A 144179-nucleotide genomic window follows, 5' to 3' on the forward strand; every position below is an offset into this window, starting at 1 on the left:
CAAAGCGGCACCAGAATCTACAAACGCCATGACAGAAAATGACGACAATGAGCAGATCAATGTCACAAATAACAGAAATTTAGGTTGTACGGTACCGATGGTAACTGAACTAGCGATTCTCTGAGTACGCTTAGGGCAGACCGAAATGACATGAGAAGCATCGCCACAGTAAAAACACAACCCATTCTGACGTCTGAATACCCGTCGTTCCGTTCCAGACAGAATCCTATTGCACTGCATAGGCTCAGGTATCTGCTCTGAGGACAACGCCACAGCGCGCACAGTTCTGCACTCACGCAGGCGCCGATCAATCTGAATGGCCAGATTCATAGAATCGCTCAGACCAATAGGTGTGGGAAACCCCACCATAACATCTTTAACAGATTCAGAAAGACCCTTTCTGAAAATTGCCGCCAAAGCATCCTCATTCCATTTAGTCAGCACAGACCATTTTCTAAATTTCTGACAATACAATTCTGCCACTTCTTGACCCTGAAACAGGGTAAATAAGGTCTTCTCAGCATGATCCACAGAATTTGGTTCATCATATAATAACCCTAGAGCCTGAAAAAAGGCTTCTACATTAAGCAAGGCAGGATTCCCAGATTCCAGGGAAAATGCCCAATCCTGAGGATCGCCACGCAGCAGGGAGATGACAATTTTATCCTGCTGAATGGGATCACCAGAAGAACGAGGTTTCAGAGCAAAAAACAGTTTACAGTTATTTTTGAAACTCAAAAATTTAGACCTGTCCCCAAAAAATAAATCAGGAGTAGGAATCCTAGGCTCTAAGACAGGAGTCTGAACAATATACTGTAATCGGAAATATACTGTACCCTAGCAGCAAGTTGGTCTACACGAGAAGCTAATCCCTGAACATCCATGCTAGCACACAGCTCTTCAGTCACCCAGGGGAAAAGAGGGAAGGAAAGACAAAACAGACTACAGAAAAAAAAATGGCTCAGCACTTTTCTTCCCTTCTTATGAGATGCATTTAACTCGTTGTTGGCCAGTTGTACTGTTATGATCCGGTGACCCTGGAGCCACATGAGACTATCTCTGGAGTAGGTGGTACCTGTACTGACCGCAATCCTAATACTAACACCGCAACTAGAAGTAGCGGTGGGATGTTCCTAACATGGCCTAGACACCTCGACACAGCCGGAGGACTAAATACCCCTAAAGATGGAAATGGGAAATACTATCTTGCCTCAGAGCAGATCCCCAAAGGATAGGCAGCCCCCCACAAATATTGACTGTGAGATTAAGAGGGAATATGTACACAGGCAGAAAGACAGAATTAAGCAAAAGAGGCACTTCTAGCTAGATAGAAAAGGATAGGACAGAGTTCTAAGCGGTCAGTATTAAACTCTAGAAAAATCCACAGCAGAGTATACTATATTCTACATCTAATTAAAGACATAGAATGTATATCAGCATCGCCAGAGAATCCAGCAAGACAGAAAAAAACAAACAAAGTCTAAGCTGGACAAAAACACAATAGATTGCACTGCACATAAAAGCACACTGCATGCGTGCTACAGAGAACAAAAAACCAGACACTTATCTTAGCTGAAATGACAGCAGGGCAAGAGGAGCCAGACAGAGAAGCAATCCCTCCAAGATACAATGGACAACTGGCAGGGATTGAAGGATCCTACACACCTAAATACCTAATAGAGCTGCAATAAGCAGAAACACCTGCTCTGGCTTACAATCCAGAAACCACTGCACTACCACTAACAACCACCGGAGTAAGCCCAAGAGCAGAATTCACAACAGTTAGGGGTGTGGTTAGGGTTACTGTTGGGATTAGGGTTAGGGATGTGTTTGGATTAGGGTTTCAGTTATAATTGGGGGTTTCCACTGTTTAGGCACATCAGGGACCCTCCAAACACGACATGGCGTCCGATCTCAATTCCAGCCAATTCTGCGTTTAAAAAGTAAAACAGTGCTCCTTCCCTTCCGAGCTCTCCCGTGCGCCCAAACAGGGGTTTACCACAACATATGGGGTATCAGCGTACTCATGACACATTGAACAACAACTTTTGGGTCCAATTTCTCCTGTTACCCTTGGGAAAATACAAAACTGGGGGCTAAAAATAATTTATGTGGAAAAAAAAAAATTATTTTCACGGCTCTGCGTTATAAACTGTAGTGAAACACTTGGGGGTTCAAAGTTCTCACAACACATCTAGATAAGTTCCTTGGGGGGTCTAGTTTCCAATATGGGGTCACTTGTGGGGGGTTTCTACTGTTTAGGTACATTAGGGGCTCTGCAAATGCAATGTGATGCCTGCAGACCAATCCATCTAAGTCTGCATTCCAAATGACGCTCCTTCTCTTCCGAGCTCTGCCATGCGCTCAAACGGTGGTTCCACCCCACATATGGGGTATCAGCGTACTCAGGACAAATTGGACAACAACTTTTGACATCTAATTTCAACTGTTACCCTTGGAAAAATACAAAACTGGGGGCTAAAATATAATTTTTGCTGAAAATTTTTTTTTTCATTTTCACGGCTCTGCGTTATAAACTGTAGTGAAACACTTGGGGGTTCAAAGTTCTCAAAACACATCAAGATAAGTTCCTTGGGGGGTCTAGTTTCCAATATGGGGTCACTTGTGGGGGGTTTCTACTGTTTAGGTACATTAGGGGCTCTGCAAACGCAATGTGATGCCTGCAGACCAATCCATCTAAGCCTGCATTCTGTTGTGAATTCTGCTTTTGGGCTCCCTCCGGTGGTTGTAGGTGGTAATGCAGTTGTCTCTGGGTTGCAGCCTTGGTCAGGTGTATCCGCTGATTGCAGTTTTGACTGGGGTATTTAGGCGTGCAGGATTCATTAGTCCTTGCCAGTTGTCCATTGTTTTTGGAGGTTTTGTCCTTGCCTGGTTCCTTCTTGCCTTGCTGCCAAATCTGCAAAGATAAGTGTCTGGTTTTTGTGGCACACATGCTGTGTGCTTAACAATTTAGTGCTATTCAGTGTTTTTTTATCCAGCTTAGATTGTATCAGTAGTTTCTTAGTCTTGCTGGATTCTCAGGAGTTGCAGATATACATTCCATGTCTTTAGTTAGATTGTGGAACTTTTTGTATTTTCTGCTGTGGATATTTTTAGAGTTTTATTACTGACCGCTTAGTATTCTGTCCTATCTTTCCCTGTTTAGCTAGAGTGGCCTACGCCCGAAGGCCATTTTGAGTACCTTGTGATGCCGTTCGGGCTCACTAATGCTCCATCTGTGTTTCAATCTTTCATGCATGATATCTTCCGGACTTATATTGATAAATTCATGATTGTATATCTGGACGATATTTTGATTTTTTCTGATGATTGGAAGTCTCATGTGGAACAGGTCAGGATGGTATTTCAGATCCTTCGTGACAATGCTTTGTTTGTGAAGGGGTCTAAGTGTCTCTTTGGGGTGCAGAAGGTTTCTTTCTTGGGTTTTGTTTTTTCTCCTTCATCTATAGAGATGGACCCGGTTAAGGTTCAGGCCATTCATGATTAGATTCAACCCACGTCCGTAAAGAGCCTTCAGAAATATTTGGGTTTTGCAAATTTTTATCGCCGTTTCATTGCTAACTTTTCCAGCGTGGTTAAACCCTTGACCGATTTGACTAAGAAAGGCGCTGATGTGGCTAATTGGTCCTCTGCGGCTGTTTCTGCCTTTCAGGAGCTTAAACGTCGATTTACTTCTGCTCCGTTGTTGCGTCAACCTGATGTTTCTCTTCCGTTTCAGGTTGAGGTTGACGCTTCTGAGATTTGTGCAGGGGCCGTTTTGTCTCAGAGGGATCCTGCTGGTTCCTTGATGAAACCGTGTGCCTTCTTTTCCTGTAAATTTTTGCCTGCTGAACGCAATTATGATGTCGGCAATCGGGAGTTGTTGGCTATGAAGTGGGCGTTTGAGGAGTGGCGACATTGGCTTGAGGGAGCTAAGCACCGTATTGTGGTTTTGACCGATCATAAGAATCTGATTTACCTCGAGTCTGCCAAACGATTGAATCCTAGACAGGCTCGATGGTCTTTGTTTTTTTCACATTTTGATTTTGTGGTCTCATACCTTCCGGGTTCTAAGAATATTAAGGCTGATGCCCTTTCTAGGAGTTTTTTGCCTGATTCTCCTGAGGTCCTGGAACCGGTCGGCATTCTGAAAGAAGGGGTGGTTCTTTCTGCCATTTCCCCTGATTTACGACGGGTTCTTCAGGAATTTCAGGCTGACAGACCTGACCGCTGTCCAGTGGGGAAATTGTTTGTTCCTGACAGATGGTCTAGTAGAGTGATTTCTCAGGTTCATTGTTCGGTGTTGGCTGGTCATCCTGGTATTTTTGGTACTAGAGACTTGGTTGGTAGGTCCTTTTGGTGGCCTTCTTTATCACGTGATGTGCATTCTTTTGTGCAGTCCTGTGGGACTTGTGCGCGGGACAAGCCTTGTTGTTCCCGTGCTAGTGGGTTGCTTTTGCCGTTGCCGGTCCCTGAGAGGCCTTGGACGCATATTTCTATGGATTTTATTTCTGATCTTCCGGTTTCCCAGAAGATGTCGGTTATCTGGGTTGTTTGTGACCGGTTCTCTAAAATGGTTTATTTGGTGCCTTTGCCTAAATTGCCTTCCTCCTCAGATTTGGTTTCGTTGTTTTTCCAGCATGTGGTTCGTTTGCATGGTATTCCGGAGAATATTGTGTCTGACAGAGGTTCCCAGTTTGTTTCTAGGTTTTGGCGAGCATTTTGTGCTAGGCTGGGCATTGATTTATCTTTTTCCTCTCCATTTCTTCCTCAGACAAATGGCCAAACCAAGCGAACTAATCAGACCTTGGAGACTTATTTGAGATGCTTTGTGTCTGCTGATCAGGATGATTGGGTGGCCTTTTTGCCATTGGCCGAGTTTGCCCTTAATAATCGGGCTGGTTCGGCTACTTTGGTTTCGCCTTTTTTTTGTAATTTTGGTTTTCATCCTCGCTTTTCTTCTGGGCAGGTTGAGCCTTCTGACTGTCCTGGTGTGGATTCTGTGGTGGACAGGTTGCAGCAGATTTGGACTCATGTGGTAGACAATTTGGTGTTGTCTCAGGAGAAGGCTCAACGTTTTGCTAACCGTCGTCGGGGTGTTGGTTCCCGGCTTCATGTTGGGGATCTGGTCTGGTTGTCTTCCCGTCATGTTCATATGAAGGTTTCTTCTCCTAAGTTTAAGCCTCGGTTTATTGGTCCTTATAGGATTTCTGAGATTATTAATCCGGTGTCTTTTCGATTGGTGCTTCCGGCATCTTTTGCTATCCATAATGTCTTCCATAGATCTTTATTGCGGAAATATGTGGTACCCGTTGTTCCCTCTGTTCTCTGTTCATCCTCCGGCCCCTGTGTTGGTTGATGGGGAGTTGGAGTATGTGGTTGAGAAGATTTTGGATTCTCGTTTTTCGAGCCGGAGGCTTCAGTATCTTGTTAAATGGAAGGGTTATGGCCAGGAGGATAATTCTTGGGTTTTTGCCTCCGATGTCCATGCTGCTGATTTGGTTCATGCCTTTCATCTGGCTCGTCCTGATCGGCCTGGGGGCTCTGTTGAGGGTTCGGTGACCCCTCCTCAAGGGGGGGGTACTGTTGTGAATTCTGCTTTTGGGCTCCCTCCGGTGGTTGTAGGTGGTAATGCAGTTGTCTCTGGGTTGCAGCCTTGGTCAGGTGTATCCGCTGATTGCGGTTCTGACTGGGGTATTTAGGCGTGCAGGATTCATTAGTCCTTGCCAGTTGTCCATTGTTTTTGGAGGTTTTGTCCTTGCCTGGTTCCTTCTTGCCTTGCTGCCAAATCTGCAAAGATAAGTGTCTGGTTTTTGTGGCACACATGCTGTGTGCTTAACAATTTAGTGCTATTCAGTGTTTTTTTGTCCAGCTTAGATTGTATCAGTAGTTTCTTAAGGCCCCGTCTCACATAGCGAGATCGCTAGCGAGATCACTGCTGAGTCACAAGTTTTGTGACGCAACAGCGACCTCAGTAGCGATCTCGCTATGTGTGACACGTACCAGCGACCAGGCCCCTGCTGTGAGATCGCTGGTCGTGTCGGAATGGCCTGGACCGTTTTTTGGTCATTGAGGTCCCGCTGACATCGCTGAATCGGTGTGTGTGACACCGATCCAGCGATGTCTTCACTGGTAACCAGGGTAAACATCGGGTTACTAAGCGCAGGGCCGCGCTTAGTAACCCGATGTTTACCCTGGTTACCAGCGTAAATGTAAAAAAAACCAAACAGTACATACTCACCATCTGATGTCCGTCAGGTCCCTTGCCGTCTGCTTCCCACACTGACTGAGCGCCGCAAAGTGAAAGTGAAAGTACAGCACAGCGGTGACGTCACCGCTGCGCTCTGCTCTCACTGTACGGCGGCACTCAGTCAGAGCAGGAAGCGGACGGCAAGGGACCTGACGGACATCAGATGGTGAGTATGTACTGTTTGTTTTTTTTGGTAACCAGGGTAAACATCGGGTTACTAAGCGCGGCCCTGCGCTTAGTAACCCGATGTTTACCCTGGTTACCCGGGTGCTGCAGGGGGACTTCGGCATCGTTGAAGACAGTTTCAACGATGCCGAAGTCGTTCCCCTGATCGTTGGTCGCTGGAGAGAGCTGTCTGTGTGACAGCTCCCCAGCGACCACACAGCAACTTACCAACGATCACGGCCAGGTCGTATTGCTGGTCGTGATCGTTGGTAAATCGCTATGTGTGACGGGGCCTTAAGTCTTGCTGGATTCTCAGGAGTTGCAGATATACATTCCATGTCTTTAGTTAGATTGTGGAACTTTTTGTATTTTCTGCTGTGGATATTTTTAGAGTTTTTTTACTGACCGCTTAGTATTCTGTCCTATCTTTCCCTGTTTAGCTAGAGTGGCCTCTTTTGTTGAAATCTGTTTTCTGCCTGTGTGTGTGTCTTTCCTCTCCTATTCACAGTCAATATTTGTGGGGGGCTGCCTATTCTTTGGGGTTCTGCTCTGAGGCAAGATAGTATTCCTATTTCTATCTATAGGGGTATTTAGTCCTCCGGCTGTGTCGAGGTGTCTAGGGTTTTGTTAGGCACACCCCAAGGCTACTTCTAGTTGCGGTGTTAGTTCAGGGTCTGCGGTCAGTATAGATTCCACTTCTCCTGAGAAATTCTTATGCGGCTCCAAAGCCACCAGATCATAACAGCATTCCAAATGACGCTCCTTCCCTTCCGAGCTCTGCCATGCGCTAAAACAGTGGTTCCCCCCCACATATAGGGTATCAGCGTACTCAGGATAAATTGGACAACAACTTTTGGGGTCTAATTTCAACTGTTATCCTTGGAAAAATACAAAACTGGGGGCTAAAAAATAATTTTTGTGGAAATTTTTTTTTATTTTCACGGCTCTGCGTTATAAACTGTAGTGAAACACTTGGGGGTTCAAAGCTCTCACAACACATCTAGATGAGTTCCTTAGGTGGTCTACTTTCCAAAATGGTGTCACTTGGGGGCGTTTCAATGTGTAGGCACATCAGTGGCTCTCCAAACGCAACATGGCTTCCCATCTCAATTCCTGTCAATTTTGCAGCTCTGCCATGCGCCCAAACAGTGGTTTACCCCCACATACGGGGTATCGGCGTACTCAGGACTAATCGTACAACAACTTTTGGCGTCCATTTTCTCCTGTTACCCTTGGTAAAATAAAACAAATTGGAGCTGAAGTAAATTTTTTGTGAAAAAAGTTAAATGTTCATTTTTATTTAAATATTCCAAAAATTCCTGTGAAACATCTGAAGGGTTAATAAACTTCTTGAATGTGGTTTTGAGCACCTTGTGGGGTGCAGTTTTTAGAATGGTGTCACACTTGGTTATTTTCTATCATATAGACCCCTCAAAATGACTTCAAATGAGATGTGGTCCCTAAAAAAAATGGTGTTGTAAAAATGAGAAATTGCTGGTCAACTTTTAACCCTTATAACTCCCTAACAAAAAAATGTTGGTTCCAAAATTGTGCTGATGTAAAGTAGACATGTGGGAAATGTTACTTATTAAGTATTTTGTGTGACATATCTCTGTGATTTAATTGCATAAAAATTCAAAGTTGGAAAATTTTGAAATTTTCTAAATTTTCGCCAAATTTCTGTTTTTTTTTTTCACAAATAAACGCAGATAATATCAAAGAAATTTTACCACTATCATGAAGTACAATATGTCACGAGAAAACAAAGTCAGAATCACCGGGATCCGTTGAAGCGTTCCAGAGTTATAACCTCATAAAGGGACAGTGGTCAGAATTGTAAAAATTGGCCCGGTCATTAATGTGCAAACCACCCTTGGGGGTAAAGGGGTTAAAAAGAAGGTGAAGTGCTTCTTTTCATAGCAGGAGTAGGAGCAATCAGACGCTGCAGTCCTCTGGCTCTTCTCTGTTGCACCACACTAGTAACTACTCCATGTTAAATAATCTCTGGAGGCAGAGTTATCCTCTGGGCAACATTCTCCCCAGAGCCTAGAAGAGGTAATTTACATAAAGTGATAAAAGATTATTTATCAACAACAAGGTACCTGATTAGAGACACTTTTACAGCAGTCTATAACCTGTATGCTCATATTAAGGGCTCCTTTTCACTTGGGAGAAATACGTCCGAGTCTCGCAGGTTAATACCTTGTTCTGGCGCCGGCACTTGGGAGCGGCGCGTGCAGCTCCATGTGTTGCTATGCGGCTGCACGCTCCGCTCTGGAGTGCCGGCGCCAGAGGAGGGTTTTAACCTGCGTGACTCGGACATATTTCTCGCAAGTGAAAAGGAGCCCTAATAGTTTAGATAAGTCAAATGTGGTGACAGATTCCCTTTAAATGGCACTATTAGAGATTGACAGCGGCATGTAAGTGGTTAAACAGCAGTGATTGATGTTAGGTCTGATCACTACTGTTACAGATAAGTACTGAATGTATAACAAAACCTGCAACTTCCGTGTATAGAGGTGACGCTGCTCCTAATTCCGTGCCACATGTATGTATCTCACATGTACGGCTAATGTTGGGAAGGGATTATTTTGAAAAAGTCCACAGCTGCTTTCTGTAGTTCACAAAAGAGGAGACAACAGCTGTCAAAATTATTTTAAATCTGCACAAGCATTTCTTCCATTGTATATTATGTGTGTATACATACAACATCCACACTTTAAAAAAAAAAATGTTGATAGGTGGATACGTGTTAATTTGAAACGCTGGTACAGTAAGGTTGGTCATTGTATCTACAAGAACCAGACAATAGGTAGAGATGGAAGAAACAGATAGGCAATAAACCCAATACTGATTTTTTATTTTTATTTCTATTCTTATCACCTCCTCATGTATCAAGAATTTAATTTTCATGATAACATCTTAACTACACCCTTCTCTCTACAAGGAACACCTCTCTGTGACAAGTGCTGTCTGATTATAATCACAATTTATTAGACCCATGGAGTTTAATGGATTAATTCACACATCCAAGAAAATTTCGGATCCGAGTGGGAGATTCTTCAGACTCAAAGCATGTCCTTTTCTGCAAAAAGTTCAGCTTACCTCATGTAATTTTTTAAAAAGGCTGATAATTCAGATCCAACATGGATGTTAAACAAGGACAAAATGGATGACACAGTGGTAGATTTGATTTACCTTAAAGGTGACCTGTCATCATTAAATTAAACTCCTAACTACTAAAGGCATATCTTGAATGCTTCTAAAATGCATACATTTTTTTTTGCACTGTGTAATTTGCATATTCTAAAGTAATTAATCTATAATTTGAATCCCAAGTGCAGTGGGTGGACACTTCATGTCTGCTTCCTTATTTCGCCTCCTGCTTTCAGTCTTTGACTGACAGGTCACCCTTGTCTCTTCCCCCTGCCCAAGATTCTGCACAGCGCTAAACCATTGCCCACGCAGAAGCTTGGGCAGGGAAGAGAGCGGTGTTATACCGATCCAATCAGCAAGTTCTTTTTTGAATTCAAGACGAATCAGCTGACCTCTACTAAAGAATGTCTGCCTGATAAAATTGTATTTATTCTATTTTTAAGATAAAGTGTCATGGACTCTTGTTTACCTGCTTTGGGCTTTTGATAAGAGGAGTGCACTATGAATCTAATATTTTAAGTTCTAAACTTTATTAAATGGGAACAACCCACAAGTCCAGCCATATTGACAGTATTTGACCCAGTAATCTAGATATCATGATTTGGCCTTTGTTAAAGTCACACAGATTCTTGCACATACTCATTAAGGTATCCAACATATAAACATTAAGAATTTCACTAACTATTGAAAATGCTTTTATTCAAGCAGCTTACTTTAGGTACAGCATAGTTGATGAATACTGTTCCTTAAAGGGGTACAATAAGCTTGGTAGTTGTAGCTCACACATGGTTGGTTAATACTTCTAAACAGCAATACGAACTTTAACTTTAGATTTGTTGGTCTGTCTACTGAGGAAGGACATGAAACTATCCTTATGTATTAAGCAACTTTGTTCCCCTGTAACAACTACTGCCTTCCATTCTTCACACCGCAGAGAGAAGTACTTTATTGGGTCCATCTTCTGTACAGGGCTGTGTGCAGACTCGAGCTTCTATTTAGTTACTGGCAATGACTTCACTGCTGACGTCATCTCAGTATTGTGAACAAGTCCAATAAGTGTGGCAATGTAAGAATTGTGTATAGTTTGTAAATTTACATAACTTGTCTGCAGCCTATAACCCGCCAAGACTTGAGAAACTACATAGCAAGGCATGAAAGCTCAAGACAGTTAGGCATGCTTACACGTTTGGTTTCACAACAGGTGAAAAGCAACTGAGCACTGAAAGCACATATTAAATAATATAAAATTAAATATTGATACATCAGTAAATTACCCAGCACCAAGGCATTGTAGTCCAGTGATATTCTTAATTGTCTACTTGCAGGTGGTTTAAGATGTTAAGAATTTACTTAAGAATAAGTAAAAATTGAAGCAATGTTTTTCCAGCAATAGCTGTATACATTTTATTAACACATGGTCAATAGCAAGACTGTGATTCAGTAGTATTGCTGCAGGGAGAGTACATAATATAATTAAATGCTATAAAGTGCTAGTGCTGGAATAATCAAGTGTTGGTGACTGCTGAATGTAACTAACCTGATTGAGAAAATGGCAGTAAATAAGTAGTAGTCATTAATACATAAGAATACAAGCAAAGCGTAGCAGTACTATATATATAAGGCTGCAAGTGCTTAGTTAATAATGCATTCAGCCAAAATAGACACCCTTTTGAAACGCGAGTCGGGGCTGCTGGCGTGATACTCCACATGGGGAAATATGGGTAAGAGTTAACTAGGGATGTCTCCTTTGGCTGAATGCAATATTAGCTAAGCACTTGCAATATTATATATAGTACTACTACATATTGCTTGTATTCTTATGTATTAATGACTGCTACTCATATACTGGCATTTTCTCAATCAGGTTAGTTACATTGAGCAGTCACCATGACTTGATTATTCCAGCACTAGCACTTTATAACATTCTATTATATTATGTACTCTAACACCTGAGTCTTGCTATTGACTATGTCTATACCTATGCTTATATATATGTATGCCTTTTGTTATGTGTATGTAATAAAATTTTGTTTAATTTTATTGGATTATTTATTCCATGTCTTCAATATTTAAACTCTATGTTGGCAGTGTCCATAGTGTTTACTTCTTTAGGCCCTCCTATTATTTGGCGTAGGGTCTTATTTACATTTTTTACTTTACTTAGTTCTGTTGACACTGTTTCAATTTTATTAACACATGCCTAGAGCTGTTTTTTCCCCTACATCACCGATCTCAAGCCATTATGTCTTTCTTTATTAATCAAGATGCTGAAACCTGTATTTATCAATTGCAAAAATAAAAACATTGACCAGCACCTCCGAACATCATAAAGTAAGTGTGAAAAGGTGCAAACTGCCATGACTGCATTTGTATTTACTGATGGGTTATAAAGTCCACCTTTTTCTTCTCTAAGGATGCTTTCACTTTGTCCCTTGTTCAGTGTTACCATCGGGGCTTGCTTCAACCCCACTGCAAAACAGGATTTGAGAGTATGCGCCAAAGGGGCCATTGGCTATCATGGTGCTGACAGAGTCAACGCGTGCTCTTTTGTGACACCCAGACACTGTCTACTTCAGGTGATTGTCCACCTCCACACATTCACTCAGTCAGCACTATTAAAGTCAATGGCCCTGTTGTGGCACATGCACGAATCCCATTTTGCTGGGGGATTAGGGATGTAAGCCCAGACAGGGGACCACTGAACATAGGGAATAACACTGTGAAAGGGCCATAAGCTTTGATAAGAATTACAGTTATAAGATTGTGTGCTTGGAGAAAACATGCGAGTGATTATGGAGCATAAACTAGAACTGAGTGATTACCACTGTCCAACACCGCAACAGAGCCATCTTCTAACACAGCTAATGCCACTGGGTAAGACAGGCCACTGGCAACAACATGCTTTATGGTATTAAAGCCTTGCGTTCTCTGAAGGCAAATGACACATCTATTATTAATGTCTGCTAATAAAATATTACCTGACTGATCAAATGTCACTCCAGAGGTATGTACAGCTAAAGGTAAAAGCAAACTCAAGCTGAAACTATCAATTTGTTTTAACAGTTTCATCTCATTACTAAACAGTTTCATGCAGGTACTGGAGTCCTTGTGGTTCTTTGTTAGGTGTTCCACCACAATAACTTCTCCACTTGTCTGGCACACAGCAATTTCTCTGGGATGGCTCAAATGTGAACAAATTTCTAAACACTTTTGGATGTTTCCATTGGCAAAGTCAATACCTAAAAGAACAAGATTTCCATTGTCGGGATCAGAGACTATAACTTCATTTTTAGAGGTTATGCCCAAGCCCCAGGGCAAGCTGAATGGCTGTTTAACTACCAACTTACACATCCCGGACTGACTGAATACCTTAAGTGATTGATCTCCTGCATCTGTCACAATTATGAGGCCATCAAATGTTACTGCTACATCAGCTGGGTAAATAACAGCATTTTCGGAACCCGCTTTTGTCCCAGTTTGTTGCAAGCACTTTCCATTCATTGTAAATCTGGCAATTCTTTTCTTTCCATCATGTGACACAACCAAGCACTTGGATGTGGTGCAGAAAGCAATGCCATTTGGATTAAAAAGTACACCCCAACCACCAAACGACATGGTAAGGTTAAAACGTGCAGATTTAAGTTTTGATACTGAACTTCTGGCACAGTCTGCAGATGAAGCTTCAGGCTGATCTGGAACCACACGCCCCAAGATGTCCAATAGATGTAGAATAGGAAGGCATACACTTGTCTCTTGTTTTCTGCAAGTTTTACGACAAAATGGGCACTCTAGCCTCTGATTTCCAGGGAGACAGAGAGATGACACACAGCCTTGACATATAATATGGCCACATGGAAGGTTTTTGGGCCTATATCGTTGCTGTTGTCTGTACTTTTCAAAACAGACCTTGCATTCAAGTAAGTTCATTTCTGTTTCCTCCAAGAAATCCTTCATAGTTCGGATTCCTCTGTGCACCGGAGATGACATTGCATGCAGCAGTAATCCTTACCAGTATTGTAAAGCTGGTCACGCTGGAAGATATCACATGACCAAGCCATCTGAAAGTGTCATCAGTCCTATTTAAAGCCCTGTGAGCAAGCGCTTGCAGTATCTTGCTAAATTCTGCCATCTATTGGACGAAAGGAAGAAATGCGTAGAACAAAAATGGAGTGATTACCTGCTTTGTCTATTCAGAAATATATTTGCAAGTTTTTGGATCACATTGGCCCCATCATAAGACTAGCTTACAAATAAGTGACTGATATAACAATTGGTCATAAATCCAGGTGTTGGCCTCTGTGCCTACTTTTTTTTTTAACACACAAAAGTATTTAGACGCATTGTTCAACTTTTTTCTTGGATCCTGGGACAGCATGTTATAAAAAAAAAAATTGCATATTTGTCTTCCGATCCCTCTGCTGTCCCTCTCCAGCACATTTACTGGTGAGGTGACAGCTGCACCATTTCAGAAAACACACTTAAGATTCCGATCGGAGACCAAGCCACATAGGTTCTAGTTAAAAATGATAGTCCCTGGCTGCTTCTCCCTGCCCGCTCTCCTTGAGTGATGCTGTTGTGTATAAGGAGAGAATTGTCAGTCATTGGCAGCAGTAAAGGAGAAGTCACCAAGGAGTGACCTATTCGACTAGTCTACCTTATGTCTCTGTCCCTAACAGCATTTAAAGTATGTTTTTCTCTGAAACGCTCCAAAACAAAACAAGCATACACAACGGGTTTGATTAAAGAGGTCTACATTTTAGGCTCTGTGCATACATCCCTGTGTTCTGATCCAAACTTGAAAGCCTCATACAGTATCTGGTGCATACAAAATGTGACACATACATGTGCAAATGCAGTGTTAGGCCATGCAAACTTAGACTTGCCAGTCTTATAAGGTTATAACCAATAAAACAAGTTATCCCATAGGGCAGGCGATAACTTGCCAATCGCTGGATTCTGATTGCTTCGACCACTGCAGTCCTGTGCGCATCGAGGTCAAGTATCCGAACCTTCACTCCATGCAAGACGGGGCTGCAAATCTCTATTCTTGGGGTTCCAGACTTCTTAGAAGTTCCAGTGATCAGACCCCCTACAATCAACAAGTTACCCCTATCCAAGGGATAACTTGTTATTTTGGAAGTAACGTTTTGAAATGCACCACAGTAGTTCATGCTGCAGGATAAATCTGGCACTTCTTCAGACTGTCTAGTAAAACTTCTTATCAACTATTAATTTACTTTGATGAATTTTCTTTCACACTGACCAGACCTTCTTTTCTTCAATGCCGATGGAGGAGTTTGTGACCAGCTGACGGACTGGTCTGGTCACATGTTCCTTCACAAGCAGCCATTATATGGACAGAAGTGTTTGTGAAGAAAGCTTCACTAAGGAGAGAAAGTGGACACCCCCATTAGGTCGCACATTATATAGCAAGAGGTGACGTGCATTGTAATCTGTAGTGCCAGTATTGTTAAGTTAATGTTTCTAACCTCTATCGTTGGGTAAAATACATGTGGTCCAGCAAGAAGCCAGTAACTGGTTAACACTTTATGTTGGACGGTGTTCACTGCTGTTCAACTGTTTTGGCTTTGCGTTATGCACATTAGGTCTTACTGATGAGCCAATGGCAGGCAGGTCAGCAGGCCAATTTCTGAACACAGCACCCCATATAATCTTCTCCTGACACTCTGTCCTTGGGAGTTTAGTTTATATTTACCAAAGTTGTTTCTTATGTTGATCCTTACTGCTGAGCCTGGACTGGAATAGGCCTCTGTTTGCCTCACAATTCTGTCCTTCTGGTCCTGAAATCAGCAATCCACCTCCTACATCCCTTCTTACTGATTTCATCTTTGGCTCCATCCCGTTATTATTGACCTGGCTTATTGATTGCTTTATTCAAACTTGTTCCACCATCCGGTGTTTACTTTGTGTTTTAAATCCAGATCTTTGCATAGGGTAAAAGGGTGAAGGCCAGGGTGGTTCTTGGTGCAAGTTGCTCCTCTTAACAGGTCCAAGTCTGTCTGTGTAAGCACTGTTACTCACCTGTCTCGGCTCCAGGGCTGGGCCCTTGTCCATTCACCTATTTCTACCAGCCTTTGCTGTTATTCACACTGGCTTTCTCAAGTAGCCCAACAAACTCCTGTGACATCACCCTAAGCCTTTGAAGCCCGACTCTGGCAGCCATGTGTGTCCGAGTATTTAGCAAGCTTTACATTCAATTAGCTTGTGCTTTGGAGTTTGCTTCACCATTGAGTTCTCTCAGCTAGCAATCTTTCCTTCAGTAAACTCCCATTTGTTTCTCTTCTATCTGCATTTATTTCCTGCGGCAGACCTGTTTCTTTAACCCTTTGTCTGCTCTGCTGTAAGCATAAACTCTTCTCTTGTGATGTTCACACTACACATTCTACATATCTTCTCTATGCGCATGTACTCCATTTGCCTTTTCATTGCTGCAGCCACCCTACCAAAGACCAACTTCTTCTGCTAACATACAACTCTGTCTTTAACCATTTATTTTCTGCAAGTTCTGGTAATTCCTGGTAAACGTGCCATCCTTCAAAGTCTTGTTTGCTGTGCTATTGCCTTTGTCTGCCTGACCTACTGCATAGAGATTCCACCTCACCGGGTGAGCCCATAACAAGCCCTTTTTAGAGTTGATAGATTTCCACGTAGAGTTTCCCATAACATTGATATTCTCGCAGAATGTAAAAGAAATTGATAACACATCTCATGCACTACACTGTCACTGTAAACCACTGTGGATTTTCCATCAGGAAAATTGGGACAGGATCTCTGCTGCATTTATACTTTACATAAAAAAGCAAGACTGTCTGCAAACGCATGCAATGGAGTACATGCAACCATATCTCAAAAATTATTATAGGTGTTGTTCATCTTGTGAAATGGGTGAAATTGCAAAGTTCTTATAAAAACAAGAAACATTGTTCTTGAAAATAGAGAGGAATTTTAACGAGGTAAACTGCAGAGAGACTTTATAAAACTTTAGTGTACTGGTCATTGCCAAAGGTATTGGCCACCTTGTAGGTGTATATGTTGCTCTGGAGGTGGCCAGATCAAACCAGCTTCAGAGCCCGCAAGTTCTTTCAATGCTACAAAAGCAAGAATGCCTCTGCTTGCAGCATCGGAGAGCCTGCAGTTAGGGCCAGGGGCTCGGCCATGCACTGACCCAATATATGCTTCTCTCTTCATACCACCTCTGAATAAATGAACTTTAGACGACCTCTTTAAGGGAAAATACTACCAGAGGAATAGAATATATACTCAACATCTTGTCACACAGTTTTCAGTAAATCTCGCAGGCTGCATAAAATGCAAAATAAATATAGTAATGAAAAACAGGCAAAGTTGACGAACTGTAATTTATTGATATTTAAAATATGAGAGTGGTCTGCTCATTCAAATTCCCAAAGAAGTAATGACAACACTATGTAAAATATGTAAAAAAAATACGTACTTATGCTGGCTAACAGATGTAAATCATTCAGCTGCGGCAAGAAAAACTAAAACTCTGAGCACTAAAAAATACTCGGGAGGACCCCTGAGCATGCTCGAGAAATCTCGAGTAATGAGTATATTCGCTCATCACTAGAACAGACGTATTTAAGCGCCAAAATTGGCACATCTAATGGATGAGTCATTACTAGGGGTGGCTGACGGCTGGTCTTACTGGTTTGGGAAGGGGCCAATATCGATGGCCCCTACCCAGCCTTTTAATAACTCACAGCTGTCTGTGTAGCCTTTACTGGTTGTTAAAAAGGAGGACCCTAAAAAAAATAAAATTAAGTTTGTTCCCCACCTTTTTAATCAGTAAAGGCTAGGCAGACAGCTGTGAGCTGTTATTAATAGGCTGGGAAGCTCCATGGATATTTGCCACTTCCCAGAATAATAAAACTAGCCCCCAGCTGTCGGCTTTCCCTCAGCTGGTTATTAAAAATAAGGGGGACCCTATGTCATTTTTTTCATTGCTGTATTTATTTTTGTGCTAAATACAAGTACAGAAAACTACACAGACACTGCACTGTTAAATGTCTCACTGACATCTATGTATCTATCATCTCTCTCTATCTTTGCACATCTAGCGCCTAAATATCTGTCATTTATATTCTTCATTCTATTACAGTACTTGTCACACTGATGGTGCACATGGACGACATTTATGATACACATTGACACGTACAGACGCATGCCACATGTACGGTGTCATTGTAGAAAAAATGGCGTGCACTCTGGGAATTGTTCAGGGGGTCCGGTAAAACACGGAAGGGGAACACGATCCCAAAGGCAGCTGAGGGTCCGGAGCGTGGAGCTGACTGTGGCGATGTGCCATATCTTGAGTGCGGCTGTTTTTTTCAAGCACATGGATGGTGTCATACGGACACGGACCTCACCGGTACTGTTTTTTCAAGTATTGGAATCACCAGGACGCATGGAGGGGGCTTTAGTCTAGGATGGTAGGCAGAGGGTAAATACACCTGGATGATAGAGTTCTGTCACTCTCTAGCTAGATTAATAAATGTTCATTTTAATAATAAAATAGGGATTTTTGTGTGTACTCACCGTAAAATCCTTTTCTCCGAGCCACTCATTGGGGGACACAGGACCATGGGTGTAATGCTGCTGTCACTAGGAGGCTGACACTAAGCTGAGACAAAAAAAGGTTAGCTCCTCCCCTGCAGTATACACCCTCATGCTGGCTTCCAGAGACCCAGTTCAGTGCAAAAGCAGTAGGAGAATAACAACAAAGTACCATGTAACAGTAGAGTACAACATGTCCAAGAAAGTCATAAAACTGAAAACAGTAAAGAGCCGAACAGGGTGGGTGCTGTGTCCCCCAATGAGTAGCTCGGAGAAAAGGATTTTACGGTGAGTACACACAAAAATCCCTATTTCTCCATTGCCACATTGGGGGACACAGGACCATGGGACGTCCCAAAGCAGTCCCTGGGCGGGAAACAATACAACCAAACAACTCCGTGTACCATCTGACTTACAAGTGCGCGACGGCTGCTTGCAGAACACGTCTGCCAAGAGCCGCGTCCGCAGAGGAATGGATGTGGACATTGTAGTGCCTTGTGAAGGTATGCAGGCTGGACCACGTTGCGGCCTTGCAAACCTGCTCCGCCGTTGCCTGGTGCCGGATGGCCCAGGAAGCACCCATCGACCGAGTGGAGTGAGCCCTAATCCCTGCCGGGATAGGTCTGCCCCTGACTCGATAGGATTCTTGGATAGCAGAACGAATCCATCTGGCTATCGTGGCTTTAGACACAGCCAAACCCTTTCTGTGACCCTCCGGGAGAACGAAAAGGGAGTCTGATTTTCTGAAAGGAGCCATTCTGGAAATGTACCTCCGAAGGGCCCGTACGATGTCCAGAGTATGAAGGGCTTTTTCAACCCTGTGTTTTGGCTGCGGACAAAAAGAGGGAAGAATGATGTCCTCGTTATGGTGAAAAGAGGACACCATCTTAGGGAGAAAATCCGGAGATGGGCGAAGGACTACCTTGTCCTGGTGGAAAGCAAGAAAAGGAGCTCGGCAGGATAAAGCGGCCAATTCTGAGATCCGTCTGATAGACGTTACGGCCACAAGGAAGGCAACCTTCCAGGATAGGACCGAAAGCGGGATGTCCTGAAGAGGCTCAAAAGGAGGTTCCTGAAGAACCCCCAGAACCAAGTTGAGATCCCAGGTCTCCAACGGCATTCTGTAGGGGGGTACGACATGTGAGACCCCCTGAATGAAAGTTTTAACTTGAAGGCTGGCAGCGATCCTACGTTGGAATAAAACAGATAACGCTGAAATCTGACCTTTGAGGGAACTCAGAGCCAAGCCGGAGTCCAAACCGGACTGAAGAAAATCCAAGATGCCAGGAATAGAGAATATGAGCGGAGGGCGACCTCGGAGCCTGCACCACGAGAAGAAAGTTTTCCAGGTGCGATGATAGATAGAAGCGGAAGACGACTTGCGAGCGCTTAACAAGGTGGGAATGACCTGCTGAGAGAAACCGGCTCGAGTTAAAATCCAGGTTTCAACAGCCACGCCGTTAAACGTAGGGCCCCTGAGTTCTGGTGGCAGATCGGCCCCTGAAGAAGATGATCTGGGCGGTCTGGTAAGCGCCAGGGAACGTCGGCTACGAGCTGAATGAGCTCCGCGTACCAAGCGCGACGAGGCCAATCCGGCGCGACCAGGATGACCGGAACTCCCTCCGTCTTGATCTTCCGTATTACCTTCGGCAGTAAGGGAAGAGGAGGAAACACATAGGGCAGTCGGAACTGATGCCACGGGGATATCAGCGCGTCCACTCAGATGGCAAGGGGGTCCCGGGAACGAGCAATGAAATTGAGAACCTTGGCGTTCAACCTGGACGCCATCAGATCCACGTCCGGGGTCCCCCAGCGAAGGCAGATCTGCCGAAACACCTCCGGATGGAGTTCCCACTCCCCCGAGGCAAGGCCCTGACGGCTTAGAAAGTCCGCCGCCCAGTTTTCGACGCCTGGAATGTGCACCGCGGAAATGGTGGAATGGTTGGCTTCGGCCCACCGAAGGATGTGTGAGACTTCCTGCATCGCCGCCCTGCTGCGGGTACCCCCCTGGTGGTTTATGTATGCCACTGCTGTGACATTGTCCGATTGGATTCGGATCGGGCGACCCGCGAGCAGGGGGTGAAAACGAATCAGGGCGAGCCTAATCGCCCGAATCTCCAGAATGTTTATAGGGAGCCTCGACTCCCGAAGGGTCCAGCGACCCTGGGCAGAGTGGTGAAGAAACACCGCACCCCAGCCGAGAAGACTGGCGTCGGTGGTTACCACAAACCATCGGATCGGGAGAAAGGATTTCCCCTGGAGGAGAGAGGCACCCAGGGTCCACCATAACAGGGCTTGTCTGGTCCGCGGAGATAAAGGACATGGACGGTCGAGTGATAAGGGACTCCTGTCCCAGTTGTCCAATAAAGCCTGTTGCAAGGGGCGAAGATGGAGTTGGGCAAAGGGGACCGCTTCCATTGCGGCTACCATTTTGCCCAGGATCCTCATGGCGAAGCGAATGGTTCGGGGATGAGGATGGCAGAGTGTCCGAACTCCAAGCAGAAGCTCTCGGGCCTTGGACCGAGGGAGTAAGACCAGACCCCTTGAGGTGTCCAGGATCATTCCCAAAAAGGAGATCCGACGGGCAGGAATGGGGGAGGACTTGTCCCAGTTGATCAACCAACCCAGGCGCGAAAGCGAATCCAAGGTAATCTGGACGCTTGCCTCGCAGGCCTGAAAAGATTGGACCCTTTATAAGGAGGTCGTCTAAGTACGGCAACACGACCACTCCGCGAGAGTGAAGAATTGCCATGACGGCCGCCATGACCTTCGTGAAGACCCTGGGTGCCGTGGCAAGACCGAAGGGTAAGGCTGTGAATTGGAAATGGTCGTCCAGGATGGCAAAACGGAGGAACCTTTGATGAGGCGGGAATATTGGAATATGGAGATAGGCATCCTTGATATCTATTGATGCCAGGAATTCCCCCCTCTCCATTGAGGCGATGACCGACCGGAGAGATTCCATCCTGAAGTGCCGTACCTTTACGCACTTGTTCAGGAGCTTCAGGTCTAAAATGGGACGCACTGTCCCGTCCTTTTTTGGCACGACGAAGAGATTTGAGTAAAAACCTCTGAACCTCTCGTGTTCCGGAAGCGGAACAATGACCCCGCACTGGCGGAGGGAATGAATGGCGCAAAGAAGTGCGCGAGACTGGGCGCCCGAACTGGGGAGGCGAGAGGGAAAAAACCGAGCTGGGGGGGAGGCAGAGAACTCTATTTTGTAGCCAGACGACACCAGATCCCTGACCCATTCGTCGTGTATGACGGAGAGCCAGACTTGCTGAAAAAGAAGTAGGCGTCCGCCTACTTTGGAGGTGTCGTCTGGACAAGTTCGCGAGTCATTGCGAAGGGAATCTGGCAGGCCTGGACCCTCTGGTTCTGGGCTGCCTAGGCTTTCCTCGCCAGGGTGGATTTGGCCTAAAAGAGGGACGAACGTCCCTGTCTGAGCGAGCGGATCGGTCCAATCTGGAAGGGGCGGCAGGATTGGACCAGGCTGGACTGCTACGAAAGGGCCGAAAGCAAAAATATGGTTGACGCTGGAAAGCAGTCTTGGGCCTCTGTTGGGGAAGGAACTTGCTCTTTCCCCCTGTAGCGTCGGAGATAAGCTGGTCTAGTTTTTCTCCAAAAAGACGCCCACTCTGAAAAGGGAGAGAAATCAGCGACTTTTTTGAGGAGGAATCTGCGCGCCACTCTCTGAGCCAAATGGCCCTTCTGATGGTGATGGCATTAGAAGCTGCCGATGCTGCACAGTTTGCTGCATCGAGAGAAGCGTACATTACGTAGTCACCGGCCATGGCAATTTGTCTGGCGAGGTCCGCCATCTCAGAGGGAAGGTCCTGTTCGTGAACAGATTTTGCTAGGGCATCTGCCCAGGAAACCATTGCCTTGGCCACCCAAGCCGCGGCAAAGGAAGGAGAAAATGAAGATCCTGAGGCTTCGTACACTGAGCGAGCTAGGGAATCTAGCTGGCGCTCTGTGGGATTTTTGATTGAGGCGCCATTAGGAACGGACAAGAGGGTTTTGGACGCTAGGCGAGAAACCGGAGGATCTAGCAAAGGGGATTCCGTCCAGTCTTTAACAAGATCTGTGGGAAAGGGATATTTCGATTCCAGGGTCTTTTTGCCTGTGAAACGCTTATCCGGGCGCTCCCTGTGTCGCTTGACAATATCCAGAAAATCTGGGTGAGAAGCGAATGTCTTATGGGAACGCTTGTTTCTAGTAAAGGAAACTGAATGTTCCGGACCAGGATTAGGGTTATCGTCCACTTTAAGGGCGTGATTGACAGCCTCAATGAGGGAGTCAACTGTAGATCTGAACTCAGGAGCATCCGGGTCTAAGGATACATCAGACTCATATTCAGAGTCGTGAACGCTACGGCCCCCTAACGAGGGTGAGCGAGAGGCAGAGCCGCCAGAAGCTGAGTGGCGTGGTGAGTGCTCAGGAGAGGCAGAGCGGATCCGTTTTCTGGATGACCGTGCCTCTTTCTGGAGAGAGCGGCCCCTGCTGGCCGATGATTCCCCTGCTACGGAGGGATCTCTTAATCCGAGAAAAGGATTGCCCCGCTCCCCAGGAGGGTGCTGAATGGATTTGATAGCATTGGCTAAAAAAATCCACAGACTGAGACAGAGAGGCAACCCACGCGGGGGGGACTAGATACGCCTGAGTCGGTGGCGGTGGAGGGCTCCTGGGCACCTGGGGCATCGCAGGTTGAGCAGAGGGGGGAAATCTGAGGCCGAGGAAGTGGGGCCTGGCAGGTGGTACACGCAGAAAAAAAGGTAGTATGCACCTTTGAGGTTTTAGACCTTGTCTGGGACATGGTGTACCCTAGGTAACAGATTGCAGGGTCTAAGATAATGAAGTGAGGGAGGCGCTGCTGGGGAGGACCTGACGTGGTCTCCTTACCCGAGGTCCTGTGTCCCACCGAGGAGAGAGGAAGAGCGGTGGAGTCGGAGACAGTCGGTGTTCGCAGCGCTGCACGTGGAGAAGCTGCGGCCGGAAGATCTGGAGCTGCAGTGTGCAGGAGAAGATCCAAGATGGCCACCGAGAGTAAAATAGGAAGTCTCGCAGAGAGCGAGTAGCGCCAGGACCGGGGGGGCGGCGCCGCCGATGATGCAAAAAAAGGGGCGGAGCCTATCGGAAGAACGGCCGAGCTAGGCCGAAGCCGGGGACTAAATTTGCGCGACGCCGCTGCGCACCGGAGGCTATGGGACCCGGAGAAGAACGTACCACTGCTAAAAAGGGAGCCCTCCGACCGCCGCTGGCGACCCCCCCTTTGCCCCCCCGAGGCACTTACCCCAATAAAGAAGTGCTGGGAGTGCTGCCCACAGATCCTGGTGAGCTGTGCCCGGGGTTATAAGGACGGTGCAGGGATTGGGGAGCCTCTGGCCACCATCCCCTGAAAAGGGGGGTGGAGAGGGAACCGTCCGCCACCATCCATCAGCCGCATAATCAGTGGTGATGCAGTGGGGGCTGCACGGACGCCACAAGATGAGGTGCCTCTGAACAGCCGAGGGTGAGACCTGGTGGGCAGGGCATATGTCCGGCAATGGAGCCTGGCTGCAGAAGAGGGTACTGGAGGTGATACTTCAGTGCTCGTCTGTAAAGTTGGGGGGAGATCGGACCCTTGAAGGGGCCCGTCGCCCCTAGAATCAGCTCAGGCAGTGGCATCCCACGTCGCAGGAGAGGGTACGGAGAGGTGAAACTCCCTTGCTCGCCTGTTGTTGGTTCGGGGGAGAACGGAACATGAAAGAATCCGTCGCCCCCTTCGTCCGGAAATAGAAAGGTTTTAAAGAAAAAATTCCAGTGTGCCTCCTACGGACACTAAGCTTGAACTGGGTCTCTGGAAGCCAGCATGAGGGTGTATACTGCAGGGGAGGAGCTAACCTTTTTTTGTCTCAGCTTAGTGTCAGCCTCCTAGTGACAGCAGCATTACACCCATGGTCCTGTGTCCCCCAATGTGGTGATGGAGAAATAGATACAATCTGATTTAGATTTTCCTTAGAAGTACACCAGCCTTGCATTTAAGTAGTGAGGTACAGTATGTGCCCACATAAAACGGAATTAAGACTCCAGTTTTGGTGTGATTAGGTAAAGGTTTTCAAAATATAAATCTAGTCCCCATTGTTTCTGCTTGTCAGTAAGTGCATCAATCTTCTTCAGCAGTTTGAAAGTACAAGAAGGACCTGAAAGAGACAAAATACAAAATACTGTAGGTTTAAGAATTAAAAAGTAATCTGTTAGATTTAACCTGAATCTTTTATTGTTTGATAAGCGCATCAGTTTTAGACCGGGTTCACATTTGCGTTCGGGGGCTTTGCGGAGGGCTGCGTACATCCTTCGTTAAGCCCCGCCCACTTCCACATACTTCTGCATGTGTCCTGCGTACGTATCTTTAACATTAGGTACGCAGGACATGAGGATGCATCATTTTGACGCGCTCGTCGACCGCACCGGAACGCAACAAGTTGTGTTTTGTGCGGATGGCGGGTGCGTCAAAATGACGCATCTGAATAATCCGCATGTCCTGCGTACTGAATGTTAAAGATAGGTACGCAGGACGCATGCAGAAGTATGCGGGGCTTAACAGAGGACGTACGCAGCCCTCCGCAAAGCCCTCGAACACAAATGTGAACTTAGCCTTACATCTTATATTCATCTTTGCTAAGCGAGTTTCTATGCACAGACAGTCCTGGATTAAGAAAAGGGGCTTTGGTCATTGCTTGGAAGGTCAAGATCAAATGTGTACGAAACATTTTTCATCTATATTTTGTTTCTTGTGTCGGTTATGACCGTTTTTGACATCCTTATGATATCCATTTTTCACAACCACGATTAAAAACAAACCAAATTGGTTTCCTGTGTCATTTTTGAAAATTGTGGCTAAAACAATTGTTTTTAGCAATGTATATTGTTCATACATGTACATGTTTTATCCAGTGCTCCCCCATTTATTTAAAGTTATTTCCTGAAATAGTAGGTTATTCCATATCTATTGTGCAGGGAATAACTCTATGGTCACTGAATGTCCGACTAAGCTTTGGAACCGGAGGGCTGCTGGAAATAGAGGAGCACTGTGCTCGGCTATCTCTCCCAGTCCCAGAGACAATGAATGGCGGGGAGGTCGAGCATGCACCCCTTTGTTCCAATCAGAATGTAGTTCTGCACAGCCTGCCTCTATGGTGTCAGAGCTCTGTTCTCGGGATCGCTGGGGGTTCTAGTGGTTAGACCCTCACTATTCCGTAAGCTATACTCTATCCTACAAACAGAGAATAATTTACAATTTTGGGATTAGCTCTTTGAGTAATTTTGGCATTTTGCCATTTTTAAGTGTAGAACATTTAACAGTGGTAAATTTAATTTGACACGTCTCTGCCCTAGCCTCAAACTTTTCTAGATCCACTTTTAATATAATCGTGCCAATCTTTGTGTTAATTACTTTAAACAGTTTAATTTCATATTATGATGTACAAAATCAAACTATCAGAAAAAAAATAAAAAAATATGACATGCAATGACTCGTACTCGTAATCCATTCTAGAACCAAACTTGTCAGAAAAAAATTGGATTAGACAGCCATGATCAATCTCTCAAGAATCCTTACAATTGCTGCATTATACATTTCTTTTCATTGACATAATGCAGAAAAACAGATGTAATACAACCTTCTAATCATTTTAACCACAAGAAATGCTGATCTTATAAGATTATAGTTTTGGGTTACGATGGGTACACTTGAACCATAGAAACAAACCAAGAATAGACCATAAACGGGGATCACCCAAGGCAATGGACTAAATATGAAAAAAATACAATCTTTATTGAAATGTCATTTATGGACATACAAAAACCCACATGGAGCACACACATTAAAAACATTTAAAAATGGTCAATGGGACCTATATACATAAACACTCGGCTCACAATAGAACCCTCCCCCTCGTACGGCACCTCCCACGCCCTTTCTGTAATAAAAAAGGCTAAGGTTGCATGGAGTGTGGGACGTCTGCATGAACAGCACCAAACATATATGATGGAATATTTGTATCTTAGGGCAACAGTTGCCCAAAAGAGGAGATGCACCAGTAAACAAATGCCTCACTTCAACAGGCTGTCTTATGACATGAACGAACAGATACGTGTGGAACAAACAACCCCACTAGCGATGTGAATATAATATAAACAACAAACCATATTGCATCAGTATATATACACATCAATAATAAATTGGGTTCTGAACCACAATGATGACAAACAGCATTGCTTGCTATGGAACATAACAATATGTAATCAAATAGATTATATAATGGTTCCACTAAAAGATGAAGTCATATAGTGAAACCTTACGCATACAATGCCACAGCCCCTGTGGTAAGGCACACAGACAACCTGCTGGTGGATGAAAAGAACATAAAAGAAACTGGCATGCAAACCCAAACGCTGTTCAGGCCCCATACACAATGGGGGGTGCCGACAGGAGGAGCAGAGACCCGACGCGTGTCGCCACAGCAGTGGCTTCGTCAGGGGTAGCTCCTGTGGAAATCCGGCGTCCTTATCTAGTCCGGTGATTGCTTTTTACGCAGCTGCAGCTGTGTTGCCTGGCAGAGGCAAACACGTTCAGAGATTCCAGGGGCGGTGCTGCACGAAAACACAGCCAATGAACATACAGGACTCCACCACTCCTCCTACCTTTATCTTAATGCACGTGCTACGGTCGCCATGGTGCCCTAAGGACGCGACAGTCTCTCATTTACCCACCGCGTGTAACACAGAGGCTTTACCGTCACACTTCCAGTCTGATGCCCATAGCTGGCGGCTGTGTGCGATCACAGCCAAAAAGCTGGCAGGGCTTCATCACTCTTATCCCTATCTTAATCTATATACTGCGGTTGTCATAAAGCCCTGAGGACACGGCAAACTCCTGATCATCCACCTCAAACATGCAGGAGACTCCTCCTACCCATTGCCGTCACACTTCCGGTCTGGTCCCATGGTTACCGGCTGTGTGCGGCAGCTGAGTGGCATAACGGCGCGTGCACACACAGTAACTCATGCTCAACGGCAACAGCGTGCCTATGATCCGGAATGTCCCCAGTAACCATCCCGCAGCGATTTGCCATTATTATGGAGCTCTCTGAACGCAACACATTCTAGCTCGGCCGCATCAGCAGATGAGCCCTAAAGCTCGAGCCCTTCTCCTGCCTATATTTTGCCATTCCCCCATTAGTCATTACGCCCTGTGGGCATGACAGTTCAGGGCCAAAACCTAAGGCACATGAGGGAGGATCATGTGTGTTCGTGAAGCTCGTGTGCACTTCAATGCTTCAATACACATCAAGTTTCCAACCAATATGCATTTGGGGAGAGAGAACACGCCCTTCTGACCCCGTGGATACATTATGATAGCCCTGCCACACATCATGAATCAGATGACATAAAAGGCTGCTCACAACTGTAAATAGGCACAGTTCCTACACCAACTATTTCAACGAGCAAGAGAGCATCCAGTGAAAATTCACTTAGCTACAGAATACAAATCTCCCAAAATGCATCTGAAGTCCTCGGACACGAGCCATACCAGATCCTTCAATTACCAAAGGACGGATAACAACACATATTTCTATGGGAGACTCAAATTTAATGACACATATAACCACCGATTAGGAGGAAGGACATACACCACCCCAGAATTCCCCCCCACAGAAAATCAACATACATTCTACTGGAGGACGAAAGCCAATCCTAGCATGATTCCTATAAAGACCACCAATCCGGTGGACTCTATGATGTTCACGCAGTCATCCGAGTGGAGGAGATGTAGACCTCCACTAGGAAAATGTGACTGTTCATGCAGAGGTCAGGGGTCAAGAGGACGCTAAAATGGACTCAAAGGATTTGGCAAAAGCTGCACAGCTGCAGCTGCGTAAAAAGCAATCACCGGACTAGATAAGGACGCCGGATTTCCACAGGAGCTACCCCTGACGAAGCCACTGCTGTGGCGACACGCGTCGGGTCTCTGCTCCTCCTGTCGGCACCCCCCATTGTGTATGGGGCCTGAACAGCGTTTGGGTTTGCATGCCAGTTTCTTTTATGTTCTTTTCATCCACCAGCAGGTTGTCTGTGTGCCTTACCACAGGGGCTGTGGCATTGTATGCGTAAGGTTTCACTATATGACTTCATCTTTTAGTGGAACCATTATATAATCTATTTGATTACATATTGTTATGTTCCATAGCAAGCAATGCTGTTTGTCATCATTGTGGTTCAGAACCCAATTTATTATTGATGTGTATATATACTGATGCAATATGGTTTGTTGTTTATATTATATTCACATCGCTAGTGGGGTTGTTTGTTCCACACGTATCTGTTCGTTCATGTCATAAGACAGCCTGTTGAAGTGAGGCATTTGTTTACTGGTGCATCTCCTCTTTTGGGCAACTGTTGCCCTAAGATACAAATATTCCATCATATATGTTTGGTGCTGTTCATGCAGACGTCCCACACTCCATGCAACCTTAGCCTTTTTTATTACAGAAAGGGCGTGGGAGGTGCCGTACGAGGGGGAGGGTTCTATTGTGAGCCGAGTGTTTATGTATATAGGTCCCATTGACCATTTTTAAATGTTTTTAATGTGTGTGCTCCATGTGGGTTTTTGTATGTCCATAAATGACATTTCAATAAAGATTGTATTTTTTTCATATTTAGTCCATTGCCTTGGGTGATCCCCGTTTATGGTCTATTCTTGGTTTGTTTCTATGGTTCAGTAATACATAGGCCTGGTTGGATCCCCGGTTCTTATGTGGTGCCCCCGCTCTAGGTACTACGATGGGTACACTTGTCACCTATGGGATGTCTTTTATGCTTTTTTTAAAATCAAAATAGAGTTACCGTATATACTCGAGTATAAGCCGACCCGAGTATAAGCCGACCCCCCTAATTTTGCCACAAAAAAACTGGGAAAACTTATTGACTCGAGTATAAGCCTAGGGTGGAAAATGCAGCAGGTACCTGTGAATTTCAAAATTAAAAATAGATACTCCATACCGTTCATTATGGCCCCATAGATGCTCCACATAAAGCTGTGCCATATATAATGCTCTGCACAGTTCATTATGGCCCCATAGATGCTCCATAGGAAGCTGTGCCATATATAATGCTCTGCACCGTTCATTATGGCCCCATAGATGCTCCACATAAAGCTGTGCCACATATAATGCTCTGCACCATTCATTATGGCCCCATAGATGCTCCACATAAAGCTGTGCCATATATACAATGCTCTGCACCGTTGCCCCATAGATAGCTGTGCCATATATATAATGCTCTGCACCGTTGCCCCATAGATAGCTGTGCCATATATATAATGCTCTGCACCGTTGCCCCATAGCTGTGCCATATAGTGCTCTGCACCGTTGCCCCATAGCTGTGCCATATATATAATGCTCTGCACCGTTGCCCCATAGCTGTGCCATACAGTGCTCTGCACCATTGCCCCATAGCTGTGCCATATATATAATGCTCTGCACCGTTGCCCCATAGCTGTGCCATACAGTGCTCTGCACCATTGCCCCATAGCTGTGCCATATATATAATGCTCTGCACCGTTGCCCCATAGCTGTGCCATATATATAATGCTCTGCACCGTTGCCCCATAGCTGTGCCATATATATAATGCTCTGCACCGTTGCCCCATAGCTATGCCATATATATAATGCTCTGCACCGTTGCCCCATAGCTGTGCCATATATATAGTGCTCTGCACCGTTGCCCCATAGCTGTGCCATATATATAGTGCTCTGCACCGTTGCCCCATAGCTGTGCCATATAGTGCTCTGCACCGTTGCCCCATAGCTGTGCCATATATATAATGCTCTGCACCGTTGCCCCATAGCTGTGCCATACAGTGCTCTGCACCATTGCCCCATAGCTGTGCCATATATATAATGCTCTGCACCGTTGCCCCATAGCTGTGCCATACAGTGCTCTGCACCATTGCCCCATAGCTGTGCCATATATATAATGCTCTGCACCGTTGCCCCATAGCTGTGCCATACAGTGCTCTGCACCATTGCCCCATAGCTGTGCCATATATATAATGCTCTGCACCGTTGCCCCATAGCTGTGCCATATATATAATGCTCTGCACCGTTGCCCCATAGCTGTGCCATATATATAATGCTCTGCACCGCTGTGCCATATATATAATGCTCTGCACCGTTGCCCCATAGCTGTGCCATATATATAGTGCTCTGCACCGTTGCCCCATAGCTGTGCCATATATATAGTGCTCTGCACCGTTGCCCCATAGCTGTGCCATATAGTGCTCTGCACCGTTGCCCCATAGCTGTGCCATATATATAGTGCTCTGCACCGTTGCCCCATAGCTGTGCCATATATATAGTGCTCTGCGCCGTTGCCCCATAGCTGTGCCATATAGTGCTCTGCACCGTTTCCCCATAGATACTCCACATAAATCTGTGCCATTGCTGCTGCTGCAATAAAAAGAAAAAAAACACATACTCACCTCTCTTGCTTGCAGCTCCTCAGCATCCCGTCCCGGCGTCTCTCCGCACTGACTGATCAGGCAGAGGGCGGCGCGCACAATATATGCGTCATCGCGCCCTCTGACCTGCACAGTCAGAGCGGAGAGACGCCGGGAAGATGGCGCGGCGCCCGGCGTGTGGATCGTGGACAGGTAAATATGCGATACTTACCTGCTCCCGGCGACCCGCTCCTTCCCCCGGACAGCTGGTCTTCGGTGCCGCAGCCTCTTCCTCTATCAGCGGTCACCGGCACCGTCATTAGAGAAATGAATAGGCGGCTCCACCCCTATGGGAGGTGGAGCAGCCTATTAATTTCTCTAATGAGCGGTCCCACGTGACCGCTCAGGGGAAGAGCTGTGGCACCCGGAGACCGTGGGACGGGCAGGGGGAGCGCCAGGAACGCCGGAACTAGGTGAGTATATGACAGTCCTCACCCGCCGACCCCACCACCGATCATGACTCGAGTATAAGCCGAGAGGGGCACTTTCAGCCCAAAAATTTGGGCTGAAAATCTCGGCTTATACTCGAGTATATATGGTAACTAAGTCCCCTATATTATTTACATGTACTATTACAATTTACCGTATATACTCGAGTATAAGCCGAGATTTTCAGCCCAAATTTTTGGGCTGAAAGTGCCCCTCTCGGCTTATACTCGAGTCACGGTCGGCGGTGGGGTCGATGGGTGAGGGGGAGAGAGCGTGTCGCATACTCACCTAGTCCCGGCGCTCCCCCTGCCGGCCCACGGTCTCCGGGTGCCGCAGCTCGTCCCCTGTTCAGCGGTCACATGGTACCGCTCATTAGAGAAATGAATATGGACTCCACTCCCATAGGGGCGGAGCCGCATATTCATTTCTCTAATCAGCGGTAACGGTGACCGCTGACAAGAGGAAGAGGCTGCGGCACCCAGAGACCAGCTGTCCGGGAGAAGGAGCCAGGGACGCCGGGAGCAGGTAAGTATCTCATAGTTACCTGTCCACGTTCCACCAGCTGGGCGCCGCTCTGTCTTCGCGTCCTCTTGTTCTGACTGTTCAGGTCAGAGGGCGCGATGACGCATATAGTGTGTGCGCCGCCCTCTGCCTGATCAGTCAGTGCGGAGAGACGCCGGGACGGGACGCTGAAGAGCTGCAAGCAAGAGAGGTGAGTATGTGGGTTTTTTCTTTTTTATTGCAGCAGCAGCATTGTATATTGCACAGATTTATGTGGAGCATCTATGGGGCAATGGTGCAGAGCATTATATATATGGCACAGCTTTATGTGGAGCATCTATGGGGCCATAATCAAAGGTGCAGAGCATTGTATATGGCACAACTATCTATGGGTCCATAATCAAAGGTGCAGAGCATTGTATATGGCACAGCTATCTATGGGGCCATAATCAAAGGTGCAGAGCACTGTATATGGCACAGCTATCTATGGGGCCATAATCAAAGGTGCAGAGCATTGTATATGGCACAGCTATCTATGGGGCCATAATCAAAGGTGCAGAGCATTGTATATGGCACAGCTATCTATGGGGCCATAATCAAAGGTGCAGAGCATTGTATATGGCACAGCTATCTATGGGGCCATAATCAAAGGTGCAGAGCATTGTATATGGCACAGCTATCTATGGGGCCATAATCAAAGGTGCAGAGCATTGTATATGGCACAGCTTTCTATGGAGCATCTATGGGGCCATAATGAACTGTGCAGAGCATTATATATGGGGCAGCTTTATGTGGAGCGTCTATGGGGCTATACTGAACGGTGCAGAGCATTATATATGGCACAGCTTTATGTGGAGCATCTATGGGGCCATAATGAACGGTGCAGAGCATTATATATGGCACAGCTTTATGTGGAGCATCTATGGGGCCATAATGACCGGTGCAGAGCATTATATATGGCACAGCTTTATGTGGAGCATCTATGGGGCCATAATGAACGGTGCAGAGCATTATATGTGGCACAGCTTTATGTGGAGCATCTATGGGGCCATAATGAACGGTATGGAGCATCTATTTTTAATTTTGAAATTCACCGGTAACTGCTGCATTTTCCATCCTAGGCTTATACTCGAGTCAATAAGTTTTCCCAGTTTTTTGTGGCAAAATTAGGGGGGTCGGCTTATACTCGGGTCGGCTTATACTCGAGTATATACGGGTACTTGCTGTAGGGTATATGCTCATTTTTGGGGGCGAGAGAGGGGTTGGGGGGTGGTTTGTCTGTGACATGGTCACAGTGTGAGTGGTGCTCTTATACTTTGCAAGTATGCCAGTTTATAGTCCAGCTCATTTTTTGGATTATTAAATCACTTAGATGCCACAGTCAATCTTTAGCATTTAGTGGGAATCTGACACCAGGTTTTTGCTACCCCATCTGAGAGCAGGATTAACATGATCTGGCTCTTGGAAGGAGGGACAAAAAATGATGAAAGCAGAAAAATCTAAAATTGGCTCCAACGGAAAGGTGTTAGAAGGGCTCAGCAGTATAAAACATGACTACTTTCTTCTAGAAACAAGGCTACACCTGTCCATTGTGTCTGGCATTGAACAAAGCTGAGATGACATAACTAGCAGACAGATGAGGCACTGTTTCTAGAAGAAAGGATCCATATTTTTGTAATTCTGGAAACTCCATTTACAGTGCCACAAGTTGTTATAACTATTAATTTTACCAAATATCCATGTGCAATTACTTACCAAGAAAATTTTCTAGATCAGATTCAGGCACGTAAAAGGGAGGGCCTATTAAAAAGGAAGAAAAAAAACAAAAACAAACAGTTACATTTCCATTGTAGTTTTCTACAGTAAAACATAGGTTGAGACTGACCATATGTGATATACACCACAAAAAAAAACACAAAAAAGTTCTTGATACAACTTTTTGGAGGAGGGTTGTTAATTTTCCTTGTATGGTGTAAAATATATCCAGTTGAATACAAACAAGCAAATTAACATGTTCTCACCTCTATGCAGTTTTGGATCATATTCCAGTGTTACAAGTAGGTACCGACAATCCTTAGCCATTAGAGACAAGATAACATTGGCATAACTGTGGGGAAAAAAAGAACACAGACAGTATGTCAATAAATCAAGCAGGAATTTACTCTTACTAAAAACAATGCAGCTAAACAGGATGATGAAAAAGTAATATTACATATCTGTTCATAAATAAAAGGTTTACTTTTAAGCTTAGATAAGATTCCATGATGCTACAATCCCAAGCCTTACGCTATGCAGATGCCACTATGTAAGCCAGACATGGTTGAATTAGGAAATGTAAATGTCTGTAGGACAACACTGTACCAGATACATTGTCAGCTTTACAATACAGGCTTTTGTGTAGTACCTAGAGGGTTCATATATCAGCATAGAAGATGCTGACTGCTTAAAACCGTGCTGTCAGGTAGAGGTCAGGTTCTTGCGCTTTTTTATTTTCCTCCCCTTCTTTCAAGAGCTATAACATTTTTATTTCACTGTTGATATAAACTTATAAAAGCTTGGTTTTTGCAGGAAGAATTATAGATTTATGTGACATCATTTTATCATGGGATGTATTAGAAAGTGGGGAAAAAAGTCAAACAGTGGTGTGACAATGGAAAAAAAAATCCAATTCCGCAAAATATGGGGGTTGGGTGAGGGGGCGGTTTTGTCGGTGTTCATTACATGATAAAAATGACCTGCAATATAATTCTACTCGTTACAACGATTATGGTAAATAACACAGGAGTCATCTGCCTGCAAAGCTGCGTGCCTAGTTTCCGAGCCCACATCAAAGAACGGGACACGACATACAGGTCCTTCTCAAAAAATTAGCATATAGTGTTAAATTTCATTATTTACCATAATGTAATGATTACAATTAAACTTTCATATACTATAGATTCATTATCCACCAACTGAAATTTGTCAGGTCTTTTATTGTTTTAATACTGATGATTTTGGCATACAACTCCTGATAACCCAAAAAACCTGTCTCAATAAATTAGCATATTTCACCCGACCAATCAAATAAAAGTGTTTTTTAATACCAAACAAAAAAAACATCAAATAATAATGTTCAGTTATGCACTCAATACTTGGTCGGGAATCCTTTGGCAGAAATTACTGCTTCAATGCGGCGTGGCATGGAGGCAATCAGCCTGTGACACTGCTGAGATGTTATGGAGGCCCAGGATGCTTCAATAGCGGCCTTAAGCTCATCCAGAGTGTTGGGTCTTGCGTCTCTCAACTTTCTCTTCACAATATCCCACAGATTCTCTATGGGGTTCAGGTCAGGAGAGTTGGCAGGCCAATTCAGCACAGTAATACCATGGTCAGTAAACCATTTACCAGTGGTTTTGGCACTGTGAGCAGGTGCCAGGTCGTGCTGAAAAATGAAAACTTCATCTCCATAAAGCATTTCAGCCGATGGAAGCATGAAGTGCTCCAAAATCTCCTGATAGCTAGCTGCATTGACCCTGCCCTTGATGAAACACAGTGGACCAACACCAGCAGCTGACATGGCACCCCACACCATCACTGACTGTGGGTACTTGACACTGGACTTCAGGCATTTTGGCATTTCCTTCTCCCCAGTCTTCCTCCAGACTCTGGCACCTTGATTTCCGAATGACATGCAAAATTTGCTTTCATCAGAAAAAAGTACTTGGGACCACTTAGCAACAGTCCAGTGCTGCTTCTCTGTAGCCCAGGTCAGGCGCTTCTGCCGCTGTTTATGGTTCAAAAGTGGCTTTACCTGGGGAATGCGGCACCTGTAGCCCATTTCCTGCACACGCCTGTGCACGGTGGCTCTGGATGTTTCCACACCAGACTCAGTCCACTGCTTCCTCAGGTTCCGGTCACCTCTTCTCGTTGTACAGCGTTTTCTGCCACATTGTTTCCTTCCAACAGACTTACCATTGAGGTGCCTTGATACAGCACTCTGGGAACAGCCTATTTGTTGAGAAATTTCTTTCTGGGTCTTACCCTCTTGCTTGAGGGTGTCAATGATGGCCTTCTTGACATCTGTCAGGTCGCTAGTCTTACCCATGATGGGGGTTTTGAGTAATGAACCAGGCAGGGAGTTTTTAAAAGCCTCAGGTATCTTTTGCATGTGTTTAGAGTTAATTAGTTGATTCAGAAGATTAGGGTAATAGGTCATTTAGAGAACCTTTTCTTGATATGCTAATTTATTGAGACAGGTTTTTTGGGTTATCAGGAGTTGTATGCCAAAATCATCAGTATTAAAACAATAAAAGACCTGACAAATTTCAGTTGGTGGATAATGAATCTATAGTATATGAAAGTTTAATTGTAATCATTACATTATGGTAAATAATGAAATTTAACACTATATGCTAATTTTTTGAGAAGGACCTGTATAACATAACAGTTTATCATATGACGGGAAGGGGTTAAGGGCTGGTTGTTGTTTTTTTTAAAGGAAATTGGTCATGTGAAAAAAAATGCTACTAATTTGCAAACATGTGGTTACCCAGCAGGTTGAGACGCCACACTGAGAGCCCAGCAGCTGGGGGGAAATTTACTTTATTCCCTCCGGCTGTCAGTCATAGATGCATGGCTTCAGTCATTGTTCAGTACATAGTGAGCAGCGTCTGTAACCACGCCCTGCTCTGTGACTGACAGCCAGCTCAGCAATGCATCAGTACAGAGCCGGCTGTCAATCAGTGCCGGGCTATGGTTTCAATCAATGCTCACTATGTAATGAATGGTGACTGAAGACCTGCCTCTATGGCTAAAATCCAGAGGCTGCCAGGAGGAATAAAGTTCATTTTCTGCCAGTAACAAGGCTGTCCGTATCTGCAAGTTAAGGGCAGAGCTATAACTTTTTTATTTTTCTGTCGACATAGGATGGCTTGTTTTTGAGGGACGAGTTGTAATTTTTATTGACACCGTTCATTTTACCAAATGTGCTGAGAAACAAGAAAAAATTATACGTGAAAAGGAATGATAAATAAAACTGAATTCCAGCATCATTGTCTTAATTTTAATTTTTACAGAGTTAATTGTGCAATTGAAATAATTTTGCCAACATAATTCTTCAGGTTGGCATGATTATACCGATGCCAAACAGGCATCATTTTTTTTATTCCTAATTCAATCTCATTTTGAGGTACATAGTATTAGCCGCTCCAGAAAAGGCGCATCCATAAAATGCACCAATTCTGGTTCTTAGCCTCGCTCTTCCCACTTGTCCTGGTGGGTTGGCAAGTGGGGTGATAGGGTTGGGGGTTGATGTCACCTTTGTATTGTCAGGTTACATCAAGCCCAGGGTTTAGTAATGGAGAGGCGTCTATAATACACCCCCATTACTAACCCCATAGTCATATTGTAAATAAAAAACACCCTGAATATTAGAAAATAGCTTAGATTATGGCCTCAAATAGATAGGCGATTAAGACAAAAATGACTTTGCGTTCAGATCACCACTTTAAGCATCGAAAGCTTTTTTACGCTGACAGTTTTGACAGTATAAAAATGTATTCATCTTTTTAGGGAGCTTTCAGAATAACAAAGAATAGCACCATTTCTGCCCATTATATGACTTTTATCCTATATTTTTCATCAGTTTTACCCTATCTATAATTTCATTTGTTTGTGAGCTATGCGAGACATGAAAGACATTATATAGCAGCTCTAAGCTGTGTGGCTGTGAATCCAGCACTGAAGTGAAATAAATTTGCTAGAAGCTGCAGCTCAACTTTCCGGTATCAGCCTAAATTCTCACTGTGCCGACTGCTCCTCACTCCTCCTCCCCGTCCTTAGAGAGTTTTATATGCTGTGTAACCTGACCTCTTACTGTTTAAATTTACATCAAAGGGCACCGGTCACATGAAAAACACCACTAACCTGCAGATATGGGGTTAAAGTGCAGGCTAAAACAGTTCTGAACCTGCCCGCATTTACAGCCCTGCTCCCGGGAGGAAATGAACTTTATTCCTCCCTCCAGCTTTAGGTATTTTGTCATAGGGGTGATGCCGGGCACAGCTTCGGTCACCGCTCTGTGTATATAGAGCAGCAGCTGTAACCGCACCCCCTGCACTAACTGGCAGCTGGCCCTAATGCTGAGAGAGCCGTCAGTAAGTGCAGGGGACACGGTTACAGCAGTCGCTCTCTATACACAGCAGTGAATGAAACTGTTCTATGACTGATACCGAAAGTTGGCGGGAAGAATAAATTTCATTTCTTTCCAGCAGCAGGGCTCTAAAAGTGGGCAACAGGCAGGTTAAGAATGCTATTAACCTGCAGATTAACCCCATATCTGCAAGTAAATAGCTTTTTTTTCAAGTGACAAGTTCCCTTTAATTAGGACAAGACCCTTTAAGTTTGTGAAAACAACAGTGACCATTTATGCATTTTATGCCTTCAAGATGAATTAATTGAAGAACAATTCAGATCTTTTTCTTTACCATTACGCATACATAAAATACATAGCTATATACGGAAAATAGGTTATATGATTACACACATTAACTAACCGTTCTCGGTCTTTTGGGTTCACAGCTACAAATGCTCCTCGGTCCCACATTCCATCAAACCTTCCAATGACCGAGCTGCAGATGACACAAAATCATTACAAACATAGTCCATTTTACATCCATGTATTGCTATACATCACCAAAGTCAGATACTCAAGACACGGTACTTTTTTATGTTATGAAAGCAATATCGCTAAAAGTTTGGTTCTTGTATCAGGTAAATAATCTTATGGAGTGAATACTTACTGAGAAACGTCATAAATACTGCAGCTGTACAATGCAATGTTCCCAGATACACTCTGAAATCAAATAATATGGATAGAAAATATATATGTAAAAGAGGTTTTCCCACACATTTAACTGCTACCTGACTACTGTATTAAAGTCACCCCGCCAAGAATTGCCATTCCAGGTCTGATATTGATATTTCCTATCTTCAGTGGCAATTTGCCTTAAATCACTTATTTTAGGGGGATCTTTTGACAATCTAACATCTACGAACAATATCAGGTAGCCTTAAAGGGAATCTGTCACCTCATATTTCACATATAAACTGCGGCCACCGCCATCAGGGGCTTATCTACAGCATTCTGTAGAGCTGTAGATAAGCCCCCGATGTAACCTGAAAGATAAGAAAAACAAGATAGATTATACTCACCCAGGGGCGGTCCTAGTTCGGACCGATGGGCGTCGCAGTCCAGCGCCTCCCATCTACATACGATGACGTCCTCTTCTTTGCTTCCTGCCACGGCTCCTGCGCAGGCGTACTTTGTCTGCCTTGTTGAAGGCAGAGCAAAGTACTGCAGTGCGTAGGTGCTGGGAAAGGTCAGAGAGGCCCAAGGCCCAACGCCCATCGGACCGGAACGAACCGGGGCCGCGCCTGGGTGAGTATAATCTAACTTGTTTTTCTCATCTTTCAGGTTACATCGGGCACTTATCTACAGCATTACAGAATGCTGTAGATAAGCCCCTGATGGCGGTGGCTGCAGTTTATATACGAAATATGAGGTGACAGATTCCCTTTAAGTGAGTTGTTCAGGTTTGGCATGAAAATCTGCAGTCACTCTATGCGAGTGCAAACGCTCGAATTCTCAGGGTCTGCACACTGTAGTCAGGATTCTCTGATGCCAGCATGGAGACTAGGCGGTCACATGATCATGAGTATGCAATTTGCATATATTCGGTCACATGCTGAATAGACGTGCTCGGCCTCATCCAATTCACTTGTTTTGAGCAAGGCTGCACACATCTTGTTGGAATGTGGAAAAAAGCCTGCAAATTGCATACTTGAGGTCATGTGACCACCAGCTCTTGCCGCCAACACGGGAAAATCCGGACAGCGTAAAAATGAGCTGTTAGGATTTAGAAATCTGCAGTGATACAAAGTGACTGCAGACTTTTACCCCAAACCTGGACGACTCATTTAAGGTCCATTTACACTGCATGATCATCATTAACGCTTGCTTCACAATAATCTTGCAGTGTGAACAAGTTGACGATCACCTGGTGAACGAGCAAAACACTTGTTCGTTGGGTGAAATGATTTTTTGGTTTGCACAAAAGATAGTCATTCTTGGCAGCGCTTTACCCTCTGTAATCAGGACCTGCACTGCAGAGAACAATGGCAGCCTATATGCACTAAACAATCTCTTACAGATTGTTCAATGTTCATCCGAATTTCAACCTGTGTAAACAAGCTATTAAACAACCAATTGGCAAGCACATTACCAGTTACCCTGTGCATTGCGCAGTGCAAATGGAGCCAGAGGTTAGAATAGCATAACTCCAATAACAATATACCGTAATAAGGATATGATCACATTGCTCCGGAAACATATACTGAAAAATAAACCACAGATCTCTTTAAATTGGAACTAGATAAAAAAAATTAATAGACTTTAAAAACAGCTATGCACGCAGTCATGTACCTGTCAGTTTTATTAAAAATGAAGTCAATTACAAGGTCAAAGACAGTAAAGAAAAGCATTTAAAATCTGATATACTGCACTATTAATACTGACAAATCTTTGTGTCCTGTATCCATACTTCCCCAAAAATCAAGAACATGGGATCCTCCCTTGTGCAGGGCAGTGCAAGCTACAAAATTAAACAATACTGAGATATATAAAAATTCTGATAAAAAAAATACTATATAAAAGATACATTAGTTTATAATCGATTAAAATCTGATTCTAGTAATTAGCATAAAGGGGTTGTCTGGTCAAAACCCATAAGTTTGCAGTCACTCTGTGTGACTGCAGAGTTATGAATCCCCCAAGCGCACGCACTGTGCAATGCAAGGGTTTGTGTTATGATTTTCCCAATGGCAGGGAAATCAAAATAACAACGGACTAGCTCTCGGGTGATGGGAACTAAAGTGACCGTGACCTGAACCTGACACGACACTGGAAGTAGCCGGGGAGTGTTTCCTACGATGCCCTAGACACCACGCGCCAGCCGGAGATCTAACTACCCCTATCAGAGGAATATACAGGCCTGCCTTACCTCCAGAGATGAACCCCAAAAGGAGATAGCAGCCCCCCACAGATATTGACGGTGAGTCAAGAGGAAAAGACATACGTAGGATGAACAGCAGATTTAGCACAGTGAGGTCCGCTTACTAGATAGCAGAAGTACAGGAAAGAGTCACTTCACGGTCAACTTCAAAACACTACTCAAAAACACCATCCTGAAATTACTTTAAAACTCCAGTGACAACTCATGCCACTGGAGTGGCAATTCCAGTCCACGAGAGCTTCCAGCTACAGAGAGTCACATTGCAAATAGCTGGACAAAAATAGAATAAACTAGAAACAAAATTCAACTTAGCTGAACAGGATCTTGAGGCAGGAGAATGCAACAGAATGCTACTGATACATTGTTGGCCGGCATCAGACCAGCAGCCAAGCAGCCTTAAATAGGAAACTCCCCTAATGGGTGTCAACAGGTGATCAAGGATAGAAGAAGGCAAATAAGTGGCACTACCATAAAACACCACCGGGGGAGCCCACAAACAGAATTCACAACAGTACCCCCCCCTTAAGGAGGGGGCACCGAACCCTCACCAGAACCACCAGGGCGATCTGGATGAGCACTATGAAATGCACGAACCAAATCAGGAGCATGAACATCAGATGCTGTCACCCAAGAATTATCCTCCTGACCATAGCCTTTCCACTTAACCAGATACTGAAGTTTCCGTCTGGAAACACGGGAGTCCAAGATCTTTTCCACCACATACTCCAACTCACCCTCAACCAGCACAGGAGCAGGAGGATCAGCAGACGGAACAACCGGCACCTCATACCTCCGCAACAATGACCGATGAAAAACATTATGAATAGTAAAAGATGCTGGGAGGTCCAAACAAAAGGACACAGGATTGAGAACCTCCAGAATCCTATAAGGGCCGATAAACCGAGGCTTAAACTTAGGAGACGAGACCTTCATAGGAACAAATCGAGAAGACAACCAAACCAGGTCCCCAACACAAAGACGAGGACCGACACGCCGATGACGATTAGTGAACTGTTGAGTCTTCTCCTGGGACAACTTCAGATTGTCCACAACCTGTCCCCAAATCTGATGCATTCTATCAACCACAGCATCTACTCCAGGACAATCCGAAGACTCCAATTGACCGGACGAAAAGCGAGGGTGAAACCCTGAATTACAAAAAAATGGAGAAACCAAAGTGGCAGAACTGGCCCGATTGTTAAGGGCAAACTCTGCCAATGGCAAAAAATCAAGCCAATCGTCCTGATCAGCGGACACAAAACACCTCAAGTAAGTCTCCAAGGTCTGATTAGTACGCTCAGTCTGGCCATTAGTCTGAGGATGGAATGCAGACGAAAAAGACAAGTCGATGCCCATCCTGGCACAGAACGCCCGCCAAAATCTAGACACAAACTGAGTACCCCTGTCAGACACTATATTCTCAGGAATACCATGCAAACGCACAACATTCTGAAAAAATAGAGGGACCAGCTCAGAGGAGGAGGGCAATTTGGGCAAAGGTACCAAGTGAACCATCTTGGAAAAACGGTCACACACCACCCAGATGACGGACATCCTACGAGAAACAGGAAGGTCAGAAATAAAGTCCATAGAGATGTGCGTCCAAGGCCTCTTAGGAATAGGCAAGGGCAACAACAACCCGCTGGCCCGGGAACAGCAGGGCTTAGCCCGAGCACAAACATCACAAGACTGCACAAAAATACGTACATCTCGAGACAAGGAAGGCCACCAGAAGGACCTAGACACCAGATCCCTGGTGCCAAAAATTCCAGGATGACCTGCCAACGCGGAAGAGTGAACCTCCGAAATAACTCTACTGGTCCAGTCATCAGGGACAAACAATCTACCAGGCGGACAGCGATCAGGCCTATCCACCTGAAACTCCTGCAAAGAGCGCCGCAGGTCTGGGGAGACAGCTGACAATATCACCCCATCCTTCAGGATGCCAGTAGGTTCGGAATCACCAGGCGAGTCAGGCTCAAAACTCCTAGAGAGGGCATCCGCCCTCACATTCTTAGACCCAGGCAGATATGAAACCACAAAGTTAAATCGAGAGAAAAACAACGACCAGCGCGCCTGTCTAGGATTCAGACGCCTGGCTGACTCAAGATAAATTAGATTTTTGTGGTCAGTCAAGACCACCACCTGGTGTCTAGCACCCTCAAGCCAATGACGCCACTCCTCAAATGCCCACTTCATGGCCAAGAGCTCCCGATTTCCAACATCATAATTTCGCTCAGCGGGCGAAAACTTTCGAGAGAAAAACGCACATGGTCTCATCACTGAGCAGTCAGGACCTTTCTGCGACAAAACTGCACCTGCTCCGATCTCGGAAGCATCTACTTCAACCTGGAACGGGAGCGAAACATCAGGCTGGCGCAACACAGGAGCAGAAGAAAAGCGGCGCTTAAGCTCCCGAAAGGCCTCCACAGCCGCAGAGGACCAATTAGCAACATCAGCACCCTTCTTGGTCAAATCAGTCAAAGGTTTAGCAATGGCAGAAAAACCCGCTATGAATCGGCGATAGAAATTAGCAAATCCCAAGAATTTCTGAAGACTCTTTAGAGAAGTAGGTTGTACCCAATCACAAATAGCCTGAACCTTAACAGGGTCCATCTCCATAGATGAAGGGGAAAAAATATATCCCAAAAAGGAAATTCTCTGAACCCCAAAAATACACTTTGAGCCCTTCACAAATAGAGAATTAGCTCGTAAAACCTGAAAAACTCTCCTGACCTGTTGAACATGAGATTCCCAGTCCTCCGAAAAAATCAAAATATCATCCAAATACACAATCATAAATTTATCCAGATATTCACGGAAAATATCGTGCATAAAGGACTGAAAAACGGAAGGGGCATTCGCGAGACCGAAAGGCATTACCAAATACTCAAAATGGCCTTCAGGCGTATTAAATGCGGTCTTCCACTCATCCCCCTGCTTAATCCGCACCAAATTATACGCACCACGTAGATCGATCTTAGTGAACCACTTCGCCCCCTTTATGCGAGCAAAAAGATCAGTCAGTAAAGGTAACGGATACTGGTATTTAACTGTAATCTTATTCAGAAGTCGATAGTCGATACAAGGTCTCAATGAACCATCCTTTTTACCCACAAAGAAAAACCCTGCCCCCAGTGGAGACAAAGAGGGGCGAATATGACCCTTTTCCAAAGATTCTCTGATATACTCCCGCATAGCAGTATGTTCAGGTACAGACAAATTAAACAAGCGACCCTTAGGAAATTTACTACCGGGAATCAACTCAATAGCGCAGTCACACTCTCTGTGAGGAGGGAGAGAATCAGTTTTAGGCTCCTGAAAGACATCATAAAAATCTGACAGAAATGCTGGGATCTCAGAGGGAGTAGATGAAGAAATGGGAACCAAAGGTGCATCCCCATGAATCCCCTGACATCCCCAGCTCAGCACAGACATTGATCTCCAGTCCAAGACTGGATTATGAATTTGTAACCATGGTAATCCAAGTACTAATACGTCATGTAGATTATATAACACAAGGAAACGAATAATCTCCTGATGGTCTGGGGACAGATGCATAGTCACTTGTGTCCAATATTGTGGTTTATTGCTAGCCAAAGGTGTAGAATCAATACCCTTTAAGGGAATAGAAACCTCCAGAGGCTCTAAATCAAACCCACAACGCTTGGCAACGGACCAATCCATGAGACTCAGAGCGGCGCCAGAATCCACATAAGCATCCACAGTAACAGATGATAAAGTACAAATCAATGTCACGGACAAAAGAAATTTAGACTGCAAGGTACCCATAGAAAAAGATTTATCAACCTTTTTATCAACCTTCTTTATGCGTTTAGAGCATGCTGATTTAACATGAGCTGGATCTCCACAATAGAAGCACAACCCATTTTTGCGCCTGTAATTCTGTCGTTCGCCTCTAGACAATACACTATCGCATTGCATATGCTCTGGTGCCTTTTCAGAGGTCACCGCCAAATGATGCACAGATTTTTGCTCAGAAGATACCGCCATATGGTGCACAGGTTTTTGCTCAGAAGATACCGCCATATGGTGCACAGGTTTTTGCTCAAAAGATACCGCCATATGGTGCACAGATTTTTGCTCAGAAGATACCGCCATATGGTGCACAGATTTGCGCTCCCGTAAACGCCGATCAATCTGGATAGCCAATTTCATGGCATCATTCAGACCTGTAGGCACAGGGAACCCCACCATGACATCCTTCACGGCATCAGAGAGACCTTCTCTGAAATTAGCTGCTAGAGCGCACTCATTCCATTTAGTAAGCACCGACCATTTACGAAATTTTTGGCAGTATATCTCAGCTTCATCTTGCCCTTGAGAAAGAGCTATCAAGGCTTTCTCAGCCAAAATCTCTAAATTAGGTTCTTCATAAAGCAACCCCAAAGCCAGAAAAAACGCATCTACATTTAATAACGCAGGATCCCCTGGCGACAATGCAAATGCCCAACTTTGTGGGTCACCCCGCAATAGAGAAATAATAATTTTAACCTGTTGCGCAGGATCACCAGCAGAGTGAGATTTCAGAGACAAAAACAATTTACAATTCTCTCTGAAATTCAAAAAACGGGATCTGTCTCCGGTAAAAAATTCAGGCATAGGGATCTTAGGTTCAGACATTGGAGCACGTATAACAAAATCTTGTAAGTTCTGGACCTTTGTAGCCAGGTTATTCAGACCTGCAACCAAACTCTGTGGATCCATGATTCAAACAGGTGTAACCAAAGCCATTCAGAGATTAAGAGGAGAGGAAAAAAAAAAAGGCTGAAGACTGCAGTTTAAGCAAGGAGTACAAATAAGCACTAAGGTGCACTTTCCAAACACAGAAGGAAAAAAAACCTTTTCATATCCTTTCCTGCTTTAGTGCATAGTTTTAACACATGGGGGCCGGCCAAACTGTTATGATTTTCCCAATGGCAGGGAAATCAAAATAACAACGGACTAGCTCTCGGGTGATGGGAACTAAAGTGACCGTGACCTGAACCTGACACGACACTGGAAGTAGCCGGGGAGTGTTTCCTACGATGCCCTAGACACCACGCGCCAGCCGGAGATCTAACTACCCCTATCAGAGGAATATACAGGCCTGCCTTACCTCCAGAGATGAACCCCAAAAGGAGATAGCAGCCCCCCACAGATATTGACGGTGAGTCAAGAGGAAAAGACATACGTAGGATGAACAGCAGATTTAGCACAGTGAGGTCCGCTTACTAGATAGCAGAAGTACAGGAAAGAGTCACTTCACGGTCAACTTCAAAACACTACTCAAAAACACCATCCTGAAATTACTTTAAAACTCCAGTGACAACTCATGCCACTGGAGTGGCAATTCCAGTCCACGAGAGCTTCCAGCTACAGAGAGTCACATTGCAAATAGCTGGACAAAAATAGAATAAACTAGAAACAAAATTCAACTTAGCTGAACAGGATCTTGAGGCAGGAGAATGCGACAGAATGCTACTGATACATTGTTGGCCGGCATCAGACCAGCAGCCAAGCAGCCTTAAATAGGAAACTCCCCTAATGGGTGTCAACAGGTGATCAAGGATAGAAGAAGGCAAATAAGTGGCACTACCATAAAACACCACCGGGGGAGCCCACAAACAGAATTCACAACAGGTTTGCCAGTTTCAGATACTGGACAGGAGGGTTTGTATGAATTATACATACTCCCAGCAAGTGGGTATGGCCTGGATCTCCATACTTGTATGGATTGAGGCCGCACCCTCTAGACGGACAAGCCCACTGGCCGGCTGCTTCTCTAGACAGGGAGCAGCCTCGGCTCAATACAAGTGTATGGAGTGAGGCAGAGTGACTGCAGACTTAGGCCTCTTTCACACTTCCGTCTTTTTCTTCCCTTCGAAATCCGTCGAGTTTTGAAAAAACAGGATCCTGCAAAATTTTCTGCAGGATCCTGTTTTTTCCCATAGACTTGTATTAGCGACGGATTGTGACGGATGGCCATCCGTTTCATCCGTCGTGCACTGGATCCATCGGAAAATAGCGGTCCGTTGGGCGGAGAAAACGTTCAGAGGAACGTTTTTACTGCATGACGGAAAATCGCTCAGCGACGGGTCCTGTGCTGCCCGTCGTCGGCTATAATGGAAGCCTATGGACGCAGGATCCGTCGCTGACCGTTAAACACAGGAATCCAGCGACGGGTTCCGTATTTTCATTCTGAGCATAGCCGAAATGATTTTCAAGTCAGGGAAAAATATCTCTCTCTCTCTCTCTCAGAGAGCCTGAAGACAAGAAGAGGACGTCATCATAAGAAGATGGGAGGCCCCAGACCAGACCGCGACGCCTATCGGACCAGAACAGAACCGGGACCGCCCCTGGGTGAGTATAATCTAACCTCTTTTTCTCATCTCTCAGGATACAGAATGCTGTAGATAAGACCCTGATGACGGTGGGCTTAGCTCACCTTTGATTTTGGGGGTAACAGGTTCCCTTTACTGACCAAGCCAATTTTTACAATTCTGACCACTGTCACTTTATGAGGTTATAACTCTGGAATGCTTCAATGGGTTCCACTGATTCTGAGATTATTTCTTCGCAACATGTTGTACTTCATGATACTGGTAAACCGTCTTCGATATGACTTGCATTTATTTATGAAAAAAAAAAGGAAATTTGGCAAATATTTAGAAAATTTTCCAATTTTCAAACTTCATTTTTGTGCCCTTAAACCAGAGAGATATGTCACACAAAATAGTTCATAAATAACATCTCCCATATCTACTTTACATCAGTACAATTTTTGAAACATACAGTAATTTTTTTGTTAGGAAGTTATAAGGGTTAAAAGCTGACCAGAGATTTCTGACTTTTCCAACAAAATTTACAAAACCATCTTTTTTAGAGACCACATCACATTTGAAGTGACTTTCAGGGGTCAATATGACAGAAAGTACCCAAAGGTGACACCATTGTAAAAACTGCACACCTCAAAGTGTTCAACACCACATCCAAGAAGTTTATTAAAGGGAATCTGTCACCCCCAAAATCGCAGGTGAGGTAAGCCCACTGGCATCAGGAGCTTATCTACATTCTGGAATGCTGTAAATAAGCCCCCGATGTATCCTAAAAGATGAGAAAAAGACGTTAGATTATACTCACCCAGGGGCGGTCCCCGCTGCTGGTCCGGGTCCGGAGCCTCCCATCTTCATCAGATGACGTCCTCTTCTGGTCTTCATGCTGCGGCTCCTGCGCAGGAATACTTTGTCTGCCCTTGAGGGCAGAGCAAAGTACTGCAGTGCACAGGTGCTGGGCCTCTCTGACCTTTCCCGGTGCCTGCGCACTACAGTACTTTGCTCTGCCCTCAACAGGGCAGACAAAGTACGCCTGCGCAGGATCCGCAGCGTGAAGACCAGAAGAGGACGTCATGTGATGAAGATGGGAGGCGCCGGACCCGGACCAGCGCGGGAACGCCCGTGGATAAGTATAATCTAACGTCTTTTTCTCATCTTTTAGGATACATCGGGGGCTTATCTACAGCATTACAGAATACTGTAGATAAGCCCCTGAAGCCGGTGGGCTTACCTCACCCGCGATTTTGGGGGTGACAGGTTCCCTTTAACCCTTCAGGTGCTTCATGAGAACTGAAGCAATGTTGAAGGAATAATTAACATTTAACTTTTTTTCACAAAAAATTTACTTTAGACCCAAACTTTTTTATTTTCACAAGGGAAACAAGAGAAAATGGACCACAAAATTTACAATTTCTCCTCAGTACACCGATACCCTATATGTGGGGTTTGGGCGCATGGCAGGGCTCGGAAGAGAAGGAGCACCTTTTGACTTTTTGAATGCAAAATTGGCTGGAATCGATGGCGAGGCACATGTCGCGTTTGAACACCCCACTGATATGCCTAAACATTTTTTCTTTTTTTAAACCCTAAACCCAACAAAACCCTAACCCAAACCCAAACCCTAACACAACCCAAACCCCAACCCTAATACAACCCAAACCCCAACCCTAATACAACCCAAACCCTAACACAACCCAAACCCAACCCTAACACAGCCCTATCACAACCCTAAATGTAACACAACCCTAACCCTATCACAATCCCACAACCCTAACCATAACACAACCCTATCACAACCATAACCCTAACACAACCCTAACTCTTACAACCCCAACCCTAACCTAACCCTAACTTAACCCCAAAGAATGGAAAAAAATAAATTTTTTTAAATTATTTTTATCTAACTAAGGTGATTACAAAGGAAGGTTTGATTTACTGTTTTTTTTTATAACTGTAATAGGGGCTATCACAGTGATCAGAAGGAACCAATAGAAAAAAAATTCCTATTGTTGCTGGATAAACGGCTGGCACTGTGCATATGCCTGCCATATTCTTCCAGGAAGAGGATGCGGAGGGCCAGGGAACACTGCAGGAAGGCCTGGCGATGGCGCAAGTACAGGGGTGGACACGGGGGACCCCAATTCTCTGATATGCTAGATCATATTAGAGGAGAGACAAACGAATTGTAAATCTGACTTTGTGATCGACGTTATTCATTGAATAATGGCTATCACGTGAGAGAGGACAGTAAAAACGGCCCTGATAATGTTCTTCAGGGTCTCGGCTACGCTCAGGGGGCGCTATACCTTTATTTCTCAGCGCCATTAAAAAGCGGTGCTGAGGAATAAGTACCCTTAACTGCCACTGTTAAAAAGTGTATCGGTGGTCATTAAGGGGTTAATAATTTTGTATTGCGTTTAGATTTCAGCATATTACTTACTGTGAAGTAGCTTGCTCATACTGCATCGAAGGAAGTAGTTTCAAGTCACGCTGCATTCAAGACCTGTAAAAGTGTTGTTACACACAAAATGGTCGTTGTCCACAGTGCATCCCGATTCCTCCCGAGCATGTTTTTAATGAGGTTATATCAACCTCTTTATCCCCCAAGGCTGTTTTCACCTTCACGACCAGGCCAAATTTTACAATTCTGACCAGTGTCCCTTTATGTGGTAATAACTCTAGAAAACTTCAACGGATCCCGGTGATTCTGAGACTGTTTTTTTTTTCGTGTCATATCATGCTTCATGATAGTGGCAATATTTTTCGATATGACTTGCATTTATTTGTGAAAAAAATCAGAAATTTGCAGAAAATGTTTAAACCTAATTTTCATGCCCTTAAATCAGAGATATGTCACACAAAATAGTTAATAAATAACATTTACCACATTTCTACTTTACATCAGAACGATTTTGAAACAATTGTTTTGTTAGGAAGTTATAAGGGTTAAAATTTGGCCAGCAATTTCTCATTTTTCTGACAAAATTTACAAAACTAATTGTTTTTTTTTTTAGGAACCACACCACATTTGAAGTGACTTTGGGGGCCTATATGACAGAAAATACCCAAAAGTGACACCATTCTAAAAACTGCATCCCTCAAGGTGCTCAAAACCACATTAGAGAAGTTTATTAAACTTGTAGGTGCTTTTCAGGAATTAATGGAACGTGGAAAGAAAAAATGAACATTTAATTTTTTTTTCATGAAAATTTTAATTTAGACTCAATCTTTGTATTTTCACAAGGGTAGCAGGAGAAAATGGACCCCAAAAATAGTTGTGTAATTTCTCCTGAGGCTGCCGATATCCCATATGTGGGGGAAAACAACTGGTTGGGTGCACGGCAGAGCTCGGAAGGGAAGGAGAGCAAAATTTGTTGGTTGAAATCAAGAGCGGACACCATGTCATGCTTGGAGAGCCCCTGATATGCCTAAACAGTGAAGCCGCCTGAGAAGTGACCCCATTTTGGAAACTAGACCCCTCAAAGAACTTCTCTAGATGTGTGGTGAGCAACTTAAACCCCCAGGTGCTTCACAAATTTTTATAGTGCAATATAATGCAGTATAATGCAGTGATGTGCAAAAAAAAATAAAAATAATCAAATCTTTTCCACAAAAATGATCTTTTAGTCGAAAATGTTTTAGTTTCACAAGGGTAACAGGAGAAAATGGACCTCAAAAATTGTTGTGCATTCCCCTCCACCCCCCGTGTACACTAATACCCCATATGTGGGAGAAAACCATTCTTTGGGTGCACAGCTGGGCTCGGAAGGGAAGGAGCACAGTTTGACTTTTTGAATGCAAAATTGGCTGGAATCAAGAGCGAACACTATGTTGAGTTTGGAGAGCACCTGATGTGCCTAAACGGCGGAAACCCTCCACAAGTGACCCCCAGCTGCTTCACAGGAAATTGTTTAGTTGTGAAAACAAGAAAATTACATTTTTTCACCAAAAAGTTTTTAGCCCCATTTTTTATTTTCACAAGGGTAACAGAAGAAAATGGACCCCAAAATCTGTTGTGCAATTTTTCAGATACCCCAAATGTGAAGGAAAAATACTATTTGGGAGCACGGCAGTGCTCGGAAGTAAAGGAGTGACGTTTTGGAATGCAGACTGTGATGGAATGGTCTGTGGGTGTCATGTGTTTGGAGATCCCCTGATGTGCCTAAACAGAGGAAATTCCCCACAACTGATCCCATTTTAGAAATTAAGACTCCCCAAGGAATTTTTTGAGATGTCTGGCGAGCACCTTGCACCCCCAGGTGAAAATTATAACGCAGAGTTCTGAAAATAAGAACATTTTATTTTTTTTCAACAAAAATGCCATTTTAGCCCCATTTTATTTATTTTCACAAGGGTAAAAGAAGAAAATTCACACCAAAATCTGTTGTGCAATTTTTCCTGAGTACTCGGATACCACATATGTGGAGGAAAACTACTGTTTTGGGGCACGGCGCTGCTTAGAAGGGAAGTAGTAGCGTTTTGGAATGCAGACTTTGATGGAGTAGTCTGCGGGCGTCATGTTGCGTTTGGAGAGCCCCTGATGTGCCGAAAAAGTAGAACCCCCCAAAAGTGACCCTGTATCGGAACAATCTATTGTGTTCTGGTATGTGAAGTTTATAATGCGGTGGCATATGTAAACTGTGTAGTGTGTAGTGTGCATCATATGGTTGGCATATGTTATTTGTGTAGTGTACAAATAGACAAAACACTGACCATCACTTCCAAACAGAAATCATGTGTGAACAGGTGCTTACTAATTAGCCATCTCCATATATAACCAATAATTAAAGTAGCACTCTGTAGTGCTATAGCATGCAAACATGAAATATGAAATTTAAATTGCATTACTGCACTAGAAAATATGAAAAATTGAGAATACTTAGAGCATAAATGTGTACCCGGCAGCCACGATAAGGCGATTCTCATTGCTGGAGACCTATCTAAAGTTTACATTTCTATGGGAAGGTAGGATCCTGCTGTAATTAAACTTTAATTTTACAATTTATGCACTAAGGATTCTCAGTTTTTCATATTTATATTTTCTAGGGACTTGACTACTACCTCCTGGAACTGAACGTACGTAGCGGTCTGACCTGTCCATTGTGGAAAAAGTTGTACATTGCCATCTGTACTATGTGCACGGCCAGTATCTTGTACCACACCTTGGTTTTTCTCATGACACTGTACGTCTGGAGGACTTTACCAGAGAGATCAACTCCCCCCCATGTTCTTGTTGTACCAAAGTATAGAGTCTAGTTTGGTGACATGTGTAGAGGTACCTTGTACAGCAGTTGGGGTGCTGCCATCACCATGTATAGTGGTCAAGAAAAGGACATCCCTCTTGTCCTTAACCACCAGCATGTTGTCGCTACATTGGGCTTTGCTCTCACCCTTTCTGAGCAGCTACCCAATTAGAGTCTTAGGGAGGCTTCTGATTTTTGTGGACAGTACTGCAAGCTGCGGTAGCTCACACAGAGAGGGACGTTAAGAGTGGGATGCTGGTACAAAAGTTATCTCCATAGAAGTGATAACCTTTATTCAGCAGTGGGTACACCAAATCTCACACAATTTTCCCATTCACTCCCAGGACTGGGGGCATTCAGGGGGTTCAATCTGGGTGTCCTTCCCCTTCCCTTCATAAACCCTAAACCTGTGGATGTACCCTGAGGTACTTTCACATAGTTTGTAGAGCTTAATTCCATACCTGGCACTCTTACAGGGCAGGTATTGCTGGAATTTGCGCCTCCCCTTGAAATGGATTAGGGACTCGTCAGTGCAAATGTCTCTTTGGGGCACGTACACCTCAGCAAACTTGTTGCTGAAGTGATGCAATAACTGGACGAACTTTGAAAAGTCGTTCAAAGCTGGGGTCATCTCGGGGAAGACATTGTGGATGGTCATTGTAATGCAAAGATTTGTGGATTGCCCCAAATTGTTTACGGATCATAGCCATGCGGAACACTGGAGCATTCTAAAAAAAATTCAACATTCTAATAGTGCCGAAGCAATGGCTTCTACACTAACCCCATGTGATGGACCTGGCCCCAAAAAGTCATTTCTACTGTGTCTACAGGACTCAAGTTAAAAAATGGTGAAGGGTGGTTTTGTGCCACCATAAGGTTTACAAAATCCTCAGTGAAAAGGTCTTTGAAAAAGTCTATTTCTGTGAGGCTGGTGGTGTCGAACTGGATTCCTGATGGTGTCATAACATCATAACAGGAATCAGTGGCTAAATCTTCAAGGGGTGAGGTCCATATAGGGTCAGTAACGGTTGGAGCTGGTTCATTTTCTGTCCTGGGGCGTCTGCGTGGTGGTTTGGCATCACTTAAGGAAGAGGAGGAGAAGGATGAAAAATAAAGCAAGGATGCATTCTCTCCCGTCCAGATTGCTGGACACACTGGGGGCAGTGCTGGACATACTGGGGCAGATTGCTGGACACACTGGGGGTAATATGCTGGACACACTGGGGCAGATTGCTGGACACATTGTCTGGGGGCAATGCTGGACACTCTGGGGTAATATGCTGGACACACTGGGGCAGATTTCTGGACACACTGGGGGAAATGCGGGACACACTGGGGCAATATGCTTGACATACTGGGGAAGATTGCTGGACACACTGGGGGCAGGACTGGAGGCATGGGCAGAATGTAGACACGGGGCATGATTGGAGACACGGGGCAGAATGAAAGACATGGGGCAGGATTGGATCATGGGGCAGGATGGATACGATGGAGACAGAATGGGGCAGGATGGGGAGATCATAGGGGGTAGAATGGATACTCATGAGGGCAGGATGCGAGAACATATGGCTGGAGCCAGGAATGAGATAAACGGGGCCAGGGTGGGGAATATTATTACCATAGGGGCTAATTAAGGGATATTATTACTGCAGTGATGTATTTATTTAATTTTTCTCTGTCGCCCATGACGGCACCACGGAGAGAGGGGATCCGCCCACCAAGGACAGGAAACCTACAGATAAAAAGGGCGGTACCACTCTCCCGCATCAGTTGGTTTCCTGTCCTTGATGGGAGACCTACAGACTTACTAGAAGGAAGATCGTCGTGGGATTCCGGGGCCAATCAGTCCGACTCAGGCAGCTGGGGTCCCTCTGCCTCGGCTGGTGTGGTCACCCGAAGCGCCACCGCTGGGGCTAGTGGGCCTCTAGGGTTTGCGGGGGAGGTGACATGGAGTTCGCGGTCACCTCCCTAGGTAAGATGCAGCAGCGGCAACATCCAGGGGGGTCCCTCTGTGGTTGCGGGAGGAGCGGCGCGGCTCTCCCTTTGGAAGCGTCAGCCTGCACACTGCATAGCCGACCGGCGTGCAGGGACCGCGCGTTAGGGCAGGCTGCAAAAAGACTGGGAGCTTCGGTGGGCAGCGGGTCATGTGCGGCACCATCTTGAAACTGCACGTTGGAAAGAGCGATAATGGCACACTCCGCAGGCGCCAGAAGAGGCGCTTCTGCGCAGGCGCATAATTGAATCAAGCGGTGGGAATCGCCGCTGCATAAAAAAAAAAAAAAAAAAAAAAAAGGCTGCTTCAGTAATCCGTCGGTAAAGGAACCGCAGCACGAGCCGCGGCACAGGCCGCAGCGCAAACCGCAGCACTAGCCACAAAAACAAAAAAAAAAAAAAAAAAAATGCCACAGCAGCGATAAACATACAGGGGGGTCCCTCTGTGGTTACGGGGAGAGTGGCGCTCTCCCCCCTGAAGCATAAGCCTGCAATCTGCAAAAGCCGGGGCCCCCGGTGTGCAAGGGGAAAAAAAAAAAAAAAGCCGCATGCTGCCTCTCCCAGAATCTTCTCTAGGGAAACACCTGAGCTCGGCCTACTTCAGTTGCCAGGCCTGGACCTCATGGGGGAGAGAAAATCATTGACAGCAATGCAGCATTCCTGATGGGACGCCGCTTCCCCTTATGATGGGCTCTCGGCGTCACCAGCTCCCCCTGTTTTTTAGCAGGTATGGAGCCAGCACAGGTAAGTGCATGGTGGAATGTTCTGTTGATAGCTCATGCCTTTGTGCAAAGCTGTGCTAGAGCTTCATATGTGAGGTATGTTTTCACATATACACAGCCAGACCTTGGACCTCTAGGCTATAATAAGGCCATATGTCCAGGCTACATCTCATGATTTGCCTTAAGTTAGTTGCATGTCTTGTCTGCGCAGAGCCTTATGATTAGACTTCAAAAGTGACCTTTGGAAGCATGGTTTTCACTTTTTTTTTGTGAGGGGGGTCTGATAAACAGGTGTCTCACTTTTCTTTGCAACTTAACTACTCTATGCCTTGGGAGGACAATTTGGGAGCACTTTGCCTCCATGAAGACTGCCCTCCAGCTGCGACTCATTAGTTAGCTCCTTCGGGTGGGGTCAGTCTGACAAATGAGATGTACTATTCAGAGTGGAGGCTTATCCGTATCTCTGAGAGATTGCTCTTTTGCTTGTAACTATGTGCCAATTTTCAAGCATGACTGTAGCTCTATGCTTTATATTGCGTGTGGCTGAACATCATATAATAATAATAATAATGGTCTTTGTTTTTGTATAGCGCTAACATATTACGCAGCGCTTTGCGGACCTTGCCATCGCTGTCCCCGGTGGGGCTCACAGTCTGAATTTCCTATCGGTGTGTCTTTGGGGTGTGGGAGGAGGCCGGAGTGCCCGGAGGAGACCCACGCAAACACGGAGAGAGCATGCGGGCTCTTTGCGGATGTTGTCCTGGGTGGGATTTGGGCCCGGGACTCCAGCGCTGCAGGGCTGGCCACTAAGCCACCGTGCTGCCCCATATCATACGGCATCATGATACTTTTATGCATTATATTGAGTGCAACACATTGCATCATGTTTCCTCTATGCATCGTATTGAGTGCCTCTGTGTGTCATATTGCATCTTAGAGCCTCTATGCATCTTACCGAGTGCCCTTGCATGTCATGGTGCCTCTTTGAATTATATTGCGTGTCTGTGTATCATATTGCTTCTATGCATTATGTCGTGTGTCCCTGTATCATGTCGCATCATAGTGCTTCTATGCATTATATTACAAGCCTCTACGTATCATATTACATCATGGTACCTCTATGCCTTATATTGCGTGCCTCTGTGCATCATATTGCGGCATGGTGCCTCTATGCATCTTACTGAGTGCCTCTGTGCGTCATATGGCATCATGGTGCCTCTATACATCATACTAAGTGCCCCTGTGCATCATATTGCATCATGGTGCCTCTATGCATTATATGGCATGTCTCTGTGTATCATATTGCATCATAGTGCTTTTATGCATTATATTGCATGCATCTATGTATCATTTTGCATCATAGTACCTCTAGGCATCGTATTGAGTGCCTCTGCGTGTTGTATTGCATCATAGTGCCTCTATGCATCGTACTGAGTGCCTCTGGGTGTCATATTGTATCATAGTGCATCAATGCATCATACTGAGTGCCTCTGTGCTTCATATTGCATTATTGTGCCTCTACGTATCATATTGAGAGCCTCTGTGCATCATGTTGCATCATAGTGCCTTTATGCATCATATTGAGTGCATCTGTGCTTCATATTGCATCAGTGCCTCTATGCATCATATTGAGTGCCGCTGTGCAGCATGTTGCATTGTAGTGCCTTTATGCATCATATTGAGTACCTCTGCTTCATATTGCATCATTGTGCTTTTATGCATCATATTGAGTGCCTCTGCATCATGTTGCATCTTAGTGCCTCTATGCATCATATCGAGTGCCTCTGTGTATCATATTGCATCATAGTGCCTCTGTGCTTCATGTTGTATTATAGTGTTTCATATTGCCTGTGTGCATCATAGTTCACAGTGCCTCTGTGCATCATGTCGCATCTTAGTGCTTCATATTGCCTTTATACATTGTATTGCATTATATTGCATCGTGGTGCTTCATTGTGCTTTTTTGCTTCACATTGCACATTGATGCATAGCCCCTCCATGCATCAAGATGTGTGCTTACGGGCATCTTATTGCTTCAGTGCCCCTGTGCCTTAGGGGGTATCATTAGTATCATAGTACCTCTGTGCTTCCTAGTACTTCGGGCTTGGTATTTTCTTTTTTGGCTCTGGGTTAGACCTTCTGATTTAGGTTATGCAGCCACGCACAAGGTATATCGTGGATCTACCATTTCACATTTTTGTCTTGGGCCCCAACTTTGGCTTATAGAGTCCTAGTGGTTTTGTACCCAGTTCCAACTTCTGTTGATTCATTCTTTACAACAGGGCTTAGCTGAGCTTTGCTTGAATTGGCTGAGTAAATTAGCAGTTCTTCCGTATGGAACAGTTTTTCTCAACCTATAAAGGGACATACTACTGTCCTGGGAGCAGAGAATACCAAGAGGTGGAAGGAAAAAATCCTTAACAATTCCACATGTGACAATCAGGCTGGTTTCCTTGATTAACATCCAGTAGACAGATTCCCGTCCCATAAGTCTATTGTACTATGGTTACCAGGGATGGCATGTCTGCCTTTGGCACCTTGTGGCGAATCAGCACCTCTCTGGTGGGAAGAATCCTGTTTTTCTCTAGCCATGGAGTATGGTTACTCCCTCCATGGCTGATAACACTGACAAGCTTGCCTTTTAGGATATGTATATGTGTGTAATGTCAGTAAAATAGGAGCGATGATCCACGTTTCCCTTTCAGCGTTTCTAATGAGGCCAACTCTGGTAATGTTGGGAAATATTACCTGCCGGATTGTGTATTCCTTAGTTGCAATAATATCCAACCCTTGTTTGGGGTTTAGACACCTAAGGATTCGGAATAGACGTGATCTCCTGGATGAGTAATGTGTGTACATCCTAATGCTCTGCCATTATCCATGTACTAACTGTTATTGGTTTGATCTTCCCACAGTCCAGGACCGGAGGCTAGTGGCACGCGCGGGGTGAGAGCGCGCCCTTATGACGCAAGCAGACGCCGCGGTGCATGACTGGGTAATCCAGTCTGAACAGGCACATGTTGCTTCTCCAAGTCCCCTCCTCGTGGAAATATAGAGCAGGTGGTCGGGGGCCGGTACTCTGAGGCCTAATATGTGGAAATGGTCAAAAGGCTGGTCACCCAGACTTCTCTGGTGCATCTCCTCAGAATATTAGCCATAATATTGATTGTGAATGTTTCCAGGAGTGGAGTAGACCATATAGGAACCACCTTTCAGGTTCCAAGTTAGAAGAGGGAGTTTCCAATAACAGCTAAGAGTTTCTGCAAGGAATTGGAATAGGGGCTAGCCACAAATACTTTAAAAGTTCAAGTCTTGGCTTTAAGGGCCCTGTACAATTCCGACCCGGCTGGGTATCGGGGATATCCAGGTTCATCAAAGCGTTGGCCAGGTCTAGACCCATCCCCTCTCGGTTTACTCCTCCTTGGAATTTAAACTTGGATCTTATATCCCTATCCAAACCTCCTTTTGAACCCCGGTCAGAGGTTTCTCTGGGAATCTGTCCCTTAAAACATCACTTTATGAATCGGTGGGTTCCCAGGTTTATCAGGGCAGCAGGTAGTTCGAGGCCACTTCCAGTATAAGTTCCCTTCAATGGGATTTATTTTTGGTCCTTAAAACCCTGTCTAAACCGCCCTTCAAACCCTTAGAGGATATCCCATTAAAACTCCTATCCCTCAAAACATCCCTGCTCGTCGCCCTTTCATCTGCTCGTAGAATAAGCGACATACAGGCACTACCTTCTAACCCTCCTCATACACTGTTTTTAGAGAATAGGGTTACTCTCAAAATAGATCCTGCATACCTCCCGAAGGTGGCATCCCGGTTCCACAGAACTCAAGAGATATCTCTTCCCTCCTTTTGTCTTAACCCTAAAAATAGGGAGGAGGAATCATTGCATACACTAGATGTCAGGAGATGCTTCACGTAGTACTTAGAAGCCACCAGAGAGAATAGGGAGGATGCCTCTCTTTTTGTGTGCTTTCAGGATCCCTGGAAGGGGAAAAAAGCCTCCAAAGCTACTCTGGCGAGATGGATCACAGATGCTATCAGCCTATCATACTCATCAAGTGGAATGTCTATTTCCGGGGAGGTCAAGGCTCACTCAACGAGAGCAGTGGCAGCTTCTTGGGCGAGAAGGCCGGAGCTTCGATTGACCAGATATGTAGAGCTGCTACTTGGTCATCACCTTCCACATTCTATAGGCACTATAGATTGGACCTTATCTCCTCTTCGGACCTTACTTTCGGTAAAGGGTTCTGGAAGCGGTGGTCCCTCCCTGAATGTACAAATCTATGAAATCTCTCCGTGGTGCCGTCATGGGCGACAGAGAAAAATATAGTTCTTACCGATAACGGTATTTCTCTGAGCCCATGACGGCACCTGTACATTCCCTCCCTTCACTCATGGGTGTGCACATTAATATAGTGCCATAGTTTATTTTATGATAGGTCACGCGGTATCTCAATTAAGTTAAGTAATATTGAAACTAATAAGCTGTTCCATAGTCTCCCATTGTTCTCTAGTAAACAACTGATGCGGGAGAGTGGTACCGCCCTTTTTATCTGTAGGTTTCCTGTCCTTGGTGGGCGGATCCCCTCTCTCCGTGGTGCCGTCATGGGCTCAGAGAAATACCGTTATCGGTAAGAACTATATTTTTTGAGGACACTGTTTTAAATGGGGGGGCGGTCCTGTTAGTGTGCAGAGTGACACTATATCGCCTTTTTTTCTTCATGTGGTGTAATGTAGAAGTTGTGAAAAATTAAGTAATGTGTTCTACAAGCGGAGCTCGAGATAACTGTGTTATTTCCTGCAGAAACGAGTCCTGGCTGGATGAAGTGACGGCGGTCTGTGCTGGATGAAAGATGAAGGACTTCACCTAGAGACGTCACTGGTGAGTCAGTGTTACCTATACACTGACACTATACACTGTATACTATATACAGAGGTCCTGTGTACAATCTCACCAGTGATCACTGTATTACCTATATATTATATACAGAGCTCCTGTGTATAATGTCACCAGTGATAACTGTATTACCTCTACACAGACACTGCATACTAAGTACAGATCTCCTGTGTATAATGTCACTTATGCTGCCGTCACACATTCAGTATTTGGTCTGTAATTTACATCAGTATTTGTAAGCCAAAACCAGGAGTGGGTGATAAATACAGAAGTGGTGCATATGTTCATATTATACTTTGCCTCTGATTGTTCCACTCCTGGTTTTGGCTTACAAATACTGATGTAAAATACTGACCAAATACTGCTAGTGTGACGGCAGCCTTATGGTGATAGTATTGTGTTTTGTTTGTTTTTTTTTTATTTCTGATCAGTATTGTAGTATTCAGTCACTATGTGGTGGTAATATGTGGTCTGGAAATGGTGTTGTGGTATTTATCCCTTGTATGTGCTATTTGGTCACCAAGTGGTGGTAATATGTGGTCTGGAAATGGTGTTGTGGTATTTGTCCCTTGTATGTGCTATTTGGTCACCAAGTGGTGGTAATATGTGGTCTGGAAATGGTGTTGTGGTATTTGTCCCTTGTATGTGCTATTTGGTCACCAAGTGGTGATAATATGTGGTCTTGACATGGTGCGGTGGTATTTGTCCCTTGTATGTAGTATTATTCGGTCACTATGTGGTCTGGTCATGGTGTGGTGGTATTTCTTCCTGTATGTGGTATTATTGGTCTTGGTAGAGTGGATTGTGTTGTGTATGGCGGTCATTTGTTCTCTCTGATATTAATTAGGAGAAGATTCTTTATTTCCATTAGAGTTGTAATGCTTTGTACACAGCGGCGGAGATGCACTTACAGGGGTTTCCTGTGGAAAAAAAGTAATCACCTCTCCACAGGATAAGTGATAACGTATTGATTGGTGGGGGTCTGACTGCTTGGACCCACTCAGCAAAATGTGGAACTTTTTATCCCCATTAGACTGGAGTGGCATGTCTGACTAGATCACTGATCCATTCATTCCCTTAGTGGCTGCACTTGTTTTTTTCTGGAAGCCCCAAAGAGAGTGAATGGAGCTGCGGTCAGAAATCCCACCTGCCGCTGCATTTTAAAATAGTGATAAAAGTGTCCTGTCAGGGATAAAACTTCCCCATTCTTCCGATCGGTGCAGTTTCTAATGGTCGGATCTAAGCGATCACCTATCCTGTGGAGGCCATGGATTAGTGATAACTTGTTTTAACCAAGAACCCCATTAATGTAAACTACCGTAATTATACATCCCAGTTATTGAGGTACACGGTAGATGTGCAGCAGCCGCCGGTGTTTTACGGCCGATGCTCCACTATAATGACAGATATTTGCATATAGCTGTAGGGTGGGCCCCTAGAGTCCATTCCTCTGGTGGGCCCCAGACACCACAGTCCGACGCTGTTTGGGACGCGTGGGCGACATTTTTTCAGGTATGCAATGTTTGTGTGTGTGTAGTATTCAAATTGCCTCTTCTGAGAAAAAGAGGACTTAAACTCTATAGCGCCACCTGTTGGAAGTAGCGATCCTACAAGTCACAATCAACCCTTTAACGAGTCGTGCAATATGACTTAGGATAAAAGCCAAATCAGTATCTCAATTCGCAGACACGGTGTTTCGGGCTGTTGGCCCTCGCCAGTGCGAAGCATGAGAACTGATTTGGCTAGGTGAGAGCAAATTTTATTCAGTTGTGTGTCTGTGAACGTGTGTGTGTTTAGTGTAAACTTTTTCCCTATTTAATAAAAAAAATATATACAACGTGTTCCAAATTATTATGCAAATTGGATTTAAATGTCAAAGATTTAATTGTTTTGTTTTTCAAATAAACTCATGGATGGTATTGTGTCTCGGGGCTCAATGGATCACTGAAATCAATCTTAAACACCTGTGATAATTAGTTTTCCAGGTGATTCTAATTAATGGATAACTACTTAAAAATGATGTTCTACATTATTAAGCAGGCCACAGTTTTCAAGTAACATGGGAAAGAAAAAGGATCTCTCTGCTGCCGAAAAGCATCAAATAGTGCAATGCCTTGGTCAATGGATGCAAACATTACTTAAGAGTGATCATCGTACTGGTAAAGGGAACCTGTCACCCCCAAAATCGATGGTGAGGAAAGCTCACCGTCATCAGGGGCTTATCTACAGCATTCTGTAATGCTGTAGATAAGCCCCCGATGTTACCTGAAAGAGGAGAAAAAGACGTTAGATTATACTATTTTTCTCAGCCTGGATGGTTGCATATTGTCACCGTTCAGGTTGAAAACGGTTTATCCCCCAGACATGGATTACGGCATGGGACAGAACGACAGACAGGTGAGGGATATTGTTGTTGTTTTTTTTTGTTTTATTACAGGAGACGAGGGATTCAGTGGGATTAGGCGTAAAAATGGAAAAGTGTGTTTTGTTTTATGTCAAATAAAATACTTTATTCTGAGTTTGTGCGTATTTACCATATAACTATAGGATTAGTAATGGATAGGTGTCTTCCCTTCACATCTCCATTAGTAATCCGTGGGCTTGATTGTCACCTGACAATACAAAAGGTTAGATCAACCCCACAAATATGAACCCCACTTGCCACTGCTACAGGGCAAGAGGAAAAGAGTCGGGCAAAGCGCCAGAATTGGCGCATCTAATAGATGCGCCTTTTCTGGGCGACTGCGGGCTACTATTTTTAGGTTGGAGATGGCAATATCCATGGTCCCTTACCAGCCTGAGAATACCAGCTCCCAGCTGTCTGCTTTAGTAAGGCTGGATGTAAAAAATGAGGGGGGACCCTCAGTGTTTTTTTTAAATTATTTATGTAAATAATTTAAAAAATACGGCACGGGGACCCCTCTATGCTTGATAACGAGCCTTGCTCAAGTTGACGGCTGAGTGTTGCAGCCCCCAGCTGTGAGTTTTGTCTGGCTGGTTAACAAAAAAATACAGGGGAACCCACGCCTTTTTTTTTTTTAAATTATTAATTTACAGCGCAGGTGCCGGCTTATGAATACTCCCATGAGCTGCTCCTGCCGTTGATCAGAAGCAGTATTTGCAGCATAGTGTTCTGGTACCCGAACTTTTTGTAACTGTTCAGCCGAATCCAAACATCCAGGTGTTCGCCCATCTCTAATGAGGGTCCTACTCCTGGGATTATGGTGTGGGATGGCATAATATTCAGTAGCTGGATCCCTGTACTCTTCATTCCAGGGACATTAACAGTTCAGCGTTACAATGATTTGGTTGTATATAAAGTGCTAATGCAGGAGTAACCAATATAAATCAATTAAAAGTCCAAGTGTGAACATAGATAAATATAAAATAAAAGCAAAGCCGCTAATAAAGTACAATGTTTATCAGTATAACAATTCAAATACTAGCTTTAAATGAGCATCAGGACACAGTGCACAAGAGATAATGTCAGAAAATACTTAACGTATTTATGCTTGTGTATAAGTGGACCCGAGTATAAGCCGAGGCACCTAATTTTGCCTCGAAAAACTGGGAAAATTTTTTGACTCGCGTATAAGCCAGGTATGCATTGTCCCCTAATCCCTATTCTGGTATGCATGGTTCCTCATCCCCATCCTTGTCTGCATGGCTCCTTATCTCCATACTTGTATGTATGGCCCCCATGAGATAAGCATAGAAAAATATATATCCTACTTACTTTCCCTGCGCGACCTCACAGCATCTCGTTCCGGCTTCCAGCAGCTCCTGCGTCCGAGTGATCAAGTGTCACTGCTCATTAAGATAATGAATATTCACCTCTCCACTCCCATAGGCATTCATTCCCTTAATGAGTGGTGATTGCAGGAAGCAGGAACGAGATGCTGCAAGGGCGTGCAGGGAAGGTAAGTAGGATGTCTTTTTTTTTTATACTGGAAGCCGGCAGCTGTGGATGTAACTGTGTGCGCTATAAGAGAAATGAATATTCATTGCCAGTGCAGTGAATATTCATTTCTATTTAGCAGCGGGCACAGGCTTTAGCCGCAGCCTCCGGCTCCTGCCTCCTGTGACTTGCCGCGCCCCCTCCCTTGCTGTAAACTGGGACAATGACTCGTGTATAAGCCGAGGAGGTAATTTTCAGCACAAAAAAATTTTACTGAAAAACTCGGCTTATACACGAGTATATACGGTATGTAAGTATGAGGAGGACCCACCTGAACAAGGGAAGATGAAAAATATGTAACACTCATTCAACCCCTTGTTTTTGGGGAAATGTTGATATAGTACACCAGTACTTATCTACAGTAGTGTAGTATATAATTTATGCCTTGAACTTAAATGAACGTCAGGTAAAAATTATATATCATTTTATTTACATGGCCGTGTGCATAACTGGTTTTGATGCCTTTTCAGTGTTTGGTGTCTATGTGTGCTTTGATGAATATTTACTACACCCCTATTTAATACTGGTGGGTGGTGCCCGTTTCATCGGTATACCAGACATACATCAGAATAACATCTTTTGGTATATGCATAAGTGACATGCTATAGTATACCTGACTTTGAACTAGTTCGTGTTTTTATTACTATGGAAAATAGATGCATACATCCAAACCATAGTTTTAACATATGCGCTGGGAGATTTCTACTGGGGTAAGGGACAAAATCTACATGTAAACACAGCCTTACTTGACAAAAAGAAGGTCACTAACCCTAAATACTTTAGCTCCAGGAATCCCAGTTACAGGTTCTTCAGCATAAGGGATATTATGTTCAACAAAAAACTCCTTGAGTGCCATTTCACAGACATCAACCCCAACCACGTTATGACCCATATCAGCGAGCCTAGGATAAAATGTAATCAATTATTTCTAGTCATTAAAAGAATTTAGAACATTGTTTCATTCAATTCCTCACTATTATGAGAGCTCAACCTGCATGTACCATTTCATATCCACCGCCTTGCCACAGAGAGGGAAAAAGATGTTCAGCTTTGTCCTGCCATCCTGCATTTCTTTCAGGAACTCTGCCAGCAACCTGGGTAGAAAAAAATGACAATTAATTATAAGTGAATAGGAGAGTTTCAGAAATGCAAAAAGCTTTTCAAAATTACAGTGCCTTGCAAAAGTATTCGGCTCCCTGGAACTTTTCAACCTTTTCCCACATATCATGCTTCAAACATAAAGATACCAAACGTAAATTTTTAGTGAATAATCAACAACAAGTGGATCACAATTGTGAAATTGAACAAAATTTATTGGTTATTTTCAATTTTTGTGAAAATTCAAAAACTGAAAGTGGGGCGTGCAATATTATTCGGCCCCTTTAACTTTGTTGCGCCAACTTTTGCTGCGAATTACTATTATTATTATTTATTTATATAGCACCATACAGCGAATACAGCTGCAAGTCGCTTGAGGTATGTCTCTATCAATTTTGTACATCGAGAGACTGAAATTCTTGCCCATTCTTCCTTGGCAAGCAGCTCGAGCGCATTGAGGTTTGATGGAGCTCGTTTGTGAACAGCAGTTTTCAGCTCTTTCCACAGATTCTCGATTGGACTGAGGTCTGGACTTTGACTTGGCCATTCTAACACCTGGATACGTTTATTTGTGAACCATTCCATTGTAGATTTTGCTTTATGTTTGGGATCATTGTCTTGTTGGAAGACAAATCTCCGTCCCAGTCTCAGGTCTTTTGCAGACTCAAATAGGTTTTCTTCAAGAATGGTCCTGTATTTGGCTCCATCCATCTTCCCTGTTGAAGAAAAGCAGGCCACACCATGATGCTGCCATCACATTTGACAGTGGGAATGGTGTGTTCAGGGTGATGAGTGGTTGCCTTTACGCCAAACATATCGTTTGCCATTGTTGCCAAAAAGTTCGATTTTGGTTTCATCTGACCAGAGCACCTTCTTCCACATGTTTGGTGTGTCCCCCAGGTGGCTTGTTTCAAACTTTAAACAACACTTTTTATGGCTATCTTTGAGAAACGGCATTCTTCTTGCCACTCTTCCATAAAGGCCAGATTTGTGTACGACCGATTGTTGTCCTATGGACAGACTGTCCCACCTCAGCTGTAGATCTCTGCAGTTCATCCAGCATCATAATGGGCCTCTTTGCTGCATCTCTGATCAGTCTTCCCCTTGTTTGAGATGAAAGTTTTGAGATGCGGCCATTTCAATATGATCGCTTGCACAGTGCTCCTTGGGATGTTTAAAGTTCTGGAAATTATTTTGTATCCAAATCCGGCTTTAAACTTCTCCACAACAGTATCACGGACCTGCCTGTTGTGTTCCTTGGTCTTCATGATGCTCTCTGTGCTTTAAACAGAACCCCGAGACTATCACAGAGCAGGTGCATTTATACGGAGACTTGATTACACAGAGGTGGATTATATTTATCATCATTAGGCATTTAGGACAACATTGGATCATTCAGAGATCCACAATGAACTTCTGGAGTGAGTTTGCTGCACTGAAAGTAAAGGGGCCAAATAATATTGCACGCCCCACTTTTCAGTTTTTGAATTTCCAAAAAAATTTAAAATAACCAATAAATTTCGATCAACTTCACAATTGTGTTCCACTTGTTCATTCTTCACCAAAAATTTACATTTGGTATCTTTATGTTTGAAGCACGATATGTGGGAAAAGGTTTTAAAGTTCCAGGGGGCCGAATACTTTCGCAAGGCACTGTATGTAATGTTTTTTGGCATACTGATCATTAAAGGGGTATTTTAATCACTAGATTTTGGAATAAAAATAAGTTCCACAATTGGATGTGTTACAATAATGTAATGGGTGTGTCTGACCGTACAGGAACATGGTCTGATAATACCACATCTCCTGGACAAGGGAGGAGACAAAAGAATATACAAACTGGACAGCATTGGGTAACATCTGCTGCTTTCTGTGAGATAAAACATTTCATTGCCTGTTTAAAAACAATGTTTTACCTCAAAGAATCAACTGTGATCCCATGCTGTAATGTCTTTATACTCTATTTCGCTTCCTTCCGTGGCCAGAAATTGTGGTATGTGCCTACCCTGTTCCCCGCATGGTCCGACACAGCCATTGCAAGGTACATAGTATAAAATACACTGTGCATACACTTGTTGAAAGCGAGTTGCAAATGGAACGGCAGTGGAATCCCAAGTAATGATAAGTATAATATCCACTGCACACTCAGTTGATGCAAGCAGTTTATGGATGACCGTGCACAGCAATGATAATGCTCATTGGGTGGGAACATTGTGACATTTCGGATTGAGAAACCTTTCCAAACAGTCACTGGGTGGAGGGTACTTACTTTATAGGGCACTATACAGTACCTGGTGCACTGTTAAACTTATCATTGCGGTTCACTCTATTCAATAAACTGTTTGCTTGCATCAATTGAGTGAACAACGAATATCCTACTTATCAATACACAGTACATAGCAGGCAGCGCTGGCATTAGGGGCAAGCAAACTAGGCATTTGCCTAGGGCCCACACTACCCCGAGGGCCCACAGCCAGTGGCGTGACACACCACAAAGTCGCTAAGGGGTCCGTGAGCCAAGGAGGCCCGGCGCCAGAACTACTCCTCTCTGCATTCGTAGATGCCTATAAAGTTGAAAGCAATGATGGAGGAGAGAGCATCAGGTGACGCTCCCCTCTCACTTCATTCTACCTCTGCGTCCGATTCAGCAGGCGTGATGACATCACTTAATCGCGCCCCACGCTGTGTTGAACAGTGGAGTTGCTAAGGAGACGGGAGCAGCGGGGCAAAGGGGAGAGGTGAGCACCGTATTTTTTTTTTCAGTGAGTACCGTATATACTCGAGTATAAGCAGAGTTTTTCAGCACTTTTTTTTTGTGCTGAAAAAGGCCCCCTTGCTTATACTCAGGTGAGGGTCCCAGAAGATGCCATAGGTGTGGAGGGTAATATTCATTCCCATAAGTAGCATGCAAACGTGATCGCCTGGGAGCCGTCACTGCTGGCACCAAAACAAGACACTGTGAGAGAGCGCAGGAATGGCAAGTAGGAATTTTTTTTTTTATTTTTTTCTGATGGGGGCCATGCATGCCAGGATAAGGATGAAAAGCCATGCATACCAGGATAGGGATGAAGAGCCATACATACCAGGATAGGGATGAGGAGCCATGCATACCAGGACAGGGATGAAAAGCCATGCATACCAGGATAGGGATGAAGAGCCATGCATACCAGGATAAGGATGAAGAGCCATGCATACCAGGATAGGGATGAAGAGCCATGCATACCAGGATAGGGATGAAGAGCCATGCATACTAGGATAAGGATGAAGAGCCATGCGTACAAGAATAGGGATGAGGAGCCGTGCATACACGGATGGGGTGAGGAGCTAAGAATACAAGGATAGGGATGAGGAGCCATGCATACAAGGATAGGGATGAGGTGGCCATGCATACAAGGATAGGGATGAGGTGGCCATGCATACCAGGATAGGGATGAGGAGGACATGCATACCAGGATAGTGATGAGGAGACCATGCATACCAGGATAGGGATGAAAGGGCCCATGCAGACCAGGATAGGGATGAAGAGCCATGCATACCAGGACAGGGATGAAAAGCCATGCGTACAAGAATAGGGATGCGAAGCCATGTATACATGGATAGGGGTGAGGAGCCATGCATACAAGGATAGGGATGAGGTGGCCAAGCATACCAGGATAGGGATGAGGAGGACATGCATACCAGGATAGTTATGAGGAGGCCATGCATACCAGGATAGGGATGAGAGGGCCCATGCAGACCAGGATAGGGATGAAGAGCCATGCATACCAGGACAGGGATGAAAAGCCATGCATACCAGGATAGGGATGAAGAGCCATGCATACTAGGATAAGGATGAAGATCCATGCGTACAAGAATAGGGATGAGAAGCCATGTATACATGGATAGGGGTGAGGAGCCATGCATACAAGGATAGGGATGAGGTGGCCAAGCATACCAGGATAGGGATGAGGAGGACATGCATACCAGGATAGTGATGAGGAGGCCATGCATACCAGGATAGGGATGAGAGGGCCCATGCAGACCAGGATAGGGATGAAGAACCATGCATACCAGGACAGGGATGAAAAGCCTTGCATACAGGATAGGGATGAAGAGCAATGCATACCAGGATAAGGATGAAGAGCCATGCGTACAAGAATAGGGATGAGGAGCCAGGCATACATGGATAGGGGTGAGGAGCCATGCATACATGGATAGGGGTGAGGTGGCCATTCATACCAGGATAGGGATGTGGAGGACATGCATACCAGGATAGGGATGAGGGGGTCCATGAAGACTCGGATGGGGATGAGGAGCCATGCAGACCAGGATGGGGATGAGGACGCAGTGCATACCCGGCTTATACTTGAGTCAATAAGTTTTCCCAGTTATTGTGGTAAAATTAGGTGTCTCGGCTTATACTTGGGTCAGCTTATTCTCAAGTATATATACGGTATGTGGTAGCCATAAAACTGCAAGACTATGGGGTGCATTATACTTTATGGGGTTGAATTATACTACATACAGTGCCTACAAGTAGTATTCAACCCCCTGCAGATTTAGCAGGTTTACACATTTGGAATTAACTTGGCATTGTGACATTTGGACTGTAGATCAGCCTGGAAGTGTGAAATGCACTGCAGCAAAAAAGAATGTTATTTCTTTGTTTATTTTTTTTTTTAAATTGTGGAAATTTTTTCCCGAGGGTCATTTATTATTCAACCCCTCAACCCACCAGAATTCTGTTTGGTTCCCTAAAGTATTAAGAAGTAGTTCAGGCACAAAGAACAATGAGCTTCACATGTTTGGATTAATTATCTCTTTTTCCAGCCTTTTCTGACTATTTAAGACCCTCCCCAAACTTGTGAACAGCACTCATACATGGTTAGCATGGGAAAGACAAAGGAGCATTCCAAGGCCATCAGAGACAAGATCGTGGAGGGTCACAAGGCTGGCAAGGGGTACAAAACCCTTTCCAAGGAGTTGGGCCTACCTGTCTCCACTGTTGGGAGCATCATCCGGAAGTGGAAGGCTTATGGAACTACTGTTAGCTTTCCACGGCCTGGACAGCCTTTGAAAGTTTCCTCCCGTGCCGAGGCCAGGCTTGTCCGAAGAGTCAAGGCTAACCCAAGGACAACAAGGAAGGAGCTCCGGGAAGATCTCATGGCAGTGGGGATATTGGTTTCAGTCAATACCATAAGTAACGTACTCCACCGCAATGGTCTCCGTTCCAGACGAGCCCGTAAGGTACCTTTACTTTCAAAGCGTCATGTCAAGGCTCGTCTACAGTTTGCTCATGATCACTTGGAGGACTCTGAGACTGACTGGTTCAAGGTTCTCTGGTCTGATGAGACCAAGATCGAGATATTTGGTGCCAACCACACACGTGACGTTTGGAGACTGGATGGCACTGCATACGACCCCAAGAATACCATCCCTACAGTCAAGCATGGTGGTGGCAGCATCATGCTGTGGGGCTTTTTCTCAGCCAAGGGGCCTGGCCATCTGGTCCGCATCCATGGGAAGATGGATAGCACGGCCTACCTGGAGATTTTGGCCAAGAACCTCCGCTCCTCCATCAAGGATCTTAAGATGGGTCGTCATTTCATCTTCCAACAAGACAACGACCCAAAGCACACAGCCAAGAAAACCAAGGCCTGGTTCAAGAGGCAAAAAATCAAGGTGTTGCAGTGGCCTAGTCAGTCTCCTGACCTTAACCCAATTGAAAACTTGTGGAAGGAGCTCAAGATTAAAGTCCACATGAGACACCCAAAGAACCTAGATAACTTGGAGAAGATCTGCATGGAGGAGTGGGCCAAGATAACTCCAGAGACCTGTGCCGGCCTGATCAGGTCTTATAAAAGACGATTATTAGCTGTAATTGCAAACAAAGGTTATTCCACAAAATATTAAACCTAGGGGTTGAATAATAATTGACCCACACTTTTATGTTTAAAATTTATAAAAATTTAACTGAGCAACAAAACTTTTTGGTTTGTAAGATTTATGCATCTGTTAATAAATCCTACTCTTGTTTGAAGTCTCTAACTTATTTGCATCTTATTAAACCTGCTAAATCTGCAGGGGGTTGAATACTACTTGTAGGCATTGTATACTCTACTGGGCTGCATTGTACTCTATCAATGACTATGGGGAGTGCATTATACTATGTGAACTATATGGGGGCTGCATTATACTGTATGGAAGACTATGGGGAGTGAATTATACAGTATGGAGGACTACAGGGAATGCACTGTACTATATGGAGGACTACGGGGGGGTGTATTATACAACATGGAGGACTATGGGATGAATTATTTTATATTCAGGACAATGGGATGCATTATACTATATGGGAGACTATGGGGTGCATTATGCTGCATGGAGGACTGTGGAGTGTGCATTATACTATATGGACAACTATGGGAGGTGTAATATACTATATGGAGGACTATGGGGAGTGTATTATACTATGTGGAGAACTACGGGGAGAGTATTATACTATATGAAGGACTATGGGAAGTGTATTATACTATATAGTGTATTATACGATATGGAGAACCATAGGGAGTGTATTATACTATGTGGAGGACTATGGGGAGTGTATTACACTATAGGTAGGACTATGGGGAGTGTACTGCGCACTGCAGTACTTTGCTCTGCCCTCAACAGGGCAGACAAAGTACGTCTGCGCTGGAGCTGCAGCGTGAAGACAAGAAGAGGGCGTCATCGTAAGAAGATGGGAGGCCCCGGACCACGACGCCCATCGGACCAGAACCGGACCGGGACCGCCCCTGGGTGAGTATAAACTAACCTCTTTTTGTCCTCTTTCAGGATACATCGGGGCTTATCTACAGCATTACAGAATGCTGTAGATAAGCCCCTGATGCTGGTGGGCTTAGCTCACCTTCGATTTTGGGGGTGACAGGTTCCCTTTAAATGCTAAAACTGACCTGCCATTATGATTCTCCAGGTCATTACCAGTTCATAGATACCAAATATGTATAGGTTCTTTTTTATTTAAGTGGTGGAAAAAAATCCAAACTTTGGTAAAAAAAAAAAAAAAAAAAAGCGCCATTTTCCGAGACTTGCAGCGTCTCCATTTTTTATGATCTGGGGCTGGGTGAGGGCTTATTTTTTGTGCGTCGAGCTGACATTTTTATTAATAATTGATACCATTTTGGTGCAGATAAGTTCTTTTGATTGCCCGTTATTGCATTTTATTGTAATGTAGCGGTGACCAAAAAATTCTGGCAGTTTGAATTTATTTCTTGTTATGCTGTTTAGCAATTGGGTTAATTCTTTTTTTATACATTACTAGATCAGGCAATTCTGAATGCGGTGATACCAAATATGTGTATACTTGATTTTTTTTTTGTTTCATTTTGAATGGGACGAAAGAAGGGCGATTTTAACTTTTATATTTTTTAAAAAACTTTTTTTTTACATGCTTCAATAGTCTCTATGGGAGACTAGAACCTACAGCTGTATGCCTCTGCTACACACAGGCGATCAGATGTGTGTAGCAGAAATGCTCACTTGCTATGAGCGCTGACCACCGGGTGACGCTCATAGCAAACTGGCTATGACAACCATAGAGGTCTGCTGGAGACGACCTCGGGTTGTCAAGCTGACCCATCGGTGACCCACGATCTTCTGTTAAACGTGAGTTAAATGCCGCTGTCAGAAATTGACAGCGGCATTTAACAGGTTGACAGCCTCGAGTGGATCGCTATTCCACCCAGAGCTGTTAGATGCTCATGTCAGTTGCTCAAAACAGCGGACATGTGCCAGAAAAGATGTGGGCTCCGGCTGCGAATTCCAAATGGGGAATTCCATCATGGGTGTACTATTACACCAAACGTCAGAAAGGGGTTAAGGGTGAACCAAAATCATGCAGGGTGATTACTACATTCATTGTGGCGTAAAGTTACGCACAGGGACAAAATTATTGGTACCCTTCTGGAAAACTAATAAAAAAACCAATGGGCAATTATATAGCTTGAAACGGACAAAACTAATATTCAATTTACATTTACTAAATATCAGCTAATGAAAATCAGACATTGCTTTTGAATTATAGTTAAAAAAAACCAAAAACTAATGAAACAGGCCTGGATAAAATTGATGGTATTCCTAGAAAAGATTGAAAATAAATTGTCCATAGTGACATGATTAACTAAGGTGTATTTTGTAATTATCACAGATGTCTACAGATTTGTAATCAGTGAGTCAGCATATGCGAAAAGTAATCAGTGCTGTTTGGTATCATAATGTGTATCACACTGAACACAGACCAAGAAAGCCAAGAGGACCGTTGTCTCAGGAGATTATAAAGAAAATGACAAACATGTTAAAAGTAAAGGCTATCAGACCATCTCCAAACAACTTGATGTTCCTGTTACTACAGCTGCACATATTATTTAGAAGTTTAAAATCTATTGGACTGTAGTCAACCTCCCTGGACGGGGCTACAAGAGGGAAAAAGATGACAAATTGAAGACACAGATAATACGAAAAAGCTCAGGACAACATCCAAAGAGATTAGAGGTGAGCTCCAAGGTACATCAAGAGTCACATTGACACATCACTCGCTGTTTTAGCCAAAGTGGACTATATAGAAGACGACCGATGAAGAAACCACTGTTGAAAGCAAACCTTAAAAAAGGAGACTGGATTTTGTCAAAATGCATATTGACAAGCTGCAAAGCTAAGAGAACGTCTTGTGGACAAATGAGACAAAACTAGAGATTTTTGGCAAGTCACATCAGCTCTATGTTCACAGACGTAAAAATGAAGCATTTCAAGAAAAGAACATTGTACCTACTGTGAAACATGGAAGAGACTTGGTTATGTTTTGGGGCAACTTTGCTGCATCTGGCACAGGGTGTGTTGAATCTGTACAGGGTACAATGAATTTTTAAGACTACTTTGGAGAGAAACGTGCTGCTCAGGCTCAGAAAAGCATGGTCTAAGTGACAGGCTATAGTTCCTCCAAGGGAAAAACGACCCAAAACACACAGCTAAAAACATCCAAGAGTGGCTAAGACCAAAGCATTGGATCATTCTGAAGTGGCCTTTTCTAAACCGTGATCTAAATCCTATTGATCATCTGTGGAAGGAGCTGAAACATACAGTCTGGAGAAGGCACCATTCAATCTTGAGACCGCTGGAGCAGTTTGCTCACAAGGAATAGTACAAAAAAACCCATGGACAGATGGAGAAATCTCACTGTTACAGAAAGTTTTTCTTACAGTGATTGCCTCAAAAGGTTTTGCAAAATTATTAAGTTAAGGGTGCCATTATTTTTGTCCAGACTATTTTCAAAAGCAACGTCTGATCTTCAATAGTTGATATTCAGTAAATTTTAATTGAAAATTACTTTAGTTTCAGTGACCATTGTGATTTTTTCTTTCTTTAAAAGAAGAGTACCAAGAATTTTGTCCATGTGTGTATAACAATGGACTGTGTAGTCAGCTTTAGATACTTACGGGTGTATATCATTTTCATGAAACCCAATATTTCTTGTTTCCCATTTTTGCTTCCAGTCGTCATTTGAAAGAACCCGGTCCTGTTTTATTTCACTGAATTTGGTAGAATTTGGCATAATTTAAAGCTGTAAAATAAAAGAATAGTCATAATGTAAACTAGTACTTTTAGAGCAATGTGCTGTTTGGCACAATAATTTGACCCTTTGTCTGAAAGCAGAGCTGCTGAGTTTCAGGCATCTTTTAATGAATTTGGGCTCATCTTTCATATGGAATTAGCAGCATTGCTTTCACAAAGGATTTGCAGATATGAAAAAGCAAGAGTTGCTTATGTAGCATAACTTTCAGAGGCAGTAATGTGTCATTTATCTGGGTTTTTACAGTAATAATACATATATTTGTGGATCTGAGTTTAAATGAAAAAATTTAATCAATCATTTATGGGATTCACTGTGATTTTTCAATTTCTGTGCCACTGATAACGCACAGTTTATACATATGCAGGTGTTGAAATGTGCTGTAAGGTAAGAATGTTTTCAAAAATAGAAGTGTTAATATATTTATTTTTAATATAACAAAATGCAAAGTAAATATCTAAGGCAAATCAATATCAAATGTTACTACCCCTTGCCTTCAAAAAAGCATCAAAACATCAATTCTGCTAGGCACAATTTACACACATTTTTTCAGGGTACTCAGCAAGGATGTTGTTCCAATAGAACCCCTGATATGTTATTTAAGGCAGGGTTGACGTCTAACTCTCACTGCCCAAGGTGCTCGCAATCTCAGGCAGACATACTACATATGCTTTGACATTGTTCCCCAGATTATCCTCCTTTTGGATCGTAGTGTTGAGCCGTATTGGAATGATGTGTAAGTGCCTTGTCCCTAGGGACCCATTGACATGTATATTAGGGTATGTTAAGGAAATAACAACAAACAACTGGACCAAAATAGCAATTGCGAGATTGTTTATTGCCAGAAAGTTGATTGCAAAATATTGGATTAGAAAGGAGCCCCTGTCCAGACGCGAATTTATTGCTCAAAAGTACCATATAATTCAACTTGAGAGAAGTATTTACACCAAGAGGAATAAACAGGAATACTTCCATAAACTATGGCAGCCATGGTTGGATAGGATCAATTAGAGTAACACCTGTTTGTACTATTGTAGTGTAAAACTCACGGTAAACTGTAATATTGTAGTATTAGACTATGTGCACACGTTCCGTAATTTTCACTTTTTTTCGCATTTTTGGGCGGTTTTCCGCTGCAAAAACGCTTAGAAAATGCTTACACTAAGCATCCTATCAATTTTAATGAATTTCGCAATTTTTGTGCCCATGTTTTCGAGGAAAAAAAAACAGCATGTTCATTAATTTTGCTGTTTTTTTGCGGATTTGCCGCTATATTATTGCATTGGGAACCTCTGGAAAAATCAGCGAAAAATACCACACAAAAAAAGCGAAAAAAACTAAAGTAGTCTGGATTTGCTCAGGAAAATTCTACAAACTTTAAGTTTCAATAAAAATTTATCTGATTAAAAAAAAGGATGTTGTTCCAAACATCTTGGAGAACTAACTGCAGATCATCTGTGCATGTAGGCTCATGCAAACCCAGACAGACTTGATGATACTGAGATCAGGTCTCTGAGGGAGCCATCTCATCAATTCCAAGTCTTCTTGTTCTTTTTTTCATTGTGAAGATAGTTGTTAATGACATTGGCTGTATATTTGGGGTTCTTAAACTATTGAATACATTTGGATAAAATCAGACACCTCCCTTGTGGTATTCTATGAGAGATAAGTATCAGCCTGCATTTCTCAGCATTGCGGACAGCATCAATCCTGACAAAATCCCCAACTTAATTTGCTTAATTGCAGACCCCAAACATGCAAGGAACCTCCACCATGATCCACTGTTGCCGCAGACACTAACTATTGCACCGGTCTTCAGATAAACTGCTTCCAGATCACCTGTGGCAATTTTTCTGCACTGTTTCCTTAGTTACAGTGGCTTGCAAAAATATTCATCCCCCTTGCATTTTTCATGTTTTGCTACCTCACAACCTGGAATTTCATTGTTTTTTGAGAGTTTGCATCAGTTTATGTAAAGAACATGCCTACAACGCCCCTTGGAAAAAGCACTGGTGAAACAGCGTCATCGGGGTGCAGCTTTTCACACCATGTGGACATGGGTCTATGATGAAATGTAAGTCTGTCGCTTCTATGTTTACAGTTTATTCATGAATAGGTGCTTCTCACAAAATTAGAATATCATTAATTTCAGTTCCTCAAGACAAAAAGTGAAACTCATATAACAAAGAGTCATTACAGAGTGATGTATTTCAAGTGTTTATTTCTGTTAATGTTGATGATTATGGCTTACAGCCAATGAAAACCCCAAAGTCATTATCTCAGTAAATTAGAATACTTTATAACACCAGCTTGAAAAAGGATTATAAAATCTGATGTTGGCTTACTGAAATGTATATTCAGTAAATGCACTAAATACTTAGTCTGGGCTCCTTTAGCATCCATTACTGCATCAATGCGACGTGGCATGGAAGTGATCAGCCTATAACACTGCTGAGTAGTGATGAGCGAGTATACTAGTTGCTCGGGTTTTCCTGAGCACGCTCGGGTGGTCTCCGAGTATTTATGAGTGCTCGGAGATTTAGTTTTCGTCACCGCAGCTGCATGATTTGCGGTTGTTAGATAGCATGAATACATGTGAGAATTCCCTAGCAACCAGGAAACCCCCACATGTGCTCAGGCTGGCTAACAGCTGTAAATCATGCAGCTAATGCCACGAAAACTAAATCTCCGAGCAGTCCACAAGAGGTTAAAAGCCCCTCCCACCTCCAACTCTCCAGTGACTTACAACAAACACCATAGCACTGGTTATCTTTAAGCTCCCCGGAATACTCCAAGGAACATAGGGAGGGAATCAGTGCTGTCGTGGAAGGTTCCTAGAAACCGAATTACCGGTAAGTCTAATTCTATTTCCTCTAGTCACTTTCCACGACAGCATAGGAGGAATACCAACTAATACAGCAATAGGGGGGGAGGGGGACTATGGCCTGGAGTACTTTCCTGCCAAAGACTAGATCCCTATTGGACAATAAGTCCAACCTATAGTGTTTTGTGAAGGTATGCAGTGAAGACCATGTTGCAGCTCTGAAGATCTGCTCGGTGGAAGCGCCTGCTCTTTCTGCCCAGGAGACCGATGTGGATCTTGTAGAGTGGGCCCTGACCCCGGTCGGGGGTGTCATGTCCTGGGCCAGGTACATTTCAGATATGGCTTTTTTGATCCAATTCAAGATGGTGCTTTTTGACACCTTTTTCCCCTTATTCCGACCTGATGGATGTACAAACAAGTTCTGGTCAATTCTTCAAGGACTGGTTTGCTCTAGGTAGAATAGGATGGTACGTCGAACATTGAGGGTATGGAATTCTTTCTCTTTGGGATTGCCTGGATGCTGGCAGGAGGGAATGACGATCTCTTGAGACTGGTGAAAATCGGACACAAACTTAGAGAGGAAGGATGGATCAATATGAAGGACTATAGAGTCATCCCTTATTATTAGATAAGGCTCTCTTACTGAAAGAGCCTGGAATTCTCCTACACGCCTTGCCGTTGTGATGGCGACAAGAAAGGCAGCTTTGAATGCCAGAAATTGAGGAGTGCAGGAAGACAGAGGCTCAAACGGAGGTCATGTAAGCCCTTTGAGAACTATATTTAAGCCCCAAGGAGGGACAACAGTCTGCATTTGGGGGATGTGATCTGAGGGCTGAAGATATGAATCTCTTAATCCAACGGTGGTTGGCCAAATCTTGATCGAACATAGAGCTTAGGGCAGAAACCTGAACTTTCAGAGTACTAGGTTTAAGGCCAATGTCTAGCCCTTTTTGTAAGAAGTCCAGCACCTGTAGAATATTAGGATGGAATGGATCAGGTGGATTCGGGAGACAGAAGGCTGAAAACTTCTTCCATACCTTATTATATATAGCATTTGTAACTGGCTTCCTAGATTTCTGTAGGGTAGCAATTACCGTGTCTGAAAGCCCTCTAGTTCTCAGCACCTGGGCCTCAGTAACCAGGCGGCTAGATTACATTTTTGAGGTTCGGGATGAAGGGGTCCTTGAACAAGAAGGTCGTCATCCTTCGGTAGGTGAACTGGGCCGTCTATATGCAGCGCTACAATGAGGTTGAACCAACTTCTCTTTGGCCACACTGGAGCCACCAGGATGGTTGGGACCCGATATTCCCATTTATTCAGAAGAGTCTTTGCCAACATCGGGATTGGCGAAAAGGCGTAGGCCAACCGAAAACTCTGGACCTGGGTATTTTGACCTGAAGCAAGTAAGTAGATTTCGGGTAGGCCCCATCTGTTTACCAACATCCTGAAGACCTTCTTGTTCAGGCTCCATTCTCCTGGCTGTATGTCCTGACAGCTCAAGAAATCCACCTGGCAATTGGAGGATCCCTTCAGATGAACCACTGTCAGGGAGAGAAGGTGTTTTTCGGCCCAGCAAAATATTCGACCTGAAATGCCCTTTAAGTTGTTGAACCTTGACCTCCCCTGATGTTTGAGGTGGGCTACTGTAGTCATGTTGTTGAATAAATTCTGACATGACATCCGGACACTAGGTCGGTTGCGGCCAGGAGAGCCTCCTCCACTGCTTTCAGCTCCCTGAAGTTGGAGGATTTGCTGCTTGTTCTCTGATCCCAGAGACCTTGAAAAGGAGCACGAAACATTATGGAACCCCAGCCTCGTTTGATGGAATCTGATGTCACAGTAACTAGGGGGGATTGAGACCAATTCAACCCTCTGCAACGGTTTCTGGGGCTCAACCACCATACTAGAGAGGCTCTTACATGTCCTGGAGTGTGTACTCTTGTTCAGAGAACTGGGACTCCCATTTCACACTTTGAGGATGTCGACTTGGAGAACTCTGGAATAGGCCTGTGCCCAGGACACAGACTGAATGCAGGCTGTCATGGAGCCTAGTACTGACATGGCTTCCTGAAGAGTAGGGGATCTTTCCTGAAATCTGTGTCCTTGGTCATTAAAGTCCGGCGATGGTCTTCCGGAAGAAACGACATCTGCTTCCCAGAATCTAACAGAACTCCCAGAAACTTCCTTATTTTGGAGGGCTGAAGCTGGGATTTTTTCAGATTGGGCAGCCATCCTAGTGATTGCAGGATGTCGAGAGTTTTTGATACGTGGCTCCTAAGGATCTGAGCAGAGGAACCTACAACTAGAAAATCATCCAGATATGTAACTATGCAGACTCCTTGTTTCCGGATATGAGAAACTGCTTCTGCCATTATTATGGAAAAAACGCCAAATGGGAGCACGTTGAACAGAAAGTGCTTCACCTGTTGATTTTTCTGTACCGCAAACCTCAGGTACTTCCTGTGCCGTGGATGGATTGGAACATGGAAGTAGGTATCCTTGAGATCTATGGTCACCATGAAGAAGTCTGGGCCTATCAGGGGAATGGCCAATTTTACCTATTCCATCTTGAATCTGCGATAGAAGATGTGCTGATTGAGATTTTTTAGATTTATAACTATTCGCGCCTCCCCTGAAGGTTTCTTTACTAAGAAAAGACGGGAATAGTGGCCTGTTCCCCAGTGTTCTGGAGGTACTGGGGAGATAGCGTTTGACCTTAGGAGATCCTGAAGGCCTGACATTAGAATTAGTTGGGCTCCCGGAGATGGAAGGGAGGTGGACCCTCACACCCCAAGGAGGAGAGGACTCAAACTCTATCAGCAGGCCCTCCTTGATGATATTGAGTACCCACTGGGGGTTCGAAATGGCCCACCAACGGGAAAAAAAATTTGTGAGCCTCCCCCCACCAGGACGGAATCATTGCTTATCCTGCTGGGGCTGTTGCTGGGGAACCAGGATGTTTTTACCTTTCCCCTTCGCATAACTCCATCTTCCAGTTTTACCCATTCCCCTTGTCTGGGGTGGTCTGGGACTGTGGGGCACGAAAAAACTGCTTTTTGAGAGGCTTTTGCTCAGAAAGAGCTTTTTTCTTGTCAGTGGCCCTCTCTAAGATTTCATCCAGAGTAGGGTCAAAAACATTCGCCCTTAACGGAGATTGAGCACAACTAACTTTTGAAGTGACATCCCCGCTTCACATTTTGAGCCACAAGGCTCTTCTGAGTTTGATTGAACTAGGAACCTGGAGGAAATCCTGATTGATTCCATAGATGCATCCCCCAGAAACCATGAAGCTCTTTGGAGAATAGGAAGGGAATCCAGTAGTTCACCCCTTGAGGTGCCCAGGGATATATGATTTTCCAGTTTGGCAAGCCATCTGTAGAGAGCTCTGGCCACGCAGGTGGAGGCAATATTAGATTTTAACGCAGAGGTGGAGGTCTCCCAGGATTTTTTCAGGAGACTATTTTCATATCCATAGGATCCATCAATTGTGAAGAATCCTCAAAGGGGAGTGGTTTTTTTAGCCACTCTAGCCACCTGAAAAGTCCACCTTAGGAATCTCCCAAGAAAGGGAATTATCATCCAGGGGAAACCTGTGTTTCAACTCTGAGGGGGTAGAAAGGCGTTTTTCTGGAAGTTCCCATTCCTGAGCTATTAGGTCCAGAATGTTTTCATGACTGGGAAACCCATACGTTTCCTTGCTTTCAGGCCCCCACACATTTCATCCAGAATGGACTGACTTCTCCTCCAACCCGATAGTAGCACGCACCGCGCTCACCAACTCTTCTACATATTCTGAAGAGAAAAAGTATTTTCTAGCCTCCGAAACTCTGGGGGACGAAGATTCTTCCCATTTTTCCGAGGATGATGGATAAGAGTGTTCGGACTCGGAATCAGAGTCCACTATCTCAATCTTCAATCTTTTAGAGACAGATGGCCCTGGAAGGAATGGTGGTGGAGGAGGGGTAAAGGCGGCTAAGGAGGACTACACCTCCTGTGTGACCAGAGAACGGATCTCCTCGATGAGAGGGCTGTTCCGCCCTGACTACTTTGTGCATGCCTGACAGAGCTTCTTCTCCCATAATGAAGAAAGCTTCTTATTGAAGATAGCACATTTTGGAGACTTTTTGGCAGGGGTACTATGGGCAGACTTGTCTCCCTACAAAAAGAGGGAGAGAAGTGTAAGTAGGGGACCTTAAACTACCAAAATCCCTAGCCTAGCACCCACCCCATATCCTACTTACAGGAGCAGGGGCAGCACTGGGCTCTGCAGACGCAGGGCAGGAAGCACCATCCATACTGGGTATAAGTCTTACCTGGAAGGTGTTTTCCGGCAGGTTTTAAATAGATGTAAACCCTGCCCCCAGCGCGTTAGGCATTTCCCCTTCTTCCTCCCGGGGTCATGAGCAGGCTTGGGTTAACCTTCGCATGCTCAACATGCCGTTCAGCAGTTCCAGTCCGGAAGTGCATACGTTCCACAATGGAATGCAAGGCCCGGAAGTGACCCGCCTCTCACAGCGACGTCACTTCCAGGATGCCGAACAGCGCACAATTAGGAGAAAGACAGACCGGAGAGCTACGAGAGGCCTCCTGTAGGAGATCACCATCCCACTTTACCCCCATGTGGGGATGCACCTGGGCCGGGAAGGTCCCGAGGCCACTGGCGACGGGAGCAGAAAGAGGAGGTACAAACTCACGGCCACCACTGCCAGTTTGAACAAGATAAGGTACGCTGCAGTCACTGGCAGCCACAGCATACGATAACCTCTCCATGCCCCATGGGGGACAGGAAAGACACTGGAGAGTTGGAGGTGGGAGGGGCATTTAACCTCTTGTGCTTCCTGTCCCCCATTAGGGTGTGGAAACCACCTCCTATGCTATCGTGGAAGGTGACTAGAGAAATAAGCTCTCACCCAGCCCCAGATCCCAAAAAATAGAGATGCTACAGGTCTCGGAAAATTGTTTTTTTTTTGTTTTTGTTTGGATTTTTCTTTCACCACTTAAATAAAGAAGAACCTATACATGTTTGGTATCTACAAAGTCATACTGACCTGATGAATCATCATGGCAGGTCAGTTTTAGCATTTAGTGAACATGGTAAGAAAAGAAAAAAAAAAAATGTGGAATTGCACTTTTTTTTTTTTTGCAATTGCACCACACTTGGAATTTTCTTCTCATTTTCCAGTACACGATATGAAAAGTCAATGGTGCCATTCAAAAGTACAATTCGTCCCACAAAAAAACAAGCCCTCACATGGCCATATTGACACAAAAATAACAAAGTTATGGCACTGGGAAGAAGGGGAACAAAAAAATGGAAACGCAAAAACAGAAATACCCCTGGTCCTTAAGGGGTTAAAGTAGTGAGAGATTGGTAGGAAATCTTAAGATAAAGTATGTAAAAAAATATTAGATTGGGACATTAAAAAGATATTTAGGATTAAAATAATTTTTAGTTTCTGACCACCCCTTTAAGGTACGTGTTCATGGCGTCTTTTAAGTGGCAGTGTTTTTCCAGTTTTCTTAGTAGCCTTGGTCATTGTTTTAACTGAATACATACACTAGTGAGCACCTTTCAAGCAGAGGCCACCTGAAGAATCGTTGGGTCACTTATTTTAGCTGCATTAACCCCTTCACCCCCGGAGCTTTTTCCGTTTTTTCGTTTTTCGCTCCCCTCCTTCCCAGAACCATAACTTTTTTATTTTTCCGTCAATATGGCCATGTGATGGCTTATTTTTTGCAGGACGAGATGTACTTTTGAACGATACCATTGGTTTTACCATGCCATGTAACAGAAAACGGGAAAAAAATTCCAAGTGTGATGAAATTGCAAAAAAGGTGCAATCTCACACTTGTTTTTTGTTTGGCTTTTTTGCTAGGTTCACCAAATGCTAAAACTAACCATTATGATTCTCCAGGTCATTACGAGTTCATAGACACCTAACATGTCTAGGTTATTTTTTATCTAAGTGGTGGAAAAAAATTCCAAAATTTGCAAAAAAAATTGTGCGATTTTCCGATACCCGTAGCGTCTCCAATTTTCGTGATCTGGGGTCAGGTGAGGGCTTATTTTTTTGCGTGCCAAGCTGGCGTTTTTAATGATACCATTTTGGTGTAGATACGTTCTTTTGATCGCCCGTTATTGCATTTTAATGCAATGTCGCGGCGACAAAAAAACGTAATTTTGGCGTTTTGATTTTTTTTCTCGCTACGCCATTTAGCGGTCAGGTTAATCCTTTGTTTTTATTGATAGATCGGGCGATTCTGAACGCGGCGATACCAAATATGTGTAGGTTTGATTTTTTTTTTTTTAATTTTGATTGGGGTGAAAGGGGGGTTATTTAAACTTTTATATATTTTTTATATTTTTAAACACTTTTTTTTTAATTTTGGCATGCTTCAATAGCCTCCATAGGAGGCTAGAAGCATGCACTACACAATCGCCTCTGCTACATAGAGGTGAAGTACAGATCACTTCTATGTAGTAGAAATGGTGGTGTACTTTGACGCCGACCACAGGGTGGCGCTCAAAGCAATCGGCCATCAACAACCATAGAGGTCTCAAGGAGACCTCTGGTTGTTATGGCAATGCACCGCTGACCCCCGATCATGTGACGGGGGTCAGCGGTGCGAGCACTTCCGGCCGTGTGCGCTAGTTAAATGCCGCTGTCAGCGCTTGACGGCGGCATTTAACTAGTTAATGGGCGCGGGCGGATCGCGATTCCACTCGCGCTCATTGCGCGCACATGTCAGCTGTACAAAACAGCTGACATGTCGCGGCTTTAAGGTGGGCTCACCGCCGGAGCCCACCTTAAAGCAGGGGATCTGCCAGCTGACGTACTATTCCGTCAGCTGGCAGAAAGGGGTTAAAAATTTCGAAGCATAAAGGTTAAAAAAGCCCCAAAAGACTGAACATATGAACATCCAAGTTGTTTTAACATCGCTGTGCATATGTTCATTCTTTTTAGCATTTTTAAAGCAAAATATGCACAAAAAAGATGTAATGTGCACATACCCTTACCAAGAGCAAATTTATTTAGTATTTCCTGCTACCCTTTGCCCTGCTTTTGCAGCACAATAACTATACTGGTTTACTTTGTTTACTTAACCCCTTACCAACCACTGCTCACAGATTACTGTAACAAAAATAATCCCCAATGCCAATGAATATCACATACCGTATTTTTCGGACTATAAGACGCACCGGACCATAAGTCGCACCCCAAATTTGGGGTGAAAATTGCAGAAAAAAAGATTTTTTTATAAGATAGGGGTCCGTCTTATTGTCCGAATTTACAGAATCTTACCTGAGGGCTGGCGGTGGCAGAGCAGGGTCACAGGAGGCATAGTGTCGGCAGAGGTGGGGTGATGCGGTACGGCGTGCACCTGAGCAGGGTCCCTTCCTGCTTATGTGGGCGACCCCACAGCCTGGTGTCCATGGGAGGGTTGCAGCAGTGGTTACCGGCAGAGGTGCGGGGATGAGGAGGCGCAGTGAGAGGTATGGCGTGAGAGGGGTCCCTTTCACTGGTGAGGTGATGCAGCAGCCCGATAAGCAGCAGAGCCGGGTGAATCCTGTTGTTATCGGTGGTGGCAGCCATCTTCCTGAGGCCGCGCGTGTGCAGATGAAGTGCTCCGCTTCCCGGGGCTTCAGGAAAATGGCCGCGGGAGGCCGCGCGTGCACAGATGGAGATCGCGGTGGCCATTTTCCTGAAGCCAAGATCTAAATCTGCGAACTCGGCTTCAGGAAAATGGCCACCGCGATCTCCATCTGCGCACGCGCGGCCTCCCGCGGCCATTTTCCTGAAGCCCCGGGAAGCAGAGCACTCCATCTGCGCACGCGTGGCCTCAGGAAGATGGCTGCCGCCGCCACCACCGATAACAACAGGATTCACCCGGCTCTGCTGCTTATCGGGCTGCTGCATCACCTCACCAGTGAAAGGGACCCCTCTCACTGCGCCTGCATGAAACCTCTTGATATATAAAGGTGGCTGTCGAATGTCAGCATCAACTCTCGCCATTTCAGCCATATTACATCTAATGTGTACAAGTCTCATTCATAAACGGAAAACTACAGGATGATAACTTATAACAATTTTAGTTTCTGATTTTTCACTTATGCTGTGAACAAGACCCTTGTCTAGCTCGAAACACATTGGAGGTTTGTATCGCATGCTTTGCAGTTAAAACAGGTTTAAGGAAGTTTAAATAAAAAATTTTAAGTTTTAACCCTCAGTGCTAGATTACTTCTTTTTTTGTATTACATCTGATTAGTCACTCAATTACTACCGTATTTCAAATCTAACAATGCCAAGCTTTTAGCTCTCTGGTCCAATACAACCAAGAGAGCTTGTAACTAAAATAACAAGGCTTGCTTACTTGTTATAGGTTACATTATAGTAAAACTGGTAGGAAACATTACATTTTAATCCTCTATTTCATTCAGGACAAATTAAAATATTATAATTATATTATAATTATATATAATAATAATAATTTTTATTTATATAGTGCCAACATATTCCGCAGCACTTTACAAATTATAGAGGGGACTTGTACAGACAATAGACATTACAGCATAACAGAAATCACAGTTCAAAATAGATACCAAGAGGAATGAGGGCCCTGCTCGCAAGCTTACAAACTATGAGGAAAAGGGGAGACACGAGAGGTGGATGGTAACAATTGCTTTAGTTATTTGGACCAGCCATAGTGTAAGGCTCGGGTGTTCATGTAAAGCTGCATGAACCAGTAAACTGCCTAAGTATGTAGCAGTACAGACACAGAGGCTATTAACTGCATGAAGTGTATATAAATGTATTATATATAAATAATATAATATTTTGCAATACTCCGAAACCTCTTAAATAGGTTAGTCTTTTATATAAAATAAATCTATAAACCTTGCAGCGTCCTGCTGTTACCTGTGAATTATAGTTCCCAGCAGAGGATTCTTCAGTAGACAACAAATGACAAGACGCTTTAAGTAGAAAGCCTGATCCCTCCCCTGGAATGTGTTAGTGAGCTTGTCACCATGAATAATCACTTTACAACTCTACACTATAAAGTCAGTTTCTACAGGTTTCTTAGAAAACATGTTCCAGACACTTCCCTATATGTACTCAGGAAGATCTGCAGCCTTCCCATTTGGCACCATCTATAACTAACCCCAATCGAAAGATAAACTAAACTATGACAGGTTTCTGAAGTCACCCATAGACCTACAGATGCACATACTGTCAACATGGGTGGTGGGGATGACATGCCCACATAGATGTGAGGACGTCCCATACCTGTGGATGTATGGAGTATAAAACACTGCAAATTTGGTGCAACACTTACATAGTCAGTAAGCTAAACATCCAACTCCTCAATTTCCCTGACTTCAACGGAACCTGTCAGCAGGATTGTGCACAGTAACCTACACACAGTGTCAGGTTGACGCTATTATACTGATTAAAATGATACCTGGGGTGATAAATACCATCTTGTGGTTGTTGTTTAATCTGTATTTGGAGTTTTCAGTTAATGCGATCCTCGGTGGGCCTGTGTGTAGGGAGGTGTTTGGTCTCTGCTTAGATATTCATCTGTATGGCTTATGTCAGGATTTACATACTATTTTAAATACTGAATAGAATATGGTTTGAAAAAAAAAAAAAAAATCACATTCATCAGGTAGGCACCGGCGATGTAGCATGATATGGGGTTAATATGCATATTTTTGTTTTATTTACACACAGTTTTATTTAAGAAATTTTTTCCGCACAAAATGGTGCCGTTGCCGCTGCCATTTTGGCAGAGAAAAAAAAGGCTCTATTAAGATGGCGCCTGCGCAGTGGCATCGTTCCGATAGGCTATGTCATATTGATGGAGACTATTTTTTCGTCTAGTAAAATGGCACCAGTGCCTGCGCATTAGTATCTATCAAGTTCCGATAGATGCTACTGCACAGGCGCCCCAGTGGCCTTCTTGATGAAGCCTAATTTTTTTGTCTCTGCCAAAGAGCTTTTGGTTCATTCATAGGGTGTTTGAAAGCCTGTTTATAATGAAAGATAATTTTGAAATGAGTGTTTATTTTAGAGACAGTTGTTCACGATTACCGCATCTTTCAGTGTAAATGCAGCTTAATGGGAACCAGTCATGTATAAAAACAAAACACGCTATTAACCTGCAGATATGGTGTTAACATGCAGGTTTCTGAAGCTACCCATCGCCCACACTGAGAGTCCCACTACCAGGAGGAAATTAACTTTATTCCTCTCGGGGGTGGGCCGGCGCTGCTTTAATCAAGACTCGGTACTTAGTGAGTGGCAACAATAACCATACCACGGCACTGACAGCCGGCTCAGCGCATGGGGACATGGTTACAGCCGCTGCTAACAATGCACTGAGCAGTAACTGAAGCCATACTTGCCCACCCTTATGATTGAAAGCCAGAGGCTTGTGGGAGGAATAAAGTTAGTTTCCTCCTGGCAGTGGGTCTCTCAGTGCAGGCAGCTTCAGAATGCTATTAACCGCAGTTTCACCCCAAAACTGCAGGTTAAAAGCGTTATTGACATGACAGGTTTTCTTCAACAGCTTCACACATGATCTGTTAGTTGCACCTAACTGCTGCTTGTATTATGTAAATTTATATGGAAAGGGTTAACTCCCAAAAGGTATTTCAGCTTTGGTTACTTTCCCACATTTGTTGCACATGTCTGTGTGCTGTCCATTTTTTTCTCAGCCCTCACACGCCCTATACTGTGCCATTGATCCATACACACGTTTTTGTGGAACAATCCCATTGAGTTTCATTTATTTTACTGTATAACTCAAATCTGCAATAAAGCCAGTCACCTCTGCTGCCAATTTCCTGACCCCTGCTAGTGTTTTCATGCATTCCATCTTCTTGTGGTGACGTTCCTTTCTACGTGGCCGCTCTACCCATATGTTGTAGCTGTGACATGGAACGGAACATCGTCACACTGCGCCGGGATATACCGGGACAGGCATATGTAAACAATGCAAGGAACAGAAGGAGAAATGAGTGTTCCTTTTTGTAATGTACGTGAAGCCCACAGGGAAATCAAGAGCTAGATTTGCACAATTTGGTGCAGATCTGCCACTGTGGATTTCACTGTGATTATTTGCAAATTTACTATGGAGTGTTGCTGATACATTGCTTACGTGATTGCTTCAGTATGCGTAGCTGGGAAATAAACTTATGTACCATGAATATAGTATAATTATAGACAGCTTTTTGAAGTTGAAGGCTCAGCTAAGGCTGGGAGCCACATGCCAGTGGCTCTGTTGGGCCTTCCTGCAGAAGCCCTGAAAAATAGTATTCAGGCGGATCCACAGACGGGGCCAATGACGTTATTGAAGCTGATGAGGTCACTTTGTTCTCTCTCTGTGCCAATAGGAGAGGGGATGTAAGTAAAGTATGATTGGTGGAATTGGTGATGTAATAAGGAGTGAAATAGGCTCTGGAAAAGCTTTACAATGCATTGAAAATTATTATTGAGGAAAGCATGATTTTATAGGCTTCAGAGAAATAGTCCATACAGGGAACTCCCAAACTTTTCTTTCAGTGCCAGACCACTGAGGATGCTCAAACAAAATTAAATGTCAGGAAGGCTTTAGTTTGCAGTATTACGCCCCTTTGAGGAAGCGGAGGCGCCCTAGCTTTCTGTGTCGGAGCAAGGGGGCGACGGTTTGTGGGTTAGTATTCTCCCTTTTTTATTTCCTGCCAAGATCGACATATGATATATCATCAATAGGGATGAGCGTAGCCGTAGAAGTTCAGATTTGACACAAATTCCAGCCTGCATCAATGTCCATAAATGCTACCAAGATGAACTGGTTTAATTCAGCCATTGTCTGATCAGCTTGCGAAGTCCCTGCCTATGTTGCGGCAGTTGAACAGACATGCAGCCACAGCGACTCGAGCATAGTATTCAAGCACGCCGAAGATACTCTATTTGCACACGAGATTGGTCGGCTAACACCTTATCCAAGCACGCTCGCTCATCACTAGTGATTACCAAAAAACTTCCACAGAATTTCACTGATTCAACTGTATACCCACATTGGACCACTCTAATCTGTAGTTTTCACTAGAGGGTGCACATAAAGAAGTGAGATGACACTAGAGGGCAAAGGCCACATGAAGTGCAATGTAATGTGAACCTGCTACCTTGCTGCACCTCCCACCTTACGACTGCGTGGAAAATACAGCGTGCACTAGTTTATTACGTATCTCTGATGAAACGCTCATTGAGGTTTATGGATGTGAAAAAACAATGGATCAACTATATAGCATCCGATTGTTAAGGATACATTCTCCTATTAACCCGTTCACGCCGCAGTCAATTTTAGTTTTTTCCTCCCCTTCCTCCCAGAGCCATAATTCTTAAATTTTTCTGTCCACACACGAGGGCTTGTTTTTTGCGGGACAAATTGTACTTTTGAATGACAAAATTCATTTTACCACAAACAGTACTTGAAAACGAGAAAAAAAAATTCCAACTGAGATGGAATTGTGAAAAAATCCCAACTCTGACATTGTTTTTTTGGCAACTGTTTTCATGGTGTTCATTTTGTGGTAAAAATGACCATGCAATAGGATTCTCCTTTTCTGCGGGGCAAGTTGATGTTTTTATTAGCACTTTGGGCATCCTTTAATTTTTTCCATTTACAGAGTTTATGAATCGGGTTGTTTTTATATTTTGATAGATGGGACATTTGTGAATGTGGCAATACAAAATGTGAGAACGCGCGGTCGGAAAAAGCGGACCGTCGGCAGCAAAAAACGTTACATGTAACGTTTTTTGCTCCCGGCGGACCGCCACAACACGGCGTAACCGTCTCACGACGGTTACAACGTGTGTCAATGTGTCGCAAAGCGTCGCTAATGTTAGTCTATGGGGCAAAAACGCATCCTGCAGACAACTTTGCAGGATGCGTTTTTTCCCCTAAACGACGCATTGAAAAAAACGCCAGTTTGAAAGTAGCCTTAAAGAAAAAAAAAGTGTGACACAAACTAACATTTTTTTCCTTAACCCCTTTCTGACATCAGACGTAATATTCAGTACATATGACCTGGAATATTACGTCACTGCGATCACTCGCGCACAAAGGGGGTGCGTGGGCAATCGCCGCCAAGTGTCAGCTGATTCTGACAGCTGGCACTGGGTGCCAGGAGCAGTCACATCCCCCAGACATGGATTAAGGCGTGGGACAGAACAACCAACAGGTGAGGGATAATGTTATTTATTTTTGGTTTATTACAGAACAAGGGCTTAGGTGGAATAGGTGTCAGGTGGGTATAACTGTGCTTGTTATTTTTAAATAAAAATGGAAAAGTGTGTTTTGTTTTATTTCTAATAAAAGACTTTATTCTGGCTGTGACTTTATTTACCATACAACTATAGGATTAGTAATGGATAGGTGTCTTATAGACACTTCTCCATTACTAAGCAGTAGGCGTGACATCACCTGACAATACAAAGGTGACATCAACCCCACAAATATGAACCCCACTTGCCACTGCTGCAGGGCAAGTGGGAAGAGCTGGGCAAAGATATGCATTTTCTGGGCAGCTGCAGGCTGTTTTCAGGCTGGGGGAGTCAATATCCATGGCCCCTTGCCAGCCTGAGAATAATAGTCCCCAGCTGTCTGCTTTAGCAAAGCTGGTTGTCAAAAATGAGTGGTCCCCGTGCCGCTTTTTTTAAATTATTTACTTAAATAATTCTAAAAAAAATGTGTGGGGACCCCTCTATTCTTGATAACCAACCTTGCTGAAGCTGACAGCTGAGGGCTGCAGCCCCCCAGCTGTGAGTTTTGCCTGGCTGGTTATAGAAAATACAGGGGAACCCATGCTGTTTTTTTCCTTTATTTATAGCTCAGGCGACGACTGATGAATACCCCTATCAGCCGCTCCCGCTATCACTGTTGTTAGCGGTAGCAGGGGTAATAGTCCCATCAGCAGCCGCCTGCTGTCTCTTTTATCACTTAAACATAACTTGTCATTCTCCCCTGCTTGCGCCAATCGCCGGCAGAGTAGGGGAGAATGATGAGCCGTGTTCAGCACCCGGCGCCGAGGAACAGCGCTTACTGTAACTCTTCTTCCCCACATAGATGACATCCGTGTGTTATCCATGTAAACAAGTGCGGGACGTTTCCGGCCCATGCGGTTGTTAAAAACAGACGTGTCAGTGTGTTTTGCCCATGGACACATAGTCCATGGAAACACACTGACATGTGAACAGACCCATTCACTTGAATGGGTCTAAGTGTGTAAGTGTCTCCGATACGTGTGAAAACTGTCACCACATATACCGGAGACAGCGACGTTTGAAAGAGTTCTAAATCTGGTATCACTGTAATCGCACCGACCAGAAGAATAAAGTTGTCTAATCACTTATACTGCACGAGGAGCGGCGTAAAAAATAAATAAAACCAATATTAGGCATCGGGATTCTCCCCCTGTGCGAAATGGATCCCAAGCATTTTCCGGTACTGCGGTCTCCCATTCAGGTTCGGCCGCTGCAGGTGCTGCTCAGCACAGATGTCGGTCCCAGCGTCTTGTTCGGGCTCGTGGTATACGATTGGTTACTGCTGGCTCTCCAGCCAAGTCTATGGTAACCAGTGATATACAGGTGCAGCCTTGCGCTCCAGTGTCTAAGTCCAGAGATCACCTTACTGAGCATGTCCGTGATGTGGCGCCTTCTCATTGGTGGTCGGACATTAGCTGCTGTAGTGAGTTGGCAGCTCCGGATTGGCCGGCGGCCGATGCCTCGACCGACTGGGCGTGTTTGGGGTGGAGACTAGTGTATAAAAGGCTTTCAGTGGTGAACGCTCTAGTGTGAATTATGTTTGTGTGTGGGTGGATACTTTACCACTCTGTCTGAAAGTTTGTGTGTGGCTGTATAAGCTCTAAGACTGTACACGTTGGCAGGCAGGTAGCACCTCTATGCGGTTTTGTACCCATGGCTCTATACCTTAGTCTCTAGCCTGCTACATGCTTAGAGTGCCGTTCTGGCACAAGTTCAGTAGTGTCATGACTGGGGTAAGTAGCCGCTTGGCTTAGCATCTGTTTCGTTCTTGTGTGCGGTTAGCACAATTCAGTTACAGAGCAAGCTCAACCGTTATGTTTTACTTCTCTATGAAGGCAACAGGGTATTGTACCTAGCATCATAAGAGTTCTTTCTTTCGGCTCAGCATCTACTTCTTTCTTGTGTGCGGTTAGCACGGTTTAGTTGCAGAGCAAGCCTTATCCATGTGCTAACGTTCCTGTGAAGTGAACAGGGTTTAGCACTTAGCACACTTCGTGCAGTACCACTCGGTGCACTGACCACAACAAAATGCAACATGTTAAGTTCGGCGCAGTGTCAAAACGACGCAAGCGGAGGCATCCGCATACATTTGCATGGCCTGCGTACCCAATGTTAAAGATAGGTACGCAGGACGCATGCCAACATAGGCGGAGCTGAATGGAAAAGGTGTGGTAGTGGGTGGGGCTTAACAGAGGAACTACGTAGCCCTCCGCAGCTCTGCCCTACGCAAGTGTGAAACAAGCCTCCCACAGTGTGTTTAAGGTAACGCTTGCTGTTTTCTTCCGTCATCGTTCATACTTGCAGTAGGTGGACCCCGGGTTGCGATTGCACTTTATTTATTGCAATCCGCCAACCCTAACAAACAATTCTTCACATGCTGTTTATTTCTTCATTCTGCCTTCCAAAGATAGCAGTAAGGCTCGGTGCACATTTATCCTGGGCAAAGCGCTTGCACCAGGGTTTCCGCATAAATCTCTGAAATACGTGATTCAGACGGAACCTCTGGCGGAAAATTCCCTATAATGAGGCAGATGGAGGAACGGATCCCCTTAGGAGTTACACCTGAATCATGTCACTTGGAGTTTTAGATAGAAACCCTGATGTAAGTGCTCAGCGTAGAGCGCCAGATAAACGTGATCCAAAACATTATGTACAATGTTCCCAATAAAAGCTTCAACTCAATCCAAAAAAAAAGCAAGCCATCGCTCAGATCTGCCATCTGTTAATGGAAATATAGGGGGGCTTCCACGTTACAAGTAGCACAAAGGCTCTGGAAAAGCGAAATGGCTCCTCACCCACCAAAAGAAATTCAGCAAATTCTCTGCTGCAAATCCAAATACTCCCCTCCCTTCTGATCCCCAATGTATACATAAACCATATATTGCGCCCATATTTGGCATTTCTGAAGAGAACAGAGCCCGCCTAACTTACGGGTGCAAGCCTCCAGAAGCACGGGATGGGCATAACGTACTGGTGACTGCAACATACTGGTCACTACAATGGCAGTTTGAAATTCACAATCGGCAACATTCATTGCGGTTGTTTCTGGAAAATACCAATGAAGTCAAAATCGTCACTACAACGGTAGATAAATTCTCCAAGGGGTATAGTTTCCCTAATGGGGTCACTTGCTCTTCTAGCAATTAAGGGCTTTTTATATGGAGTCCGCAAACTATCCTAGGAAAATCTGCACTCCAGAAGGAAAATTGTGCTCCATCACTCCCGGAATCTCTCTGTATGGCTAAGCAGTACTGTACAGCCACACAGGGTATTGCCACGTTCAGTAGAAATTCTGGGAAAAAATTTGGTGCCATTTGTACCCACTTCTTGTGTGAAATTGTAAAATCTTTTGCCAAAACAAAATTTTGGTAGTAAAAATGTAGCTATTTTTTCTTCACTGCCCGATTGTATAAAATTCTGTGACAAAAATTCTGTGACACACCCATGGTGTCAATATAATCACTGGATCCCTAGAGGAATTGAGAGGTGTAGTTTGTAAAATGGGGTCACTTATTGGGGGTTCTGCTGTTCTGGCACCTCATGGGCTCTTCCAGTGGGTCATGGCACCTGCAAGCCATAACAGTGAAATCTGGCGCTCCTTGCCTTCTGAGCTTTGCACTGTGCCTGAAAAATACTTCCCGAATACATGTAGGGTATTGGCACACTCAGGAAAAATGGACCTCAGTTTGTTGTAAAAAAAATTCCTTTTAGCCCTTAGAAAAATTAAAATCTTTGGGTAAAACAACATTTTAGTGGTAAAAATTTAATTTATTCTTTCTTCAGCGCTCAGTGGTATAAAATTATGTGAAGCACATGTGGTGCCAATATGATCACTGCACCACTAGATGAATTCATTGGGGATTGTAGTTTGTAAAATGAGTTCACATATTGAGGGCTTCTGTTGTTCTAGCACCTCAGGGGCTCTGCCAAAGTGACCTAGCACCCTAAAGCCATTCCAGCAAAATCTGAACTCCAATATGGCGCCTCTTCCCTTTCTCAGCTTAGCACTGTGCCTCGAAAGTAGTATTCTCCCACATATGGGAGTAATGGTGTACAAGAGAAATTGCACAACAAATTGTATGGTGCAATTTCTCTTGCTACCTTATGAAAATGCAAAATTTGGAGCCAAAATAACATTGTTGTAAGGAAAATGTGATTTTATTATCTTCACGGCTCAACAATATAAACTTCTGTGAAGCACTTGGAGGTTCAAAGTGCTCACCACACATCTAGATAAGTTTCTTGGGGGTTGTAGTTTCCAAAATGGGGTCACTTGTGGGGGTTTTCCACTGTTTAGGCACATCTGGGGCTCTCCAAATGCAACATGGCGTCTGATCTCAATTCCAGCCAAATTTCAGTTGAAAAAGTCAAACAGCGCTCCTTCCCTTCTGAGGTCTGCTGTGCCGCCAAACAGTGGTTCCCCCACATATGGGGTATCAATGTACTCTGGACAAATTGCACAACAACTTTTGGGGTCCATTTTCTCCAGTGACCCTTAGGAAAACAAAAAATGTTGGGATCTGAAGTAAATTTTTTGTGAAAAAAGTCAAATGTTCATTTTTTTTAACCCCTTAAAGACCAGAGGTATTTTTGGTTTTGCATTTTCATTTTTTGCTTCCTTCTTCTCAGAGCCATAACTTTTATTATTTAGTCAATATGGCCATGTGAAGGCTTGTTTCTTGCAGGACGAGTTGTACTTTTGAACAACGCCATTGGTTTTAACATATCAAGCACTGGAAAACGGGAAAAAGCTCCAAGTGTGGTGAAATTGCAAAAAAGTGCAATCCCAGTTGTTTATTGTTTTGCTTTATTTACTAGGTTCACTAAATGCTAAAACTGACCTGTCATTATGATTCTACAGGTCATTATCAGTTCATAGACACCTAACATGACTAGGTTCTTTATCTAAGTGGTGAAAAAAAATTCCAAACTTTGTTAAAAAACATAAATTGCGCCATTTTTCGATACCTGAAGCGTCTCCATTTTTCGTGATCTCGGATTGGGTGAGGACTTATTTTTGCGTGCCGAGCTGATGTTTTTATTGACACCATATTTGTACAGATACGTTCTTTTGATCGCCCGTTATTGCATTTTAATTCAATGTCGTGGCAACCAAAAAAACGTAATTCTGGTGTTTTGACTTTTTTTTCTTGCTACGTTGTTTAGTGATCAGGTTAATCCTTTCTTTTATTGATAGAACGGGCGATTCTGAACGCGGCGACACCAAATATGGGTATGTTTGATTTTTATTGTATTATTTTGAATGGGGCGAAAGGAGGGAGATTTGAACTTTTTTTAAAAAATATATATATATATTTTTAAACTTTTGGCGTGCTCCAATAACCTGATGATCAGATCACTTGTATGTAGTAGAATTACTCACTTGCTATGAGCACCGACTACCGGGCGGCACTCACAGCAAGTCGGCAGTGACAACCATAGAGGTCTTCAGGAAACCTCTGGTTGTCATGCCAACCCATCGGTGACCAGCAATCACGTGAGAGTGTCACCGATGGGTAGATTTTAGGCGTGATTACCAGAAGTGCTTGTTAAATGCCGCATTCAGTGCTTGACAGCGGCATTAAACTGGTTAATGGCCACAGGTGGATCGCAATTACACCCGCAGCTATTACGGGCACGTCACCTGTTCAAAACAGCTGACATGTGCCGGGAAAGATGTGGGCTCTCTGCTGGAGCCCACATGAAAGGGAGGGAGTCCAGAAAGGGGTTAAACATTCCAAAAATTTCTGTGAAGCACCTGAAAGGTTAATAAACGTCTTGAATGTGGTTGTGAGGGTAGTTTTCAGAATGGTGTCACTTTTGGGTATTTTAAATCATATAGACCCCTCAAAGTGACTTCAAATGTGATGAGGTCCCTAAAAGAAAAATGATGTTGTAAAAATGTGAAATTGCTGGTCAACTTTTAACCCTTATGACTCCCTAACAAAAAAAAAAAATGGGGTTCCAAAATTGTGCTGATGTAGACATATGGGACATGTTACTTATTAAAGGGAACCTGTCACCCCCCAAAATCGGTGGTGAGGTAATCCCCCGATGTTACCTGAAAGAGGAGAAAAAGAGGTTATAATATACTCACCTGGGCGGTCCCGCTGTGGTCCGTGGTCAGTGCGCAGGCATCGGGCCTCTCTGACCTTACCGGCGCCTGCACACTGCAGTACTTTGCTCTGCCCTCAACAGGACAGACAAAGTACGCCTGCGCCGAAGCAGCGGCGCGGAGACCAGAAGAGGACGTCATGGAATGAAGAGAGGAGGCGCCGGAGCGGACCTGAGACGCCCATCGGAGCGGACCTGAGACGCCCATCGGAGCGGACCTGAGACGCCCATCGGAGCGGACCTGAGACGCCCATCGGAGCAGGACCGCCCCTGGGTGAGTATAATCTAACGTCTTTTTCTCCTCTTTCAGGTAACATCAGTGGCTTATCTACTGCATTACAGAATGCTGTAGATAAGCCCCTGATGCCGTTGAGCTTACCTCACCAGCCATTTTGGGGGTGACAGGTTCGCTTTAAATATTTTCTGTGACATAGCTCTGTGATTTAATGGGGGGGGGGGGTTAGGGGTTTAAACAATAGGAGTGGGGTTCGGTATCGCAGATCCCACCAGCTCACTGTTAAAAACACAATGACACAAAAAAAATACAAAAAAAACCCTATGGTGGATTGGGGTTTTCACAATTTCACCACCCTTGGATTTTTTTTCATGGCTTTCAGTACAATGGTAGAATGAGCAATGAGCAGTGTCCAAGGTGCAACTTATCCTGCAAAAAATAATTATAAAAGTTATGTCTCACGGAAGAAAGAGTGAAAAATAAAACAGCAGAAAGACAGAAGTGAAAGTTGGTCACAGTGGGAAGGGGTTATAGGAGCCTGTGCCCGTGTACGCTTCCACTTGTGACTCTCAGGACCGTCTGTCGAAGACTAGTGTGCGCCGTTATCACCTCACATTGTCAGTCTGGGCTGCGCCCTGCTGTGCTCCTACAGGTAGGGGGACACCAGCCCTTCAAGGGACGAGAACCATGAAGGCCTCCAGCCCGGAGACAACCCGCCCGCCTACCGGAGACCGGAGACAACCCGCCCGCCTACCGCACACCCAGCCCGCTCACCTCAGCCACTGACTGACGAAGATAGCAGTCTAGAATGGAGTAGGTGATGTCACAGGAAGGGGCGGAGCTTCCTCTGTCCAGTGCCGACCTGCTAGCAGAAAGCAGCGTACAGCTGAGGGGGCTGGAGAGATGGGACTTGTGATCCTGAGAGCCCTCTGAGGGGCTACAGCATGGAGTCATGAGGACATAGCCAAGCAGTGGTCCGAGGATGTATATTGGGGGCAAAGAAACGTGGATGATGTTACTATATGGGGCTGCTTATTGGGGGGCTGCATGTGGAAGGTGAGGGTAAGGCAGGGTGCCCACTATCAGGAGCAGTAGCGTTTGGGACGCAGCGTGTTTTTGCTGTGTTCTTATTAGGCTGGTTTCACACTTGTGTTTGGCTGGTCTGCGTATGGCTGCGTACATCTTCTGTTAGGCTACGTTCACATTTGCGTTGTGCGGTGCAGCATCGGCGACGCAACACACAACGCAAATGTAAACGCATGCACAACGCAGCGTTTTGTGACACATGCGTCCACTTTTGCATGGTTTTTGGCGCAGAAAAAACTGCATCTTGCTGCGTCCTCTGCACCCTGACGCATGCACCACAGTGACGCATGCGTCACAAAACGCAAGTGCAACGCATGTCCATGCGCCCCCCATGTTAAATATAGGGGAGCATGACGCATGCGTCGCCGCGGCTGCGCCTGACGCAACGCTAATGTGAACCTAGCCTTAAGCTCAGCCTGCTTCTGCATGTGTCCTGTGTCGTATGCGGACATGCGTTGTATGTGGATGTGTCCGCATGCAGCATTTTGACGTGCCCGCTGACCAAACGGGAATACAAAAAGTTGGTTGGCAGTCGGCAGGCACATCAAAACGCTGCTTGCGGACACATCCGCATACAACGCATGTCCCTGCGTACCCAATGTTAGAGGTATGCAGGATGAATGTGGAAGTAGGTGAAGCGTAGGCGGAGCTTAACAGAGGATGTACGCAGCCATCCGCAGACCAGCCAAACGCAAGTGTGAAACCAGCCTTACCGCAATTGTTAGTGCATGAAGATTTACCGCATGCAATGACAGTCTATTGGTCAAAATACGCAGCTGAGCTACAGAAATTGACATTCTGCAGCTGAGCTACAGAAATTGACATTCTGCAGCTCGTAAGCTCACACTGCTGGGGAGTTTATGCAGCATTTAGTAGAAGCTCAGTGGGCATGGATTTTCTAATGTAGAACGCAGTGCAAATGCACAGCTTCCAAAACGCTGCTATTCCTGATCGTGGGTGCGAAGCCTGAGCAGCTGTGCAGAGAAGGAGGATGATGATGATGATTGGGTGTGCCGAAAGGGATGATGCTGAGCGGTTGTGAGGAGAAGGCGGTGATGATGATGTGGGGCTCTGCGGAGAAGGGGGGATAATGAGGGGCTGTACGGAGAAGGGGGATGCTGATGAGGGGCTGTGCAGAGAAGGGGGTGACAATGAGGGGCTGTGCGGAGAAGGGGGGATGATTATGAGGGGCTGTGTGGAGAAGGGATGATGAGGGGCTGTGTGGAGAAGGGGGGATGATTATGAGGGGCTGTGTGGAGAAGGGATGATGAGGGGCTGTGCGGAGAAGGGGGGATGATGAGGGGCTGTGCGGAAAAGGGATGATGATGAGGGGCTGTTTCAGAGAAGGGGGATGATGATGAGACACTGTGCGGAGAAGGGGGATGATGAGGGGCTGTGCGGAGAAGGGGGATGATAGGCTCTGCTGAGAAGGGGGAATGATGAGGGCCTGTGCAGAGAAGGGATGATGATGAGGGGCTGTGCGGAGAAGGGGGGGATGATGAGGGTCTGTGCGGAGAAGGGGGGATGATGAGGGGCTGTGTGGGGGGATGATGATGAGGAACAGTGCAGAGAAGGGGGATGATGAGGAACTGCGGAGAAGAAGGATGATGATGAGGGGCTGTTCGGAGAAGGGATGATGATGAGGGGCTGTGCGGAGAAGGGGGATGATGATGAGGGGCTGTGCGGAGAAGGGGGATGATGATGATGAGGGGCTGTGCAGAGAAGGGGGATAATGATGAAGGGGTGTGCGGAGAAGGGGGATGATGATGAGGGGCTGTACGGAGAAGGGATGATGATGAGGGGCTGTGCGGAGAAGGAGGATGATGATGATGAGGGGCTGTGTGGAGAAGGGGGATGATGAGGGGCTGTGCGGAGAAGGGATGATGAGGGGCTGTGTGGTGAAGAGGGGCTGCACCCTGCTTTGCTCCTACAGGGAGGGGGGACACCAGCTTTTCAAGGGACGTGGACCATGAAAGCCTCCAGCCCGGAGACAACCCGTCCGCCTACAGCACACCCAGCCCGCTCACCTCAGCCACTGACTGACGAAGATAGCATTCTAGAATGGAGTAGGTGATGTCACAGGAAGGGGCGGAGCTTCCTCATTCCAGTGCCGACCTGATAGCAGGAATCAGCATTCATCTGAGGCTGTTGGAGAGATGTCACTTGTGATCCTGAGAGCCATCTGAGGGGCTACAGCTTGGAGCCGTGTGGACATCGCAATGAGGACATAGCAAAGGAGTGGTCTGCGGATGTACACTCACCGGCCACTTTATTAGGTACACCATGCTAGTAACGGGTTGGACCCCCTTTTGCCTTCAGAACTGCCTCAATTCTTCGTGGCATAGATTCAACAAGGTGCTGGAAGCATTCCTCAGAGATTTTGGTCCATATTGACATGATGGCATCACACAGTTGCCGCAGATTTGTCGGCTGCACATCCCAAAGATGCTCCATACAAGGCAGGATGGATCCATGCTTTCATGTTGTTTACGCCAAATTCTGACCCTACCATCCGAATGTCGCAGCAGAAATCGAGACTCATCAGACCAAGCAACGTTTTTCCAATCTTCTACTGTCCAATTTCGATGAGCTTGTACAAATTGTAGCCTCAGTTTCCTGTTCTTAGCTGAAAGGAGTGGTACCCGGTGTGGTCTTCTGCTGCTGTAGCCCATCTGCCTCAAAGTTCGACGCACTGTGCGTTCAGAGATGCTCTTAGGCCTACCTTGGTTGTAACGGGTGGCGATTTGAGTCACTGTTGCCTTTCTATCAGCTCGAACCAGTCTGCCCATTCTCCTTTGTCCTCTGGCATCAACAAGGCATTTCCGCCCACAGAACTGCCGCTCACTGGATTTTTTTTCTTTTTCGGACCATTCTCTGTAAACCCTAGAGATGGTTGTGCGTGAAAATCCCAGTAGATCAGCAGTTTCTGAAATACTCAGACCAGCCCTTCTGGCACCAACAACCATGCCACGTTCAAAGGCACTCAAATCACCTTTCTTCCCCATACTGATGCTCGGTTTGAACTGCAGGAGATTGTCTTGACCATGTCTACATGCCTAAATGCACTGAGTTGCTGCCATGTGATTGGCTGATTAGAAATTAAGTGTTAACAAGAAGTTGGACAGGTGTACCTAATAAAGTGGCCGGTGAGTGTATATTGGGGGCAAAGAAACGTGGATGATGATACTATACGGGGCTGCTTATTGGGAGGCTTAACAGGAAGGGGGCTGAGGTTACATGAATGAGGCTGCATGTGGAAGGTGAGGATAAGGCAGGGTGCCAACTATCAGGAACAGTAGCGTTTTGGACACAGCATATTTTTGCTGCATTCTTAGACTGGTTTCACACTTGTTTGGCTGGTCAGCATATGGCTGTGTACATCCTCTGTTAAGGTCCGCCTGCTTTTGCATGTGTCATATGCGGACATGAATTGTATGTTGACGTGCCCGCTGACCGCACAGGAACTCAAAAAGTTGGTTGGCGGGCATGTCAAAACGCCTCATGCGGACACATCCGCATACAACGCATGTTCCTGCGTAACCAATGTTAAAGATCGGTACACTGGATGCATGTGGAAGTAGGTGGAGCTTAATGGAGGACGTACGCAGACCAGCCAAACGCAAGTGTGAAACCAGCCTTACCGCACTTGTTAGTACATGCAGATTTACCGCATGCAATGACAGTCTATTGGTCAAAATACGCAGCCTAGCTACAGAAATTGACATTCTGCAGCTCGTAAGCTCACACTGCTGGGGAGTTTATGTAGCATTTAGTAGAAGCTCAATGGGAAAGGATTTTCTAATGTAGAACGCAGTACAAATGCACAGCTTCCAAAACGCTGCTATTCCTGATCGTGGGTGCGCATCCTGAGTGGCTGTGCAGAGAAGGAGGATGATGATGATTGGGTGTGCCGAAAGGGATGATGAGCGATTGTGTGGGCAGGGGGGTGATGATGATGTGGGGCTCTGCGGAGAAGTGGGATGATGATGAGGGGCTGTGTGGAGAAGGGGGATAATGATGAGGGGCCGTGTGGAGAAGGGGGATGCTGAAGGTGTGTGAAGAAGGGATGATGATGAGGGGCTGTGCGGAGAAGGGATGATGAGGGGCTGTGCGGAGAAGGGCTGATGAGGGGCTGTGCGGAGAAGGGGTTGATGAGGGGCTGTGGAGAAGGGGGGTTGATGAGGGGCTGTGCAGAGAAGGGATGATGCGTTACTGCAGAGAAGGGGGATGACGAGGGGCTGTGTGGAGAAGAGATAATGAGGGGCTGTGCGGAGAAAGATGATGAGGGGCTGTGTGGAGATGGGGGTGATGATGAGGGGCTGTGCGGAGAAGGGGATGATGATTAGGGGCTGTGCGGAAAAGGGATAATGATTAGGGGCTGTGTGGAGAAGGGGGATGATGAGGGGTTGTGCGGAGAAGGGGGATGATGATGGGCTGTGCAGAGAAGGGGATGATGAGGGGCTGTGCGGAGAAGGGATAATGATTGGGGCTGTGTGGAGAAGGGGGATGATGATGGGCTGTGCGGAGAAGGGGGATGATGATTAGGGGCTGTGCAGAGAAGGGATAATGATTAGGGGCTGTACAGAGAAGGGATAATGATTAGGGGCTGTGCGGAGAAGAGGATGATGAGGGGTTGTGCAGAGAAGGGGGATGATGAGGGGCTGTGCAGAGAAGGAGGGATGATGAGGTACTGCAGAGAAGAGGGAGGATGAGGGGCTGTGCGGAGAAGGGGGAATGATGAGGGGCTGTGCGGGGAAGGGGGATGATGAGGGGCTGTGCGGAGAAGTGGGGATGATGACTAGGGGCTGTGCGGAGAAGGGATAATGATTAGGGGCTGTGTGGAGAAGGAATGATGAGGGGCTGTGCGGAGAACGGGGATGATGAGGGGCTGCGCGGAGAAAGAGAGATGATGAGGGGCTGTACGGAGAAGGGGAGATGGGCTGTGCGGAGAAGGGGGGTTGATGAGGGGCTGTGTGGAGAAGGGGGGATGATGAGGGGCTGTGCAAAGAAGGGGGATGATGAGGGGCTGTGTGGAGAAGGTGGATGATGGGGTGTGCGGCGAAGGGGGGATGATGAGGGGCTGTGCGGAGAAGGGGGATGATGAGGGGCTGTGCGGAGAAAGGGGGTTGATGGGCTGTGCGGAGAAGAGTTGATGAGGGGCTGTGAAGAGATGGGGATGATGATGAGGGGCTGTGTGGAGAAGGGTGATGATGATGATGGGCTGTGCAGAGAAGGGATGAGGGGCTGTGCGGAGAAGGGGATGATGATGAGGGGCTGTGCTGAGAATGGGGGATGATGATGAGGGGCTGTGCGGAGAAGGGATGATGTGGGGCTGTGTGAAGAAGGGATGATGAGGGACTGTGGAAAAGGGATGATGAGGGGCTGGCGGAGAAGGGGGGATGATGATGAGGGGCTGTGTGAAAGAAAATAAGTATGGGCCTAAATGACTTTCTTCTTGGTTTGTTTTCTCTACTGTTCATGCATTCTATATGAATAATAAATTAATCCATTTTGGAGAAAAAGGTATACCAGCCTTATTGGTTCTTAGAGATCTATTTAACAGTGTATGTAGTTTTTTATTGTAAAATCTAGTTTCATAAACACTTTAATTATAATCTTTCCGTTACAAGGTAAATTTTTTCACAAAAAAAATCTAGCCCCCATTGCTTCTGCTTATTAGTAAGTGCATTAATCTTCTTCAGTAGCTTTAAAGTACATGAACGACCTGAAAGACAAAATGCAGAGATACTGAAGGTATAAGAACCAGACAGAAAATAATCTGTAATCGAAAACCTTTATATAATACTAGATGGTGGCCCGATTCTAATGCATCGGGTATTCTAGAATAGTTATAGTAGTATATAGCACAGCCCACGCAGTATATAACAGCCCACGCAGTATATAACACAGCCCACATAGTATATAACAGCCACGTAGTATATTGCACAGCCACGTAGTATATAGCACAGAGACGTAGTATATAACAGCCCACACAGTATATAACAGCCCACGCGGTATAGAACACAGCCGACGCAGTACACTGTGTTCCAAATTATTATGCACAAAGAGTTTAGGAGTGATAAGGTTAGAATTTTTTTGTTTGTCTTTTAAAGGGCCACTGTCACCCCCTCCAGCCGTTATAAACTAAAAGAGCCACCTTGTGCAGCAGTAATGCTGCAGTCTAACAAGGTGGCTCTTTTAGTTTTTGATTAAGTTATTACCTCAATAAAGCGATTTGAAAATTGTCCACAAAGACCAGCTATTGTACCGGGAGGCGGTCCGAAGCGTCCTGTATGAATCCCCCAACGGCCGTCACTCTTCTCTTCAGGGGCGATGGTCCCCGCCCCCTGAGCGCTGTTATCTTCTGAAATCCGGCGCTTGCGCTGTTCTTTCCTGCCTGGGGCCTGCGCAGTGTTTACTGTGAGTCACAGCACAGACGCAGGGTGCCTGACTGCGCCTGTGCCGGCAGTGCGGCCGCCCTGTTACTGAATCCCCGCCCCGCACTGTGTTATTCATTATGCACAGTGCGGGGCGGGGATTCAGTAACAGGGCGGCCGCACTGCCGGCACAGGCGCAGTCAGGCACCCTGCGTCTGTGCTGTGACTCACAGTAAACACTGCGCAGGCCCCAGGCAGGAAAGAACAGCGCAAGCGCCGGATTTCAGAAGATAACAGCGCTCAGGGGGTGGGGACCATCGCCCCTGAAGAGAAGAGTGACGGCCGTTGGGGGATTCATACAGGACGCTTCGGACCGCCTCCCGGTACAATAGCTGGTCTTTGTGGACAATTTTCAAATCGCTTTATTGAGGTAATAACTTAATCAAAAACTAAAAGAGCCACCTTGTTAGACTGCAGCATTACTGCTGCACAAGGTGGCTCTTTTAGTTTATAACGGCTGGAGGGGGGTGACAGTGGCCCTTTAAACTCATTGATGGTGATGTGTGTCAGGGGTCTTTATATCACTGAAAGCAATTGCAGATACCTGTGCAAATTAGTTTGGCAGTTGTGTCCAAATAAAGGCAAGACTACTTAAGAAGGCTGTTCCACATTATTAAGCAGCCTACATTTTTTGCCAAAATGGGAAAGAAAAAGGATGTGTCGGCTGCTGAGAAGCAACAAATTGTGGAGTATTTAGGTCAAGGCATGACTACAATCAACATTGCCAAGACACTTCATCGTGATCATCTCACAATCAAGACGTATGTAGCTGATTCCCAGCACACACGTGTGCGTGCTGATAAGGAAAAATTGAGGACTCTTTCCAACAGGCAATTGCATAAGGTTAAAAGAGCAGCTGCAAAAATGCCTTGTCATAGCAGCAGACAAGTTTTTGAAGCTGCTGGTGCCTCCAACGTCCCCAGAACAACAAGATGCAGGGTCCTTCAGAGGTACGTAAGCCATCCTGTTGACCACCTCTATCCACTACACACAAGCAGAAATGGCTCCAGTGGGCCATACGATACATGAAGGCTGACTTCCAAACTGTTTTGTTCACCGATGAGTGCCGTGCAACGCTTGATGGTCCAGATGGATGGAGTGGAGGATGGCTGGTTGATGGACACCCCATGAAAACACGGCTAAGGCGCCAACAAGGAGGAGGTGGAGTAACGTTTTGGGCTGGAATCATGGGGAGAGAGATTGTCGGCCCCTTTATGATCCCTGAAGGGGTAAAGATGAACTCCATAATCTATGTGGAATTTCTAAAACAACACTTCCTGCCATGGTTCAATAGGAAGAACCGTGCTTTCTGCAGCAAGATCATTTTCATGCATGATAATGCACCGTCTCATGCTGCAAAAAACACATCTGCATCTCTGGCTGCTATGGGCATAAAAGAGGACAAACTTATGGTGTGGCCACCATCTTCCCCTGACCTCAACCCCATTGAGAACCTCTGGAGCATCATCAAAAGGAATGTCTATGATGGTGGGAGGCAGTTCACATCTAAGCAACAGCTCTGGGAGGGTATTCTGTCCACATGCAAAACAATTGAAGCAGAAACCATCCAAAAACTGACAAATTCAATGGACGAGAGAGTTCAGAAGCTTCTTTCGAACAAGGGGTCCTATGTGCAAATGTAACATCACCTAGAATAAAGTTTTCACTTGAAAACTGTTTGATTTCATTTTGTAATAAGCTGATAATGTTTATAACTTCACAATTGACCATTTTTTTGTTCAAAATAAAAAAAAAAGGTTAAAAAAAAGGTTGAAAACTCTGCTGTGCATAATAATTTGGAACATGCATTTTGAGTGTTTATTTTTTTAAAAAAAGATACTGTTTTCATAGGCAGTTTGTTCCAAAACATTGCAATTATACTAGAATAGTAGATGACTGGAAAATAACAATGACTGCAACTCTGATAGGTAATTTAGAGAAAATATGAGGAAATATTATTTGCATAATAATTTGGAACACAGTGTATATTACACAGCCCACATAGTATATAGCACAGCGACGTATTATATAACACAGCCCACGCAGCATATCACACAGCCGAGGCAGTATATAACAGCCCACGTATATAGCAATGTGGGCACCATATCTCCTCGCGACGCTCCGGTCCCAAGAATGCATTGCGGCAATAACACTTGATGACGTAGCGGTCTCGCGAGACCGCTACGTCATCATCTCGTGAGAGCGCTACGTCATCTCTGGTCATTAATGCAATGCATTCTTGGGACCGGATCGTCGCGAGGAGCGGCAAAGGCACCGGAAGGTGAGAATATAATGATTTTTTTTTTATTATTATTATTTTTAACATTAGCTCTTTTTACTATTGATGCTGCATAGGCAGCATCAATAGTAAAAAGTTGGTCACACAGGGTTAATAGCAGCGTTAACGAACTGCGTTACACCACGTTATGCCGCAGTCCGTTCAACGGACTGCTAAAACCCTATGTGGCCGCTGACTGGAGGGGAGTATGGAGGTGGCACTGACTGAAGGGGAGTAGGGAGTGGCCAATTTGCGGCTGGACTATGCCTGTCACTGATTGGTCGTGGCCAGCCGGCCGCGACTAATCAGCGACCTGGGATTTACGCGACAGACAGAGGGAAGTTAGAAACAGACGAAAGTACCCCTTAGGCAATTATATATATAGATTGTGTGCACAGCCGCATTTGTATGGAGCAGAGGTGCACATGCTTGACCACTGTTGCTTTCATTTCTATGGGACTGCTGAAAGTAGATGAGCACTGTACTTGGCTATTGCTGTTGATCCCATAGATAATGGAGTAGGCGTCGAATATGTGCACCTCTGCTCCATTCTGGACGTGGTTTATTAGGAGTGCTGCATAAGCTAGTGCAGAGTTATGAAAATAAAACAAGGCCTTCTTGGCCTAAGCAAAAAAAGTAAAACATACAGCACAGTCCGTGTGGTTGTGGTGATTCTTAATTTTTTCCCCTTTTCGGGTGCATTACATTAAGTGGTGTTACACGTTCAAACCTAAAACTTGTCTTTCAAAAAAACAAGCCCTCTTACAGCTCTGTTGATAGGAAAATATAAAAAAGTTCTGGCTATTTAAAGAAGGGGATTTAAAAATAAAAGCGCAAAAAAACTATAATTGACTCCAAAGAAAAGAGGTTAAAGAGGCTATTAAGCAGTATAAATTAAAAAAAAGGCTTGATCCTAATTATGTATCTATCCTCCAAAAATCTAGAGTAGAACAATTGTTAAACACTTGGAAAAGTTTTATAGTCATTCTACTCTAAAATCCAGAACAAAGTATAAACTTTTCCGTAATCTAGTTTATCTGGAAAGGGAGAAAACCTTGAAGACCTTCCCATATAATGTGCCTTGCAGAACTGGAGCATGCAGGGATTCAGGAACTAAACCGTCTCCATTTTTACCACCCCTTTTTCTTTTTGTCTGTTGTTTACTTGTCTGTTTATTGATACTCAACAAATCAGGTCTTCTTTTGTCAGGAAGATAACCCAAAGGTCTTTCAAAGGATACCAGATACTCATTTAGGGCCTGATTGATCAAAGCTTTAACACCAAAATAAGCATTGAAAAGCTATAACATTTTGCAGAAATGCAAAGCTGTGCTAAGGTTTTGCGATTTATTGCTGTCTCATGTAAAAAAAATGTGTCCAGCTCTAATGAAGTTGGCTACTTTGGTTGGGACGGGGACATGTCAACCTTCGCTCGGTAAGATCATGACTAGGGTTGCTAGATCCGATCATGTAAAATCGGAATCATACCGATTTTCACTATGATCGGAATTTCGAATCCCGATTCCAATCTTTGAATGTGATCGGAAATCGGAATGAACCACCCAATGAAGAGCCTGTGTAGTCTGGGCACATCCAGTTCGGGAGGGGGGAACAGTTTGGGCGGAGACTGTGCGTATCTGTGTGCGAGCGGGGTCTGTGCGGGACCGTCGGGGGTCTGTGCAGGCCTGCCGGGGGTCTGTGTGGGCTGCTGGGGTTCTGTGCGGCAGGCCTGCACAGACCCCCCGGCAGGCCCACACAGACCCCCGACAGGCCCGCACAGACCCCCGACAGGCTGCACAGACCCCCGGCAGGCCCACACAGACCCCCACCGGTCCCACTCAGACCCCGCACACACAGACACGCAAGTCTCCGCCCACACTCTTCCCCCCTCCAGAACTGGATGTGCCCGCACACACAGACACGCACAGTCTCCGATTTTTTATCCCCATTGACTTCAATGAGGATCGGAATTCCCAATCGCTGATTTTCAAGTGTGATCGGACCGATCCTTTCCGATCCGATTTTTAGGGTGATCGATCAACCCTAATCATGACAAATGGTGGCATTCCAGTGCCCGAATGGAGTAAGATTTGTAGCGAGGCACACATGGAGGTGCTCCTCTTAGTGCATCAGGAGCATGCCCCCTCATTAAGACCGGCGTGAACAATGCTGGTCTTGGATGAATCAAGACCTATATGTCTGTTTCGTCGCCGGGTACTCTTCCTGAAATGTGTTTCTGAGGAGCCTTTTGTTACATTAAATGTATAGAAAACAATGTTCTAATATCAATATTGTACACCTTGCTAGAATATTTTATTATGTTAAATCCTTTTTATCCCTCTCCTGGTTAACCATATCTTTAACTTTTAGGCTATGTGCCCACGTTGCAGATTGTCTGCCGAATTTTCCAGAGCAAAACCTGACTCCATTCGCAGGAAATCCACTCATGTTTTTTGCGTGCTTTTTTTACAGAACTTCCCAATACAATAAATAACTGTAAAAAACTTGGAAATTCTGCTAAATTAATGAACATGCTGCGTTTTTTACCGCGATGCGTTTTTTTCGTGGAAAAAAAAACGCATCATGTGCACAACAATGCAGAATTAGAAATTAGAAATAATTATTAGAAATAATGTGAAGCGTTTTGTGTTTTTAAGCGTTTTTACCGCAAAAAAAAAGCGCAACGTGTGCACATAGCCTTAAGGTTTTTAGCCTGGAAAATTAGAATAAATAAGTGTAAAAAATAAAATAAGACATCCTTTCTTTTAGAAACAGTGCTACACCCATCCATTGGTTGTCTGTTGTTACAGCTTGGTTTCATTTCAGTGAATGCAACTGAGCTACAATAACAAACACACTGGCCAGATGTGGTGCTGTTTCTAGAAGAAAAGACCCATGTTTTTGAAATACTGGATAACGCAATTAAAGTGCCACAAGTTGTTATAACTATTCATTTTACCTTATTATCATGTGCAATTACTTACCAAGAAGATTTTGTAGATCAGAATCAGACACGTAAAAGGGAGGGCCTATGAAAAATGAAAAACAAAACAGTTATGCTTGCCATCATTTCTACTGTATAACATAGGCTAAAGGGAATCTGTCCCCCAAACCACATATATCGTAAATCTGCCTGACGAAGGAGCCTCTGTGCTCTGAAAGCTTGCAAATATAACTTTTCTGGTTATCCAATAAAGATATCAATCTTAGAATACTTTTGTCTGTTTTGAGCATAAAACTATTTACATGGGTTTTTGGGGGGCTAACATAGTAACACAAAATATTTTAAATAGTTAATGCCAACTATTACTGAAAGGTGTCAGAACACAGTTCATAGTAGCTTTCTGTGTATGGAGCTGTTAGTGTCTCCACTGTCCCTGGTCTACAGCTGAAATTGCTTTTTCACATGGGTCATGGTGTTATGGTACTGTAGTTCAAGTGAGCACCTGAACTAGACCATGTAGTAATAGAAAACGATAGCCTGGTGTGAGGAATCACGTTTTCTTGGCATCATGTGGATGTTACTTTGACATGTACCGCCTATCTAAATATTATTGCAGACCAATTATACTGCCAAAGGTATTCCCAAATGGCAGTGGCCTCTTCAGCAGGATGATTTGCCCTACCACACTGCAATAATTGTTCAAGAGTATGCCTTTAATGATCAGCTACTGATATTTTAGTGCCCACTACCACAAAACATCTTCAAAGGTTTGATGAAATCCATGCCACGATAGGTCAGAGCTGCTTTGACAGCCTGAAGGCGTCTTACACAATATGAGGCAGATATTTAAGGTTACAGCTCAAGATATACATCAGTTAGAAGAACCGTGATAACGAATAAAATACATCAATTTGATCTTCATTGAAAAAACAAAGCATCTTAGAAACCTCTTGAATTATTTGATACATCTCCAATACTTCCCTTATTGAAGCCAACATAACCCACCCTGAATTAGCTGATTTCGATAAAAGTTACATTTTTATTTTAATAATAATCTTTATTTATTTATTTAGTGCCAATATGTTCCACGGCGCTTTACAATTCGACAGTTCATACACAACAATCATAAGCAACAAAATTAAAGGTGAATCAATAATTAAAGCAAAGATAGGCTACGTTCACATTTGCGGTCCTCGCCGCAGCGTCGGGCGCCGCAGCGGCGCCGCATGCATCATGCGCCCCTATATTTAACATGGGGGCGCATGGACATGCGGTGCACTTGCGTTTGGCGCCGCATGCGTCCCTGCGGCGCCCGCGTCGGGGCGCAGAGGACGCAGCAAGTTGCATTTTTGCTGCGTCCGAAATCAATGAAAAAAAGGACGCATGCGGCGCAAAACGCAGCGTTGTGCATGCGTTTTGCCGCGTTTTTGTTTGCGTTGTGCGCTGCGGCGCCGACGCTGCGGCGCACAACGCAAATGTGAACGTAGCCTTAATGATGACCATGCTTATTAGAGCTTATAATCTAAAGTGAGGTGGGGGTGATACAAAGTACAGGTGCTTATTTACAATGATAGTCTGGCCATCTTGAGGAAATGGGGAATAGATAAAGGATATATGAGCTAGTCACCATCAAGTATTAGTAGTGCTTTTGGGTACGGTGTAGTTTGATGAGAGTTATGTACAGTGAAGTAGAGAATGGACTATATACAAAAGGACTTCGATTAAAGAACGTGATAGGCCGCCCAAAACAGATTTGTTTTTATGGAGCATCTAAAACTGTAAATTGTGGATAGTCCTAATTTCTTGGGGTAGAGCATTCCAGAGGATTGGTGCAACTCAGGAGAAGTCTTGGAGCCAGGAGTGGGAGCTACGGATTAGTGCGGATGTTAGTCGAAAGTCGCTTGCGGAGAGTAACAAGCAAATAGGCTGATAAACAGAAATGACGGAGGAGATGTAAGGGGGTGCTGCACTCGGGAGAGCTTTGTGGGTGAGAACAAGCAGTTTAAAATGGATCCTATAATGTATGAGCAGCCAGTGCAATGACTGGCACAGAGCAGGAGCGTCCGAGTACCGATTAGTGTAGAATGGTGACCCTTGCTTCTGCATTAAGGATGGACTGGAGAGAGGAAAATCTAGTCAGGGTACGGCCAATTAATAGAGAATTACAGTAGTCAATGCGAGAGTGGATCAGGGCAACAGTGAGGGTTTTTGTTTCCATGGTGAGTAAGGGGCAGATTCTAGAGATGTTCTTTAGGTGCAAGCGGCAAGAGATTGTATATAGGAGATGAAGGAAATATTGGTGTGAAACATAACACCCAGACAGTACGCATGCTGCCTGTGCATAATTGTGGTGCCACCCACGGAGAGGGAGATGTCAGCTTTAGGAAGGCCAGTAGACGGAGGGAGCAGAAGAAGTTGAGTTTTGGAAAGGTTGAGTTTCAGATAGAGAGCAGACATGATATTGGAAACTGCAGACAGTCACTGGTGTTCTGTAGTACAGCGGAGGTAAGGTCAGGGGATGACATCTATAGTTCTGTGTCATCAGCATAAAGATGGTACTGAAAGCTTAATTTGCTGATGGTCTGTCCAATTGGGGCTTGTCGAAAGCTGCAGAGTGGTGACTGTTGCGTTTTAATGTTAAAAGGTTATTGGTCACTTTGATGAGTACTATTTCTGGAGAATGTAGGGGGCAGAAGCTGTATTATAATGGATCTAGAAGAGAGTGAGTGGAGAGGTAACGGGTAAGGCGGGAGTAGACCAGACGCTCCAAGAGTTTAGAGATAAAAGGGAGATTGTAAACTGGTCTGTAGTTATTTGTGCAGGATGGGTCAAGAGAGGTTGTTTTTAATAATGAAGTAATGATAGCGTGTGTGAAGGAGGAGGGGAAAATACCAGAGGAGAGGTAGAGATTGAAAATTTTACTTAATTGAGTAGTGACGACTGGAGAGAAAAACTGGAGGAGATATGAGGGAATGGGGATGTTGAATCTCCCAGGATTAGGGTTTGCAATTCGGAGGACAGGAAGTGTGGCAGCCAGGCAGAAAAATAGTCAAGGAACTGGGTGGGTGAGCCTGGAGGACGATATATGACAGCTACTCTGAGGGAGAGGGGATGGAAGAGCCTGATGGTGTGGACCTCAATTTTAATTATTGAATTGTAGGACAACATTTGATTTTAATATGGAGCAACAATCACTGCAGTTGATGGGATCTCAAATCAATATCCAAATTGAAAATATTTAGAGTTGAAAATCTATATAGTCGAATACAAACTGAGACCATTTAAATGAAATATAAAACTATGAGTAAAGAGTGACATATTTAACAAGTGTTCTTCTCACCTCTGACCAACTTAATGTCATATTCGACTGTTACAAGTAGGTATCGACAGTCCTTAGCCATTAGTGACAAGACAATGTTGGCATAACTGTGGGGAAAAAAGAATACGGATAGTACGTCAATACATCAAGTAGGAATTTACGCTATACAAAATTAATAAAAAAGATGCAGGTAAGGAGGATGACTAAAAGTAGTATTACATCTGTGTTCATAAATAAGGGCTTAATTCTATCCTTATATAACATGGCATTGCAGTCCAAAGCCTTATACTGTCAAAATGCCAGGACATCTGCGATGCCTTTGTATATATATTATCCTCTCTACTGATTGCAGAATCCATTTTTAAATCTTTTAACGTTTGTTTTCTTTTTAATTCACGTGATTCTATCTAATCTTGTGCAACAGCAGATTCAGATATTTACTTTACAGCAGGTGCCTGGACATAATGTAGCATGAGGAATAACACTATTTTTGGCCATTATATGATTTGTATCCTACATTTTTCACTAGGAAGATGCATAAAAGCGGTTTTCTCATATAACATGTTACAACGTTTCTTTTATTTTCAGTTACTATTGATTTATGAAGCTTGCCGAAATGTAAGGCCATGTTCACACTTCGCGGTTTTTACCGCGGATCCGCGGCGATTTTGATGCTGCGGGTCCGCAGCAGTTTCCATAGCGTTTACATTAACATGGAAACCCTATGGAAACCGCAAACCGCTGTGCACATGCTGCGGGAAAAACCGCGCAGAAACGCAGCGGTTTACAACCCGCAGCATGTCACTTCTTTGTGCAGAATCGCAGCGATTCTGCACCCATAGAAATGCATTGAACCGCTTACTTCCCGCATGGGGCTGTGCCCACGTTGCGGGAAGTAAGCGGATAATGCGCGGTTGCTACCCGGGGTGGAGGAGAGGAGACTCTCCTCCAGGCCCTGGGAAGCATGAATAGTGTAAAAAAAAAAGAATTAAAATAAAAAATGATGCTATACTCAGCTCACAGCGCTGCCCGTGGCCGTCCGGTCTCACTTGCTGTGCGAGCAGGACCTGTGGTGACGTCGCGGTCACATGACCGTGATGACGCCGCGGTCACATGACCGTGACGTCACGAAGGTCCTTCTCGGCACAGCATCTTTGGAATCGGACCGCCGAGTGCAGCGCCCAGGAGATCCGGACATCAGAGGGGGTGAGTATAACCAATTTTTATTATTTTTATCATTACTATTGATGCTGCATATTGCTGCATATGCAGCATCAATAGTACAGGAGTAATCCCGCAGCGGAAACCGCGGAACAAACCGCGATAAATCTGCAGGGATAACCGCAGCGGTTTTGCCCTGCAGATTTATCAATTCCGCTGCGGGATAAACCCGCAGAGCACGCCGCAAAGTGTGAACCCGGCCTTAGTGACCATTTAACCATTTAGTAAAAAGACTTTAAAATGAATAAAAAGTAACAATTTAGTTATAACCTATTTAGCAATAGAAAAGATTTCTATGATTACACACATTAACTAACCGTTCTCGGTCTTTTGGGTTCACAGCTACAAATGCTCCTCTGTCCCACATTCCATCAAACCTTCCAATGACCGAGCTGCAGATGACACAAAATCATTAGTCAGATACTCAAGATACGGTACTTTTTTATGTTAAGAAAAAATATCGCTATAAGTTGAGTTCTGGTATCCGGTAAATAATCTTATGGAGTGAATACTTACTGAGATATGTCATAAATACTGCAGCAGTACAATGCAATGTTCCCAGATACACTCTGAAATCAAATAATGTGGATATTAAACATACGGTGTATAAAAAGAGGTTTACCCACAGTAATAAATAATGAGGTCCAACTGCTGTTTTGAAATGGGTTTTTTTTTGTCCAATCTTCAGTGGCAATCATTGAGAAATTCTTATTTTTGTGGGAGGGGGAGACTTGCCATTGGACTGTGTAACATCTATGAATAATATCAAATACATTATTGGCCTGGCTGGATTATTTTCACGCTGCCCCCAGGATAGATGGTAGAAAAGTTCTCCATAATCTGCCTTTCTCACCACCTACATTAAAATAATATACATTTGCAGTGTAGTATGAAACTAAATCACTAGGATTTATGTACCATTCCAATAAAAGAATAAGAAAAAAACACATAAAAAAAACTAAACATACACCCATGTTCATAAAATAATTTATCACTTTTATTTAACATAAATTGAAATGGACAAACACAAAAATCAAGAACACTTAAAATCTGACATACTACAATATTAATGCAGATAAATGGTGTCCTGAATTCACACTCCCTAAAAAATAAGGATTGAGGGTCAAAAAAGATGAAACAATTCTGGGATATACAAAAATTCGGATCAAACACTACTATAAAATTCCAGTTAAGGAATAATTACCACAAATTTACAATTCAAAGTTCAAGTGTTAGGCCAGCGTCACACTAGCGAGTTTTACGGACGTATGAGAGGTGCAGAAAATACGGATTGGATACGGTACAATGATTCTCTATGTCCCAGCTCCTATCTGCCGTATTTTACTGATCCGCATTATACGGTCTTGTACGGCCGTAGAAAATCGCAGCATGCTGCGTTTGTCACCGTATTGCGCAAAAAAATTGCCAATGAAAGTCTATGGGGGCGAGAAAAATATGGATTACACACGGACCAGCAGTGTGACTTGCGAGAAATACGCAGCGGTGTTCTATAGAAAAGCCGGTAATTCAATTGCCGGCTTTTTCTTTCTCCTTTACAAACCCGACAGGATATGAGACATGGTTTACATACAGTAAACCATCTCATATCCCTTTTTTTTTTTTGCATATTCCACACTACTAATGTTAGTAGTGTGTATATGCAAAATTTGGGCACTGTAGCTTGTAAAATAAAGGGTTAAATCGCGAAAAAAATTGGCGTGGGCTCCCGTGCAATTTTCTCCGCCAGAGTGGTAAAGCCAGTGACTGAGGGTGGATATTAACCCCTTTCTGACCTCGGACGGGATAGTACGTCCGAGGTCAGAAGCCCCGCTTTGATGCGAGCTCCGGCGCTGAGCCCGCATCAAAGCCGGGACATGTCAGCTGTTTTGAACAGCTGACATGTGCCCGTAATAAGCGCGGGCAGAATTGCGATCTGCCTACGCCTATTAACTAGTTAAATGCCGCTGTGAAACGCAGACAGCGGCATTTAACTACCGCTTCCGGCCAGGCGGCCGGAAATGATCGCATCGCCGACCCCCGTCACATGATCGGAGGTCAGCGATGCTTCAGCATTGTAACCATAAAGGTCCTTGAGACCTCTATGGTTACTGATCCACGGTAGCTGTGAGCGCCACCCTGTGGTCGGCACTCACAGCACACCTGCATTTCTGCTACATAGCAGCGAACATCAGATCGCTGCTATGTAGCAGAGCCGATCGAGTGGTGCCAGCTTCTAGCCTCCCATGGAGGCTATAGAAGCATGGCAAAAGTTTAAAAAAAAAAGTTAAAAAAAATGTGAAAAAAAATAAATAAATAAAAGTTTAAATCACCCCCCTTTCGCCCCAATCAAAATAAAGAAATTAAAAAAAAATCAAACCTACACATATTTGGTATCGCCACGTTCAGAATCGCCCGATCTGTCAAAAAAAAGCATTAACCTAATCACTAAACGGCGTAGCGAGAAAAAAATTTGAAACGCCAGAATTACGTTTTTTTGGTTGCCGCGACATTGCATTAAAATGCAATAACGGGCAATCAAAAGACTGTATCTGCACCGAAATGGTATCATTAAAATCGCCAGCTCGGCACGCAAAAAATAAGCCCTCAAACGACCCCAGATCATGAAAAATGGAGACTCTACGAGTATCGTAAAATGGCGCAATTTTTTTTTTTTTTTTAGCAAAGTTTGGAATTTTTTTTCACCACTTAGATAAAAAAGAACCTACCGTAGTCATGTTAGGTGTCTATGAACTCATACTGACCTGGAGAATCATAATGGCAGGTCAGTTTTAGCATTTAGTGAACCTAGCAAAAAAGCCAAAAAAAAAAACCCACAAGTGTGGGACTGCACTCTTTTTGCAAATTCACCGCACTTAGAATTTTTTTCTCATTTTCTAGTACACAACATGGTAAAACCAATGATGTCGTTCACAAGTACAACTCGTCCCGCAAAAAAATAAGCCCTCGTATTGCCAAATTGACGGAAAAATAAAAAAGTTATGGCTCTGGGAAGGAAGGGAGTGAAAAACGAACACGGAAAAATGGAAAATCCCAAGGTCATGAAGGGGTTAATAGCCTAGAGAGGGTCCATGGTTATTGGCCCCCCTGGCTAAAAACATCTGCCCCCAGCCACCCCAGAAAAGGCACATCCGGAAGATGCGCCTATTCTGGCACTTGGCCACTCTCTTCCCACTCCCATGTAGCGGTGGGATATGGGGTAATGAAGGGTTAATGTCACCTTGCTATTGTAAGGTGACATTAAGCCAGATTAATAATGGAGAGGCGTCAATTATGACACCTATCCATTATTAATCCAATAGTACGAAATGGGTAATAACACACACACACATTATTTAAAAGTATTTTAATGAAATAAAGACACAGGGTGTTGTAATATTTTATTATACTGGTAATCCACCTGAAGACCCTCGTTCTGTAAAAAAGGTAAAATAAAAAATCAACAATATCCCATACCTTCCCACGCTCGAGTTCATATAAGGACATCCAGCAGGGGGCGCATCACCGCGACTCAAGGTAACTACAGGACATTCCCCTGCATTACATTCATTCACAACATTTTACAGACAGGAGCGACTGCATTAGCACAGCTCCTGGCTGTAAAATGATTTAACCCCTTCAGATGGATTTACATCGTGGGACTGACAGAACGATGGAAGGTATGGGATATTGTTGATTTTTTATTTTACCTTTTTTACCTTACGAGTTTTTTTTATCAACTTGAAATTTGTCCTGCTATATTTGGCCAAGCATTTAATTACCTTACCCTTATTGTGATAAGTAGTTGTAGTTGCTGATAACGTGCTGCATTCATCTTTCCTTCAACTTTGACAAAGTTTCCTGTGCCTTTGTAGCTCACACAGTAGCGATCCACCCCCATGCTTTACAGTAGGAATGGTGTTCCTTTCATCGTATGCCTTGTTGACCTCTCTCCAAATGTAATGTTTATGGTTGTGGTCAAAAAGGTAAATTTTTGTCTCATCACTCCAAATTACCTTGTTACAGAAGTTTTGAGGCTTGTCTCCGTGCTGTTTTGTGTATTGTAGGTGAGATACTTTGTGGCATTTGTGCAGTAATGGCTTTCTTCTGACGACTCGACCCTGCAGTCCATTTTTCTTGAAGTGCCTCCTTATTGTGCATCTTGAAACAGCCACACCACTAGTTTTCAGCGAGTCCTGTATTTCAGCTGATGTTATTTGTGGGTTTTTCTTTGCATCCCGAACAATTTTCCTGGTAGTTGTGGACAAAATTTTTGTTGGTCTACCTGACTGTGGTTTTGTTTTTACAGAGCCCCTGATTTTCCATTTGTTAATCACAATTTGAACACTGCTGACTGGCATTATCAATTCCTTGGATATCTTTTTGTATCTGTCAGGACTCTGAACATTTTTTACCTTTTGTGCATTACTGCCCTCTTCCAAGATGGCGTCTTTGGTCTCATGTGCACTGTGTCTTCCTGCTATAAATCTCCACCCCAGCCTTCAGTCTGTGCTAGAGTATTCTGCCTTGCATCCAGCTCCTGATCTCTGATTACTCCCTGGCTATACACCTGCTCCTGTGAACCTGTGTGGTGATCCTGCTACTCTGCTCTGAGTTCCTGCTGCATACACAAGTTACTAGTAATCCTCCTTCATCTGCTGCTCGTGTTTATTTCCACCTGCATTTGCTGGACATGTAAGCTGCTGCTGCTTTGCATTAACCTGAGACTATTAACCAGGCCTCCCTGGTTGAGCTAAGAAATGATTTGAACTGCCTATAAGCATATCTATCTGTGTCTGGACTAAGACAAGGATTTATTCGTGTCAAGTATCCACAAGAATAACTGTGCTTCATAGACTTTCTGCTTGATTGCATTTTGCTCTGAAGTTTCCTATAGACTGCTAAGCTGCGTTTATTATTTGCACCAAGTGTTGTGGACTTCAGTTTCTCTCTGCACCTGTTTGAATCACCGTGTGATAATATAGACTTTACCACTTATAAAACTGTGTCCTGTAGTTGTCTTGTTCCACGCAAAGAGTCTCCTGAGTTATCCCCTATAATTATTACAGTTTCTCTTTCCTGTTTTATACAGTTCAACTACCTTTTCCCATAGATCCGTTGACAATTCTTTTGCTTCCCCCATGACTCGCAATTCAGAAAAGCAGTGGCTGGATGAAAGATGCAAGAGTTTGTATGGATCCCAAAAACTCACTCAGCTTTCATGCACACAAACTGATTACAAGCAAACAGGTCACAGGTGAGGATGTTACCTTTAGTAGCCATTCAAACCCATTTGTGTCTACTTCTGTGCATGTTACCCTGCCAAAATAACCAGGGTATGTGAACTTTTGCTCAGGGTTATTTGGATGTGTTGGGTTGTCATTATGATTTAAAAAGAGAAAGCACAGTAGTTTGACAATAATTGGCTTCACCCAACCACTAACCATGAGTGGAGTAAAAGTTTTGGTGTTATCATTCATATTCTCTGAACAAAGGCCAAGAAAGCAAAAACTATGCCGTGATATGTAAACATTTGAGCACAACTGTACATCACATAGGATACACCAAGACTGCTGTATACATCACATAGGAGACATTGGGGTTGCAGTATATACATTACATAGGAGACACCGAGACTACTCTATATAAATCACATAGGAGACACAGACAATTGTATATACATCACATAGACATTGGAGCTGCAGCTTATACATTACAGTAGACACTGGGAAATATGCATTAAAGGAGATGCTGGGGCATATATATCACTAGATATTTTGGGGCAAATACATCACAGGAGGGGATGAGGCATATACATCACACAAGGGGATGAGGCATATACATCACAAGAGGCACAGGGGGCATGTACATCACAGGAGGGGCTGGGAGCATATAAATCACAGGAGTTGCTGTTGCATATATATCACAGGAAAGGCTGGGGGCATACACATCACAGGGGGGCTGGGACATATACATCACAGGAGGGGCTAGGGACATAAACATCACAGGAGGGGCATGGGGCTTGGAGCATATACATCATAGGAGGAGCTGGGGACATATACATCATAGGAAGGCTTGAAGCATTGAAGCACATACATCACAGGAAGGGGTTTTGGGCATATGAGACTATCGGACATATACATTTCATGATGGGCTTTGGCTAACACTGTAGTTGTCCTCATCGGCGGGATTGGAGAACAGAGCACGCTGACTCCTCCAACAAAGGACACCTTGATGCTGGAAAACTTCAGGCCATAATCCTTCATTGCATGCACTGCAGCATTCAGTAGTAAACGCTGCGTGTGCGTGCACTCAGTGTGAGAAGCAATTAAACGGGCGGTGGCTGTCCATTTGCCAGCTATTGCCTGAGCATTGTGATCCCTGGTCCAAGCACTGCGGTCACCGAAAATCTGCCGGGGCCAGAAAAGAAGACGCAAATGGCCCTCGGGCTGGAAGTTCCCCACCCATGTTATAAGGTGTCAATGAGGATTATTATTAAGGGAGGCACAAAGGAGTTATTTCTGTATTGTGCTGTGTAGCTGTAAGGAGGCACAAGAGAGCATTGTTATTATAAGGAGGCACGGGGATTATTGCTATACAGTGCTTATGGAGGCACAGGGGAGCATTATTCCTACAATTTAGTGCAGAGGAAACATTATAGCTGTGTATGGGCCGACAGAGGGCACTGTTATTGTGTGGGGCACAACAGGAGTGTAGTATAACTATGTTGGACAAAGAAGAGGCATTATTACTGACTGGGGCCCTGTTAACAGCACTATATGGTTTGTGTAGATGTGGTAGAATGTGAGGGGGAACCTGAAATGGTCTTGGATTTTCCAAAGAAAATATTTATCTAAGTATGGGGAGTACTCACCTGTACAAAGGAGAACCAATATTCTTTCACCTTTGTCATTTTTTTTTTGGGGGGGGGGAGTATGGATACAGTTCAACATTGCTTATCTGCATTAGTAAGTATTAGTGATGGGCGAATATACTCGTTACTCGAGATTTCCCGAGCACGCTCGGGTGTCCTCCGAGTATTTTTTAGTGCTCGGAGATTTAGTTTTTATTGCCGCAGCTGAATGATTTACATCTGTTAGCCAGCATAAGTACATGTGGGGATTCCCTAGCAACCAGGCAACCCCCACATGTACTTATGGTGGCTAACAGATGTAAATCATTCAGCTGCGGCAATAAAAACTAAATCTCCGAGCACTAAAAAATACTCGGAGGACAACCGAACGTGCTATATTCGCTCATCACTAGTAAGTATATCAGGCTTTTTGTATTTGTACTGAATTTGCATTGATTTTAAATAAAAATTATACATTTTTTGATGTACATGGGTCTGTGCATTTTCTTTTGTTGTGTCTTCAGTTTTTGATGTCTATTAAATATGGATCAGGCAAAATTCAAATTTGGATTTTCCTGGGAAATTTGATTAGTGGAGAAGTTATTTACAAATTTAATGTCCATTGTTATGTTTTGGGAATCTCTACAAACCCCAAAACAACATAATCATAATAGTAAATTAAAAAAATCCTGAAATTCACCTTTCCAGTCCTTACGCTCTTCACCATATCTTGTCTCATCTTCTGAACCCAGGCTCTCACGCTGAAATTACCAGGAGGATTTTGCGCAAGTACACGAAAGATCATGACTACCCAAAGTGCGCAATAGGTGACAAGTACAGGACTTGATAGTAAGCAGTGGAGAAGCCGAAGAGGTGAATGATGAGGTTAGGATAACGATTTTTTGCTTTTTTTTACCCTTTAATGACAATTTACATTTTGCTGAATCGTCACGGAAGCGAATTACAAATAATCCACATTTTGATGAACATATTTTTGGGAAATGTAAGTAGAATTCAATGAATATCTAGTGTCTATGTATACTTTGATGTATCTTTGCTACATTCTTATTTCATATTGGTGGGTGGTGCCCATCTGCACTACTGCTTTTTTTGTAACTACACCGCGTTCCAAATTATTATGCAAATTGGATTTTAGTGTCATAAAGATGTAAGTTTTAGTTTTTCTTATAAACTCATTGATGGTATTTTGTCTCAGGGTTTTTTTGATCTCTGAATATTTATCTCAAACACCTGTGATAATTAGTTTGCCATGTGAGTCCACCTAAAGGTAAACTACTTAAAAAGAATGTTATACACTATTAAGCAGGCCACATCTTTCAAGAAATATTTTAAATGAAAATTATCTCTCTGCTGCAGAAAACCAGCAAATAGTGCAATGCCTTGGACAAGGTATGTAAATATTAGCTATTGTATGAAACCTTAAGCACGATTATTGTACTGTGAAAAGATTTGTCGCTGACATAGATGACAGACGGATTTGTGCAGATAAAGGAATAATGAGCAAGGTTTCTACCAGACAAATTCATCAGTTTTGAAAAAAAATACTTTTATCATTGAGAGGTTTGTCCAATAAAATGTTATTTAGAATCTAATGGTTGATGATTTGAACATTATACTAACTCATTTGCATTGACCAATTAGGAAAATCAGAGAAAAATAGAATTTGCATAATAATTTGGAACGCAATGTATAGCTCAAACATGCATCAGAACAATGTCTTTTGATGTATGCATGATTGATATGCTTTAATGTACCTAACTTTGAACTAGTTAATGCTTTTACTTGGCATACAGACACAAACATATAGGCCATAGGTTTAACATATGTGCCCTGCTAATATTTTCTGTGTGAGTAAAATCTGCAAACAAACAGAGTGTGAACACAACCTTAACTGCCAAAGAAACAAGTCACAAACCTTAAATACTTTGGCTCCAGGAATCTCGGCTACAGCTTCTTCAGTATAAGGGATATTATGTTCCGAAAAAAACTCTTTTAGTCCTATTTCACAGACATCAACCCCAACCACATTATGGCCCATATCAGCGAGCCTAAGATAAACCATAATCAATACATTCTAGTTATTAATAAAAGGTTTTGAATATGGTTTCAAAAACGCACTATTATGAAGAGCTCAGAACTATCTGCATGTACCATTTCATATCCACCGCCTTGCCACAGAGAGGGAAAAAGATGTTCAGCTGTCTTCTGCCATTCTGCATTTCATTAATGAATTCCACCAGCAACCTGGGTAAAAAAATAAATGTATATACTGTATATTTATGCATAAATGTATTACAGTGCAAATGTTTTGACATCTGTGAAGAATGATTTGAGAAATAATGTTGATAGTTAATTTTTATCAATTAATAAAATGTAATGTGAATGAACAAAAGAGAAATGTAAATTAAATCAATATTTGGTGTGACCAATCTTAGCCTTTAAAACACCATCATTTCTTCTGGCTTCACTTGCACACAGTTTTTGTAGAAATATTGCAGAGAGGTTGTTGCAAACATCTTTGAAAACTAACCACGGATCTTTTGTGACTGTAAGTTTCCACAAATCCTTCTATCTCTTAATGTAATACCAGACAAACTTGATGTGGAAATCAGGCCTTTGTGAGGGCCATATCATCACTACCAGAACAATTTGTTCTTTACCCTGAAGATAATTCTTAATGATATTGGCTGTATGTTTGAGACCATTGTCCAGTTGCAGAATACATTTGGAGCCAATCAGATGTCTCTCTAATGGTATTGCATGATGGATTAGGCATGTTTGTATTTCTTAACATTGAGTACAACATTAGTCTTAAACAAATCCCAAACTCAATTTGATGAAATTAAGCCTCAAAATTTAAAGGAACCTCAACCGTGCGTCACTGTTGTTTGCACAGTCATTATTATACTGCTCCCCAGTCCTTGGCAAATAAATTGCCTTTTGTTAAATCCAAATATTTCACATTTTTTACTCATAAATCCAGAGCACTTGCTGCTATTTTTCTGCACCCAAGTTCATATGATTTTTTGTATATTTAAGACACTTGGCCATGTTTCCATATTAATGCTATGCCTTTTGTCCACAATTCTTCCAGAAAGACCACATCTGACAAGACTTCGAGCAATAGAGGGTGTCAATGGGTTCCACTGGTTCCTGCCAGTTCTGAGCAGATGGCACTGATGGGCATGTGTTATGGACCTGGTGGTTAGGAGCACTGTTATGGACCTGGTGGTTAGGAGCACCCGGAATGACCTGATAGTTAAAACGGGGATCTGAGACAAGCTCTGAGGAGGTGGTAACTCTACTGACCGCAAACGCTAATCCTATCGCAAACACTAGAAATAGCCGTGGAGCGTTCATAACTCTCCCTAGACGCCTCTTCACAGCCTAAGAGCTAACTACCCCTGAAGATAGAAATAGAAGCCTACCTTGCCTCAGAGAAATTCCCCAAAGGAAAGATAGCCCCCCACAAATATTGACTGTGAGTTGATAGGAAAGTGACAAACACAGGAATGAAATCAGATTTTAGCAAAGGAGGCCGATTCTACTCTAGATAGACAAAAGATAGGAAAGGGAACTGTGCGGTCAGAATTAAAAACTACAAAAACCACGCAGAGTTTGCAAAAAGACCTCCACACCGACTCACGGTGTGGAGGTGCAACTCTGCACCCCCAGAGCTTCCAGCTAGCAAGGAAATATCATAATAGCAAGCTGGACTAGAAACATAGCATGTACTGAGAAATATACTCAAAACAAATGGACAACAAATGAACTAGCAGGGACTTAGCTTCTGCTGGAGTAGACAGGTCATCTGAGAATTCCAAGAGAGATCTGAACCAGTACTGAGACATTGACAGCTGGCATGAACTAACGACCATAGCAGAGTTAAATAGGAAAGCCAGCAGGAACAATAAGTGAGGGCAGCTGAGCAATCCAACCTCAAAAATCAGCAGTTCCACTCAAAGCCACCAGAGGGTGTCCAAGGACAGAACTCACTAAAGTACCATTCACGACCACAGGAGGGAGTCCAAGAACGGAATTCACAACAGGCATGGTCCTTATCGTTGCCCTCACTGATGAGAAATACAGACATGTATTTGAGAACCATGCAATAGCAGCAGAAAGGAATCTTATTGGCTTCAAATTTATTCTGTAGCAGTACATTGGCCCCAAACGTTATTAACGACACCAAATTTTATTAACAACTATCTTCACCGCATAGAAAAAAAAGGAGACTTAGAAGTGATAGTATGGCCTTATAGAGTCCTTATCTTTACATGAGTCTTTCAGCGATAACATGACAAGACAAAAGGGATTGGTGCATGCCTATATTAACCAAAGATGTGTGGCTAGTTTTCCCAAATGTTTGGAACAACCTCAAAGTTGAGTCTCTCCAAAAACTGTGTGCAAGTGTATTTTGAAGAATGTGATGCTTTGATACAGTTTTGACGACAAAGGATAGGTCACAGCAACTATTGATTTGATGTAGATTTCTTTTATGTTTGTTCCATTTGCATTTTATAAATTCATCAAAAACTATTTACACTGCTTTTTTTTTTTCAAAGCATTCTTTCTTTCCAGCATTTTTCCACACTTGTCTAAACGATATTGTAGATTTGTTATGAAAAATTGGAAGAGTTTAAAAAATGTAAAAAAGCTGCTGAAAAGTAATTTTATACCACATTAATCAGTAACCCCTTCCTGATCTGGCGATTTTCCATTTTTGAGCTTTTGTTTCTTCTTCCATTTCTTTCAATAGCCCTACCTTTTTTTAAATTTTCTGTCGACATAACCATATGAGGACTTATTTTTTTGCAAGCCGAGTTGTACTTTTGAATGACACCATTCATTTTATCATGTGGTGTGCTGGAAAGTGGGAAAAATATTCAAAGTGCAATGAAATTGCGAAAAAAAATCAATTCCACATTTGTGTTTTGGTTTTACAGCATTTATTATACAGTAAAAATGACTTGGAAATATGATCCAAGTCAGTATGATTACGATTATTCTAAACATCAAGAAAAGGGGGAAGGAGAAAAAAACGTCCAAAATAGTCCCGACCACAAAGTAATAGTAACAAAAAATATTTTATTAGAACAGGTAGTAACATGGATATCAAAACAATGTTGAGAGCTATTCGCCAAAATGTAACATACAAAAAAATAAAAACATGGACGCTGCACCCGGTACAATTATCTTTATGGAAGGAGGAACATCAGTGATATCATGTGGTATGTATTGTCATAGACATGTGAATTTTTTTTTTGCATAATTACTAAAAAAAGACATAAATATCATATCTATGAAGAAACATAAAATGCAAGTGCCGTAAGTCAATTCCTTATTTTGTTAGGAAGAAAAGTGATTTATCACAACATCAGTATAGAATTTTTAGTGCTCATCTTAGTGTATACATGTTTGTGAATTCACCTACTGGTGACAGTCATAGTGTAATAACCAAAAATGGGAAGGCAATAGACTTACTATGAATGGAGCTTCTTCCTCCGAGTGGCGTTCACCCCGACGCGCGTTTCGGCTTCTGCCTTCATCAGAGGGTGAAGTCAACAAGGACAGGAGTAGTTTTTATAGTATGAAGAGCAAATACAGTGTAAGGGGTGTGTGCGTGCCGACAAATTACAGGGAGGAGGCGTGGAACATGTATAGTTTGATTTTTTTTAAATTTACGAAAAAAAAATCTGAATTTTGTAAAAAAAAAGGTTACATGTTTTGCCATATTCCAAAACCCATATCATTTTAAAATTTTGGTCTATTTGAAGACTTGTTTTTTTGTACCCTGAACTTACGTTTTTATTGATACCATGTTATGGCCCGCATCAAAGACTGAGAGCTGACATATTAACATATGTCGCTAAGGGGTTATGGGAATATGACCGCTTGCAGGGTGATTATCACAACCATTATGACATAAAGATATAACATTGCACGGTGTCCAGCTAGATGTAGTTACTTACTGGTGTACATGATTTTCATGAAACACAATATTTCTTGTTTCCCATTTCTGCTTCCAGTCATTATCTGAAAGAACCCGGTCCTGTTTTGTCTCACTGAATTCAGTAGGATTGGACATAATTTAAAGCTGTGAAATAAAAGATAGAAAAGTTAAAATGGAAACCAGTAGTTTTAGGGTAATACATTCCCACGGATAAGCTGTTAAAGGCACAATAATCTGACCCGTTAGGTGAAAGCAGTGTTGCGAAATTTCAGGTGTCTTCTAATTAATTTGTGCTTTTTAGTAGATGTGGAAGAAGCACATCACTCAGTTATTTCAATAGGATTTATTTTCACATCAAGTTTGCAGATGTGGAAAAGCAGACGTACTTATGTAGAGTTATTTTCAGTGGTAGGAATGTGCTATTTCTGTTGGCTTTTACAATGGTATTACATCTAGTTTTTGTGTAAGATTAGAACTAAAACAGTACAGCAGAAGCTAACATTGTATCATTACAAAGATTTAAAGCTATATATGTCCTCTCATAGTGCTTCAGCCTCCATGATACAGGCAGCCAATTTGGGGCAATACAGCAAAGCTAACAGCACTGTGATAGGACAACTGAAAATTTGTAATGAGACAAGGTTCAAATCTGCTGTACTGTTTTAGCTATGATCTCACTGCAGAGCTGTGTGTGATTATGAGAACAAAGTGTAGCACACTGGTAATTCATTTAAAATAAGCTCTGGAGGCAGATTCTCAAGCAGATCTGTGTCCAGTCGATAGACTTTAACAGCTAATTTGCATAAAATAAAAATGTGGCTTTCTCTGCAATAAGGTATCGAGGTATCATTTTAAGTTCCTATGCCCATACACACAGTTTAGGAGGGTTGATCCCAGTGACAGATTACCTTGAACATTTGTGAATCCATTCATTAGATAGAGTCAAAAATACATTTTGTCATTGAGAAAAATAAGCCAATATAACATGTGTGTGAGTGGGAAGAGTATGTAAAATTCTATTAGCATATAATTTGAAGTTGACATTAGAGTCCAGTGCTTCAATCATTGGGTGTAGTTTTAGGTGAATTTCATGCAAAAATGTGGAAAATTCTGAAGGGCTCAAACCTTCAATCACCAATGTAAACCATGTCACATGATCGCTTATTGGTGGCAGCCTTTACAACTCCATCTGAAAGGAGGGACAGAGACCAGCAGGTCACAAAGGACTCAAAATGGAGAAGCAAGTTAATCTGGTAAACAAGGATGGGACAAGGTATTTTGGTGCCCTAGGCAGATGAAGCTGATGGCATCTCCACCACATAACTTAGTAAAAAAGCAAAGGCATAAGTCAGAGACTAGGACGCCTAGTGCACTGCCCCTCCGATAGGTCAGATAACAAGCTCTGACGACCACTTCCACTAGAATTCTTACCTTTTTTTTACTTTCGTTGGTATTTTGGGGTGAAAAAGTGGTGCACTTTAGGGGTGAAGCTTAACAGGGAGTGCAACTTCAAAGATAGAGGTATAGAATCAGTCATTGTTTGGGAACCATTTACACAATACAAGGGACAAATTGCAATATTCATCCTAAAATGTAAATGTAAGGCCCAAGGATAGTCATGGACACTAATAAAGTATTTGTATTCAATTAAGGTTCCAGGATTTGGAGGATACCATAATGGAAATTAAATGGACCCCATTATACATAAAATGATGTGTCTGATGGTTTTTGCATTGCTTTGATTCATAGTTTCCTGATGACTTCTTCATCAGGAAATACCACAGATTTCTGGTATTTCTTGATGAAGAAGTCTCAGTACTTTGAAACGCGTTGAATAAAATCACATTTTATTTAATATATCAAGATCTTCAGTTATTCAGCAGCACAGAATAAGTCTACGTTTTTTTCCCAATTTCTATTTATAGGGTTCAAATCTGTAATAGTAGATAGATAAAAACTTGGCATAGGCTTCTTCTGAAAAACAAAATGCATGTAAAAATGCCACTGCATTTTTAAGCGCAGAATCAAAGCTTTTCTGTACTATTAAAAAAACACCAAAATTACATAAAAGAAACGCAAACACGCAATAACCGGAGAAGATTGTCATGGTGTTTTGTGTTGAGGACAGAACACAGCATTTGCGCTATGTGTGAACACGGCCTCAGCATTACAGTTTTGTTCCATTTTTCAATGAGTTTAATACAGAAATATCAATCAGACGATTGTTTTATGTAATTTACCGATTCCCGTAAATAATCTTAACCCTGTGTTGTGCTGGTCGTTATGATTACAGGGACACCAAATATGTCTATGTTATTTGCTGATTTGTGAGGTTTATTATTTTTAAAAAAATTAATTAAAATGGCAATTTTTTTTCATTATCAAGTGTTTTTTTTAAATTATTTTATCAGAAGAAAAAAAGCTCTTATTCTCCCTCTAAAATAAAAACACAGAAATCCAATGCTGTGCACAATGTATCTCTATGTCTCAGTATTATTATTATTATTTATTTATATAGCACCATTAATTCCATGGTGCTGTACATGAGAAAGGGGTTACATACAGGGTTATAGATATCGTTATCAGTAAACAAATTTACAATGACAGACTGGTACAGAGGGGAGAGGACCCTGTCCTTGTGGACTTAAATTCTTCAGTATAATCTATCTATGGAGTCAGAGTCTGCAGTACAGATCCAGTGTACACATTTCTCCTCATTGCATCATCAGAGCTTGTTGCTCAGAAGCTTACTCTCTTGTCTGTAGTGTGGAGATTGTGGGGTCAAGACCTGGGGAGACTCACAAAAATAGAGAAAATTACATTTTTGTAATTGCTGCTTATTATTTTTACTACTTATAGGAACAAAAAAAAACTATTTTTCTTCATGTTAGTATACAGGGACCATAGAAATGCATTACTATATATACATATATATATATATATACAATGTATCTCTATGGACATGTATAATCTTTTCCTGAGTGCACTGCCTGCAATAGAGGTCAAGATTACCAAATTCCCCTACATACATCATTATAAACAGTGGCTCCGTGGTAGAGCTGCAGCTTGTGAACATGGAGATGTGTATTTGAGTCCTGGTGGGACTTGATCACAGAAATATATAATTTATGCACTGAGTGGAGAGAAGTGGCCCCTCCCCCAAGCAAGAGGAGCTACAGACCGATGAAGATGTCAGAGAGAAGGGAGGTGAGTATCGGAAGCCTGGGCAAATGCTCTGACGTGACGAGACGGGACAGTCCCGCTGAATCCAGCATGGTTGGTAGCTATGTGTAACACCACTGCTAACAGTGATAACTGCATGTGGGGGATAGGATCACGGGTCAGTCCCAACGTGTATTTATCACAGAGGTAATGACAAGATGCAGCCCTGTCAGAGAATAGAATCAGTCATATGATAACGGTGCTCAGAACTCCGATCCTGCACCGACTAGAGAGCTCAATGCTCCGACATCAGTCACTAAATCACTGACTCTAATTGGGTACAGTGCTGCCAAATCGTCTGTGAAGATTTTTTGCAATTTGCATAGCTGGTAGTCCTTACCTCTTGCTTAAGTGGCTGCTCTGAGTCTGTGTGCAGATGCCGCTCAGCACAGGCTGGAAGAGGAGGACAGGAGGTTGGTTCACATCTTACAGACGCAAATACAATTGAAACCAGGGAGGGGCTGTTGGGGCAGAGAGATGGGTGACTGGTGTCAGTGACTGACACTGCTCCCCTGTGTGCCTGTGCTCCGGCCGTCGCTGTGCTGAATTCCTGTGGCCGGAGGAAGGAGTTGGGAGGCCACAGGTATTCAGCACTGTCATTTTTTCTTTTTGTTTTTCCTAAAGTGCACCCCCCTCGGGGAGGCAGGAGTGCCTACCCTGCCTACACCTCATCCTCACCCTGCCAGTAAGCAAGTATAGTTTTTTGTTAATCTATGCAGCACCCTTTGGGGGGTTAATATGGGGTTTCCTGTAATGGACAATCCCTTTAATAATGTGAATGTCAAGTAAAATATTGTCTGTGGTATGAAAACAAAAATTGGTTCTGACCAATGTTAATGCAGCGCCCCAGAGTCCTGGTCGTTGCAGTACTGATGCTCCGCCGCTAAGGGGGGCTATGGTACGTCTGATGGCACTGAAGGAGTTCACCTGACCAGGTACAGTGGGGCAAAAAAGTATTTAGTCAGTCAGCAATAGTGCAAGTTCCACCACTTAAAAAGATGAGAGGCGTCTGTAATTTACATCATAGGTAGACCTCAACTATGGGAGACAAACTGCGAAAAAAAAATCCAGAAAATCACATTGTCTGTTTTTTTATCATTTTATTTGCATATTATGGTGGAAAATAAGTATTTGGTCAGAAACAAAATTTCATCTCAATACTTTGTAATATATCCTTTGTTGGCAATGACAGAGGTCAAACGTTTTCTGTAAGTCTTCACAAGGTTGCCACACACTGTTGTTGGTATGTTGGCCCATTCCTCCATGCAGATCTCCTCTAGAGCAGTGATGTTTTTGGCTTTTCGCTTGGCAACACGGACTTTCAACTCCCTCCAAAGGTTTTCTATAGGGTTGAGATCTGGAGACTGGCTAGGCCACTCCAGGACCTTGAAATGCTTCTTACCAAGCCACTCCTTCGTTGCCCTGGCGGTGTGCTTTGGATCATGGTCATGTTGAAAGACCCAGCCACGTTTCATCTTCAATGCCCTTGCTGATGGAAGGAGGTTTGCACTCAAAATCTCACGATACATGGCCCCATTCATTCTTTCATGTACCCGGATCAGTCGTCCTGGCCCCTTTGCAGAGAAACAGCCCCAAAGCATGATGTTTCCACCACCATTCTTTACAGTAGGTATGGTGTTTGATGGATGCAACTCAGTATTCTTTTTCCTCCAAACACGACAAGTTGTGTTTCTACCAAACAGTTCCAGTTTGGTTTCATCAGACCATAGGACATTCTCCCAAAACTCCTCTGGATCATCCAAATGTTCTCTAGCAAACTTCAGACGGGCCCGGACATGTACTGGCTTAAGCAGTGGGACACGTCTGGCACTGCAGGATCTGAGTCCATGGTGGCGTAGTGTGTTACTTATGGTAGGCCTTGTTACATTGGTCCCAGCTCTCTGCAGTTCATTCACTAGGTCCCCCCGCGTGGTTCTGGGATTTTTGCTCACCGTTCTTGTGATCATTCTGACCCCACGGGGTGGGATTTTGCGTGGAGCCCCAGATCGAGGGAGATTATCAGTGGTCTTGTATGTCTTCCATTTTCTAATTATTGCTCCCACTGTTGATTTCTTCACTCCAAGCTGGTTGGCTATTGCAGATTCAGTCTTCCCAGCCTAGTGCAGGGCTACAATTTTGTTTCTGGTGTCCTTTGACAGCTCTTTGGTCTTCACCATAGTGGAGTTTGGAGTCAGACTGTTTGAGGGTGTGCACAGGTGTCTTTTTATACTGATAACAAGTTTAAACAGGTGCCATTACTACAGGTAGTGAGTGGAGGAAAGAGGAGACTCTTAAAGAAGAAGTTACAGGTCTGTGAGAGCCAGAAATCTTGATTGTTTGTTTCTGACCAAATACTTATTTTCCACCATAATATGCAAATAAAATGATAAAAAAACAGACAATGTGATTTTCTGGATTTTTTTTTTCTCAGTTTGTCTCCCATAGTTGAGGTCTACCTATGATGTAAATTACAGACGCCTCTCATCTTTTTAAGTGGTGGAACTTGCACTATTGCTGACTGACTAAATACTTTTTTGCCCCACTGTATCACAGACACCAATACACTTCACAGTCTGGCCTCCAGGGGGAGCTAAGGGTGCTATATATTAGGCCACTCCTCACAATCTGGTAAAACTGGGGGTTAGATAAGAAGTTAGACAGAAAGCTGACTGGGTTGGAACCAGGCAACATCCTGTGGCAGAGGGTGTTGCAGGGGAAGATTCAGGGGGGTCCCTCTCAGGGGTGGGATCCTGACAGAAGCCTAGCGAAGAGAGAACGTTACGGGACCGTGCCTGCACGTCATTGCGGCGGTACCCCAAGAAAGGACAAGAAGCGAGGTTTATTGTGCTGAGTGAGAAACGAGATCAACGCAACAAGGAAAATCACCAGTAGGAGTCGTGCTGTAAGACGAGGCAACATCCTACTGAGGCGCGCAGCCGGTGGCTGGAAACGCCGAGGAAGTATTGAGCTCCAGGCCTTACTTCAAACCTACGGCAGGACAGTCAGTTATAGGCGGGCTGTCTCACCCAAAATCACCTAAGCAGACACAGGGGGCAACATTTGGAGAGGGGCGACTCTAGGGTCCCGAAAGACCTCCGAGCCTACCCGTCATACGGGTGCGTCCTAGCCATATCATCTGGGGGACGAAGCAGAACATCATAATCGAGTTGTGAGGGAACTTCAGAAACAGACACAACAGTTGTGGGGACTATCCCGTAAGCACAGCAGGGGAGGACCACAACACACAAGCGCTAGAAGGAAGGCACAGATTTCCACCTGCAAAGGGTACTCTGGAGGTGCCATCAGACCGGCCGGACCCAAGTAGCCCGGTTAACCGTATTCTGGACTGAGGATCCTGAAGCCTTCAGTAAAGAGGTAAAGAGACTGCAACCTGGTGTCCTCGTTATTTACTGCGGCCGGCACCACACTACAACACCATCATCCACCCCTTTCATTGGGCACCCCTCAGCAGGGTCACAGGCCGGGTCTAGCCACCGTGACAATCCCAGAACTGAGACAGAGAGGCCCGGTACCGGGTACCCCTCGGCCCTGCGGCAGTGGGGGCGCTACAACTTGGCGCCACGAACAGGATCTACTTAAGCCTGAAGAGTCAGGTCATGTGTGCCTTGGAATTGTGATTTATTGTACTTGGACTGTGACTTATTGCAAAGACTGTGGATTGCCATTCGCCGCCGCCAAAACCAGCCGCCATTATAGCGCTGAGGAGAGCGCAGGAAGAGAAGAGGGGCGTGGAGTAGGCGTGGACTAGCTGAAGAGCGCGAAAGACAATGGCTGCCCAGTCTAAACATTTCTGCATCCTGAGGACGTGTCCGTCAGCAGCTGAGGTCCGCCTTCTCATCCTCTTTGGAGGGTGGAGACCATGGAGACGGGGCCGCCCACGAAAGAGACCGCGGGAAGAAGACACTGGAGAGGAAGCAAAGATGGCGACGCCGGGAGCACCGCATGGGGATGGCCCGACTCAGCCTGAGGCTGCACCACCCGACACAGCCCCAGATGCGCCATCGTTGCAGGGACTGGCCCTTACGGAGTCACCGATGGGCCTACCCAACTGGCCGCCGTCTGAGGAGTGTGTGGCCACAGCCGAGGCCCGGCAGATAGCATGCCGCCGGGAGGCTGATGCCCGTGTGATCGCTCGGCTGGGCCAACCCACGGAGGTCCGCCTGTCTCCGGTGTCCCCTGCTTCCTTCATCCCGACCGCGGCGGAGTGTGTGCTGCAGGCACAGGGCCTGAGGATCCTGCCAGAGGCCGAACACCTGCGGTGCCTGATGACAGCGTGGCGGAACAGACCCCAACCCGCGGCTCAGGTCGATCTGGCGAGTGTTGAGAAGGCCCCGCTGTCGCACTGGGGTGTGGTGGTGCTCTTTAACTCCCGGGAAGGACGGGGAGTTATACAAGGAATTGGAGAGCCACTACAAGTCCGTGTGGACCGGGAAGAGGTGGGACCCTGCGGGGGAAGGTATGGTCGCGACCTGGAGCCCGGAGACGCAGTGACTTACACCCGGTGGAGGAGAGAGGTTGGCTGGATGGCTCGGGGCGTCCAGCGGTGTGTCGCACTTCAGGCCGCTGCCAGAACGTCGGAGAACGAGCCTCCTGCAGGGAAGGCGCCGGAACCTGTCCCCACGGAACCCCAGGGAGTCCAGGCCCACCGCGTGCCTCTGGGTCGTGCTCGCTCACAGGTGAGGAGGGTGTCCCGACGAGGAATCCTATTGTTGCTGAGGCCAGGACTGATTCTCATTACACCACCACGACCCGTTTGCCAGGTGAGGCCTGGAAGGAGGCCGCCTCCTGCCCAGCCAGACACTGAGTAAGCAAGAATGCTTCATCATTTGTATATAGTTAACTGTTTGTTCTTTTTGTGTTTACTCTGCTGCTACAACCCGACTAGGGTTAACTCTTAAAGGGATCCCTTCGTTTACCCGGGATCCCTATTTTTGCCTTTTTGTTTTTGTTTCTCGTTCATCATTGTTGAAAAGAACTGCTGGATCATGAACACTGCATGATTACAAACTCATTGTAAATAGTTTGCACCTTCTTAAGGGTGCCCTCTACTGGTTTTACAAAAGGAAAGGACTCTTTGCGAAGAAACTGTTCCTGGAGACAGTACCGGAGTCCTTGCTGTATACGGACTTGCAACTTGAGAAGTTGCACTACCTCCAAAAGACTTGGTCCCCTCTTAAAGGGAACGTTCACCAATAGCACTTAAAGGTGTAATGATGTTTTGAAAGAAGAAGTAATAATGCTGATATGTAACAGTTAGTTGTAGTTAGTTAGTTGATTGTAAGAAATGTTTAATAATGTGTTAGAGAATGAGGACAGGAAAGTGAACCCATACGGGGTAGTCAGTGAGTCCTCCTAGGAGCCATACAGAGATGGCTCAGTGATCTTGAACTGAGAGAAGGTTGATAAGTTCTATACTGTGTATAGTAGCAGAAAGGCAGTAGGCCCGGGCGAGAAGGGGCGGTCCTGCAACAGAACGAGAGGCAGTAGGCCTGGGGAAGATAGACAGGCGGTCCTGCAGATGTAAAGGTGGAAAATGAAGAAAAGTTGATTAGCCTTATAGTGTTTTATAAGAAGATCTTTAGTGGATTCAGCGTGTACGTCCTTAAAGGCAATGTTAAATTATTGTTCAAAAATTGCACTAAGTAGAATACCCGGTTGGGTAAGAGAAGTTATTTATAGTATGTTATTTAAAATATTTAACCATGTTTGTAACGTTCAAGTGTCCTCACCTCCCATAAAGGGAAGCTCTGTTCAAACTTACCTGTTATTTGCATTTCAAAAATTGTATGTCTTTTTGCTGACATGTATTGTTGTTTTCTTCCCAGTCCAGGAGTACTGTATTTAACCGGGGGGGAGTGCAGCGCCCCAGAGTCCTGGTCGTTGCAGTACTGATGCCCGCCGCTAAGGGGGGCTATGGTATGTCTAATGGCACTGAAGGAGTTCACCTGAGCAGGTATCACAGACACCAATACACTTCACAGTCTGGCCTCCAGGGGGAGCTAAGGGTGCTATGTATTAGGCCACTCCTCACAATCTGGTAAAACTGGGGGTTAGATAGGAAGTTAGACAGAAAGCTGACTGGGTTGGAACCAGGCAACATCCTGTGGCAGAGGGTGTTGCAGGGGAAGATTCAGTGGGGTCCCTGTCAGGGGTGGGATCCTGACAGAGGCCTAGCGAACAGAGAGAACGTTACGGGACTGTGCCTGCACGTCATTGTGGCGGTACCAAGAAAGGACAAGAAGCGAGGTTTATTGTGCTGAGTGAGAAACGAGATCAACGCAACAAGGAGAATCACCAGTAGGAGTCGTGCTGTAAGACGAGGCAACATCCTACTGAGGCGCGCAGCCGGTGGCCGGAAACGCCGAGGAAGTATTGAGCTCCAGGCCTTACTTCAAATTTACGGCAGGACAGTCAGTTATAGGTGGGCTGTCTCACCCAAAATCACCTATGCAGACACAGGGGGCAACATATGGAGAGGGGCGACTCTAGAGTCCCGGAAGACCTCCGAGCCTACCCGTCATACGGGTGCGTCCTAGCCATATCATCTGGGGGACGAAGCAGAACATCATAATCGAGTTGTGAGGGAACTTCAGAAACAGACACAACAGTTGTGGGGACTATCCCGTAAGCACAGCAGGGGAGGACCACAACACACAAGTGCTAGAAGGAAGGCACAGATTTCCACCTGCAAAGGGAACTCTGGAGGTGCCATCGGACCGGCCGGACCCAAGTAGCCTGGTTAACCGTATTCTGGACTGAGGATCCTGAAGCCTTCAGTGAAGAGGTAAAGAGACTGCAACCTGGTGTCCTCGTTATTTACTGCGGCCGGCACCACACTACAACACCATCATCCACCCCTTTCATTGGGCACCCCTCAGCAGGGTCACGGGCCGGGTCTAGCCACCATGACAATCCCAGAATTGAGATAGAGAGGCCCGGTACTGGGTACCCCTCGGCCCTGCGGCAGTGGGGGCGCTACATTAACGAACTAAAGGACGGGAATATTCCAGGTCATGATCTTTATTGTACAGAAACAAGCAGAATGAAACTGTTACCCTGTCATTCTTGTGACTTTTGTTGGTCCCATTAGATCCCAACCAATAAGGCATCATTCAGACGTGCATGAATCACGCATGTGTTCTATCAGTGTTTTTCACGGCTAGAACATGTATCTATTTTTCTCCATGTGGCCGCTCACATGTCCGTATTTTGTGGTCTGCAAAAAATGGAGACATCTCTTTCTGATCCAAGTCCCAAAACTAAATTGCCCATTCAAATTTATAGGACCAAGAAAAATCACTGATAGCACACATTGTCATTTTTAACACTGTAATGTTTTGGAGAACCCTTCCAATTTATTTAATTTTTTTCATACAAAAAAACCCACTGCTGAAACACTGATGGTAAAAACAGAAACACTGACCAAACACTAATGAGGATCAAATCAAAAACATTGAAAACCATGAAAATCAGACTTTCTTTTCCTATCAGAAAAATCACTGATATTTGAATGAGGCCATTGCAACAAGTTGCGTTTTGTGCGGACAGTGGGCACGTCAAAACGATGCATCCGCATACATCCGCATGTCCTGCGTACCCAATATTAAAGATAAGTACGAATGACGCATGCAGAAGTATGCGGAAGTAGGTGGGGCTTAGCAGAGGACGTACGCAGCCCTCCGCAAAGCCCCCGAACGCAAATCTGAACCCGGCCTAAGACATAGTGAAAATTCTAAAACAATGAGACTCAATGGCAAGAGGTAATAAGACATGAGTAAAGTGCAGCAATTTCTTTACTGCTTTATCAGATCTACAATAACATGGTTTAGTATCACAGCACTGGCTTGTATTCTTCACTATCGGTAAGAGCAAACATCTCTAGTATTCCGGTACACTTTGCCCTGCTTTTTCAGCACAATAAATATATTGGTTTATTTAGTTTACTTAACCCCTTACCAACCTCTGCTTGCAGATTATTGCCCAATACCAATTAATATCACATATTGCAAGGTTATCCATAAATAACATTAGGAAAATATATATGTGCAGATCTTGCTTATGCCTACCTATAGTGCAGTGTTCATAATCACTAACTTTTAGGATCATATTCCTAATCTGCCATCTTGTACAGAAGTCAGTTCATACATAAATTTGCAGAAGACTGGCTTCATCAGGGGTAATTGAACAATCTGTCTTGTGTTACCACAATGCCCAGCAATGACATTATATATAGTTGCATGTAAAGGTTTGAACACCTCTGGTCAAAATTACTGTTATTGTGAATAGTTAAGTTAAAGTGAACCTGTCACCAGGTTTGATCTATATGAGATACGGTAACAACCTTTCAGGTCTGATATACAGCATTCTATAATGCTGTATATGTGTCCCAACCTGCAAGACAAGAAAAACACCTGTTATTATACTCACCTGCGGGACGGTCAGGTCCGAGGGGTGTCAGTGGTCTTGGTCCAGCATCTCTCTTTGTCTTGCGATGCCGTCCTCCCTCTTGCTTCGTGTGGATGACACGTCCCTTTGTCGGATCCACTGCATCGCGCTTCTGCACAGGCGTACTTCTCTGCCCTCACCCGTAGGTGCCTATAATAAAAGGTCTTTTCTTGTCTTGCAGGTTGGGTTGGGGTCATAGATACAACATTATAGAATGCTGTATATCAGGCTTGAAAGGTGGTGGCCATATTTCATATAGGTCAAACCTGATGACAGGTTCCCTTTAAAGATTAAATGATCTCTAAAAGGCATAAAGTTAAAGATGACACATTTCCTTTGTATTTCCTTTGTATTTTAGGCAAAAAACATTTAAATTTTTTTACATTTTAAAAATTACAAAATTATGCCTGGTCACAATAACACCATAACAGCAATTTTGACCAGGGGTGCCCAATCTTTTACATGCCACTGTACATTGTGTGCAGCTATCCTTCTGGCATTCAACACATACACCAAAAACTCAGCATACTGGCATCACATCTGGTGTACTGACTTTTTGTCACCGTGAAACACCTTTCCAAGATGTATTTGAACCTGGGGCGTACATAGAAATCATGGGGTCCCATAGCAGAAGTTCTATTTGGCCCCCCTAAAAAAAAAAAGAATATTTGTCAGCGTCATAAAAGAGAATATCTCACAAATTTGCAGCCCTTATAAAGTAATTTTCCTACTATTGATGCCCCTAGATCCCCTTCTCATTGCCCCCATAAAGTAGGATGCCAACAAACGTTCCCCCCAAACTCGGTATCATAGCCCCACAGTGAATTCCAACACAGTACCCTTCACACACACAGTATGATAACCCAACTGTACCTCCTCGACAAAGTATGGTGACACAGCAATCCATACAGTATAATGGCCCCAACAAATCCCTCCATGCAGTATAATAGCTCTAACACAATCCTCCGCACAGTATGACGGCCCCAACACAACCTTCCACCTTGTATGATGGTGCCACTAGACCTGAAAACAGTACAATGGCCACCACACAACCCTCCAAACAGCATAATGGCCCCCACACAAACCCCTAAACAGCATAATGGCTCTCACACAGCACTTCAAACAGTATAATGGCCCCCACACAGCTACCACATGGTATGATGGCCCCCACACAAACCTTCGCACTGTGTAATTGCTTGCATGAGGTCTAAAGCGCCGCATATCTCCGTGCAGCAGGTGAAATGCAATGGCATCATCGCACCTGCTGTGCTGAGACGTCAGATCTCAGACGCCAAGGGAAAATGGGGGAGAGAGTGGACGGCTTCCCTCCTCCATCATTACTTTCAATTATATTGATGCCGATACAGTTGAAGGTGCTATTCCCGTGCGGGGGGGGGGGGGGGGGGCTCTGGCACCAGGCCCCCGACTTACAGGCCCAATAGCAGCCGCGTGGTCTGCCATCTTTTGCAGTACACCACTGATTTACACAATATCAAAATATTAGTCCAGTGCATGCACCAACATATTACGTTCTCATGTAGACATCTCAGTCAATGCATACACTGGCTGTGGGTCACCCAACCATAGCATTACTGCTTCATATATTTCTATGAGGTTGCCATACTCGGGACTGGAGACCGGAGGTTAGTCCGTGCATTGCGGTCCGAAATCAGCCCGAAATCCACAGACGTCTGAATGAGCCCTACTAATTGCAGATGCCGAGCACAGTATAAATTTTAATCATTAAAGCAATACATGCATCAAAAATATAGTACACATATCAATGTCATCAATACAAGGGATAAAATAAGAAAAATAGGCGACCACTTATGAAGTATAAATTGCAGTAACAAAAGAGGTAGAAAAGGGAATATAAGGTGGCATATGTATAATTACGGTATTTTAAAAAGTTTAATTTATCCAATATCCTTTCAAGGCTGCGGTTATCCCGTTACTTTTGCACCTTTTTCTACCACACTTTTTCCTTCCACCCAACTTTCCATTAATATGCTTGGATACAGCACTCTGTGAACAGCCAGCTTCTTTAGCAATGACCTTTTGTGGCTTACCCTCCTTGTGGAGTGTGTCAATGACTGCCTTCTGGACATCTGTCAAGTCAGCAGTCTTCATCATGATTGTGGAACCTACTGAAGCAGACTAAGGTGCCTTTTTAAATGCTTAGGAAGCCTTTGCAGTTTTTTTTGTTAATTAGTCTAATTAACTGAGACAATCACTTTGGGGTTTTCATTAAGCCATAATCATCAACATTAACAAAAATAAACACTTGAAATAGATCACTCTGTAATTACTCCATATAATATGAGTTTCACTTTTTGTATTGAAGAACTGAAATAAATTAACTTTGTAATGATATTCTAATTTTGTGAGAAGCACCTGTAGTACATTACATTTACTTCTTTCATCCATTCATGATGAAGTATAATAATTTTGTAATACTCTGAAATCTCTTAGATATGTTAGTCTCTTAGAAAAAATCTACAATAGAAGCCGTCCTATAAATCTTGCAGCGTCCTGCTCTTACCTGTGAATTACAGTTCCCAGCAGAGGATTCTTCAGTAGACAACAAATGACAAGACACTTTAAGTAGAAAGCCTGATCCCTCCTCCCTCCCCTAGAATGTATGTTAGGGAGCTCGTCACCATAAATAATCACTTTCCTAGTCTACATTTCAAAGGCAATTTATAATTTATTTTTTTTAGAAAACATATTCCAGACAGGTCATTCTATGTACACAGGATGTCTGCATGGCTAAAAATTGCAAGGATAGGCAGTTTTCCCATTTGGCAACATCTATAAGAACATCTGCAACTAACCTTAATCTAAAAATCAACTAAGATATTTGTTTTACTCACTTATATAGAGCCAGGCCTAAGGAGTAAGGGGTAAGTAAGCCAGAGTTGGTATGTCACTCTCCACAAAGTGAAACCTTACCCCTTAGACCCCAGTCCAGAGTCTCTCATCTAGCCAAATTAGTTCTCATGCTTCGCACTGACGAGGGCCAACAGCCCGAAACACCGTGTCTTCGAATTGAGATACTAATTTGGCTTTTATCCTAAGTCATATTGCAAGACTCGTTAAAGGGTTGATAGTGACTTGTAGGATCGCTGCTTCCAACAGGTGGCGCTATAGTCAAGTCCTCTTTTCCTCTGAAGAGGCAATTTGCATATTATATAGAGCCATTAATTCCACAACACTTTACAGACATCACTGCCCCCAGTACGTTTTGGACATGTTTCTATAGATATAAAGATGCACATATTGTGCACATGGGTGCTGTATGACACAGTCACACATACATGAGGACGTCCTAAACCTGTTGATGTATTACATATAAAACACTGAAAATTTGGTGTAACACTTACAAAATTCTGTAACAAAAGCACAAGTGAAAAAAACGCAGCATACTATACAATGTTTTATGTACAATTAATCACTTAGGATTACACTGTGTTATAAAGGTTTTGTCCCTTGGACAATTTTGAGTGTTCCTGATAGATTTTTTCATGCTGATTTCAGGAATGACTTCAGATTTTTCCTATCATGTAAGATTTTTGAGAAATGATACAAAACATTATAATATTCTGTTATAATTCTAAAAACACGGATTATAAACTAAAGTCGTCTACAAAACACTTTTGAACAATTGCTTTTGCTACTTACATCGATGCACATGTATGTAGTGTCTCAGACGTCATAATGTAGCCTAAATATGCAAATTGCCTCTTCTGAGAAAAAGAGGACTTAAACTCTACAGCGCCACCTATTGGAAGTAGCGATCCTACAAGTCACAATCAACCCTTTAACGAGTCGTGCAATATGACTTAGGATAAAAGCCAAATCAGTATCTCAATTCGCAGACACGGTGTTTCGGGCTGTTGGCCCTCGTCAGTGCGAAGCATGAGAACTGATTTGGCTAGGTGAGAGGCTCTGGACATGGGGTCTAAGGGGTATCGTTTCTCCTTATGGAGAGTGACATACCATCTCTGGCTTGTCAAGGTAAGGAGGCTTATTTGCCGTACAATGCTCCTCTGGGAATTTAAATATGCAAATTGCCTCTTCTGAGAAAAAGAGGACTTAAACTCTACAGCGCCACCTATTGGAAGTAGCGATCCTACAAGTCACAATCAACCCTTTAACGAGTCGTGCAATATGACTTAGGATAAAAGCCAAATCAGTATCTCAATTCGCAGACACGGTGTTTCGGGCTGTTGGCCCTCGTCAGTGCGAAGCATGAGAACTGATTTGGCTAGGTGAGAGGCTCTGGACATGGGGTCTAAGGGGTATCGTTTCTCCTTATGGAGAGTGACATACCATCTCTGGCTTGTCAAGGTAAGGAGGCTTATTTGCCGTACAATGCTCCTCTGGGAATTTAAATATGCAAATTGCCTCTTCTGAGAAAAAGAGGACTTAAACTCTACAGCGCCACCTATTGGAAGTAGCGATCCTACAAGTCACAATCAACCCTTTAACGAGTCGTGCAATATGACTTAGGATAAAAGCCAAATCAGTATCTCAATTCGCAGACACGGTGTTTCGGGCTGTTGGCCCTCGTCAGTGCGAAGCATGAGAACTGATTTGGCTAGGTGAGAGGCTCTGGACATGGGGTCTAAGGGGTATCGTTTCTCCTTATGGAGAGTGACATACCATCTCTGGCTTGTCAAGGTAAGGAGGCTTATTTGCCGTACAATGCTCCTCTGGGAATTTAAATATGCAAATTGCCTCTTCTGAGAAAAAGAGGACTTAAACTCTACAGCGCCACCTATTGGAAGTAGCGATCCTACAAGTCACAATCAACCCTTTAACGAGTCGTGCAATATGACTTAGGATAAAAGCCAAATCAGTATCTCAATTCGCAGACACGGTGTTTCGGGCTGTTGGCCCTTGTCAGTGCGAAGCATGAGAACTGATTTGGCTAGGTGAGAGGCTCTGGACATGGGGTCTAAGGGGTATCGTTTCTCCTTATGGAGAGTGACATACCATCTCTGGCTTGTCAAGGAAAGGAGGCTTATTTGCCGTACAATGCTCCTCTGGGAATTTAAATATGCAAATTGCCTCTTCTGAGAAAAAGAGGACTTAAACTCTACAGCGCCACCTATTGGAAGTAGCGATCCTACAAGTCACAATCAACCCTTTAACGAGTCGTGCAATATGACTTAGGATAAAAGCCAAATCAGTATCTCAATTCGCAGACACGGTGTTTCGGGCTGTTGGCCCTCGTCAGTGCGAAGCATGAGAACTGATTTGGCTAGGTGAGAGGCTCTGGACATGGGGTCTAAGGGGTATCGTTTCTCCTTATGGAGAGTGACATACCATCTCTGGCTTGTCAA

General features: G+C 44.1%; 3 protein-coding genes across 5 annotated transcripts; all 3 read right to left on the reverse strand.

Moving 5' to 3' along the window:
- Positions 1 to 11452: 11452 nt before the first annotated feature.
- On the reverse strand, positions 11453 to 13618 carry NHLRC1 (NHL repeat containing E3 ubiquitin protein ligase 1). The gene has a single exon (XM_077267665.1). The coding sequence runs from the start codon at positions 13556 to 13558 to the stop codon at positions 12362 to 12364; it is 1197 nt and encodes a 398-aa protein (XP_077123780.1). The 5' UTR covers positions 13559 to 13618; the 3' UTR covers positions 11453 to 12361.
- A 3313-nt stretch (positions 13619 to 16931) lies between these two features.
- On the reverse strand, positions 16932 to 97954 carry LOC143782474 (thiopurine S-methyltransferase-like). Of its 2 annotated transcripts, none has more exons than XM_077269948.1 (9): positions 97810 to 97954; positions 74415 to 74539; positions 64848 to 64940; positions 64616 to 64748; positions 38420 to 38472; positions 38174 to 38248; positions 33659 to 33744; positions 33393 to 33437; positions 16932 to 24348 (listed from the first exon to the last, which is right to left on the reverse strand). In XM_077269948.1, the coding sequence occupies exons 2-9, from the start codon at positions 74528 to 74530 to the stop codon at positions 24227 to 24229; spliced, it is 723 nt and encodes a 240-aa protein (XP_077126063.1). In that variant the 5' UTR covers positions 74531 to 74539; positions 97810 to 97954; the 3' UTR covers positions 16932 to 24226. The 2 variants fall into 2 exon arrangements, with proteins under 2 accessions (XP_077126063.1, XP_077126064.1); XM_077269949.1 differs by lacking the exon at positions 97810 to 97954 and adding an exon at positions 86292 to 86423.
- Positions 97955 to 103669: 5715 nt separating this feature from the next.
- LOC143781170 (thiopurine S-methyltransferase-like) lies at positions 103670 to 138923 on the reverse strand. Of its 2 annotated transcripts, none has more exons than XM_077267666.1 (9): positions 138814 to 138923; positions 127163 to 127287; positions 123342 to 123434; positions 123106 to 123238; positions 114836 to 114888; positions 114637 to 114711; positions 113120 to 113205; positions 109820 to 109864; positions 103670 to 103846 (listed from the first exon to the last, which is right to left on the reverse strand). In XM_077267666.1, exons 2-9 carry the CDS (start codon positions 127276 to 127278, stop codon positions 103731 to 103733), a joined length of 717 nt encoding a protein of 238 aa, XP_077123781.1. In that variant the 5' UTR covers positions 127279 to 127287; positions 138814 to 138923; the 3' UTR covers positions 103670 to 103730. The 2 variants fall into 2 exon arrangements, with proteins under 2 accessions (XP_077123781.1, XP_077123782.1); XM_077267667.1 differs by lacking the exon at positions 138814 to 138923 and adding an exon at positions 128269 to 128427.
- Positions 138924 to 144179: the final 5256 nt, after the last annotated feature.

Source organism: Ranitomeya variabilis, chromosome 6, assembly GCF_051348905.1.
Source record: "Ranitomeya variabilis isolate aRanVar5 chromosome 6, aRanVar5.hap1, whole genome shotgun sequence".
Lineage (NCBI taxonomy): Eukaryota > Metazoa > Chordata > Amphibia > Anura > Dendrobatidae > Ranitomeya > Ranitomeya variabilis.

Bases quoted from the DNA above. Each gene is read 5' to 3' on its own strand.
- NHLRC1 (XM_077267665.1), bottom strand. From the start codon at position 13,558: ATGTCATCTCCGGTGCACAGAGGAATCCGAACTATGAAGGATTTCTTG.
- LOC143782474 (XM_077269948.1), bottom strand. From the start codon at position 74,530: ATGCCAAATTCTACCAAATTCAGTGAAATAAAACAGGACCGGGTTCTT. The intron at 64,749-64,847 runs GTACATGCAGGT...ATTTTATCCTAG, and splicing joins AAGGCGGTGGATATGAAATG to GCTCGCTGATATGGGTCATA. The intron at 38,473-64,615 runs GTTAGTGACCTT...ATTTGATTTCAG, and splicing joins CTGGAGCTAAAGTATTTAGG to AGTGTATCTGGGAACATTGC.
- LOC143781170 (XM_077267666.1), bottom strand. From the start codon at position 127,278: ATGTCCAATCCTACTGAATTCAGTGAGACAAAACAGGACCGGGTTCTT. The intron at 123,435-127,162 runs GTAAGTAACTAC...TTTTTTACCCAG, and splicing joins CATGAAAATCATGTACACCA to GTTGCTGGTGGAATTCATTA. The intron at 109,865-113,119 runs GTGAGAAGAACA...CATTTTTCATAG, and splicing joins TGACATTAAGTTGGTCAGAG to GCCCTCCCTTTTACGTGTCT.